The following is a 144179-nucleotide window of genomic DNA, read 5'->3' as shown; positions in this document are numbered from 1 at the left end:
CATCAGTCGGCCTCATTCTACAACTGCTGTGAGAGGCAGCAAAACATCCTTTCATTCTATAGTTATAGTTTACTGACTCACCACGGTATGAACAGTGGTTACACGAGCTTCAAAACAAGCAAGACTGACTGTCCCCTATTGACCAATCAGACTGCAGTGTTCACAGCTCCACCTTTTAGTACCAGATCTGTGTGCTAGGTACCCCAATGTGTTTTTGACTACCCCAACCCCAAAATGGGGACGGTACGGAACGGTTCCATTGGTACCATCCACAACTTGAACTGAACTGAACTGAATCGTACCAGACTGCTTGGTGGAAATGGGGCTTAAAGGGCCAGTGTGTAATATTTGGCATGGTTTATTGTCAATACTGAATCTGAATCTGAATATTCTACCCATTAATATGTTTATATAAGTGTATAATCGCTATAAAATAAAATTTGTTTGGTTTTCGTAGCCTTTTAATTATGCTTGTTTATATATATACATATATCTATATATATATATATATATATATATATATATAGATATATATGTATAGCAAGGGCCTTGCTTTAGAGAGATCGCCATCTTGCGCCGCCATGTATGTAAGGCAGCCCGAGTGGACAATCCAGCCAGCCAGAGAATGCGTTTCGCATGTATAAATAAACCAACGAAGACAGCGGAAGGAAGGAAGAAGGAGGAGGAAACAGCAGAGAGTGTTATTAGTTTGTCGACGGAGAGTAGTGAAAAGTTTTTTTAGTTATAAAGTTTGCAAATGGACCACACTTACCACGCAACAGGAGAGAATGAACCCAAACCGTCATCTGCGAGGAAAAGAAGACGCAGCTTCACTCCTTGTGATGCACTCTCTGCGGCGCTTTTCCTCCTGATGATATATCTCCCCAACGATGGCAGCAGTAGCACCGAATCCCATTCTGTGCAGCAAAATGGGAGCGGAGGATTCAGCCTCTCTTCTTGCCCGCTCAGTGTACTCCAGCTCTCATCTGTGTACTCCGGCTCAAACAGGTATGGCTCTGGGTCTGTGTCCGCTACAAGAAACTCTTCAAAATCGCGTTCAAAGTCATCCATTGCAGCTACTATAGTCCGGAGATATTGCTAGGCTAAATAAACAGCTGAGCTCTGTTTACAGGCTATGCTGTCAGTCAGTGTGCGGGCTGGAGATTGGTGGAGCAGAGAGGGGAGGGGGTCCCCGCTAGGTATTGTAAATGAGTGTGTGTGTGAAGTGTGTGTGTGTTACGCCAGAAGAGTCAGAGTTTGGGATGGAGTCTTTTACCCCCCAGAGTGTTACCGGAGTTTTTGGAGTGCTCAAATAAACTGGCCTTTTTCCCGAACGCTCCTCTGGTCTCCTGCTCGTGGGGGATTCATTACAGTATCATAACATGGTTTAGATTTCTAAATAAACATTTACCTTGTCGCTAGATAGACCTACTCCTGAAAAACTCATGTCTGCGCAAGGCTTTTTGTCCCTACGAGGCCACCGTCATTTACCCGACGGGAGGGGTGAGCGAGTGAGCCCTGCAATCTAGAATTTGACCACTGATGTCACTGTTTTCAACCCATTTTACACACTGGCCCTTTAATAGTTACTTTTAGGAGGCATGGTTGATATGATTGGTTCAACAGTTAAGAACAATGCTAAGCACATTTTATCCTATGAATACTTTAGAACCTGCAATGAAGAAGGTAAATCAGTGAGGCAGCTTTAGATCAAAATGAAAATATACAATGAATTCTGTTGTGAAAGGATTCATGTTTGGTCAGTTCTACTGACTGGTCCCAGGCCGTTAAGCCATGGGAAGATAATGAGGTAATAAGCATGACCATTGCAGTATATGTGTCTCCAATTAAGTTTCAATCCCAGTTACTGGTATCAAAGCTTGGGTTTTGGTTGTAGTCCCATTTGCAGTTGTAAAAAGTGATCTAAAAAAAAAATGCTTTTAGTGTCTGAGCTGCGGCGCCCCTTTTGGTGCAAACACTGGTGTCTTCAATGCTTCCTCCCGCTGAGTGGTGTACAGATGATGAAGATTTTCAAAGCCAATGTCAAGTTTAATGAGCTAAAAAAAAAGAAACAGCCTTGTCTTCAGCTTCGTGACAATTCATTTAGTTAATTAAATGCATTCTGAATTCATTGGAGTTGCTCTAAAGTAAGATAAATATTTTCCGTTGCATTTCAAAGACAATGCTATTTTTCTCTTGTCAGCACAGTCCTGTCATGTGGTAACAATATGTCTGATCGCTCTCTCTCATCTACATTCCCATTTTCTTGTCTCTCACTACATTCTTATCTCGATCTCGCTCTTCCTTCCATAGCCTTTTCCATTATCTTTTCTTTCCATCTTTTTTTCCGGGGACATTAAAACCGTCATACACATAGCAAAATTATCCTCCTGCTAGCTCGTCTTAACCGTCTTCGTTCCTTTCAGCCAACCACAAGTCACTCATCCATTTCATATCATCCATCTCTTTATCTGTCCCATCTGTACATTCAGTTAGATGTCTGTTGCCGTGCCGTTGAAGTGCTCTGACAGGCCAAATCCATAAACGAACAGATAAAGGATGAGAGAGAGGAGAGATGAAGCAAAAAGCTGTCATCGGCTGTGCTGTTATTCCCATCTTCTTCACATTGTGTTTTTCATCTTCAGAAACATTAATAAGGCAAAGCTGTGGTGAGGAAGTCTGTTTGTCTGTGCTGGGACTCACTGAAGGTATCATTGTCGTGTCTGTACTTGCATTAAATAAAATGTTCTTTAATGTAATGAGAAACTGTCATGACCTAATATCTGCTCTGTTCTGATCACTCAGTCAACTACAGAGAGCAATCCTACTCTGTATATTCCTCAAGAGCACTCCAGCAGGGTCGGCTGCTCTCTTAACAGCACCTTGTAACTCGTTTTTGAAAGGTGCTTTATTTATATAGCACCTTTCAAAAACGAGTTACAAGGTGCTGTCAAGTTTGGACTACAACCAAAACCCAAGCTTTGATACCAGTAACTGGGATTGAAACTTAATTGGAGACACATATACTGCAATGGTCATGCTTATTACCTCATTATCTTCCCATGGCTTAACGGCCTGGGACCAGTCAGTAGAACTGACCAAACATGAATCCTTTCACAACAGAATTCATTGTATATTTTCATTTTGATCTAAAGCTGCCTCACTGATTTACCTTCTTCATTGCAGGTTCTAAAGTATTCATAGGATAAAATGTGCTTAGCATTGTTCTTAACTGTTGAACCAATCATATCAACCATGCCTCCTAAAAGTAACTATTAAAGGGCCAGTGTGTAAAATGGGTTGAAAACAGTGACATCAGTGGTCAAATTCTAGATTGCAGGGCTCACTCGCTCACCCCTCCCGTCGGGTAAATGACGGTGGCCTCGTAGGGACAAAAAGCCTTGCGCAGACATGAGTTTTTCAGGAGTAGGTCTATCTAGCGACAAGGTAAATGTTTATTTAGAAATCTAAACCATGTTATGATACTGTAATGAATCCCCCACGAGCAGGAGACCAGAGGAGCGTTCGGGAAAAAGGCCAGTTTATTTGAGCACTCCAAAAACTCCTCGTTTTTGAAAGGTGCTTTATTTATATAGCACCTTTCAAAAACGAGTTACAAGGTGCTGTTAAGAGAGCAGCCGACCCTGCTGGAGTGCTCTTGAGGAATATACAGAGTAGGATTGCTCTCTGTAGTTGACTGAGTGATCAGAACAGAGCAGATATTAGGTCATGACAGAGACACGGTGTGTGACGATTAAAGCAATAATTTGACATATTCGGAAATGTGAGAGGTGCTGAGAGGTGAGAAGATTGATACCACTCCTGTCTGTTAAGCTGAGAAATAGAATCTGTAGCCTGCAGCTGCTTAGCTTAACTTATCTTAGCTTAAGGACTGACGGAAACAGTTATCTGGCGCTGTCCAACAATAACAAAGTCTGCTTCTTGAGTTCAGAAATTCATACTTAGCGCACCAATTTCTGAAAACAGCAGTTTGCTGCTTTCTTGGCCAGGTCTCCCTTGAAAACCAGATTGTTGATATCAGCGGGACTTTCCTGGTTAAATGTGAGTTGAATAAAATAAAATGAAACTTTAAACGGGCTTTGTCAGCCTGTTCTCACAGACAAAGTGACCACAAAAGTCAAGCTGATGGATCACATGATTCCTTTCTATGCAACCAATTGGCAAATCTCATTCCAGGCGCCCTATTTAAGCTGCTCTGGCCTGCCTACTGTTGCTGCTTCCTCTGCAAGCTGCTTTGCAATCTGCCTCCTCCTTTTCATGTTGTGTCTGACTTATCAATGTCATTTCTGTTTGTCATTGATGCGGCTCTGTTCTGTTCCTGGGGGGTCTTTGCTGCTGCTCTCCCTGCCTTAGGCTTTCCATGTAGGCGCATGGAAGGGCAGGGAGGTTTGCTCTCTCTGCCTTAGGCTTTCTTTGTTTGCGCATGGAAGGGTGGTGAGGTGTGCTCTCTCCACCTTAGGCTTTCTGTGTAGGCCTAAGAAAGGCAGAGGGGCCCCAGAACAGAGCCATACTGTTAAATATAATACTGCAAATGGAAATAAAGTCCTCTCAAGGCCGTTGTAATTATTACAGGAGCAGAGGAGGAGCTTACTTGACTTACTTAGCATGAAAAGCAACAAAGTCTGTGTAATGTTGTACATAGATCATAGAAGCCCCTATATGGTGGGTGGAAGGGATGGTGGATGGATCAAACAAACACAGGACTTTCACTCAGGAGGCCAGTGTTCACGTCTCAAAGTCAGCGTTAACTTAATACCAACACAGCCTAGTGTGCTAGCATATGTAGCATGCTAAGCTAGTGATATATGAGATGTGTTATATGTGTAATACATCATGTTGCGTTGGTGACAAAAGTATTTACTTAATGCCAAACCATGATGTTTTTTCTAAACCTAACCAGGTAGTTTTGGAGCGGAGCTGCGACCATGTCTTTAAGTAAGGACATGTTTAAAACTGTGACCATTAGAATGGTGAAATATTTAGTTGTGGGACCACCCATATAAGTCATTTTGGAAGTCAGTGGAAATCAACCTATTGGACAGAGGGATGTCGTATGCTGTAAAGCCCTCTGAGGCAAATTGTGATTTATTGAGAGCATTGGCTTTTGTGGCTTGGTGGATTTAATTACCTTTGGACAGAGCCAGGCTAGTGGTTTCCACTTGTTTCCAGTGTTTATGCTTGGCTTAACTAACCATGCCAGCTGTATTGTTAGCTTCATACTTATAGTACAAACATGAGCGTTGATCTCACTAACTCCCAGAAAGAAACTGACTAAGCTCTCCTAACATGTCAAATGATTTTTGAGGGGTATCATTATCAACTATCTGTACTATTCCTTGTCAAAAGAAACTTTTCTTGTCACAGGTCTTTCATGATTTCTGTTCCATCCTGTTAAAGCTGAGCCATATCTTGTTCTCCACTTTCCTGTGTGGCATAAAGCCCATGAATCACAACAAAACTGTTCAGACACAAATGGCAAAGTCATTGTTGTCGTTAAGTAATTTTAGCCCTGACTTTCCCTCCAAAATTGTCCTAATTTTAGGGGCCATTGCAGTAATGTTGCCAATTTATCGTGTTAAACCTAATTTTAGGGGCTCTGTTGTTTTTGCAGCAGTGCAGCAGATGAGATCAGACGATGGTTAGGGAGTATGAAGGCTGACGGGTTTGTCAGATTGATGTTTCTTAAAGCGTTTTTCCGAGAAAACAGTTCTGCCGTCCAGTTTGTTTTTAAAAGATAAAAATAGAGGAATGTTGTTTTTTCCTGATCATTCCACATGTAGACGGAGAGACTACCCTCCTCACCTCTGATCCTTTTTTAGAATAACCCACAAATAGTTCAGTGGTGACCCTGCAGGTGGTATGGCCTCGACCTCTCAGCTGTTAGAAGCAGTAGGAAAGCATTATAGAAAAGATTTCGGCTGGTTTGGTGCTTCGCCAGTTTACAGTTTATGTTCTTTAGAAGGTCAGATCTTATTACTGCTCTTATAATGCAGCACTGTTTTGCTTTTAGATGTGTATAATTCATTAAATCAGATGTTCAGTGAGCTTGTGTTTCTTTTTGCAGTTTCCAGTGTACTGATTTAAAACTTCATCCTGATAAGATAAACAACTTTGACAGCAATCAAGCATTTATAAAAAGCATGTACACACATTAACCAAACACATGTGAAATGTTTGGGAATAAGGGAGCTCCAATTTCCTGCTGCAGAAGTGTAAGGGGCCCGATAACTATACTATAGCAAAAACGCAGCTCTAGTATCTATCTAGGCCTTGAACATTTTTTCTCAAGGTAGGTTCCTGAAATTTGGCAAAAACCTCCCTGTGGACTCAAGGATGAATTTTATTTCATCTGGTGCAAATGTCTGCTTAGACTCAAGGATAAATCAGTCAGAATCTGGTGGTCAAAGGTCAAAGGTCACTGTGACATCACAATGTTTTCTGTCCATTATTCATTGCCATAACTCAGCAACAGAAGGGGAGACACTAATCTTGGGTGTCTATCTTGAAACTCTGGTGATTGTATAGATCATCTGTGCTGCCGGGTTTAAGATGTGTGTGAAGCAACTATGTTTTAGAATATTTAGCTTCTTTGCAGAAACATCCATATTTGAAGCATTATCAACTCTCTGGCTACACATGAGTCTGGACAGACATGGATATAAACTGCAACTTGACTGATTGGCAGAGGCATACAACCACGAGGTGGGGATTATAGTTTAATCTTCCTGTAGCAACATGCTCACATGACAGCATTGTTTTGCAGTAGTACTGTTGTCAGTCTGAATGGGCCCTTACGACCAGAGATGAGCCAATTCATTATCCTTTACACTGAGCATTGGAGAGAATGACAGTAAATTTCACCTAAACTTCCTGACACACCAATCCCACTTCAGAGAATTAGCGAAGGCCCCCTGCTACATCGCCTGACATCACTGTGTCTTGGCCAAAAAAGTTGACTACAGACCACAAAGTCTACAAAGACTACAGCCGACGGTCGCCGCTTGAGTGCTGCACTTGTTTGACAGGAAATAACTCTCCACACCAGCAGATGGCAGTGGTCTGTATTCGTAACTAAGAAAGGGAAAACGGAAGGCCATCTTGACGCTAGTCAACCAGTTAGCAATTAACAATACAATACAATGTTAGGAACAGAGCATATTTACCTTGCGCAAGTGTACAATAACACAAACCATCATGAACCGTTTCTTCCAAAGAACTCAGTGGCTATGAAACATTTTCTTACCTTTTCTTACCTTTGTTTTGGTGTCATTCCCTCTTGATTTTAGCTTGTTGTTTACTTTTCTCACTTCCCCTTCTCTTCTCGTGCACTAAGCTGAACTGCCAGTCAGAGTGATTTCATTCAGTAATGGGCTCCGCTTTTGCTGACGTGGTTCAACATGTTGAACCAGCCAAATAAAGCTGATGGAGGCCAAGTCAGGGCTTTTGAATACTGAGCCTCTACCTTGTGTGCATATACTTTGTGTGTTTGTGTATGTATAGTGAGCACATATACTCGTCTCTCTATGTTCAGTTTCTTCAGGGAGGTATTGATTCAACTTTATGCTAACTTACTTTGCTGTTTTGTCGGGTGCTGCTGACTTTCATCTTGTTCCAGTGATAGGTGTTTTTGTCCGCGTCATCTCCCCATCAATAATGGTACACTAAATGTTTGAAAAAAATACTCTACCACAGAATATTAGCATAATTCTTAATGCTTAATTCAGTTTACCCTCATTTATATAGTTTGGGTGGACAAAATATTAAAAACACCTGCAATGACATTCAACAGCACCCCAAACTATGACAAACAACAACCATAAAGTTGAATCAGCACCTCTCTAAAACTGTTTCAACAAAAACTGAACATCATGACCTTCATGAAAGCTAGGATTTGTTGTATGAATTCTGTATTAGACTGTGTTCGTCTGTCCTTATGAGGACCAATTTGAGTTTTACACACACAAAAGCAGGACAGTTTTGGAAAGTGAGCCAATTTCACCTGCCCTCTTTTCTTCAAAATCATTGTTTAAGGGTTAAGACTTGGTTAAAGGGTTAGGTTTTGGTTAGATTAGTTTGAGGTTATGGGTTAAGCATTTCTCTCTAACATTTGAGGTTCTGGTTAGAGGTTCTCACAAGAAGTAGAATCTGGTGTGTGTGTGCACTTCTCTCTGCCACATCTCTTCTCCCTAAATTACAGCCATAAAAATCTACAAGTCAAGGAAATATGCTAAAAGTCTATGAAACCACTGTCATCACGTGTAATAAATTACACCAAGTGGTTTGAATGGTTTTAGATTCAATTCAAGCAAGACAGAGAAAATGACCATTTGCAAATATGTAGATTTTTGTCTAAATCAGTTTAGTGTGGTGTCTATGAGGCTGACTGTTTCCACCACAACGAATTTCCTCAAAGCTTTGGAAGAAACAGTCATTTGTTTATAGGGATGACTCTACAAGAAAAAAAAGAAAAACACTTGGCGTGTACTTAATCAAGGCTGCATGGTGACTTGGCGAGAAATAAGTCTTAAATGATTACTTTGCAAAGTTTCTTATGGAGAGAGGGTCTCACTTTTAGTTTGAAGAATGAGGTGTTGAAATGTGTGCCTTATGCAAGCTCGAAGCAGATAAAAAAAGAAAGTAGAGAAACAGTTTGTTTTTCCATTGCTGAACCACATAGTGTACGAGGCTGCAGAACTTAGCATTAATCTTGTTTTAGTTAAGATGAAGAGACGGATGAAGAAGAGACTAAAAGGACAGATCCAAAAAGAAGTCTGCAGATAATTTATTAGTTACCACTGGAACATATGACTCATAAAAATGTCCCCTCGTCTGTGATTCTCTTGCAATTTGTCTGCATAAACATCACAGCAAATGTAATGGGCCTCCTGGACCTTCACTCCCATAGCAGACCTGAGTCATAACATTTAAAAACCCATCAGTGACAGTTGGGCGGGGCTGAATGCATGCAATCAAATGTTTAGATAATCACAAATAAGCTTTTCTGCTTACTTCTGATGCTCCTGTGGCTGAACCTACCATCTGGAGTTTTATGACACCACAGCATGGATGTATAAAGAGAACTGGATACAGCTTCGAAGGCAGGGCCCCATTCATTCTTTTGAAAGCTGCTCAGTGATGCATGAAGCTAAAAAAGTTGACTTCCGGGTATAAAATTAACTGGATCTTCTATAATCAAAAATGTAAAAATGGTAGCACATCTCAAATTGCCAAGTTAAGGGGGTGGACAAAGTACTCACATTTGACTTCTTTTATGGCTCACATCAAAAAAACAAACGCTAACGCGTTTCGGCACATGGCCTTCTTCAGAGCGTTTGAAGACACATACAATCAATCCAGCTATTTATACACAAGAAGGGCATTACTGCACAGCTGAAGGTGGACCTTAATTACTTGCAAACCAATCAATTTCCCTCCCATGGCTCCAATCATAGGGACCAATCACACAGTACACCAAATCTGACTAAACAGTATTACATAAATCAGATAGTAACAAACATTTTACATTTTTGAAACAGAGACAAACTTAACCTAAGAAGCTTTTTAAGCTGAAATCATCAAGTCCACCATGACACCATTTGGTGTCATAGTATTGAGTGTGTATATCCACAACATTTCTCTCTGAGCCAGTCTCTTTAGGATGTCACCTCCTCTAGTGGGCATCATGACTTTTCTAACTGGATCTTTTGTATCATGGGGCCCATAGAGCAAGCATGCCAGAGACTTTCAGCAGCTGACTTTTGGTTTGACTTTCTGCTAAGTTTAATGGGGATACAATTAGTTAATTGTGAGGATCTTCTCAGCCTTTGAAATGTTATCAGAGGGAATAGAAATCCAAATCCAGATAGTGAAACAAGTCATTTTGCAAGGGTTGTGATGTTCAAAAAAATGTATCCACTGATTTACTGACGTCTCTTTCACAGTGATAGTCTACGGGCTGGCCTTTAAAGCCAATTTTCTCATTGGCCAAAAAGTGGAATTATGTCAGCCATGTGATGCCATGGCTTACATGTCTGTAAATCAGTTGATAAATTTGAAAGAGAGCTGAGCCACAACCCTCGGGAAAGGACCTTTTTCACTTTCAGCATTTGATCCATTTGATACAATAACATTTGGAAAGTCTAGAAGAGCTAAAAAATGTAATTATTTATTCTCCATTCAAGTTAAAGGAGCGCTAAACTGGAAGTAGCCAGCTCAGGAGCAGGAAGTCTCTACGGCACCTGCTCTTTGGGCCACACAGTCTGGAGGCAGTGCTGATTATCTGGGTAATTTTATATGTGGCAGTTGAACTTTTTTTTTGGCTTCATGCGCCACTGAGAAACCTTCGTAGGAACGAACTGAGCCCTTCCTCTAACACTGTATCCAGTTCTCTTTATACATCCATATCTCAAAACAGCCCTTGCTGCTCGTGGGGGCTTGGTCTGCAGCCACGCTAGCAGCTCTTAGGCACAGTGGTGGTTTGAGCTAAGTGCTAATGTCAGTATGCTAACATGCTCACAATGAATACCCTAACATGCTGATGCTCAGAAGGTATGTTTAGCATGATTACCATTTTAATTTAGCATGTTTCACACAAAGGACAGCTAAGATTGATTGGAATGTCAGATATTTGGTCATGAACCAAAGCATTGGACAAAATAAAATGTTGACCAGATGGTGGCACTAGATGAAAAACACAGGGTCACCGATGTTATTAAAATTCGTCTTGAGGGAGACATGGATGTTTGTATCAAATGTTAGAGCAATCCATCTAAAACTGTTTAGGTATTTCAGTCAGATTCATAAATTTCAACCTTGTGTTGCTGCTAGAGGAAAAATCAGAGGATCACGAACGTCTTAAGGACTTGTGCGTGATGTTACGTACATGTAAAGTTAGTTTTCACACCATAATAACATGGCATGAATGAAATCTGCAAAAACAGTAGCACACTTTGGCCAGTGAGATGGATCTTCTCGAATGATGTGGATTTGACCAAACTCATGCAACCTTTTTTAAAAACAAATGGTAGCAAACATTTTCTAGAAAATGTCAATTCATGTTTGGCAGATCTACCAAAGATCTACCAAAAAATTAAATTACAGGACTATGTGTTGGCAGAATGACCTCAGACTTAAACAAACAACACAAACTGTATCTATTTCATCTAATTCTGCTGCTTGAACCCATCTGAAATCATGCAGCTTGTTGATTTGTATGATATAAAACACACTCACTGCTGGCGCTTGCATGAGAGGAAACCAGATTTACAATGAAGGGAATCTTGTTCAGCTCCTGAATGTTGCACCACAATGACTTTACTCATGGTTCAACTGTGATCGCTGTTAACTTTATTAAATGTGTTAAGCTTTGTTTGCAGTTGTGTGTGGTGCACAGCACAGTAAGACAGGCTTTTCTGGTACGTTTACAGAGTGAACACTTAAACCTGTTATGATTTGGCTTCAGTTTCTGGCAGAGTTTGATGTTTAACGGAAAGGCGTGGCTTTAAAAATCAACTCTTTTTGTCTCAGTGAAAGATATTTGAACAGCGAGTGTAATTAACCAAGCTAGAAAAAAACTGAGTGATGAAACAAGTGATGGAAGTTGTTTGTTGTGTGTGTGTGTTTAACACAGAGAAAGACCTGTGACCTCCTGTGTGTGGGAAGGGGAGCACGTTATAGTCTCACTGCAGTAAAGTAACATTCTGAGTTGCAGATGAGGCGTGACAGGACTGACAGCAGTGGGAGTCTTCGTCATTAACAGCAACCAATAAAATGTCAAGTTTATTTTTTTTACTTTCCGCACTCCTGCAGGCTTTACTTTCACACCTTCATATTTACTCATATATTTCATACCTAATGACTTTTGTCCAAAAAGAAATATATATTACCACTATGATACACAGACGGGTGACAAATCAAATGAAAAACCTTAATAAATCAGTGGGAAACATAAAAAATGAAGATGGTTCTATTACTGTGATGTCAATCATGTGCTCTGGCCTTTACCGTCACCAACACAATTAGACACCTATGGGGGACATTTTAGGACCAGATTGTTTGATGCTGTTTTGCAATTATATAAGAAAATTAGCACCACACGCTGTGTGTTACAGAGATACTTTGCTGATTTTCAACCAGCTTTGTATCATAACAATGTGGGAAGTATGTGTAAATAAACTGTGGTAAACTTCCCTCTGTTTTACAAGCAGCTAGATTTCCCTGATCATCTTTCAGCTCAAATACACCACATCATCCAGCAGATTTTTGCTGGCTCTTGGGCTGTTGCTCAAAGTACTTCTGCATTTTCATATGCCCGCCACCATGGACGAAAAGAGTTCAGAAGAGGACTGAGTACTGCCAATGAAATATAGACCAAAATTCTGTTAGTGCTTTGCCTATTTCTAACCTAAAATGCATTCAGAAACATATTTTAGTGCACTGTTAAGCTGTAATACCAGGATTTGTGAACAGGAAGTGGGTGCCATGATGTCAGAAATATCAGGATAAAAGCATAAAAACACTGAGCTCAAAAAATAAAACTAGGCAGTGCTCAAATCTGACATTTGAGTTTAGCGTCTAACTGTAATTCAAAATCATTTGTTACCAGTTGGCTGTCTTATTGTTTCCTATGTCAAAATGGCCAAGCTCACATTATCTCACCCACCAGTGGGAGCATTTATTGGTCTTGTGCTGTGTGTCCCGATCTGGTAGTTGCGGGTTTTCTACTTCTTGAGCAAAAACCACAGCCTTTTTTCTGTTTTCTCTGGTTGTGTCTATCAACTGCAAAGACAGCCCAGTTTTATTAGAAGACCATCTTTCCAGCATTAAAATACTTCTTTAGGTACGTAGCTGGCAACCAAGGCAACATGTTCTTACTCCAAATTCATGTACGGCAGCTTGGTCAGTGGCCCTAATCTTCAATCTATGACCCTCTAGGTACCCCTCTAGCATTTTGGACGTGTCAATTTCCACTTTTTATACATAGTGTCCTGTAAAAATAAACCTCCATGTTCACAGGAAACAATGGTTTGTCACCAAAACTACTATGGGTTTAGGCAACAGAACAACTTTGTTAGGTTTAGAAAAAAGTTCATGGTTTGGGTTAAAATGAAAACATTTGTTATGTAACTTACGGAGGTAAGTAAAAGAGTACGTCAAGTGACGTTAACAATGAATCCTTGTAATGCCACTACTTTTGGTTTCACACGGGACAGGGTGGTCTGTTGGGTGAAGGTGCTGTCTTGGACCCTGCCAACACCCCGCCCTCCCTCCCAATTTACACAGACTTAAGCCTAGTTCACATTACACGATTTTCACCGCGATTTTGACATCGCAGAGAGCCACCTTGGGTCGGAGGTTAGTCGGCAGATAGTTTGCCATGACGAGTCCTCATGTGTGAGCAAGCCTACGAGCAAGTCGCCCCCTGGTCTGTGACTGGGACTGGATATCTGGCATGCTAGAAAACTGGAGAAGTCTGACACGACTGACAAAGAGCATCAGCCAGTGAGAGGTGGGACACGTCCCACGTCAGCACGCAGGAGGACGGAAGAAATGTGAGGAACAGGTCCGCTTATTAGCCGCGACTTTGGACTTGTTTCTAAAGTGTTGCTAATTTGGGCTTGCTCTCTCTAAACATCACCTTTCTCTCTATATATCCTTCTAATAAGTTATTTAAACGCATGATAGTATGTCAGACTGCAGTCGCTTCTTTTGGGCTTGTTTCCATAGCCCTGGTTGCTTGTTTCTCTCCCAAGATCTGTCAACACTGACAAGCTGGCAATAACAACAACAATGGCGGCGTCCGCAGGATCACGGGGAGCGCATTGTGTTTGGACCCAGGATAATAAAGAATATCCATGCCTTTACGATGTGTTGGTGACGTCACTGCGTTACCTGGGGCTCTGTCAGCGAGGGCTCGGTGAGGGAAATCTTGTGGTGTACACACACAGGTCGTAACGCAGTTCGCGAGACTCCCGCTGGCAGAAACACACGTCGCCAGGTATGAACACTCAAAAGATTACGATAGTCTCCGCGATGCAAAATCAGGGTGAAAATCGTGTACTAGGCTTCAGCTGCTCTTTAAACTACATCATTGCTGCAGTGGGTATTCATTGGAGTTTACTGAAAGCTCATTGCGTCTCATACAGATGTGAAAGGGTACCCTGTGAGTTGGGATCAGACGCCAACATCCGCTGACCATGCTGCTGTGTTTGACGCCCTGGAAATGAGAACAGCTTGATCTGGCTTAGCATAAAAACTGGAGGCAGTGGAAACAGCCAGCCTTTGTTCGCTTTAGAGATATAAGTAAACATATTTTTGAACTTTGGACAGTGCCAGGCTAGCTGTTGCCCCCTGCTTTCAGTCTTTATGCTAAACTAAGCTGATCTTTTCTTAACGCTAGCTCCATACTTCATGCACAGACATGTGAGTGGTTCATATTTCAATACTGTTGCCCCCGCTTACTGAACCCACACATGCCTGCACACATAAACACATGCTTTCTATTCTACGGCCTACATGTTGGCTCCTCTGGGAGAAGGTGGTGGTGGTAGTGGTGATGGGGACCAATCTTTTGAGGTGGGTGGGCCCGTATGGGGGTCCTGTCAAAGACGGGACAGAGGTGCCATTGGTGGTGAGGGGCGGCTGTTCGTCACGCTGCCTGTCTGATTCAGGTTGTCAGGGTCATGTGACATCTTGACCCGACTGTTTGCCTTCACAGGGTTGACTGGGACTTGACTCCGTCTCTGAGATTGAAATTGATCCATACCTCTGTAATCAGTGCCTGGCAAACACACACACACACACACACACACACACACACGATCTCCCTATTCAACTTTTCCCCTCACCTCTCTCCACTGTGACTTTGTTTTTGCTTTCTCAAATGCTTTTTGTGGCCTGAACAACTGGAAAACAATGTACATTTATTTATAATCTCTTTGTTAACTGGTGCAGTGCCTTATCCTAAGTTGAGTATCATATTATAGTAGATACCTTTAAAGGAAGAAGCAAAACCATATAGAGTTGGACAACACTGAAGTTGTTTGGGGCTCTTGACACAGAAGTCCAGTACATTTTCTTCACAGAAAAAGTTATGTGACAGTTTCAAGCGTGGAACTCTCCATGTTGCATCATAGGTACATCAGTACATGGAGAAAATACGTTGAGCTTTGTTCACAAAAACAATGTGCAAGCACGGCCTACAGGCAGATCACAAATGCTGATAGCATCACCTTTGCTGCTGAGAAAATGCCAATAAATTTGCAGGTCTGACAAGACTCCCACACTCCCACATGCTCGTAGATGAGTTGCAAGTATGGAATTTGTTTTGTTATAATCTGACATTGGAAATAGCAGCTTGCATGCAGCAGGTTCTCTGATAAAAACATTAAAGGGAATGATCTGTGTACATTCTGCAAGTAGGGAGCAGAAGCAAAAGGTTGTGTTTTGCAGAAACATGATATTATGAAGTTAACATTAATTCATAATTTGATTCTTGGTCAACTTTGGATGAATGCAGCAAGTATGGTGTACAGTTTTGTTCCCAGTTTAACCAGTTTAATGGTGGCTGAGAATCATGGGTATTCAGAGCCTCTTACTTTACCAAACTAAAGAAACAAAACAGGATTTCTCAAAAACAAGTTTGAAATAATTAACATTGTTACAACATCAACCTATATACTCATTAAATATAATTGAATTATTATTACTCCTGGCATCCTATGCTGAGGATGACTAAGGTTTATCATCAAGAGAATTAGGATTTAGGATTTTACATTCATAAAAACCTGAACCATGATGTGTCTTTTAAGTTAAGTGCACATTTAAGGGATGGTTAAAATCTCTTGAAGTGGAGTTGTAAGAAGTACTGATCCGTAGTCGGTGTATTACATACAGCAGATGGCAGTTGGCACACCCCCAGTTTGGAGAAACAGGCAGAATTGCTATAGCAATGCACTTCAAAGTCGTTAAATACCGGCGCTTGATCAGTGACTTCCAGCCTAAGGCTGATAATAAAAGCCATCCTTTCATGTCGTCATGATATGCGGCCGGTCGCCATTATTCTGTTCACAGTTTTGTACCAACATAGTGCATTTATTTAGAAAGAGACTGTATGCAAAGAGTAAATTTCCTGTGAAGACTGAAGTGTATTTTTAAAAAAGACAATGCATGTGATGTCAACACACCCAGGGAACGTTGCACATCATATCTCGACACGGAAAGTCCATGATTAAACATTGATATGTGACAAGATCCGGGTGAGAATGTGTTGGCTGTGGAGGGGGGTAGCAGCAAAATGTATTTTAGCCTCCTGAAAAAGGTCTCACCAAATATACATATTTAATTTAACATCGCTGAACACAGGAGCTGTTGGTCTTCCTCTGCCTTGATCGGTCAGCTAGTTTGTGCTATTGTGTTCATTTGCTGTTTAAAAGTGTTAGTTCTGATTCACAAAAGTCACACAGTGACAAACTAACTTTCCAGTCGAGGCAGTGGTAGACCAGCAGCTCCTGTGTTCAGCAAGCTCAAATAACTGTATTCTTTTTCAATGGAGTCTAGTGGCTTTGACGAGAGCATAGATAGGGAACTGAAGTTATCAACGGTTTTTGCATCGGAAAGAATTGTCTGCAACAAGGTAAAGCAGTGAAAATACTCTAAATATAGCATACACTTAAATTGATAATGATTTGTTTGTTTAGGTGGCTAAAATAGGCTGCTGCCCCATCCACAGCAGTTGAGTTGGACTGAGTCAGAAAAAGGAGGCTACTGTTAACAAGATATGTATGTCTAACTTCTACCACTGAATAAGCAGCAAGGAAATGTGATAACTTGCCATAAAGAATTAGTAATAAATGTCATTTTCCAAGCAGTGGTTGTGGAAATCTCACAGTTGATCCATAAATAACCCCGGAACAAGAAAAATCCTATATTTAGTCACTTCGCCTCCTTGTCTTTCCTGTAGCTCTTTTCTTATTCGTGCTCGTGTGACTTCCCTCCTCTCCAACTCAGTTTAAATCACAGACAGATGATGTCTCTGCCCTGCGGCTCCAACAGTGGTGAGCCTCCAAAAGAGCTGTTTATGTTTATGTATACAGTAAAACTGCACACATACTGTACACACAAACTCAATGCTGTCATCTTTTCTTCCCCTCTCTTTCTTAAAGCCTCTTTTCGAATACACTTTACATGAATTACAGGAAGCCCACCAAACTTGAATGCTTGCCACGGGGTTTAGGAGGGAAAAATTGCGAAAGAAAAAACAAATCCAACAGGGAACAAGGCCCAGCCCAGAGAGGCCATAAAAAAACTTATGGATATGAACTTGAAGGAAACAGAAATATGAGTTTTAGATTATGGGGTATAAATTTCACAGGAATAGGCTGCAGACCCAGGAATTGTTTCGTCATCTCTGAATAAAACTTTCAGTCAGATCAACAAATTATAACAAGAGCCTTGGATCACTAGGCAGGGCTGCAGTAAATCCATCACCCTCCACACCTTAGATTTGCAACAGGAACACTCTGTGGAAAACTGCTTCACTCCATCCATAACACTGTTCAGTGCACTCCCTTATTTTATTTTATTGATCCAAGAAAGCTCTCCTGTATGTTTTAACTGCATCTACTGTATGCTTCAGTTTATACACCTTATAGATGCCCCATTTTATTCTCCCAAATGTGTCCAAAGCCCCATTGGACCTACTAATACACCACGCTGTAGAACCACTGGTCCACAGGAGGTTCCACATGCATCTTCTTCATTGCTCCTTTTGGCATTTGACTGCATGAGAAAAGCTTGCTAGGAGTAAAATTTAATTGTGGGTGTCCCTGTTTCCCTGGTTAGTATCGGCTGTATCCAGCACAGATTTTGGAAAGCACTGTCCACATACTTGCGGTCTTTCCTGTTAGATGTCACAGTAGTCTAGTTTTCCTATTTTCCATTTTGTCTGATTGTCTTCAGACGGCAGCATGGCCGAGTTTAAAAGAAGTTCAACATTTTGGATAATACGTTAGATGAGAAGATTGATACCACTCCAATGTCTGTACGGTCAAAATGTAACATTAGCCGAACCCAGACGCCGATTAGCTTGGCAGAAAGACTGGAAACAGGGAAACAGCTACTATAGCTTTTCTCTGTGCTCTAAAGCTCTTGAATTCACACGTCATAACTCCTGAGACCATTTCTTGGCCTCTAACTATCAGCCAAGAAGCAGTCATTTTCATGGAGTCTCCGCTGGTTGCCTATAAAATTTTAAAACACTTTAAGTTTTTTGTTAAACGAAAGTATAACTCGATAATTACTAAGTTAGAGGTGCTGGTAGGCAGGTTTTGTTGCCTTTGGACAGAGCTAGACCAGATGTTTTTTGTATTTACACTGACCTAAGCTCAAGCAGCTACCTCAGAGGCTGAAAGGCAAAGCTCTAAAAACTGTACTTCCTTGAATGGACAGTTGAGGCTGGCTCCAAGAGCGAGTCAATCCCCATAGACCCATGACCAACTTTACAACAGAAATAAACATGTTTACAGCCTAGTAAGCGGTTTGACTAATTTCCCTGTTCATTACAACTGTGCAGGGTAGTGAATTTTGGGGTGCCGTACATTGACAACACTGGTGGTTAGGTAATGTGGCCATGGTATAACCCCAAATTCAGAGTATAGGCAAAGCTGTAGCTGTCACTGTTGCAATTTTAGTGTGTTTTCAATGTTGTTCTGCTTTAATCAGTAAGACCCTTGAAGGAGTCAGATGTTCAGTTTTTTTCCAGTAAGTACATTTTGTTTTCATAGTTTTAAGCCTGTTTTTCACTAGAGGGTATTAGCATTAGCATGATCACAATTAACCATAGCTGTAAATGTGTAAAACCATGCTAACCAAGCTAGCAGCTAGCATTAGGGTTAACTCCACCCTCCCATCCAAATATGGTCACTCTAGATCCAAAAGTTCAAGATGGTGACAGCCAAAGTGCCAAACTTAAGGCTTCAAAAGGCGAGTCCACAAACCAATGGGTGACATCCCAGTGGCTACATCTATGATTTTATAGCCTACGGCAAGCTAAGCTAAGCTAAGCTGAGCTAAGCTAAGCTAAGCTAAGCTAACTGGTTGCTGTCTCCAGCTACATAATTACAAGACTGACATGAACGTGGTATCTCTGGGTAAAAACAAAAAGCAAACAAGCATGTTCCCCATAATCTCAAACTGTTCTTTTAACATACAGATATGACAGAGGCATCAATCTTTTATCTGATTTTCAGAATGAAACCATTCCTCCATCAGTGTTGAATTATTCCTTTAAAGTTTAGGTTTTAGAAAGACTACTTCAGTGTAAAGGTCCAAAGCTTTTTGGCAGCTCTGTTTACTCTAAGTGTCTGAATCCCCTCCAGTTTCTGACCTTTGACCTCTAAGGAGGAGGAAGAGAAGGTTTCCCCCATGAAGCCCATTAAAAGATGCTCTAACAAAAACTGACTCATCGCAAACTACATCAATGTAAATGAAACGGTACATGGTAAATGATACAATACACTTTCTGTCTCCTAAGAGGGCACGGTCATCTCTCCCCTGCATCCCCCTACCTGGTTTTCAAGTGTTGTGAATGTGAGCAGAGTCAAAACATAACACCAGTTACAGTACAAATTTTATGTTTGTTCCTTATATTTTGTCTGCTAGTACAAATATCAGCTGTTGCCAGACCGGGAGCTGAGACAGACAGGTCTCAAACAAGGTTAATTTGTCTCTCTGAAAAATGCCTTTTTAGTGTCAGAATTTTTGAGATATATGTGAAAAATGGGTCAAATTTTTACCCTAGTGACTGTGGAGTAACCAAATCAGTCCTAATCTGTACTCACGTTCACTTTTCCTATTGGAATTGATAGACTGAGGGCCGCCACCCATCTGGGTGAGGCGGTGGCAAAACCCATGTGACGCGGATACAGAAACTTAGTCTAAAGTGAGCCGTCACCTTCATCAATGCTTTGTGGCTCAATAGTTTCCATTAACTCAGTATTTCTGTGGGACCTTCAATATAAAAACCTGTGCTCACAGAAGTTTTTTTAGCTCAAGTTTCATCCAGTTTTAACTTGTTTGTCTGCGGTGAACAGGAAATCAATGCTTCTTGTCTGATTCATAACAAGTCACAGAGACAGAAACAGAAACACATGTCTCAGACAACAGAAATAAGCAGTCCCTTTATTCGTCACTTTAATTCAAAACAAACTGACCACTTACAAATGTACAATGTATGGAGGCCGACATGGCTCGAGGTCATAATAAAGAAATGAACTTTTCATTTAGTAGTTACTTTATCCTTTTTTTTTCCATTGGAAGTTAAGTTAATGATGTACATATATACTGGACTGTATTTTCTGAGTGTCTAATCATCACTTTCGACCATATGGCTCAGAGAGTGTGGTTGTACTCCATGCGTCATCAGCAAAGAATGCGCCATCCATCCATCTAAACAGTATCTTACCTGTTCCAGCTTCCTGTATTTTCTCTGGCAAAACCTTCATCGCTGCAGATTTCCTCCCATGAAAACCCCCTTGCATTAATTAAGACCTGCACCGTTGTCTGACGCCCACAGAATGATGGCTGATCCTCTCCTGGAGAGTGGGAAAGCTGCACTGATCTGACAAGCTCAGGGGAAAGGGGAGAGAGAAAGAGAGAGTGAGGGAGACTTATAATGTAATTTTCAAAAGGGAGTTTGATTTCATCCTGCAGGTATTTGGGAAAGGAGAAAGAGAGGCAGGCTCCAGGGAAAAGGCTTGCCTTTGTGTAAACTTTCCACTGTATGAAAAAAGATCAACGAGGAAAAAAAGGACTACTTTAATTTCTGTTTAAGAATGCTGGGGGAGCTGCGGTGGAAAGTCGGGGGCAAGTGCTGGGCATGGTTTTGATTAAACGTTATGAGGTACTGCAGGGAGCGTTGCCAGAGCGTTTGCACGTTCTTAATTCCGGCTGTCAGTCAGCACTCAATCTGCTCGTGTACCTCAGAGAAAGAAAGACGGAGACACTGAATGAGAAAACCAGATAAGAGTTTCAGGCACAGGAACATTACTCAGTGTATTAATCTCATTGGTTACTTTAAACCACGCTGGGCGGAACAAAAAGCAGCTGTAGAGCACATGTTGGCTAACTGATCAGTCTGAATGGCTAACTCTGGTCAAAACATAAATAAAGAATAATCAGATTCATGAAGAATCCTAAGATAGTGAAAAGCTAACAAGCTTACTTTGATAAATATGTCATAATATTATGATAGGTTGGCAAAACAGTCACAAGGTCTATCAGTACTGTGGCTGCTCTGGTTCCTTCTAATCTATCACAGGTTCTTTCAGACAGAGTTAGCCAAATGTTATAAGATAGTAGTTGTTTTTTTTAAGGCTCAATTTCAATTAAAGGTTTGAATTTGGAGGACCTGCAGGCGTGGATGGATTACTGAACGGGCCTACTGGACACAGGCGCAGGGGTCCAAAGCATCAGGGAGCCCCCTTGGCCTTCACCAGCAAAGTGCCACTCAAATTAATACATACCAACCAGGAAGGGACTCAAAATGACCACAAGAGATGCAGAGGAACCACAAAGAGACTCAAAACAAACAAAAAGACACAATAGCTCAGTTTCCACCGAGCAGTACGATACAGTTCAGTTCAGTCCAGTGCGTTTTTTTCTGTTCCCACTGTGAAAAGTTGTGCATGGTACCAATGGAACCAGTCCGTACCGTCTCCATGTTTGGTCCCCCCTCTGTTGGGGTACCTAGCACACAGATCTGGTACTAAAAGGTGGAGCTGTGAACACTGCAGTCTGATTGGTCAATAGAGGACTGTCACTCTGCTCAGGGCTGAGTTGTGGCTGGTTCTGAGGCTCATGTAACCACTGTTCATACTGTGGAGAGTTTTACTAGAAGAAAGTAGAAGGATGTTTTGCTGCCTCTCGCAGCAGCTGGAGTCTGAGAAAAAATAACTTCATTCACTGTGCCAACTGCCGACGACTTTTAAGGTGGAATGTTAACTTGTAATGTCACTCAATGCATGAGCTAACGACATGAATCAATCAACACACCTTAAATTTCACTGTGACAAGTTTGACCATCACTTTAGTTTTTATGTGACAAACACTTTTAGAAATGAGTGGATTGTCAAGCGTATATATATATTTTTTTTGTGCGGATTATGTGAACTGCATATATCCCAGTCCTAACTCGGAGAAAAAAAAAAGCATTGTGGAGCGTTGTTCCTGTGGGCTCCAGCAACGCTTAACCCCTGAGCTTGCCTGAGAAGGACTAAATGCACAAACCCGCTATTTTGAAATATCTCATCAAAAGAGACTCTGACTGCAGCCTGTTTTACTTTGTTCTGAAAATGTCAGCGTGCAACTCCGTTCTATGGACGATAAACGAGGTGCAGACTTCCCTCTGTGTCACTGGTAATAAGGAAATACAGTGAGTGTTGGATGGACCATTGAGTGACAACAACCCCGCCCACATTTAAGAGTACTGTGTGGAAACACTAGGGTCTAGGTACCATGTGTGAAGGGTTACTTTTGGTTCGAAAGGTACCATACTGAAAGTGTCTGGTGGAAATGAGGCTATAGCTGCTCCAGCAGCAGCTGTACCTACTTGCCTCTTCCAAAGGCAGGTTGATCAGATGTCATTATCTGAATAATATAAAGCCATTACAGTTGAACCATTGTTCCAGTGATTGTTGAGACATGAAGTCTTATCTCATGAAGGCATATCCGTTTATCTGGTTGCTTGTTCAGAATAATGTCACAGCAAAGCTCCTCTCTGTGGTTGGTTGTTTTAAATTCTGAACAAAGACCTTTTGTGGTAAAAATCAGAACACTGTGGCCCAGACTTGTCGTTATACTGATATTGTAACATAGTTTATCAGTTAGTAAGACAGGAACAAAGGGAAAACACTGGAGTCAGATCGGCTCTATGTTTTCTATTCACTAACATTCAACAGCCCTCTCCATCTAATGAGATTGCATCATGAGTGTTACTGTTGCAGCAGTGGTTTCGATTGGTGGGCTTTGTGCAGCACTGGCTCATGTTCCTCAGTTGTTGCTCTAATCCATCTATTCATAATGGAATTTCTGAACGTAATTAAAACATGACATAACACACCTTTTTACTGTTGTACAATGGTAAGTGATTAGGAGGTTTTGGCCTACTGAAAACAATGAGGTAAATGTCACATTTCGTCCTGACAGGACTTGTTTTTTGTAAGTGGTTTCATGGTGAAACCAGACAGTTACCAGCCAAACAACCCTGAAGAATACTGGCACAGTGTCAATATGTGTTTGAGTAAAAGGCACACGCTGTCAGAAATCTGATTTTACAGCTTAAATTCCACCAATTTTACACATGAAGTTAACTCACAAGACATTTTATTGAGCTTGTGGAAACAGTTGTATTATGTCTTTCTGAACTCTTTCTGAAGTGCTATGGTGTTTAAAAAAAAAGGTTTGAAAGGGGGGTTGAGTTGCTTTATGGGAAATGTAGGCATCAATGTTTTCTTAGTGTGACACAAGCTTAAAACTTAGAGTCTGTTTATACCTCTGCTACATCAGTTTTGGCCATTATTTTTAAAGTCTGTCTCTTGTGAGTCCATCCACTTTATGAAAGTACAATATTTAATTGCTAAATTATCCCATTTCTTCATACAGGGTATTCAGTGATCGCTCAATACTGACTATGTTTACATATACAAAATATTTCTAATTTTGCCCTTATTCTGAAAAAGACAATGTTGTTTATATAATATATGTTTATATGTATATAATAAATGTTTTTCACTGCTGGTGGACTTGTTCGACCGTGCTAACATAGCCTCCCTCTTTCATTCCTTTAACAACCTTCTTGGAAAAATCAATTGGTCAATCAATCAATGTATTTTTCACATGAAATTATAAAATGATTTCAGCAAAATAGAATCAGCAGTTCCATCAATTTGTATACTGGATCACTACTGGCCTGCTGTAACAGGTACCTTCTTCTCACCCTCAACAGGTCTGCATTGTTGGGTTCTTTAATGATTCTCCTGGCCTTATTTTTGGGCATCTGGTGTCAACATCCTTTACGCAGGGTAGAGTAGTAGTTCAGCTGAATTAACCACCCTTTGCAGGGACTTGAGGTCCTGTTCAGTGCTGTTTCTGTACCTGGCAGTGATGTTTCCTGTCTGGTCGCTCTCGATGATGCAGGTGTAGAAAATCCTCAGTATTTAAGGGGGTACACTGAATTTCCTCAGGTGTCTGAGGTACAACCAACCCGGTCTCATTACGAAATTGTTGAAATCTGGCACTTGGGCAGTGACTTGCGGCGTTAGACACTGACGAAAAAGCCTTTAATGTCGACATGATATGCAGCCAGTCGTCATTGTGGTTTAACAGCGCACAGCAGCGTCAGGGGGAAATGCAATGGGACAAGTTCAAATAAACACAAGAAATTTGTGCTCTAGAAAAGGATCAGCACTCAGTGAAAAACCTCCTAAGCCCTATGACAAGCTATTATGGCAAGGCTTAACTATACAGACCAGTGAGCTGTAATAACTAACATGTCTTTGGGGTCATCAGGTGGGAACCTCCTTTCACCAGTGTTTCGTCTAGTTGGTCCCACGACACCTCCTAGAGGCTAGACAGTGATCTCTGGCGTCCCAGAGACACTCCCCTAATGCCAGGTCTCACTGCTCCCTGCACCAACTCAACAACCTCCTTTACCTTACATTACACATGGCTTTCTCAGCCCAAACAGCACTGCCACCTTCAACAAACCCAGGCTCCGTACATGTGAGCTCCAGGTAGAGACAGTGCTGATACTACCTTTCCTAGCACATTCACCATACTCTGTTTCACATGCTACATAGCATAACTCCAATAAAAGCTAAAGTTAAAGGAGATAGATAAACTCACAGGATCAGCAAGCACACTCACCTTGCAGCATGGTCTCAAACAAAAAAGATTCAAATAGGCCACTCCCACACTTAAACAACCTTCCTCTTCCTGGATTTTCTAATGAGAGGACTGATTGGTGGATCTCTCCACCTGATCTCAAGGAGTTATGTACCCTGCTTAGTAGTTCCCCCTGCTGGCCCCCAACTGACATTATTTTTTTCTCATCCAAATCCACTGAATAGCTTTTGCTGCTTCATCTGACATTTCCGTCAATGTCTTCCTCAAACTCTGTCCCCGCACTCCGAGTTCCCCCAGGAGCGAGACAGCTGGTCTTGCTATGAATCCCCTACACCCCACTTCCACTGGACAAATCCTAGTTTTCCATCCTCGCTGCTCAGCTTCTGCTCCTAAGTCTGCATACTTAAGCTTTTTTCTTTCATAGGCTTGATGGTGGATGGGTCCAATAAACACCGACCTTCACCAAGGAGAGCGGTATACGCGTCACTTAAAATTATAAAGCTAAACCCTGTTCCTGTGAAAACAGAATTGTATTTTGAACTTGACACAGTGTCCCAAAATGTCAACAACCAACACACCCAGGGTACCTTTCACGTCGTATGGGAACATGGAAAGTCCACGACCAAATGTTGATATGTGACGAGGTTGGAGTGAGTGGTAAAACAGTCTCTGCCTTGCCGTTCTCACCACTGAGTCAGTTTGCAGCGCCCAGGTCAGGCCCTCAGCATTCTCGGAACCCATCGGCTGTATTCGGCGTCTGACTTCCGGTAGATGCCGAATACAGCCTCTGGGGGCAGACCCCCGATTTTTTGGCATTCTGGTTTGATTTGGGCGGAGGAGGCAAATTTCCGTTTCCGACTTCCGTTTATATATTTAAGTAAATATGCTGAACCATTGCGATGGATTCAGAGTTTGCAGTGACGCCAATTATGTTACGCCTCATTAGTTGACCGCACGGACCGTTTAACCTGGCAACAACTGTAGCTGGCTCAAATGGGATTGATCAATATCACGCGGACTACAAACAGCCTAGTACCGGAAACCAGGGCTCTTCCGCTCTTCTTCCGGAGGCAAGATACATTCACTGAATGTAGAGTCTGTACATAGAGACTAGGCCCTCAGTGACGTGAACACCAAGGTACTTGAAGCTACCCACCCTCTGCTTTGGTACATCTTCCCAAAGCTCACTATTATCTCCTTAATTTTGCTGACGTCCAGAGGTAGGTTGTTGTCCTGACACCAGCAGATCAGGTCCTCTATTTTTTTCATTATATTGGATCGTTGATACTTAAATTGATATATCGATCCAGATTGATGGACTGTTACACCCCTACAAAACACTACGTTGTCTTTTTCTTGTAGTTTCAAAATGCATCTCAACATCATTTACAACGTTTCAAACAAACCATTCTAATAATGTCCAAGTTCCCAAGTCAGAATCAATGCATCAAATTCAAGAAATTCACTGAGCTACATTTGACAAAAGTCCATTTTCAGATTATGATATTGTTGATTTCAAAACAAGATAATACAAACCAAATTTACAGAACATGTAAACTGTAACTAAGCCTGAAGACTTTGTGCTATCAACACAAGAAGAGGAACTCTTTTCCCTGATACTGTCTTGGATGGAAAGCAATGACGGACATGTACTGCATGTCTTCATGCTTGCCAAGTAGCTTGTGTTGCCACTGCCAAACACTTCCAAAGAAGAAGTGGGAGATTTCCACTGAGCTTTGCCATAGGCGTCAAGATTAGATTGTTAATGCAGTTCTGGTTTCAGCCTCTGTTTGTTGGAACACACTTCTGTTTTTCCTGTTAGACTGCTTCAGTTTCTTTCCCCATTTGTCAGAGCTGATTGGAAATGACAGGCTGACGATCAGTGGAGGTTTTTCATTCTGACATTTAACATGTTTACATGAGGCTGGCAGCATGCTGTAGCTTGGGCAGGGCAAGGAAATTCATGCGGGTCAAACACATAATGAGACCCACGTGACTTTAGATGAGGTTAACTATAATTACTGCAAAGGGTTTAAATGCAGAGACATTTCAGAAACCATTGTGGGGGAGAAATGTCTCATACATAACAAATTGCACTGTGGATGTCGGCACAAAGTGATGCATATTTTGAATATTTGAACACATCCACCAACAAACACACTCCTCCCCTCTCAAACACACATCTGTTTGGTTGCTCTGCGTCCTGTTCAAACATTTCCTCACAGATTTCTCCCAGACAACCCATCACCACACACAGATCTCAGCAACACATTATGAGGCCTGGTTGTTTTTCAGCACCACACTCTCTCATATCTCCTCTCAGCGGGCTCCACACGGCCTGCTGCTGGGTTTTAATATTCGATCTCCCACCTGTGAGCTTTTCAGTGTTCACACAGCTCACTGCTGATCCCACACAATCCTAATCTCCCCGTGTGTTAGGAGGGAGAGTGATGCAATGTGATTAGACTGGGGAGGGTGTGTGAGTGTTTGTGTGCTGTGTTTGGCAGAAAGAAGTTTAGAGTTTGTATCTACGACTGGTTTTAATACATTGAATAAGAATAGCTCAATGAAGTTAGAAAATGTGATTAATTTTCCCTCACATTTCAAAATTGATTTCAATCATATCTGTGTTTGGTTTTGTTCTAACAAAATAAGGCACTGGCATATTCAGGCCCATCAGGGTGAAATGTTACTTTACAAAGCCAAATACCTTTCTGTTTTCAGATTAATGTATTGATTTGGTTGTGACCAACAATACAAAATAAGATTACATTTCATCGTCGGATTTCTCTAAAAGTTGTCTTAAATGCAAAACATAAGTTTTAAAAGACTCGCAACAGTGAATAAGTTTAGATGAACATGAATAACCTGTTTGTGATTGGGTTTTTGGAGTATACCTTTCATCTGTTTGAGCATGTAAACACTATAACCCGTTTCTGAAACCAGGGTATGCCCTTATCCCATTCATGAGAAACCCGAACGTGCTAGCTGGACTCCTGCAAAAGATACTGTGACACTGTTACATAGTACACCTTATCCTGGTTATGGAGTGCTGCCGACTACCTGTGCAGGTGTGGCTTCAGCCAAGTGACATGACAGAAGTACAAACAATGGCGGGGTGACAGCAAAAGCATCTCACGGTGACAGGCTGCCTCCAAAGCACCCTAATATGTGAATTGTCGGCAACTGTTGGTCAGCAGTTGCCTTGCTGTTCACACCTGAAGTGGATTTCTCTTCACTGGTCAGCAATTGACTTTACTCCTCTGTTTTTTTCCTAGTCAAATGTAGAACCCTGGCTCTGTTTGTTTAACATGGGCACTGAAAGGAAGCCATCAGCGCCCTGTACCAGCTTTCGCATCCATTGTGAACCTGGTGTAAGCAGGCCCTAAGGAAGCGCGCCGGGCTTCAAGGTCAATTTTCATTGTGGCCAAAAAGACGGTGAAAGAGACATCTGTAGATCAGTGGATACATTCTTTTGAGTGTTACAACCCCCACGAAATGACTCCATCATTTGATCCGATAACATTTGGAAAGTCTAGAAGAGCCGCAAGATTAAATCATTTTATCCACATTAAAGTTAACATAGTGCTAAATTAAAAATAACCAGCTCAGCTGACGGAAGTCTCTAGTGTCCCTGCTCTAAGGGCCACACAGTGCAGAAGCAGCGGCCATCATCCGGGTAATTTTACACCCAGCAGTTACACTTTTTTTGCTTCATGTGCCACTGAGCAAACTTCATGGGAATGAACGGGTTTCCACCTTCAACGCTGTATCCAGTTCTTTTTATACATCCATGGCCCTGGCGTGCTCCAAGTTTGCTCAATTGTTATTGGAGCAGATGGTAAAAAGGCGGGACTTAGGAAGGGCTAACTGAAAAAATGAACCCACGATAACTGTTAAACCTTTTTTTTTTTTTTTTTTTCTTACGTTTTTCATTTTAAAATGGCATTAAGTTTAAACACAAAGAGGAACATAGTAACAGAGATGAGCCTACATAAGTATGTGTGTGTGTTCAGTGTGTGAGCATTCTTGTATGTTGTGTGTGTTTCTCTCACAATGGCAGCATAGTTGACCTTGTCTGTCTGGTCTCCAAGGTGAAATCATTGTGCGCTCGCCGGCCTGCACCTGCTAACCAAGTCCAACTACACAGAGTCTGATGAGATTAAATATTTCATCACGCTCAGTTGTTTCAATAGAGACGGACACAATGTCTTTTGTTTGAGGAGAGAGAAACTCATAACTGAGAGTGGAGGTCACTCATTTGTTCAGAGGCTCTCTGGGACTTATCTGTGTGAAAGGAAATGAGCTGCTGTTTGTCAGTCAGCACACTCAAAGTAGCCTAATATGACGGAAGCACAGGTGTAGAATCTAAAAAAAGTATATCAAAAGGGAATAATATTCTCACCTTGTTGCTACTCTCTAAATGTTCTCAGCACCTCTCTCCTGATAGTTCAGACATCCTGAAGTTGGCTGCTTTCCAACACACAGTTAAACATGGGAGGATTTAATGCAGGACAGAGTCCTTTTTTCCTCAGCCAAGAAATGAAAAACTATTTTAAATTTAATGAGGAAGAGTAAAAGAGCACAGCATGCTCATAAAAGAGAAAGGAACAATAAGAGTTTTATGAAATATTGGAGACACGAGACATACTCCACCCATTATGGAACCTTCCTGCTTTCCTTAAAGTCTGCACACCAAATGGCATTTTGAGGTATGATTCATACACCAAACTTATATTCCACTGAGTTTTGTCACTCGTTCGTTTTCCGTTTTCCTCCTCACCTCCACCAACAACCGCTCACCAGCAGCCCAAACCATCCCCAGTAGGAAACAGTGAATCTGAAGAAGATGGGCCCAACATTTGGTTGCAGAAACCACACTGAAAAAACATAATCCTCCCTAAGTTAAAAACAAATAAGGATTATGATTGGTGCCCCATCGCAAACGCTACTGGAAAGTCCATAAAGTGCGTAAAACAACCTGACAGGAGTTTATGGGAATGAACTGCTCACATTTAAGACTGACCTCTTCTCTTTTCCAATCTGCCAATTTATGTTCATGGAAATTTAAAGGAACAGTTGGACTATGCTTTTTAGCTTTCTTACTGCAAGTTAGATCACAAGATCACTTCACTCCACCATATACCACTTGGTTTATTAAACATGAAGCTACAGCCAGGAAACTATTAGCTTTGCTTAGCAAGACTGGGAACAAAGCAAGTCTAGCTCTGTCACACTTTGGTCTGTGTCACTTGTTGTCAAACTTTGCAATTCAAACAGTGGACTCATCTCATACGCCCTTTTTAAATAGGAACTGTGCAAATTTGCAGGAAAGCACAATCAGTCTTTTTTCAGCATTGGCAGTATAAAAACAAAATCGGGGAGTGCAGCAAAATGCCGCCTGCCTACTTTTGTTTATACAGAATGCGCCTTTTTCGGGGCAATGGGGGGCGTGAGCAAGTAACAAAGCATGTAGCTCAGCGTGTGACATAAACAGTGATGTACTCCGAGGGAAGCCGCGGCTGGTCAGTCCTTCAGCGATTCTCTCATAAGTCAGGCTGTTCTTCACAGTCCCTGCCATTTGACAGTTAATGGCCCCTTCGTTTGCGAGGACAAGGAGGGCGCGCAATTCCTTGTCTCCCTAGTTGCTCATCTTTACAGTGTCTGTCAGGTTTGTTATTCCCTCTAGCTACTAGCTGCTCGCCAATTCCTGCTATCAGCTGTTTCCTGTTTATCCACCGCCAGTGGGTCGCATGTGCGGCATCATCAACAGCTCCTCCCACAAGTCATTAACAGCCCCTCCTGTTGCGGAAGGGCGCCTTGTTCTTTTTAAACCGAAAGGGTTCCGCCAATATGTCTACCCTATGAGGTGGAAAATTGGGCACCTTGGATCAACTTGCCAATCCGGCTCTGTGTGTCTAAACGCTTGCAGCTTGCCTGCAGAACATTCGCTGAAAAAATTGTCTGCTTTGCCTCATCTCCTCTCTCCTCCTGCCTGTCAGCCAGAAATTAATTTCAGCATGTCATCTTGAAGGGTGTCTAAATTCCTAAAATATGTCTCGTGTAGAGACAGAGTAGGTTTGCCTGAGGAACTATGAGCGAGAATTGCAGAAGTCTTTTCAGCTCCTGTGATGTATAAGAGGTATGACACACAGCTGGAATATACAGAGCATGATGAATTGAATTCTATGAGATCCTGATAGCTGACCAGATAGCTAACATAAAGCTACATTAACAGAGGATTGACTACACAGTCATCTTCAAGCTTACAAAGCGAATGATGATAAAAGTACAACGCTAACCAGCAACATCCAGTGCCAGCCGGCCCACCTGCTCTCATCAGTGAGCTTTTCTGTCTTTGTCGTGACAATAGACAATAGTCAAAGAAGCAGCAGTGACGTCACCGGCGCCTTTCTAAAAAAAGTCAAGGGATTTTCAACTTAAAGGGCTCGGAGCACCTGCACAAAAAAGGTGGACTGCTCTGAAAAAGATGCTGGGTGCAGCGCTTTTTCTTTCAGCGTCCGCATGTGCACACAAATGCTTGCTCCAACAATTGAAAAAAGATGCCGGCACTGACAAAATAAAATAAAAACCACGCTATGTGAAGACAGGCCCACTCTTTATTTTTACCGGGCACCCCCATACACAGGAAAACTTGACCATTTTTTCTTGGTAATCAGCTGTTCCTCACCCACATTTGCTCATTTTCTACCTGGAAGCTATTTTAAACAATCGTGATTTGGTTCACAGTTACTTCCAGGAGTCTTCGCAGGTTGCTTGGCAACCTCACAGTGACAAGAAGACTCCAGAAGGTTACTGCGCCCAGTCAAGATAGTCAAACACATAACCATCTGTAAATTCATGTTACCCATTTTTTGTATCAGTTAAACAAACGAGATATAATGTATTAATTAGTGAGCTTTAGAGGTGCTGGTAGGTGGATTTTGTTATTTTTGGACAGAGCAAGGCTAGCTGCTCTGCTGTGCTATGCTAAACCAAGCTAACCTAAGTCTGTCTATAGCTTCATTTAATAGTATTGATCTTCTCACCTAACAATGGGCGAGAAAGTGAAACGTATTTCCCAAAATGTCAAACTATTCCATTTAGTCATCTGTGAATTATAAAAAAAGAAAGTGTATGCATGTTTACATTTAAGGTAGATCAAATAAAGTTATCTACTTAAAATTTGGGAGTTTAAAGTAAATGCTGCAAGGGTTTAAGGTCTTGCACCCCTATTGAATTTAGTAAATCTAGCAATTACAGTAGTTATATTCAATAAAACCAGGTTTAAGATAAGTCAGCCTAAAGTTACTGTAAATGTTTTACTAGTGTTAACAGGGAGATAAAATGAGCCACAGTCCTCTTCTATTAGCTGGAAATTTGGCCAGCAACCTAAGACAAGATTTGCCAGCGGCTGTAATGACTCTCTGCTTCATCTTCTTTTGTCATTTAATGGAACTTTGCGAGTCAGTTTTGAATGACAGAAAAACAAATGCTAAGACAAGATAAAAGAGTCAAATGTGGCATCATCTGGAAAAAAGATTAATGTGGATCAGCAGGAATGATGGAGAAGAAATGAGAATCCAAAGCCAAGAGGGAAATATGAAAATCAAAACTTTCTTTAAAAATCAACTGGGTTGCATCTGTCAGTAATTTTTCATTTCCCCTCTGTCTTTTTCCACATTTACCCTCAAAAATGCATCATCTAACCTTAAATCAAAGTTTTGGAACAATAAAATGCAAATGAGGTTTTAAATCTAAATCAAATTCAGTCTTGAAATACACGCTTAATTTTTTTGCGAAAGACAAAAAAGACAGTCCAGTGTGGAGTTTCATTCTTGTTGGTGTATCCCATTTTAAAGTCCTAGAATATCCCCCAAGAAACTCTAATATAATATAATATAATATTAATCTATAATCTTTTAAGTGTGTAATCAGTTCATTTTGGCCAGCTGGTTGCCTCAGCTACAATAAACAATTAGTGAAGCACACACAACAAATACCATGCCAACGCAATAATCATATTGTCTGATATGTTTGCATCTCCTCTCTCTCCTCATTTCTTCCTTCTTCTCTTAATATCTCCCCCCTTCCCTTTATCCTTCCTGTCAGGTCATGTCAAAACCTTCACATCTGGCCTGACAAACACCAATAAAAACAGGGCCCTTTGTTATTCAATAACTTAATTGGTATCAATTTGATGAGGGGAGGGGGAAAGCCCAGAGGCTTACCAGACATTTCCTGAGAGGAAGAGGCAGAATGAGGGAGGGGCCACATGAGAGGGGAGGGAGGGACAGGTAAAAACAATCAAACCGAAAGGTAAAAACAGTGGATACATTTTGATATAGCTTGTGTGTCACTCTGCCCAAGAATGAGCAAGATTTACAGAATGTCTCATAAAATTAAGTAAAAACATGCCGAGCTGAATGACGAGTGGGAGAGATAATTAAAAGCAGCAGAGAGAGAGACACAGGAGGGAGATGATAGAAAGCAAGTAGTTAAACCTGACAAGGGGATGGGATGAGTTACCGAAAATAGCTAAACACTCCAAACACACCCCTTTTTGTTGCTATAAGTGGGCATAAATAGGCTGGCCATTGCCTGTTCCTAGTAGAGGTCAAAGGTCATGTGTTGAGAGGTAAAAGGTCAAGGGGAATAAGCCCTGCAGCAGGGAAGTATTTAGAGAAGAGTTTTGTACAATAAAGCTAAGGTGGGTAGACTGAAAGTACTCCAAGAACATTAAGAGAAGCTCTGAGTGCAGCAGTTTGAGTCTGAGTCATAAACAGTGAAGCAATGAAGAAATCAAACAAATCCATTGATTAAGATTCAAATGCCTGCAGGGTTGAGAGGTAGCTCTGTGAAGCTGGAAGCTTGCTAGCTTGGAGGGAAGCAGCTGTATTTAGCTTTGATCTAGAGCACATGCAATGGATTTATGGATGGAGCTCCGAGGCAGCTCAGTATCCTGCTAATTATGCTCATATAGACGATTCTGCACCTGGCCATTTACGTCTAAAGCCAACATAGCGCAGGAAGTACAGTGGCCTGAATGTAATGAGGTGGAAAATGAGGGTCCAGAGTTTTGGGTGTTGGATGGACATGTAGAAAGTTTTTTCTGTAGAGGGCTGGAGTTTGCATCCAGTCACAAACCAGCTGTTAACGATTCCCTTCCTATTAACTCGTGATCGTTCTCTTACATCCAAAATGCTTTTTACAATTTTGTTGTCAAGACCATTTAAACTGGGGCCAAGTATTGACCAAGACCAAAATGTATTGAGTTTGAGACAAGGCCAAGACTTTGAGGGGTGAGACCAAGACCAAACCAAGACCAAGGCGGGCTGGGACTGAGACACGACCAGTGCGAGTTCCATACTGCATGACACACATAATAAAATGTGCAACAAGCAAACCATAGGCACTTCTTCAATTGATCCGAAACATCCACATTCCCCTAAAAACATCCATAGAAAAGAAATGAAGATTCCTCTTTCGTCACCTCTTTTATTGTATACTGTACTACTGTATTATATTATATACTGGATATATGTGTATGTATGAATGTACTACAAGAAATGTCTTGATAAAATAATCAAAAGGCATTGCAGAGGTGAATTTTATATGTGGGAATTTCCTTTGTTTTCTTTGAGCAAACAAAGACAAGCACCAGGGAGCTAAAAATCAACTCAGCCATCTTTATTCAACACTCCTTTTTTGCACAGACAATTTGGTGATATCCCTGCAGTTTTGGTCTTGACTGGTCTTACAAAAAAAAAAAATCCCAAGTCCTCTTTGTCTGAGACAAAGACGACAAGTAAAAATACAGTTGAGTCAAGATGAAAGAGATTGAATTGAGATGACACCTTCAAAAAGGGGTCTTGATACCGAAGCCGCCAATGCTGCAATTTGCACCACAAACCCTTTATACCAAAAACGCCCCTGCTCCAAGGAGCCAATTCTCCAAAAATTTGCTTCACACTCTCCTAAACAGAAGTACCTGGCTACCTATTATACATAATGATGTCATTGGTACTTACTATTTTGGGGAAGGCATGACCTGCCCTACTCTGCCTCTGCTTGGCTTACTCTGATATTCTTATCCAAACCTTAACCAACTTACTCCTCATGCCTAATCCTAACCAATCCAACCAATGAAGACAATGAGCACTAGCCAATCAAAGCCAATCAATCATGCCATTGCTTTAGTCGGAAGGTCCAATCACATCATTCTGCATAATTATTTTAGACATGTGCCTGTGTTTGAGAGAGTACTGTTTGGGAGAATTGGAACAATGGGCATTTGTTTTTGGGATAACGGCCTGTTGTACAAACAGTTTTTGGTCTAATGGGACATTTTTGGGATTATTGGGGCTTTAGAATTATGGGCTGTCAGAACAATGGGCAGTACCACTACAGCACTGTTTTTTGTTGCATAACCCTAACATTTCCCTACCCATAGTTTATTTGCCACAATCATTAGTTTTCCCTACTCTCAAACATGCTGCAGTTGCCATGCAAATATATTGCAGCAAGTGACAGATGTTGTCAGTGAATCTAATCCAAGATTTGGCGATATTGTTTATTTCAGTGTGTTTGTGTGGCGACACTTTTGTATCAAGAGAAAATGGTGAGGGGGGAAAAGGTGTTCAGTTGTGCATGTGTTATGTGAGGTACAAACTTTGAAATTAAAAAATGTCAGCTTTGTTGGGCCCAAGATAAGTGATAGCATTTTCATCTTGAGTAGTAAGCATTTTAGTACTTATTTGAAGTGTTTTAAAGTGTTTAATTTTACCAAATATTAGATTGATTTTGATTAATTTTATGCAGTAAATGTAATACATGATACATTAAAATTACCGTGAGTGAGTTACATGGTTTTCATGTGGCAACACTGATATGTTCATGGGGAATAAATCATAGATTTAACACACTATTCTTTTACAAGCATTATCAGTGCTGTAATTACTCCCTGTATCTGTGTTTCAGACATGTCTGCACGCATGAATGGGTCTTCCCATGCAGATGCATGATTTATGCTTCATGCACATTGCATGCATGTTTGCAGCATATGGTTTACAGGCACGCATGCCCCACCGTGGTGTAGTATTAGTCTTGTCTGTTATGCTTTGCAGTGAAGGCCTAAAAGAGGTGCAAGTCACTGGTAATCCCTGCTCTGTGCATTCATGTCATCTCCTATCACAACATGACCCTCCCTGGCCCTGAGGGCCTATTGTTGTGCCGCAAAAATTCTGGAGCCCAGTAAACCCTCAGCTGCTGCTCCAAGGCCCCCGAGTTCACTGCAAAAACATGACTCCTCTCCTCGTTCACCTGCATGTTACATCCGCTGACTGCACTTATTACCCCGTTCTCCTTGTTCCTGCTTTCATCTCAAGTTTCCAGGACAGTTTACAGATCTTGTTTTGTTCTCGTTTGTTGCTTCTTCTTTTTTTCATACCGCGACCTTTTTAGAAAAGAGCAAGGCTGTTTCATTTGACAAGAAGATGACTGTTTAATCACAGAAACATTCAAATTCCTTTGTAATCTGTCTCATTCTTGCTTTCTTCATCCTCACATTTAATTTCTTCCATTAGCAACAGTAGATCACGAGATGACAAGAGCTCCTCTACACATATTTTTGGAAAATGTTTTTAGCAAACAGCTTCAACGATCTGCAAGATCTCGGGTGGTCTTGTGTTGCGCTGTGTTGAAGACTGTTCATTTAACTTAAAATTCTGCCCCAGAGAACATGCAAGTCATTAAGGGCCCTGGGTAAGAGGAGACCTTTGGTCCATGGGCAAATGAATGGCAATTAAAGCTAATTTAATTAAACATTGTATTGCATTTCACAGAGGAAAAAAGCCATCCACAGCTTTATCCACTGTGTTTTTCTCATGAGAATAAGGAACATGAGCTCTGAACCCACAGTGTGGGAAGCCATTTTGGAAAGAACTACAAAGTGAGCCTGCACTTGGTCTTGATTCAGTTCAGCTCTTTAAGTCATTAATTTTGTCTAAAAGCAGTGACGTAAACACTTTTGTGACCATCAGTGTTCAGTCTGGTCCTCTTCAATCTCAAAGATAAGTTCCAATAAACTGTACATTTAGATACTGAAAGGAAATGAGCAAGGCAATTCTCTTATTGGCTGTTTTAATTAAATGTCAGCTTGACTTGTTTTAGGTCATTTAAGACAAGATCAAAACAATTATCACATCTATCAGATCAAGTCTAAATAAGCAAATCGGGAGTCCAGATGCAAGTCTTCAAACTCTGAATTGTATACCATAAATTTTCAGTATTTTTTCCCTCAATATCAAACAATTACACAAAAATACCATAATCCATTAGTTTGCTTTTCACTGACTTCCCTATAGCTCTCATTCAGCCCTAAGCCTATGGTTCTTAGTGTACAGGACCTAGTGTATTTGTCGGGGACTATTTTAAGCGATGAATTAATACATGCTTGTTGTGCTACTGAAGCAGGACAGTGTACATGGGATCAACGCAAACTACACTGACTGTGTTAATGAAGGAACACGTGAGGCTTTAGTACCAGAAACACCAAACCAACTTCAGGGAACTAGCGGCGATGAAAGCTTCCTGCTGCATCGCCTCACGTCGTCTATGTCTGTAATCGTCATTCATAAACAGAAACCAAAGGAGTGTCTTGTTGCGAGTTAGCCAGTTAGCACATTAACATCACAATCCAATGCTGAAAGAACATTGTATATTTACCGTGTGCTAGTGAACAGTAACACAAACCATAACAAACTGTTTATGCCAAAGAGCTTAATGGCGTACCTTATATAACAAGTTTGTTTTGGTCTCACTCCCTCCTAACTTTAGCTCTTTGTTTACTTTCCTCAGTTCCGTTTGTCTTCTCATGTGCTGAGCTGAACTGCCAGTCAGAGTGATTTCATTCACTGACGGGCTCTGCAATGGCCGACGTCAATTCAGCATGCTAAATCGGCCAAAATAAACTCGATTAGCGCCAAAGAGGGGCAACAGTGTGAGACACACTGCAGTAACAACAGCCATGGATGCTCACTAACAGCCCAACACTGACCCACAGCCAACTGTTGCCTTGGTGTGTCTGGGCCTTAAGTGATGTGTTTTTAACACTTTTTTGGACAACAAGCTCTGTGGTACAGAGGAATAAGATATTTCACGCTTTGAAATACTTTTTGGGTTTGCTGTTTTCATGAGATTTGTTGACATTAAGGGAAATATGGAATATCACCAGCTGTATCCTTTAAGACTTAAGTCTCAGGTTTGATTTAAGAGCTTTTAATTTCAGGCCTCAATTAAGGGCATTTTCATATTCAATTTGATTTATTCATACCATTCCCAAAGTGCAATTGCCCCGCCTCTCCACTTATTCGCTGCTCAGCTTTCACATCAGTAATGCTGTCCTGTACCCGGGTACACTTGTGTCATTACTTGACATTTAATCATGTTGTTGCTGCAGTGTGGAAGAGCTTGCCCACTTCAAGATCCCAAATCCATGGAATCTAGCTTTGCAATATGCCTGCAAGAGCTTATATTTTAGAGACAATCTTAAGAACAATCCTCTTGTCTGCCAAGTGCATAAGAACTGTACTTGAGACTACCTTTATCAGTTGACCCAGGTACGAATCAGTGAACCATGACTGGTTCACACCAATCAAATGAACTGGACTAAAAGGTGAAGTGTACTTGGATCCAGGCTGATGTGTCTTTAGGCAGTCGAGTCTGGAGTAAGTCAAATTCCAGAGTAGTCTAAGTCAAGTCTCAACTGCTCAAGTTTGACTCAATAGGTGGGAGGTGTTGTCCACTAATCACAGGGAGGGCTGAACTCCTTGTACTCTAGGAACTATACAGTGATAGAGCCCCCCAGGCCTGTTCGAGGGCCATGCCTGGCCCATGTATTTGAAACACAAGAATGCTGCTCCCAAAAGCACTATATAAGTGCAGACAATTTACCATGAACAAAATATCACAGGAAGCAGCTGTTGATTTCCTGTTTCCAACCAATCGTCAATGTTTTTAAACCATGTCTAGGATTGTGCTCTAACCTTAACTAAGTGTTTTTATTTATTGTAGCCATGCCAACGAAGGTCCCCAACCCTAAGCAAAGTGACCTCATCAATTGGTTTTGGAAGGCACAGACAAATGATTTCTTGCTGACAGGGGCATCAGATCAGAAAGCACTTCTAAGTGTCGTTCTAAATGGCATCGACAAATTGTGTAACTTGGTTAATATGGAGAATTTTTTTAGAGGATTCACAGGGACTGGGACAAAGATAAAACACCAGGACATAAAACTTAAGTTCAGAATCCACTTTAAAGATTAGAAATGCATTCCGGAAAAGGACCATAGATGTGTGTTATGAATCAGTGCCAAATGGTTTAGTGCATTCGTAAATGATTTTAAACACTATGAAGTATGCGATTCCCTTTTAACCGAGACATCCAAACTCTTTGAGCCAGAATTTGCTCTTCAAAATGAATCAACGTCCAAAAGACATAAACCATGCTTTTAGTGTGCTAGCAGCTGTAGTAAACATTCCCTCTCTATCTCTCATTGGCCCATATATATTACACAGGTATGTCAGCATTGATAGGGAGATATATTGCAGCACAAATGGGTTGCATATGGAATTCTTGGTTGTAATATGGTAAGTTAGGTACAGTGTATACACAGAAGTATGTATGCACACACACACAGCGCCGGAGGGTTAAGAGGCTTGTAGGGTCCGTTTAAACCATTATCAAGTCCAACAATCTGTCTGCAGTTGGATTTCACCCCATTCACTCTTTCCTCCCCACTCTTTTCTCTGCACACTACATCTATCCACCCCCAGCAAGCCCTGACTGCTTTCATTACAACCAGATTGTTCAAATAAATCAAGCCTCCCCCCTCAAACTCCCCTGCTTTCTTTTTTCTCCCTCTGTCTCTTTCTTTTCTCTCAGCACCCTGCGGCAGTCCACGGAGGAAGGTCTTTAAATGAGAAGCACATTTTGGGGCTAATGAGGGTGATGGGCTGTGAAGTTGGGGTTTGTTTTAATTTAGGGACTCTTTGTGGCCCTACATGGTGCATGCATGCATCGTCTATACTGACGAGGTGTGCTGGTTCAGTCCAATCAAACCTGTAGCTTTTAGAAAGTCAAAGCAACCTCAGGGAGTTTTTCCTTATCCGCTGTGAGGGACCAAAGAACAGAGGGATGTCGTATGCTGTAAAGCCCTGTGAGGCAAATTGTGATTTGTGATATTGGGCTTTATAAATAAAATTAAATGATTGAATTGAAATTGATTGAATTGAAACCTTGAGGACATTAAAGGGCCAGTGTGTAATATTTGGCATGGTTTACTGTCAATCTGAATCTGAATATTCTACTCATTAATATGTTTATATAAGTGTATAATCGCTATAAAATAAAATTTGTTTAGTTTTCGTAGCCTTATAATTATGCTTTTATATATATAGCAAGGGCCTTGCTTTAGAGAGGTCGCCATCTTGCGCCGCCATGTATGTACGGCTGCCCGAGTGGACAATCCAGCCAGCCAGAGAACGCGTTTCGCATGTATAAATGAACCAACGAAGACAGCGGAAGGAAGGAAGAAGGAGGAGGAAACAGCAGAGTGTTAGTAGTTCGTTGATAGAGAGTAGTGAAAAGTTTTTTTAGTTATAAAGTTTGCGAATGGACCACACTTACCAGGCAACAGGAGAGAATGAACCCGAACCGTCATCTGCGAGGAAAAGAAGACGCAACTTCACTCCTTGTGATGCACTCTCTGCGGCGCTTTTCCTCCTGATGATATATCTCCCCAACGATGGTAGCACCGAATCCCATTCTGTGCATTCAGCCTCTCTTCTCACCCGCTCAGCATCAAACACATGGAGTTCCTCATCTGTATGCTCCGGCTCAAACAGGTATGGCTCTGGGTCTATGTCCACTACAAGAAACTCTTCAAAATCGCGTTCAGAGTCATCCATTGCAGCTACTATAGTCCGGAGATTGGTGGAGCAGAGAGGGAGGGGGTGCCCACTTGGTATGGTAAACGAGTATGTGTGTATGAAGTGTGTCTGTTACGCTAGAAGAGTCAGAGTTTGGGACAGAGTCTTTTACCCCCTGGAGTGTTACCAGAGTTTTTGGAGTGCTCAAATAAACTGGCCTTTTTCCCGAACGCTCCTCTGGTCTCCTGCTCGTGAGGGATTCATTACAATATCGTAACATGGTTTAGTTTTCTAAATAAATATTCACCTCGTCGCTAGATAGACCTACTCCTGAAAAACTTGTGCGCAAGGCTTTTTGTCCCTACGAGGCCGCCGTCATTTACCCGACGGGAGGGGTGAGCAAGTGAGCCCTGCAATCTAGAATTTGACCACTGATGTCACTGTTTTCAACCCATTTTACACACTGGCCCTTTAAGGCACGCTTGTGAATGGTTATCTCAGATTGTGAGTGTTGCTGGGTCTTTTAGGCTTTTTGTAATTGAAAACGTGTGGCCTGTTGTGCACTGCTATGTTGCATTTCCAAAAACTACACAGTGAAAAGAGTTTAGGGTAACAGCAATTGTCAGATTTGTAGTTTTAAACCTACATTGCATTAAACATCTTGATGCTTTTGTAAAGTTTAGTGCTGGGATAGGAAAAAAATGCAATGATCCAGAGGTAGATATTAGCAAGCTGCTTATTAAATGGGAGGAAATCAATTTTAGGTGGGTGTTAAGTAATAAAAACATGACTTTTCCTAAAATCTCACTGTATTTCAGTCATCTTTTTATTACTTTACACCTACCTTTAATCGACTGATAAGCCATTAAGAAGATTGCCATCCCTGCAATAGGTTTGAAACCTTAAATTTCTTCCTATAATGCTTTATAAAATGCCTGAGCAATGGATATTCCGTCTAATAGCCATCTAGGGCTTTTCCCTGACTTTTTAAGCACATATATTACATTTTTTTTGTTGCCCCACTTGCCCCATGTTTTGGATTCAAACTCTATTCACAGATAAATGCACCTAGCCTGCATACAGCAAAGGCGAGCCCTGGCAGAAAATGACGAAACATAAACAATGGCAAACTAAACACTGTCATACATTGATGCATATTAGAGCTACGTTAAGTGGACAGGTGCAGAAAATTAATTTGCCGTTAAGTTTGATTATGTGGCAGGTTATCCACGGAAGATTACTGTAACAACTGCATTACGCACAACAAAATTCCATGACTTTACCAAAACTTTGAGTAATTCCATGACTTTTCTCTTGCCCTGTAGCTAGTTCCCGTGAGCCTATCTATGTTCCCAGGGTCCTAAGTTCCCCAGTTCAGTATTTCAACACACATTGTTTTACCCACCAGTTGTGTTCATTCCACTTTCCTGTCACTCTCGGTCCCTGAAATACCTCTGGTTTACTCTGCATATTGATACACAAGACATATCAGATGAAGGGTCAAAAATAGCTTCAAATGTACGATTAAAATAGACGATTATGAGTATGTGTAAAGGTTTTGGAGCCTCTTTCTTGACCTCTTTCTTAACCTTAACTTGTGTGGAGATGAGAATAGTTAGTAATTGCAATTGTCAGTAATAATACCTCACCTTAATCATACCTTTAACCTCTTTCCTAACCTTAAACTGTTTAGGAATGGAAAATAAACCTGGCCCTAGACTTCTTTTCCAACCCTAACTTGGCCTTCTTCCCTTAATTGGTTAGTTGTTATTTTTTCAATTAATATTTTAGACTTCAGATATTTAGGAATGGTTGTTTTAACAGAAAGAGCAACTATATTTAGCCAAAGACCTGTGCCACAACAATCTCATTGCTCTTATTAATGATTCAGTTCCCTAACCTAACCCACATCATATTAAGTGAATACTGAGCTTTTCAGGTTCACATTATCTGCTATATAAATCCGGGGAACACAGAACCTGGGAAACATAGGAGTGACCCCAGAGTTACCTGCCTTAACACAATCAAACTTGTAGTCTAAGTTTTCCATCATTATTAAAATCTAGTTTCTTTGCCCGATGCCAATGATGGAAATGTTATTTTCCTTATAAAAACAAGGGCTTAGTGATCCTCATCGATCAAAGTCTAACTGCTCACATTGGCTCTCATATTTTTGAATCCTTCTGCTGGAAAAAAAAAGGAAAGATCTTATCTTGCAAGCTAGTTGCCACCCCCCCCCCCCCCCCCCTCATTTCCGTGTCTGCAGTCCAGTGCTGCAAAATAGCATAAACTTGCAACAGTAGCTGCTGCCTAGCTACCAGCTGATCTCATCTGTTGGGTCCGTTTCTGTAATTTAAACAGAGAAAATGTCCTTTTCCAGCTCAACACAACAAATTGCTTGTATCCATGTCCGTGACAAGTTGAGACAGCATGGCATCAAATGGCATCCAAGCGTTGCACTGTCTGCTATGTTTCTGGGGTAACATATTGTCCCAGACACTGATTTGTCATTAGTTAAACATGTTGTTTCAAGCATTCCCCCTCTGAAGTTACAATCAGACATTTTACAGACAGTCCCTGTAGTATTAAAAGTTTCAGAAGAGGGAGGTTATTTTATTCAAAATCTTTCTTTTGCTATTTATGTACTCTACAACCCGCCACATTTAAAACACAATTAAAGGGATAGCTTGGCTCTTTTGAAGATATTTATCCATAGTCAGTGTATTATAGCTACACAGTAGATGTCAGTTGGCATGTCCAGAGTCCGGAGAAGCTGCAGGAGTGCTGACATGGCAGCTAAGCAATGCCATGCAGTGGATGGGGTGAGCAACAAAACGTGTCTTACCCAGCTGAAAAACTATAACAGTTTAAGTGTATGCTGTACTACAAGTATTTGCATTTCTTTACCTTGCCATTAGACCACGATTTCCAACAGGAAACTATAGCCGTTATATTGTTCTCTCCAGAGCCGGACTTGACTGAGAAAATCAGTGATTTAACATGCAGAATACAGGAACAGATGGTCTACTGCTGCCTTGATGAGTTACTTTGTTCGTGTTAATGTGTGACCTTGGCATTTAAAAGGGTTTAGGGTTAGATAACACAAACTAACTAAATGATAGAAGCAATGGTATACCAGTACCTCCTGTGTTCACTTAGTCAAAATTGCTGTTTTTGTCAATGAAGTTTGGGGGCTTTGACGCGAGCATACATGGGGAACTGAAGCCATTAACGACTTTCCTGTTGGAATGGGCTGTACATCCACAGCAGTGCATTGCTTAGCTTCCGTGTCAGTACTCCTGCTGCTTCTCAAAACTGGGGGCATGCCGACAGACACCTACTGTATGTAATAATAATAAAAATATGAATGCATTTTATTGATAGAGCGCTTTTCATGGTACTCAAAAACACATACATTTGGTAAAAACGATCACAAAAGACAATACAATAAAATACACACAACATCATTCACACATTAAAAAGACGTTTTGAAAACATGAGTTTTGATCAAGCAGCAACCTCCAGAGATGACGAGTGAAGCCAATGTGGAAGTGCCAAAAACTGCAGTTCATTGAATGGCCACTTGAGGCAGGCTCCAAAAGCGAGTCCATCTCCATAGGCCCCCATGTTAAAATGCTCAACTTTACAGCAGAAATAAACTGCTCTGTTTAAATTTTATTAAGGCTTAAAGTTGTGCATAATTAAGGGCCTGGTCACTTTGAGTGACAGGTGGCGCCATCATGGGTGGATAACTAGCTGCTGGCTGTCTGCTAGGCATCATCTCAGCTAATTCGGAAGTCATTGAACCTGACCTCACAGCCGTGTTTTTGCCTTTTGGATATTTTGTTTCGTGAGGGAGCTGGCACAAAGGGGGAGCATGAGCAGGAGCAGCCAACACCACAGGGCTAGCCAACGTAGCGTAGCTTGTTAGCCTAGCTTGTTAGCCTTAGCTAACTTTGCAGCTTTGAGCGAGGTGGGTGTGTTTAAGCATCCAGGCTTCATTTGGCCCACCTCTTTGCCCATTTTTGATTGGCCGGGAGTTGGGCGGAGTCAGGCACTGCCAAGATGGCAACAGCCAGAGCCGCCTACTTTGAGCTTCAAACCAGCTCCTCAGAAACCAATGGGTGACGTCCATATTTTTATACAGTCTATGGTTTTGATAAGTGATTTGAATCGGGAGACGTCGGTGCAGTCTCAAATGTGTTTGGGGAGAGAGTTCCAGAGGTAGGGGGTTACTATGGTGAAGGCACCAGGTCCAGAGCTTAGTCTTGAGTGGTGGACTCAGGAGGTTGGCATCAGAGGAGAGGAGGCTGCGGGAGGGAGTGTGGTGGTGGAGCAGATCAGTGAGGTAGGAGGGGATGTGGTTATGGAGGGCTTTGTAAATGAGGGGAAGGACTTTGAATTGGATGCGTTGTGGGACAGGGAGCTAGTGGAGGCTCTGAAGGACAGGGGTGATGTGATGTAATACAGTGACTGGAGGTAACGCTCCATATTACCCACTTCAAAAAAAAATCTGAACTATTCCTTTAAGTTATTACCAAATACCACTATCTCTGATCAACCCTGAGAAGCAGGTGATGATTTAGTGAATTCTTTAAGGTTTATTTGGCGGTAAAGGATGAACCATGCGAAAGATATTCTCACTCAGTTCTTTCATCCAGAAGCTAAACCAAAGGGGTCAACCAAGAATCTTCTAGGCAGCTGCAAACATTCTTCAAGCGGCTCAAATTCACTTTTAGATCACTCTGCACTATTATATTTTATTAGGTTTAATTTGACTTTGGTGTACACTACTAACTGTTCTGCTGAATCCTAAAAACAGAAATCTCTCTCTCCTGACTGCCACAGAGGCCACACCCTCCAAAGTGGTTCTTGTTTTAGCAAACACACAAAACAACCAAACAAAAATGTTTTCCCCCTAGTAATTTTCTGTGGAATTCACGATGATAATCTAAAAAACCCGCCTGCTCAGCCACAGTGGCTGCTGTCAGTCCTGCAGCTCTTTCAAAGAATCCCCTCAATTTTAATCTCCTTTTCATTAGAAACTGAAAGGGTATAATCTGTTCCATAAATATATATATAGTATTTGTTTGTCTGTATTGACTTTCAGCTGCTTTTCTTGGTCACACTGAACCAGCAAACTGTGACTGTGGTCTGTCGGATTGAAGACAGCTTAGCAACTTAGTATTTAAATCGAGTTATATCTGAGAAGGCTTCATAGAATAATCTCTGCTCTTTTTAACTGTGTCCAAATACCATATAGCCTACAAACACTGTATTAATGTTGACAGTCAATATTTTGGCAGCCGGTACACAAAATGTAAATTTGAAACACATGCATTCAACTTTTCCTGGTACCATTGTCCCTTCATTTCCATTGTGCTTTGTATTGTGAGACAATTGTCTCAATCAATCCACACTCAAAAATCAAGTGGTTTGACTTTGACTTTGATCATAGCACATTCTCAACCTATTTGCAAATTTGAACAAAGGAATTGATGATACTGAATAGGAAAGGTTCCTCCCACTACGATTGGTTCAGCCGAAACTTTAGCCCAGGTGTAATTACTAACATAATGGCTGCATGCCGTTCAGGTGTGTCATTCTAGGGCCCTGGCATTTTTACATGCTGGCTCACTGTTGTGGCTTACTGGGGCGCTTAAGTAGCATATGGCCATAATTAATGTAATTAGTTTCACCTGTGCTTTTCCTGCTTTGACAAACCAAAAGGCCCATTAAATAAATTATTCATCCAAAACACATCAGCCTTTTTTTAAACTTTGAAAAGCTCTGTGGAAAACTCAATGTGGACTGCAGCTCCATTACTTTCATGTCATAGCAAACATACCTTAACAGTGAAGTCACTATTGTTTTTATTTGTTTACCATGGATACTGATCAGTGACACAGTGCTGAACAAGAAGAAAGGTTTCGATATTGTAACCCTAGTTCTATTAGCACAGGCAGAGCCTTTACAGGACTTCATGGTAATACTGTCCTCCAATTACAAGCATGCATTCGCCCACTGAAATTTGTATAAACATAGCCGGCCAATCAGGACTTGCCTACTCGAATGTGTGTGTAGCCCACAGTATACTTCATAGGCATCTGCTATCCTACACCCTCTTCAGCTAGCGATGTAGGTGCGACAGTTCTTCTAGGTCGAGCGCTCAGCCTGTGCCAATAGAAATAGGGTTACAATATTGTAACCTTTGGTTTTTTTTCACACAGGCTCCGCCCTCCACTGGACTCTATGAGTGCAGGGGGTGGAACCCGATAAATAAACACCCTGTCGGGACATAACATTGCTAACTACTACATAGGCATCCACTATCCTACACCCTCTTCAGCGACAGACCCCCTAGATAGCCGGTGCTAATCGAACTAGGGTTACAATATTGTAACCTTTGTTCTATCTCAGACAGACTCCGCCCTTCACTGGACTCTGTGGGTACACTGGGTGGGACCAAATAAATGAATGCCCTGTCAGCACATAACACTGACCCAGCCACACTAATCCTGACTGGCTAAAGTCCCATTTATGCTCCCTTTACGTACGAAAATGTATACGTCCATTTCAAACGATGTTACTGTCACTGCCCACATACTTCCATGCATCCTTTACGTTGGCATGGATGTTAACCAATATATCCACCAGGGGGCAACCCAGAGTCAAAAGTTTATGACAACAACAAACTCAAAAACAAACATGGCGACTGTGGAGGAGATATTGATAATGTACCTCTTGCATAAAAGACAAAAACAGAGGCAGCGTTGAAGGAGGCGGTGGTCGGTGAGGCTGTTAAATACATCGCGACTGGAGGACGGAGAATTATTTCTTCTTCCTGTCTCACTAGAGCTATGTATCAGGTAGTGACAGCAACACTGCCCCCATGGTTTTCGGTGGTACTGCTCCGTTTGGCCCGTATCCGTAAGCTTCATGGAAATGTGCAGAAATACGGACCAAATGAACGCGGAGCACGGACGGAAGGCTCCGTCTGTATCCGGGTCCGTATTTAACGTTGAGCATAAATGGGCCTTAACAGTTAGCTGCAGTAGCCCGCCTACTTCTTTACAACCTAGGGTGCTGTAGCAGAGAAGTAGGGGGCCCAGCCAACCCAGGTAATATGCAACCAAACTGGTTGGAGCCATGGCCTAACCTCACAAGGGTCAGAAGACAGTGGGAAATTGCTGTCGCTGAAGAGAGAAAGAGAATAGCAGATGCTGTCATATGGCTCTTATTTATACTGTGGGCTCTGCATGTATTCAGGTAGTCTAGTCTTGATTGACTGGCTATGTTTATGCAAATTTCCATGGGCAAATATGTTCTTGTGATTGTGGAGAGTATTACTTCTAAGGTCCAGTAGAGGGCAGAGCCTGTGTTAGCTGTCCTTTTGTTTATATGTAAAATAATGATCTAAACATTTACTTGGTCGTAAAAATTAACCAAATGTCATAAAACAGTGTCACACTGCCCTTAAAACTTGCACGTTGTAATCGTCACTGTAAGTTTGGATGTGTCCTGTTGTACTGTTTTCATTGCAATTTACTGTGGGGTAAGATATTAAAATGCTAAATCAACAAGCAAGCAGCCAGTAGCTAAAAGCAGCAGAGCTATGTAATATCTGTTATTTGGAAACTGTGTGTTATTTGGTAATATTTTCCACTGGCATCCGTTCTTGGCTATTAGCAGAAAATACAGAAAATGACCTCCATCCACAAACCTTCATAACGTCACAAGTAATCATTTTGTGGTTGACGTTAGAGAGTGTGTGTGTGTGTAATGAGGTATTGAAAGATACAGGCTGTGCGTAATAAGATTCTGTTGTTACTGGAAAATGTTGCTCTGTTTTTATGTTTAACTTTGCTCTATGACAACATTCAGAACTGACTTACAGCCTCAAATGGAATTGAATTCCTCAAATCCACAAGGAGGAAAACACATGAACATGTACATATACTGCATTATAAAACCATATAAAAATGACTTGAATCATTAAGCCAACAAAATTCGCCAAAATCACAGTCAGATTTAACATTAAATCTTTTTAATACTGTTCTTTTTCTCAGCATTCTGGCAAAAACAAAAATGTAATTGACATAATTGACAAACATTAAACAAGGAAAAAAAGACAAGCTTCCCTAAATAAACAGGGAAGGTTCTGTAACAAGCATGTTGAAAATATTTCAAACATTTCCTGCTCCTCTCACTGTCCAAAGCGATACAAAGAGTCTTCCAGTTGATATATTGTTGGAGAGCTGATATATGAGCATCTGTGTCTGTGTTTATGCTGGAATATTGACAGAACGAAGAAAGTAGAGAAGCCAGAGAATGGTAAGTTGATTTTGGACAGTGCTGGAGTGTAGTGCATGGACTCAATTATAAAGCAGACAACGTACTGTAGAAGTGGAAGTAAAACACACATGCACACACGCGCACGCGCACACACACACACACACACACACACACACACACACACACACACACACACACCTGAAAAAACTGATAAAACCCAGTCATCCAAGCTTTCTGCTGTTACTGTAGATCACCAAGAACCAAGGAAGGTCTTTTTAAAAACAGATTACATTACATTTCATGTTTCTTCATTTGTAGTTTGTAATGTAATATAATGCAATATCTTGTGAGACAACATAAAGGCCCTTTTGTTCTTGAAATACACATCAACATGTAATATGACACTACAAGATGTCAGTAAGGCTCTGCACGAATGTTGCTAAGGCACGTCTCTGTAAACCTATTATACTTTCCAAGTTAAGATTCTTTCTCATGAAAGGAAAAGATATATATAAAAAAGAAAAGTAACACTAAAAGCTTGTGACATTCCCAACCTCAGACAGGAAAAAAAGAACAAATACATCAGAACGGTGCACTTAGCCGGTGCATTTCACAGTCTGGTTGGCCGTAAACAAGCAAAACAGTCTCTGAACACACATGCCAATAATCTTTTTGTACCAAAACACAGTGGATGGTTGAAGTGGAGGCACAGGGAGCCAGAGAGAGGGTGTGTGAGAACAAACAGCTACAGGGGGACCCTGTCTAGACCATATCTCAGAAATGGTTCAGCCAAGAGGGAACTAGTGACTAAAACTCACTGACACTCACAGCAAGTTTCCTTGGAGCTCTTTGAACTTCCTTTCTTTTCTCGGCGCGCGTGTGCTGCTTTATAGGAGTGGGTTCTGTGGCAAAAAGGCCTTTGAACACAATTTTGGGAGCTCTGGCTGTCAAAAACAGTCTGTGGCTTGTCCTTATGTAGCGTTGGCAGACCTCGCAGAGAATATAAAGTGTCTGACACTTGATAGTTACATTCACTTGGTGAACTCCTCAGACATATTTTGGCGAACCTCATACAAAAACATTCTGTGCATGATGTAAAGAAAACTGTTTAAATTTAGTCTTTACATGAAAACTTTTTAGTAGTTATGTGATTATAGTTGGTTGTTTTAGTGCTTTTAGCTCAAGAATCTAAGCTAGTGTTTACTCATCACTCGCTGCAAGTAGCTCTGGAAAGTTTTAGCAACATGTAACCTTATATGCAAAAAGAAAATGATAGAATCTATGATGAATTAAGGAGGCTTTTTCAAGGGAGAACAATAAAAAAAAGTTTCAACTTGCAAAAAATAGCAACACTGTATGGACATCAACAGCATAAAACACAACAAAAATACAAAAAAAAAAAAAAAAGCACAACAAAAACAAAATATCATGATATAAACTAGACAAAACAGCTTTCCCATCACGGTGCAGAACAATGCCGGCAAAGTCCATTCTCAATGGCTCTTAATTCAGTCCATTTATCTTTCACAGCAAATTCATCTCTCACGGAGCCAAAAGCTTCGGGATGTGTGGAGAGAAATATGGTAGATCTGTTGACACTGAAGAATCCAACTTGAAGTTTTCTTTCAGATTAGATAATGTCAATGACGAAATATGATGTTGAGACAGGTCAGCCTATCACTAGCTTTGCAAAGTATTTTTTCAAAGTTTTTGTGTCTGCATTTCTTAATGCTACCATCAGTCTTTTGGCAGTTCGTGACTGGGACACTGGAAAGGAAAAGAAATATTTCTTTTCAGTGCAAGTTTTTTTTAATAATCCCCATGGAGCAGTTGGAGTTGGTCGAAAACCCATTTAGTACCAGGACATGAGGTCCAGGAATCACACATCTGCATCACTGTTTTCATTTAAACCACTGTCACTTCCTCCAGTTCTGTAGCCCAAACACTGGGGCACTTATCCCCATTCTGTATCTCTCAAATCCAGCAACAGGATTACAGCTCATTCGTATAGTTTCTTTTATATAAACAAAGATTTCTTTTTAAAATGAGCCACTGGTTACAGCTGTGTCAATGCAAAAAGGCACTTCCGTTTTCAGTCTGCTACTAAGACCCTTCTATTCGATTGCACTTAGTTTAATCACTTAGTTAGGTTTCACCACCATTAAACTCTGCTAGATGACTGTAAACCACGTCCTGATCATTGTCCCACAGTGGTTTAGCACATTTCCAATATGCTGTAATCTTAAATTCATCTTTCAGTATTTCTAAAATAGATGATCCAGTCTGCAGTGTTATCATTTGGACAGTAAGTGCCACTTTTCAAATTGTGGATATCTGATATTGGAATGAAGATTTGATTTTTAACCACTAAGTGAGCCATAGCAGGATCTCCTGATGGGCAAGCCCTCTCTCTTCAAAATCTTTCCAAGTGTATTTTATTGCATTTTAGAAATATGATGGCTTTAAGGATGCTAGATTGTTATTTGATGGGCAGTGTCCTTGCATCAAGGGAACTTCATAGTCCAAACCTCCATTTTGCTGCAAAGATGGAGGCGGCTGAGGAGTGTGACAGCGGTCAATCTCAGGCTGTTTGTGGGGTAGTGTGCCATTTCCCCCATTCTCCAGGCTGGCCTTTATGCCCTCCAATTCCATGGGATCAGGATCTGCTGGGCCCAGCTCTAGCTCCATTTCTGCCTGGGCCTGCCTTCTCTTTCGGACACAAATGATTGTCCCAGCCACCACGGCCAACCCCAGCACCAGTGCCAGTGCAGCCAGGGCAGGAATGAGAGTGTATGTCAGCGGGCTCTGTGTCTCCACCCTGGACTCTGAAGATGTCTGTGGGATCCCTTCTGTGCGAGCCTCTGTACACGACCCTGTTTCAGCTGAGCTGTTTGCCCTAGAGTTGATTCTTTCACCCAGAGGACTGGCACAGACTGAGTAGGTACAGTTGGGTCTCAAACCACGCAAAGTGTACTCAGGGTAAGAAGCTGGTACACTCAGGATAATGGGGCGGCGGTCAGGTCCTGAGAGGTTACGATAGGTCAACCTGATGCCACGGATGTGTGGCCGTGTCTCAATGAAACGGTGCAAGTCAAGAAGGATAGATGTGGAGGTGACCTGCCGTGAGCTGATAGCATCGAGTTCAGCTGGCATTGCAGGGGCAGCTAGCAAAACTTCTGTTGCTGATGGTTTCGGTGGCTCAGGAACCTCATCCACATTTTCACAGTAGAGGCCAGAGGTCCCCGAGGGACAAAGACAGCTGAGTTGCCCCAGTGGGTCAAAATTACAGGTGCCTCCATTAAGGCAGATATTTGGTGGGCAGATGTGCTCCCCTATCTCTCCACTGGTGGAACTTGGGGAGACTGGAGGTTCTGGTGAAAGGGGGCTGTCTGTTTTTGAGGACACGGTTGCCTCACTGGGTGGAGGAGGAGGGGGAATAGCATTGGTATGGATGGTGTCTGGAGATGTGGTGGGCATCTGGGGAACAGGAGTACTTCCAATGGGGGAGCCAATCAGCACTGTGGTGGTAGGTGGACAACCGAAATCTTTGTGTTCCAGCGCTGAAAGCATTTTTCCAGCATTGACTAGAGGGAAGTGACACCTGGTTTCCTCAGGCCTCCCAAGATTCACGTCTTTCTCTTTTAGCCAGACAGGGAACCAGGCTAATGGACACAAGCAGTTAAATGGGTTCTCAGCTGCTGTCAGTTGACCCAACCTAGGGAAGGTCTGGAAGAAACTCTGAGAAAATCCCTGGAGATTAAGTCCACTTAGATCCAATTCTTGAAGTCCACTCAGTTTCTGGAAGTCCTCCACCTTGAGCTCACCCAATGGGTTGGCAGCCAGGCTGAGCTTGATCAGCCCCTTGAGGGAGTCTTGTTTTAGGGCCTGGGGAACCTCAGTTAACTGGTTTGTGGAGATGTCGAGCTCATGAAGGTTCCCCAGTGAGGCTATGAGATCCTCATCCACAGATGTAAGCCCCAGAGAGGCCACTTTAAGGGCCTCCAGGTGGGGAGTCTGGAGGTCTGAGGGTCCCAGGGTTGGGATGTTGTTGTAGCTCAGGTCTAGAAGCAGAAGCCTGGGGAAATGAAGGGATGGCAGAGAGGTGAGCTGGTTCCCTTGGAGCTTGAGTTCCAGTAGCATCTCTAAACCATCAAAAGCTTCCAAATGGATGCTCTGAATGCGGTTTGCGTGGAGATACAGCCTCTCTAGTTGGACCAACCCAGAAAAACTGCCTTTGGAAATGTGTGTAATTTGGTTAGAGGAGAGGTCTAAGTTTTTCAGCTTTGCCAGCATCTCAAACACACCATCTGGCATCTCTGCCAGCTCGTTCTGGCTCAGGTCTAGCAACTCCAACTCCCCCAGGCCTTTGAAGTCATCTTGGGACAAAGTGTCGATGCCATTCTGGAAGATGTATAAATTTTGTGTGGTGGCTGGGACACGAGGCACAGTGCTGGAGCGTCGTTGAATGCAGAATATTGAGTCCTGGCCCATGCAAGAACAGTCAGCCGGGCAGTCAGAGGATAACACCAGACCAGATGAAAGGAAGAGGAGCAGGAAGTAAGGCAGCATGGTGACGTCAGGCCTTAAACCCTGAAAGACATAAGAGAGATGAAAAATGGTTGGTGTTAATCACTGTTGGCTTATTAAGTGTGTCTCAATTAAAGTGTGGCTTTACAGAAGAAACAAATTGAGACATAATGACATCATTACTGAGGAATAAATGGAAGTTCTGTAAGAATTTTTTCTTAATCTAATTCCTAAAGCTATTCACTCAAAAATAAATACCAGAGGACTTTTGTTTATTACCCGTACACCTTGCCCAATCAACAAACCTTAGCTTCTACATGTATATAAACAAACAGTAACAACGACTGCTCCATCATAGTGAATTTGCTGTTTTCTGTCCTTGATCAGCAGACACCCCGGGGATCAGGACCCACAGCCCACCCAGGGTGACCCTTCCTGGGGCTAAGTGAGAAAGCCATTCAGCCTCTTCCCTGTGTTTATGACATGGTCCTTAGCCCGTGAAACCCAGTCTGCAGTAACGCAGCTCGGCACTCGCAGCACCACACGGCTTCTACATACAAACATATCCAAGGTAAATATGCTGTGTGTGTTGCACATGCACTCTCGATCACATATTTGCCTCATTGTGTTACCAAAACCATGGGCAGCACATAGAGGAATGCAGGAAATTAGGGGGCCGCCACATGACTTTGATTGAAGGTAAAGAGTCACGATTACAGCACAAAGTTTTATCAACCAAACGGCCAAACACAGAAGTGGATCAAACATACAGACATTCCCTGTCTCTCCTCCTTCTTTCCCAACTTCATTTTCCTTTTAGTTCTGTCTATGTAGATGAAGAAAAAAGTAGGGTCAATGAAACAGTGATTTAGTGCCTTTGGCTACAACGGGAGTAGTACTGTGATAAATGATGTGATGGACTTCGCTGTGCAAGATGATATTTTGTTCCTTTTCCTTTTCTTGTCATGTAATGTGAATTGGCTATTTTCTTACTCTAGAGAAAAACCATCCATGTGTTTCTACCTGCATATGAAGCAATACAATATTGTGCAAATACTGTGCACTTGGCTGGTATTTGTTTTATTTTTCGGCAAAAATGATTCAGTCATATGTTGAGATTGCGTCTGGAGACTGTGACCTTCAACTCCAGACCAGTTGGAGCCCCAAAGGACCTTTTTTCCAACTTGTTTGATCTGGATGGGTTATTGTGGTGTGAAATGCTCCAAGAGCCACAATGACTGAAACTTGAGAGTGACCCTGGCAACAGTCAAAGGGAGTTTGACTCAGGCCGAAAAAGATAAAAACTAATGAAAATTAAGAGTCTTTGGAATATCATTTGCTGGAATAATGATAGAAATGTGGCAGAATTTTCAAACCCTTGGAAACTGTATTGTCCCTTCCATAGACTAAGAGATGGTAGATAGTTTAGTGAGGATTGTCTTCGTGTGCATTAGGCTGCATCTTTGGCGTTTTGCCTGTTGCCAATAGTTCCCTGACCATCTGTCATAAAGTGGTCCCCTTTTTCTTCTCACCTTCCCTCCCCCCCTCCAACCTGGCCTGTGTTGGTAAACTCTTGCACTCCTGCCCTTGCCAGGACTCCTGAGGTGGAAGTTGAGGAGAAACCTAAGATGTTTTATTAAAGTCAGGGGTGCACCTCCGGCCCCATGTCTCCGTTCCCTCTCTGCCCTCTGTCTCCTCCATTTATCCCCCTCTCCTCATAACATATGAGGTCAGAGTCTGTCAGCTTGACAAGAATTTGCAATACTCTCTCAAAAACTGTCTTTATTAAACACAAATGGAAGAGAGGGAGCGGAAAGTACAGGACAGAGAGGTTGACTATTGACAGAAAGAGCAAACACAAGTTTTTTTGGTGTTTTAAGAACCAAAACTGGGACTTCAAGAGCAGTTAATATCAACCAGAACCTACCAGTCTGAGAATTTTGTTGTCCAGTCTCGGCGGCACATTTGAGAAAGATCAAACCTCTATCCTGTTAGTCACACAACTAAACAATAAGTGCCATGTCTCGACTTGTTGGTCTGCAAATACAAGCTCTCAGCATGTTTCTAATGCTTTTCTTTGTTTTATACAAATCAACCACTGACTCTAACAGATGTGTGGCAAGAAGGCAACAGAATGAGGTGGAATACAATGGGTTTTTGAGTGTGTAGAATAAATCTCTCTCAATCTGCCTGTTGTAAACCACAGAGTGATGTCTGTTTCTGAAGTGTTTTGAATCAGCGTACAAGTAATTAGGTAACTGTTGACACTTGTTGGTGCAGTGTTACTCTGTTTGGGCCAAACCTTAAAAAATGGCGGGAAAATCTGTTTAGGTGGAAATGTCTTATACTGACTGATACATCTTGATCCAAAAAGCAGCATTAGGCCCCCAACTCCTGAAATATTCCACAGCTTAAGAGTTATAAACAAAAACATTGAGTGCTTTAACACGACCACATGGTGGTGCTTTGGCAAATGTAACGACTAATAAAAGATCAAAACAGCGAAAAATTTAAAAGCAAACTGCAGTGCAAAACTGTGCTGACACAGTTCATACAGTTCAGATACACGCTGAATTAAACACAGACTCTTGTTGATGCCACAACTCCACCAGTTTCTCCTCCTTTTCCACACAGGAGAACCGAGACTTGTTCATGTTCTTACACCTCCTGGAATCCCGTCCAAGTTTCCTGTCTACCCAGTTTGCTGCTTCCTGTTTGGTGCTGGAGAGAGCGCAGCTATTGGTTGTTGACAATGTTCACGTCTTTTAACTTCAGCGTCTGCATGAGCCAAGATTAAAACTTGTGATTACATTAAACATGTTTCATTTTGTCAGAACATAAAGACGAGAAAAAGACCAACCTTAGACAGATCAAACTTTTACGATCACCTTACACTAAACAATCGAGACCAGGAGATCAGCAACCTACTGATGTAAAACTTTCATGATTTTGATACAACAGTGGAATTTTGTCTGCAAAAGTAAAATCGCTTGAGAAGTTGTTTGGTCTAAAGCTGGCAGAAGATGCATATAGGACCACAGTTGGCTCCCAAACTTGTTGCAATATCACAACATCCTGATTGTACGTGCAAAACTGCATGAAATGTAAATACAGAGAAACTTTTCTCCCTCAGCAGATGAATGTGAAAACAGCCTTATAGTCAAACGTTTGCACATTTATCATTCTGCACAGTGAAGCTCAGACATCCAAGTGAAGTAACTAAGTATTTGATGTGCAGAATCAGATACTGTGTCCTTCTCACATGTTCTGCTACAATCCAGATGCAACTGACTTCAATATGACTAAGACTGTCTTCAAGTGTTAGCGCGAGTGCTACTTTTAGTCTGTGTGAAGTGATGAGTGAAGATGGCAGAACCGCCAACGCAAAAATTGTTTGCTGACACATCAGCCAGAAGATAAAGCGCTGTTATCATCGCCATTATTTTCTCTAAGAATCATGCAAACAGTGCACACCTTGATGCACACACACATAATGAAGTTGTCTGCAGTCATACAGCATGCTCCACTGATGACAAAGCATTATGCTATGACAGGGCATACGACTGCTTTTGTTTGGAGGTGCATGTCTGAGGTTAAAGACACGCTCTCCTGCAGAATCCGGATCTTTCTTTGTGTGCAGTCATTTACTGTTTATAGAACAGTAACAGGGTTATAATAAGAGCTGCTCGTCATTCCTTTAAGGGTGCTGCTGCAGACACACTGGCTATGTTAATTTGATGACAGCAAAGGAGAGGAATGAATGGAATATAAATGAAGAAATAGTTGTGTTGTAGAGCTGAGAAAGAGAAACTAATCGTGCATATAGGAGTGCTTTGCTTGTGACGGTTCTTACAGTTAGTACATCACATTTAAAAATGAACACAACAGGTTTCAACTCTCTATAAGAGACTTGTCTGCAACATCAAATCCCAAGTAAACTGTGCATGTGTCTCGCAGCTTTGCTGTTCCAAAGGGCCTGTGTCAGGACATGCACTGTAGTAAACCCTCCTGACAGCATGTGTCAGTTGCAGCTTCTCTGCAAGTCTAATTCAGGAAAACACACTGCCGGGTGCTACACACACCTGGGTGGTAAGGTAGAGACACCTTCACGCTTCAGGGCTGCTGCTCTGTGGCTGAACCTGACCTCTGATCTGTCTGACAATTCTTTTTCCAAGTTCAGAAGGCATCTTCTTATTTGAGCGAGTTTTAGTTTTGATAGCACTGTCATCTGTTGATGTCATCAAAATATCATCTGATGGCCGGTGAGTTTGTTCCTAGTGACCTTATTACATGATGAGAATAATTAAAACATTGAATGCATTGTCTCTTTCCATGTGAAATTTGGCACAGTGGTAGAGGGTCATGGGAGGATGCGAATGAAGCAATATTACATCAATTGGCCAAAGGGGGGCGCTATAGCAACCGACTGAAATTGCAAACTTTGAATGGGCATATCTCATGCCCCATATGTCGTAGAGACTTGAAACTGCACAGAGATGCCTCTCCTCATGAGGAACAAATTTGCCTCAATAACCCATAACTTCCGGTTCTACAGATTTTCCGCCATTTTGAATTTTTTGAAAAACACTTGATCTCTCTCAATTGATCTCTTCCTAGGAAGTTTGACCGATCTGCATGAAACTGGGTGAACATAATCTAGGGACCAATATCTAAAGTTCCCTCTTGGCAAAAGTTGGAAAACTTACTAAAACTGAGCTTCTATAAGGCAATGAATATTGCGGAGGGCGTGGCTCATCACATAAAGGTGTATAACATCTCAAGTGTTTCACCGATCACCACGCAACTTTGTAGGCATATGACCACACATAATCTGAGGCTAAAATGCAACTGATCGCTGTGGCTCCCCCTGTGGCCCAATGCTTTGTTTTTTTTTCTAATTTTTAGTATGACTAAGTCATGGTATGGTATGCTGTACATAATAATGGAAACTGTCAGTGTGTCATTCTGTCTGTCCCACGTTTTTCTACTCACTGACGTGATCAATCTATGTGAAACTGCACATAGGCATTGAGGATTGGCATAGGTAGAAGGTGACAAAGCTACCAATGGGTATGGACTAGTGATTATTATTAGTTGAAGAAGTAGTAATAGTAAATGCTGCGTTTGTGACATCTTTGTTTGAGTTTTGACTGCTGTGCTCAGTTCAGCCATGTAAAAAAATAAAGTTGGAAGTGAAAGCTGTTTAAACAAGCATCAATTGCCAAAGTGACGGGGCAGAAATGCTCGAAACACTATATTTTAATTTTAACTTGCAGGAAAACACAAGTATGTACTTCCATCACAGCTGCTTCATATTCACCTCTAATATCTTAAAACTGGCTCAGTGTTTCAAAGGAGTGACGGGATAAGTGGGAGGGAAACAAGGATGTAGGAAGAGATGAAGTGAAGAATGAAAAGCTTACAGCTCAGTCTGAACATAAGTACTCCTCTCTTTTTTTATCATCTTCACCCTCTTGTGTTTGATAATGACCGGGTGCCCACACCACGAAGCCAAGAATCTGCCATGCACTATATTAACCATAGCAGTCATAACACGGGGAACATTTTCCCTCTGCATTCACATAACTTGGAGTTGCAAAACCAGTTCTCTTTGCTCCTTCATGAATTCCTGATTAACTGTGACAGAGTATTCTGCTGTTAAGACTCCACGGCACACACTATATCCTCAGCTATTTGTACGAGCCTAGATAAGGCTGCATGATGAAAGCGAAACATCGCCGTCAAAATGACACGAAACAGGTCGACACGCACCCAAGACCTGCGGAGCAGCACAACACAACACACACACACACACACACACCCATTCCTGCACATGTTCACACCAGCAGACACACACACAGTCTACAACACAGCTGGATTCTGTTACCCATAATACACTGCAGCCATCGCTCACTGTGAGACAGAATGAAAGCCCCACATAAACCTTTGTCCTCCCCTGTGATAAGAGAAAGGTGGAGAGAGAGAAGAGAGAGAAGGAGACTAATAGGCGATGAGTTTGAGAGGTAAACTGAGAGGGAAGAGGACACGAGAGAGAAAGAGGGAGACGTTTGGTGTGTTAATAGCTGGTAGCAGACAACTGCCTCCATTCATCCCAAATCTGCTGTAAACAAAGCCTGACTCCTCTAAACCTAAAGTGCAGGACAAAAGCCAGATATGACAGTGTTGAATATTCTCTTAAACTGAGGTGGAGGGGGTCCTGTAAGATCCTGCCAAAGCACAACTGCTGCTGTTTGACTGTGACTCAAGAAGAATTAAAGGATCTGGTAATTCTATTCTTGTAGGTTTGCTCGTGATTCCCTAAACTGTTGTACTCATTAAATGACTTCCTGGGAAGGTATTACTAAGAAGTCAGACGATCAGACGGGTTGTGAACAAATCCCCAATTTATCCAAACATGTTTGGACACGAAAACAAAGAGGAACTGTAAAATTCTAACCAAAAATAGCTGTCACAGTTTCCAGACCAATTTCCTGGTTCAACTTTGTCTGACTACACTTGTGAAAGTTGTGCAGGCACACAGTTTAACTAGAGAGGAACCAACTGCAAATTTCTTGGCTGATTCTGATTTCTGATTGTTTTAAAGTTTGACCTACCGATTCCAATTTTGACCAATTCCGATTTCCTTTCTATCTGAGCACTATAATTGACAGCATACACAAACATATTTGGAACTTTTCTTTAAAGCTCCTGGAAACTTGGCTTGAAGGAGGGAAAAAGCATAAATGATTCTACAAATGAGTGTCTCACTAAGCATATAAATACTTGTTCATAACTATTAGAAAACCTAGTTTAAAAAACAGCTCATTCAGCTGCTCAAACCATTTCTCAGGATTGTGGGGATGTGATCAGACCATCCTTGATTGGCAGCTCCCTTTCAGCTCAGGTAACATTGCCATTTTACTTTCCTTTTTAATCAGTAGCGCTAAAACATTTAGTTGTCCTGAATCAATACACTAGAGCACTGGTTGCAGCAGCTCTAACAATAGTCAGTTACTGTCTTTGCCTCTGTTTGCAATGTGAACTAACATGCGGTGCATACAATTAAATTTGATTGACACGCAATTAGCTGGTCTATATAAGAGACCAACTGGCTGGTCGCTGGTCGTGGCCAGTCAAGCTGAAGTTTTACTGTGCATTGAAAGTACACTCATTTTTCTACGTTTACATGAAGTCATTTGGATGGTCTGGCTCACAGTAACTGCTCTCTACTCTCCTGACTGCTCATGCTTTTTGCCCAATTAGACTTAGCTGTTGCTACATTACCATGATACCAGAGCTGTCATAACCAATAGAAATGAAGGCCAAAGCTGCAAAAGTAAGACCCAAGATGTAATAAAATGGATGATGATGACAAACAGTAGGAGTGTTCCATTAAATGTTTGTCTTCCTGACGCTGCTGAGAGCAGACATTATGGCAAAATCCAAAATAAATCAAAGCACAGCAGAAGGTTTAGTGTGTATATTCATCCATAGATCTAGGGCTGTAACTAATGATTATGTTACTTGTCAAAATGGATTATTGTTTGGTGTATAAAATGTCAGAAAATGGTGAAAAATGTCAATCAAGATGACGTCCTTAAATGTCTCGCTTTGTCCGCAACCCAAAGATACTCAGTTTACTGTCAAAGAGGAGTAAGACCAGAAATTATTTAAGAATTTTTACTTCTTTTTGCTTAAAAAATGGCTCAAATCAATGAATCAATTATCAAATTAGTTGGTGTTTAGTTTATTAATAATAATAATGATAATAATAATAATGCATCAGATTTATATAGCGCTTTTCAGGACACTCAAAGACGCTTTACAGTGCTGAAAAAATGTCAATGATAATAAAATAAAAATGAAAATGAGAAGTGACTGGTGGAAACTCAGGAAAAGCCAGTTTGAACAGATGGGTTTTTAACAGTGATTTGAAAGTCTGTAGGGAGTCTGAATTTCTGATGTTGAGTGGGAGGGAGTTCCAGAGGGTTGGGGCAGCAGCGGTGAAGGCTCGGTCCCCCAAGGTTCGGTGCTTGGTTCTAGTGATGGGGGTCAGGAGGTTGGAGGGTGGGGGAATGGCGGTGGAGGAGGTCAGTGAGATAAGAGGGGGCAAGGTTATTGAGGGCTTTGTAGGTGATGAGGAGGAGTTTGTACTGGATGCGGTATTGGGACAGGGAGCCATTGAAGCTGTTTGAGTACAGGGGTGATGTGGTGCCTGGGGGGGGGGGTGCAGGTGAGTAACCGGGCAGCAGAGTTCTGTATGTGTTGCAGCTTTTGAGGGCTGGTAGAGGGAAGACCTTTATTAACTGAAAACTAATCGACTGATCATTGTGACTATCAGTAGTTTGCGTTTATTAAAGCAGTGTTTTGGAGTTTTCTTGTAAAGAAACAAGAAGCATGTTTACATTCAGTGTTTCTTACCTAAATGAATGTGTGTGTATCCTTGAGGTCTTACATATTTAATGCATTTCTTTCCTCATGCAACATTTTCAAAGCTGATTTTTTTTAAGTATGTTTCCTTTTTCCGTCTTTCTCTGCACTTTGCTGTGTTTCTTGGCGCATTACTGTCAGCTGTGGATCACTGGAATAGTGTTAAACCATTGGCAAGAATGTGCATTGTTCATGTGCATCTGATGTGCATGCACAAGAAATAACAACACATGGTTGCACTCATATAAACATAACTCCATTGTGCAGTTTGAGGTCAAAAACTCCACAAGATTGAATATTAAGTCCAATTATGCATTTCATCACATTCTTTAGGAACAGGCAAAATGCATTGTTAGTGGCACTTGTGCAGCAGTGCATTCCCGTCAGGGGTGAGTACTGAAGTATCAAAGGAAAGCAACACAACTGTTGTGGTTAAATCATAGCAGGTGGGGAGGCTTTGTATTCTTCATTCATTTACACTCTGTACCAAACAAACAGTGGTTTGCAATAAAGGAGCAACAAAAGGGAGCAGACGCATGGGAGCTTTTAGATCAGTTGTAAATGTACAGGTGTCACTTATTACTTTAGCCAACTTAGATCTTATACTGTACTTTCTTTTCAACATCTGATGTGAAAAATGCTTTGGTGCACAGGAAGTGGTGCATTTTCCTTCTACGGTTTTGTTAGAATCATTCAAAAACCTTATGTTAGTATGAGCAGCTAAATCCAAGATGATAAGCATCACTTACAGACACTGAAACTGTCAACAGAAAATTTTGTAAAAAGAATTTACCATGTTTGATGAAACCTCCACAGCAATGACCTTTAATCATTAGAGATGAAGCCAAAATGAACTTAAGATATTTCCAGGATTACCACTTTAAGGAAAAGGGGTAGAGGGAGGATTTTGAGGGACTGTGGGAGAGGTGAAGGAGGGGAGGAGATGGGGACAGTAAAGTCAGGAATGGAGGTACAAAGAAGGAGAAAGAGGATCATAAATTGTGTTAGAAAGCTGGTCTACGGGGAGATGACTTCATTTTCACAGAGACAAAAAGGGGATGTGAGTTAGTGGTACATCCTCAGCCTAACTCCCACACCCCCAAAACTCCCCAGAGTGGAATATCCTGTTACCTCATGCCTGAAAAGCTTACCAGTAAAATCAGTTTAACGGCTCCAGTCTTTCTAAAACTCTTAGCCCCAAAAGCTATTGTGTAAGCAGATCAAGTATATTTTATATGTGCACAGTAATGTGTATGCACGTGCATGAACATGTGTTATATACATTTATCTCAAACAAAAAATGTCCCAGATGTTGCTCTTGAGTGTATTTTTGCTCTTACAGTTATAAACCAAATTATAGAACTGTGAAAACTACAATGCAGCGAATCAATTTACTGACTGAAACTATTTGTGGATAAGTGTGGATACAGCCTAAAGCCGGGCTCAGACTACGGGATTTTTAGGCTGATTTACCCCAGATTCACCCCTCCTGACTACTGGAGGAGGAATTTGTTCTGGGACCTTGGTTGGTACAGATGTGTGGCCCAGATTATCTGGCAGTGTGAGAGGTTTACAGATCCGCTCTTAAACCTTCTGAACTGCTCGCAGACTCATTGGGGCCACCCTGATAATTTAAAACATAATTTTAATCCAAATGATTACAATTATGATTGAGTCAGTACGGAGCATCTGATGGTCATACCAAACAATGGGAAACATGCTCGCCCTTGAGGCCTACGTTAGCTTGCATACTGCTGCTGACAGATATTAAAACTGACATTTAAAATCTCATCTCTGGTTCTCGCTAAAGAACAGACAACACGTGTTGACCATCTTCTCTTGTTTAGCCCTTGGCTCTTGTTTTTGTCACTGCAAAGCATTGTTTACGTAACAGCAAGTTGTCGTGCCACGTCAGTCTCCGGTTTGTTTACATCCGCTTTCCCATGAGATCACGTGAGGTGGTGCGTTCATGCTCCCTCTGACATGATATTCTTCACAATATCCTTTAGCGTGTGATGCACCATTATTTTTCACATCTGGTAATGTGTGCATGTTTGAGATTAGAGAGAAGAACATCCATTAAGTTTCTCCTTATGTGTGTGATGCAACCCGATTTTATAACTCCTGTAGTCTGAGGCTGACTTGAGTTGCTTTGACAACTCTTGACCTTTAACCCCGGTGCACTCCAGCAAATCTCTGCATCACACAGACTCCCTACAGCCTCTGTTCTCAATAACAGTGGCTCTCAATACATACATGGCACTAGATGAAAGGTTAGGGGATCAAACTTTTCCTCTGGGGACCATGAATGTGTGTACAAAATGTCTTCCCAGTAGTTGCCATTCCAATGCAATGGCTTCATTGAGATAACTATGTAGACCTTTTATTCATGCAGTGCTGTGACTTGTTGATGATCAGGTCCTGCGGCTCATCTAAGTCATTACACAGTGCATACCTGCGAATTTCGGAGAGAGCCTCCAGAGAGCTCAGACATTTGGTTCTGATTCTGCAACTGTTGCTAAACACACCGTATCTATTGAGCAGGTTAGTGAGTAGAAACCAGAGGAAATATATGAAACAAAAGTTTAAATGATGCCACAGAAGAGTCTTTTCTGTTGGTGTTTACCTCCGTGTCTCGATCCAGTAATCCAAGGAGATGTTAAGTGTAAAACAGCTTTATAGTTTTGTGATGTGAAATCAACAGAGACTATGAAACAACCCCGGCAACTTAGTCTTCTACACAGCAGTTAACACATCAGTGGTGACAACTGCTGTCTAGACTGGGCAGTGACAGCTGCCATTTAGTCTATGTTAGGATGAAGAGAGACAATTTCGCTTCCTTAAAATGATTTAAAGAAGGCAGAATGAGCTGTGTTCAGGGCCTGTGACCAGCGAAGCAGACAAACCAAATCACCTCTTGACTCACTATAGGTAAACATAAATATGTCACACTATACACAACGAACTGCGTGAAAGAAAGACCAATCAAACGCATATTAAATATAAGTGTAAAAGCTTGATTACTGTCTTTATTTTCTCTCTCAGCTGCACTCAAAGCTCAATCTTTTCTTTTCGGTGCCTTAAGGTATTTCTTAATATTGTCATTCATTTCAGCAAAATGCAGAACACCCAACACGCACGCAAACCTTAACACGTCACCTCTAGAACAACTTAATAACATGGTATGTGACAGCACATCTCCTCCTGTTATTTGAAACTACTGTTAACCTCCTCAGGCTTTCACCTGCTGCTGGATCGTGATCTGGTTTGAGAGACATTGCTCAGTACCTGCTGGATTTTTCTTCTACTCCACCAGTCCTCCTCACTTTGTGCATTCTCTTAACTTTGTCTAACGACTAGCTCTGTTCACTTTCTGCAGAAATAAGTCACAGCTGGCTGTTATACTTGAACAGACAATCTCTTTGTCGTACCCAGAGGCAGCTTTACATGCAGTACAAAGCTTCTTTTGCCTCCATGTGGGAGTCAGAGGTCAGGGTCGGGGTAGGTATCCAGTGTCTGCTTCAAGAATGCTACGACCATGTGAATGCTTGTTGATACAACTTCGCCAGAACTGAGATATATAGTAAAATAAATACCTTACGACTTAATCAACCAGTAACCAAATACTTGCATTGTTCGAAAAGACAGGGATGCCTGAACTTTATAGTAAATTGCACTTCTGGAGGGAGTAAAGCTGAAAACAGTAAATCTCTGCAGTAGCTTAAAATCATGTTTAGGAGTCCCTAGTTAAACTTAATTTCTCACCTGAAGAGCCGATCTCCAGAGCTATGACTTTCCAGGTAATACTTTTTCGTGGGTCGTTTTGTGGGTTGTTTAGTGTGGGATATTTCTCAACCTCAACAACAAGTCTCTCCTCATTCATTCTTTGTCACACATGAAACAACAAACCTTACAGAGTTCTCTTTATACATCCATGCTAAGGAGAGGAGTCGAGCTGCCAGAGGAGCAGAGGAAAAGAGCTGCTATGGGAGTTGATCTATACAAGCAAAGAGTGAGTGGGGGAACATGAATTTAATTCAGGAGGTGGTGAGGCTAGAAGTGCCGCGGGGTGGCATGCCCAGGAGCGCCAACATGCGTCTAGCAGCCACTGGTGTGGGGTTGTACACTGAAAATAATAGGGACCTATTTTTTGATGTACAGAGTTCACCGCCAGTGTGTTTTGGCCTTAAGAGTTCAATCAGTGGGCATAAAAACCCTCAGGAGTTACAGTATTGTTGGGGAGATAATCATATAAAATGACATAATTGCAGCAAACAAAGATGATTGCTGACTAATAATCCATCACCATTATTAACAGTGACCTTAGCTGGCTCAGTGGAGGGTTTTGGCTCGTGTTGCTGCCTTAGCGACGCCTGGGTGTTGTGCTGTCTGACTCAGGTATGGCAGAGATGCCAGCTATGCTGCTGCTGCTATGATGAAAATGCAAAGTGACATTTAGGTGTGCTGCTGCTGCTTGTCAGACCTTAATTCTCTTCTGTGGGTTTGGAAAATGTTGCTGTAAGGAGATCAACCCCTCAGACCCTGCCTGTTTCCACAACGGCATCTGTGTTTAGCTCGAGGAGTTTGTGGGGAAAAGCCAACAGACGGATTTTGTTTTCCTGCTAAAGTCATTCCAAACAGAACTGCAGTGACAAGTACCTGACATTAGAGGAGCGTGTGTGTGTGTGTGTGTGTGTGTGTGTCCTTCGGGTTTGAAGTCCTGAGAGGGGGGTGTGTGTGTTTTGTTTGGGATGAGCCGTTACACAGCCTGTGCAGACATACAGTATTGAAAATAGATCTGTTCCAAAGATGCAAGTGAGACAACTGAAAAATGTGACTGTTATGCCTCCTGTTTGGAGACACAGTTGGAGTTAGTCTGGTGTAAAGGGCTCGGAAATGCACTATGTCAATGAGGGTCCTCACAAGTAAAGAAGTACAAACTCATATGTGGTGTAACATCCAATTATGCCACTGTACTCATATTGCGATACTATAAAACTTAATGTACTGAAATGTGACATTTAAAGTGTTTGCAGGTTTTGAATACAAGAAAGGCCAACAGATGTTGTGACTGAATCTACTTTATCGTCTACTATATATAAACTATAAATATACAAAAAAAGAAACTACAAGGGGATTTTGAAAGCCGAAATATTTTAGTTTGACTCTGAGCCATCAACAGACCTTTCTCACAGCACATATTTTGGCTTCTGAGACACAGGTGTAACTAATATCACTGATAATTGCTGCATTCCATTTTAGTGCAGGAGCTCTGGCACCTAAATGTACCTTAGCCATCATTAGGGTTAATAGTTACGTCTGTGTTTAAGAAGTCAAAATGTTAATGGTGAGAAAGCTCTATCGCACGTCTTTGCATTTGTAGTGTTATATTTATGTAACTGTACACAGCCACTGTTCTGTCAGTGTAACCAGAGGCTGATTTGGAAACTACTGTGCAACTGCAGTAGTTGATACATAATTTGAAAAAGTATTGCCATGCAAATAATATACAAAAAAGTAAAAAAAAAAAAAAAAAAAGTATAAAAAAGTTTAAAAAGTATTAAAAATATTTGTATAAAAATCAAAACAAAAAAAAAAAAACATTATAAAAATGAATGAATGTGTCCAGCACAGATGTCAAAGATAATTATGCAAATTAAGAGTCTCTAACGCTACTCTGATTTCTTGATGCCACCCTTATTTACTGCCACTGCTACTCATACGAAACTCTTTGGTGTTGTTGATTGAACTTACAGCGGGCTTTGAGTGAAAGACAGTATGGTTTAAATTCAAAGACACATTATGTGTTTCCTTAAGGCCTAACCAACATGTCGCATGCATACCCTATAAAACATTTTTTAATACTTAAAGCCTCCCTCGTCAGCGCAGGCTACTGGTCTTCTTCTTCTCCTCTTTCATTGGCATTTCACTTCCTGGTGCTAATTACAGATGCAAATTTGCAGCCTCTGCAGTTGAACATAAAATGCATCCTGTCACCCAAAATGCTCGTAGCACACATGTGCATCCTCATGTTTGCAGTGGTTCAACACAAGATACAGATCATATAAGGACATGCTCATCAGCATAAAAAAACACCTTATTCAAATTGTCCCGCTCAGAATTTACAAAGCAGTGGTGGAACTTTAAGCTAACAACCTTCTGGTCACAAACTCACTAAGTTACATCTGTGTGTGCAGGGATAACATGTATATGTGTTGGCTACTGTTACTTATGCACACACAAATGCAATGCAAACATAACCTGCAGAGAGTATTGAGAGAAGCGAGACTTAGGAGGAATTAACCAGCCTGATTTGGTGTTTACTTGTGGCACAGTTGGGCACACACCCTGATCCAGGATGGCTTTTGGTGACACCGGTTTTTCGACTGAGGTGATAAAACTATGAATGCCAGCGATGAGGTGCAAAGAGGCGTAAAGGTTGTGTGTGTTGTGTCTTCACACTAAACTGGCTCACAGCCTGTCTGTCAACAGCTGGAAATGAGCATGTCACCTGCACTCAGCTTCACAAAGACATGCCAGTGAGCAACTGGCAATAGAGACAACACTCTCAAACATGTCTACTCTTTCCATATCCTTCCTTATCCTTCCTTTCTTACTGTACACATTTGTTAAATCTTTCCAGAAGGGAAGTCACAAATCCTCCAGTAGCTTTGACGTCTTCTCTGGGTGCTTTACAAAGTCTCTACAGTACAACGAGTACAGTTACACATAGTGCAGACTTTTGCTTACCCGAAATTAGAGTAGTAATTACATAAAGTCTAACATTAATAGACAAAAGACAGCTTCACCAAATAAATTACACTCATGTTTATAAAAGCTAAAGATACACAGTTCCCAAAGCTGCAGTTAAAGACTAATTTAAGTACACAGTGAATTTCCCTCTTGCATTAGCTTCAGCTTATTTTTCTAGAAAAAAAGTCTTAAATCTACAATAAGCAAATGTTTCACCTTGAAGCAGTGAAGTGTATCATTACTTCTCCCTCCAATCCGTCAATTCCTGCCCTGCCATCACTTGTCGATCCTCTTAATGAGATGTTTACACCTGAAAACGGCACCTAGCCTGAAGCAGAGATGCTAGCAGAAGCCACAGAAGCAGTAAATGTTTTTAGGCGAGGGTTCACAGAGGTTTTAATTTGCCTTTTTTTTCATGTAGTAAACTTTCCTTCCATCATTGCTGTGCTGTTGCACACTGCAGCTTTAGAGCCAAAAACTCTTCACTTGTTACTGTTTTTCATTCATTAATCTCCTGCCACCCTCCCTCCATCCATCCCCCCGATTACTGAGTGATGATCACCTGCGGGACTTTTTCCCAACGGGGCCCCGTCATGCTTGTTAAGCCCAGCTGTCAGTTACTGAAGTGTGGCCTCTGGCAGGGTACAGGTTGGGCCAGACTGTGGGGGGTGACTGGGGGCGTCAGACACCTCCAGTTTGTACAAGTCTAGACAGATACTGTACCATTACAGCTTATCTGTGCTGTGAACAAACATCAGACCCAATTCTGGCTAGGAATGATATATCTATCTTTCTATTATATTATCATGCCATACGTGTCTTTTCTAGTTGAAACTAAAGACGGAAATAACATTTAAAGTAAAGCCAAAGAAGTGTTCTCACAGCGAAGTTGTCTACATGCGAAACATACTCTTCAACAGTTTGACTGAACCCACCCTATTGTCAGACAAGGATGTCACGAGTTGACAAATCTGCTAAACCCTGGATTTTGTTCCTCAATGTTTTTTTTCCTTACTGTCATCCAACAGTTTTTATTCCTACTTCCTACAAAATCTGCATATGGCAACTGCATGTTAACTGTTCCTGCTTCAGCCTCTAGGCAAAGGTTGAAAAGCACAGGAGAGACTTTGTTTTTTGCCATCTTCTGGGGTCAGGGTTAACCCCTTTCACTTTCCTGAGCAGTCAGCAACCATATCAAATTATGCTTGGGCCTTCAGGAGTTGGAGCCTTCATTAGTTGACAAATTGTGGCTTTACCTGCACATTCACTGCAACGTTCACATGTCTGCAAGGGTCCACACAGACCCCTATGAAGACATCCACATGCATTCCATTTTTTGAGTCCGTGTGGACCATACACACAGCAAACGTATGGCTGTGCATGCCCCAATCTCTTGTCCCACATTCCAGTGCGGACCAAAAAACTGCGTCTGCAGCCACCTCACTCAGAATGTTTACATGCAGCTTGAGAAAATCGACTTATTGGCTCAGTCTGACTGAAACCAGACTTTTAAATGCATGTTAACAGCTTAGTCCGACTGAAATTGGACTATCCATAGCTTGACTAACACACCTAGATAAATCAATTGAAAATCAATCTATTGCTGGATGTATCCACTTAGTTCGACTGGAGTCGGACTCGGCATTCTACGCATGCACCACTTTTTCTTTCGCAGGCTTTCACTCGGAAGAAGAAGGAGATGACGTAGCAGCAGTGCAGTAACTCCCGGAAAAACAAACAAATAAACACCATGGCAACCGAGAAGCAGAAGATGCACTTCTGGACAGATGGGGAAACAACATTCATGCCCGACAGCTAAAGGAGAAGTTTATGGATGGTAGGAAAACGCAAAATGCGGATTTATTTAAAAAAGTTTCTGAACAAGAACCGGAACGAGTTCAATACGCAGTATATTAAGAAGGACACAGTGCCGCCTATTGAGGTGGAGTCAAACGTACTTGGTCAGAAATTCGATTATCTCTTCTGCATGTATACTCAGACAAAACGAGAAGTCCAACTTGACGGATTAGCCGAGCTATGAGCTTAACTAGACTACTGCAGGTGAAAACAAAATCCTCGTCAATTACGACCATATAACTGACACAGGAATATGTTAGCGTATTATACAAAAGTTAAGGCTGAAAAATGAGTTTATAAACATAGTTTAGCAGCCATAAAACATGGAAATTACTACGAGAGCAATGTCACGTACCTCTCCCATGGAGCACAACAGCAAAAGGGGAGAGGCATGGTGGGAGACACCTCTTTATAGGTGGGGTACCCCCAGAGGTGATTGTAGGGGTACAGAAGCTGAGTATCAAACATTTCACATATTGACTAAGGAGGCTTAAGCGTGTAATTATAATACTTAATATTACAAATGAATATTTGACTTTGTTACACATATTACTGCTGTATAATTGACCCTGTTACATTACTATGAATGCAGTAGTATTTCCTTCTTTCAGGTCATTTGTTAGATGTTTTCATAAACATCAGCAGAACCATTCCCAAAGCAGTATAAGAAATTTCTGCAAAACAAAATTGCTCAAAACTTCCTTCAGACTTCCCCACAGCCTCAGCAGTGAGCTCTGTAAACCCATTATGGGACTTCTGTCTTCACCAAAACCTCCAAAGTAATTTGTGCCGGAGATTTACAGGCATGGCAGACTCACACAGGAAAATCAGCAACAACCCGTGCCGCTATGTACAACCATACATCTCCACATCATATTTGACTGGTGCAAACACACCTTTATGCCTTGAATGCTGCCCCACTACACCCACTTAAAATCTGTAACCAGATGAATTCAAACACACACATACTGAAACAAAGACCTCTACCAACCGTCCCCTGCTGCTGGATCACCTCATTAACCCAGTGTAAAGTCGGGGAGTGTGGGCAGATTTACTGCTAAGAGACTTCTATAGGAACTGCCAGTAAGGACACACACACATACACATGATTATGATTGGATTATAAATGGCAAATGTGTTTTCCTTCAAAAAATTCTGAAGACAGAACAATGTATTTATATGAGGCACAAGCCGTTCATGTGTATAGAAATGTATCCCTGAAATAGGGTGTTGTTTTGGCATGCGTGTGTGTGTGTGTGTGTGTGTTAGTGAGAGGGGATTGGTGTTTACTTTGTCACTTATCTATTTACTTAAACTCCTCACAGATCCTTTAAAGTAAACACACACACACATTTATTCTTGTCGCTGCTGGAAGAGGAATCAATTAGTGCAAAGTGAACTGTGTTTGTTTGGCTCAGTTAAAGCCAGTGACCTCAGCTGGTTCATGACCCAGAAACAAAGGCTGCATTTTACACAGGAACAGAAAAATCTGATTTTTTTAACTCTTTGTGGGGCTGTTCGGCGCCACGCCAGGCTATCGAGTTTACAAGACCAGACCTGATCCTTGCCATTATTTTTCACAGTGTGAAAGCAGCTACAGACACGGAGAATATGTCCTGGGAGGGCGACTCTGCTGAGAACCCTTTGTGTCTGCGAGAGACGGAAAATATGGAACTAATTTTAGTTTGGGACAAAGTTCATCCTGTGCTATTTGTGCAACATGTCACTGCCAGAAAATCAGGTTTCACGCTGCAATTGTGTTCAGTTTTTTCCGCCACTTTCTACTTTACTTTTCAAAATTGAAAAACTATCACCAACAAAACTATCGTGAAGAGGAAATTTAATGTTGAGACCATAGCTGATGTTTACCTAAACTCACAAAGCAGCATGGGTTCAGACCACTGATGACATCACACCCAAACACACACACATCAGAGTGCTTATCTCCTCAGCAGACCATTAATCAGGACAGAAACCAGGCTCTCTCTCGTTCTCTGCGTTTGCACTCGCCTCACTATCAGCAGTAACAAACACCAACCTTGTGAACATTCACCTCAAATGTGTCAACTGTGAGTCTAATCTGAGTTGTGACTGTACTGCTGCAGAAAAAGTAGCTCAGTTTGCCCCACAAGTGATTTAGTTGAATGAGGTCAAAGGTGGCGTTGGCACTCTGTCTTGCTCCTTCTGTTTGTTTTCTTTTTAGGTGGGACTGTTTTTTTCTTGTCCCAGATCTTGAGATTTATTTTCTCTTTTTCTGTTTTGATATTTTATTGTTTCATGTGAGAGAAATGAACTTAAACTCAATTTTGGCTTTGTGGAAACACAATAGGACACAATATGACTTTGTTGGATGTAACTGAACTTTGTGCAATGCACGTGGGTGCACAGCCGTGCAGTGACTACATACACTCCCAGTACAGGTTGCAGACAATGGATTGTCTTTCAGGTTTTTAGCGAGAGAAGTTTGTGAAAACAGCACTGGACAACAACATCCCATGACAGTGACTAAAAACCAGACAACAATGAGATTCTACAAACAACAGTTAGACCAACAGCATAGTAAAATGATACTACAGTCATGAGGAAACAGCAGTTCAAGTAGTTACACTGTGGTTTCTGTCAAGAGGAAACAAAGCATTTTTAGTAAAACATCAGGTTAGGTTCTCATATAGGTAGTAACTAAGTGGGGAAAATTGCAAAATTCCATCACTTTACTGTAATGCAGCTTTTAAAACAAGGAAAAGAAAACACTTACAGTATTAGAGTACAATATAATGTTGATAAATTGCAAGGCCCTCATTCCCATAAACCCCTTTTACACTGCCTGTTCAAGGTGGGAATGTTGTGCCTTTATTCACTCACAGTTCTGTATAAAAGGTACAATTACAGAATGGGGTGAAAGAGTTGCCTTGCCTTTCAGCCAGCTGCGGAGGTAGTGACAGAGCCAACTCAAAGCCTGTGTAATGGGGACAGCCAAGAGGACGGGACAAGTGTGACATGTTGTGTGTGCGAGCCACCGCCGAGAAGTTTAGAAAGCAGCTGGAAGCAGTTAGCAGCTAACTCAGAGAAGAAGAACAGCAGCTGAAAATGTTCGCAGACTGGGGAGAATATGAGGTATGGAACCTCCTTACCCTCTGAGCAGAGGATGAGCTCAACCGCATAACACAAAGCAGGGACAGTGAATGATTGCTATTACCATGTTATGCTATTATTATTGTTTAGAAAGCACTGCAGAGGTTAAATTTAATATAACTAGAGGCCAATGCTGTTGTGTTATATGTCACGCCTTTTTTGCTTCTGGAACACCGGCATGCTATCCGAAATCACACACTGGGGGGGCACTACGCCTGCGTTGTTTGGTTCTGTATGAAAATAGCAAAGCCGGCCCTATCGTGGAATCTCTGTGTAAAAAAGGTTACAGAAAGTACAGCCCAGGAGTTAATGTGATAAACATACACATATGTTCGCCAAGAGTAAGTAAATTAATGCACTGGCAGCACATAAGCTAACAGCTAGCATAGTGGCTTGATTGGTTATTCTACAAAATCACAACAATCAACAACAATCAACAATCACAATGCAGCTGTAATAAAAGGAGTCCTTACAGATATGCTTCAACAAGAGCATTTGAACGAGTTACAGAATGGATGAAACCAACTGTCGGTTGCATTACACCTACAGTCTGTTGGTTTTTGGTGCCCACACAAGTCAAAAGATCAACAAAATAAAAGGTCAATACATAAAAAAAGACTCCACAACTCTTCTCTAGACAATGTTGATCAGTAGCTTGTAACTATTGGGTGATCGTGAAAACGTTGTGCGAGCAGCTTTTGTCAGATCCCCAGTGCAAAGCCTCTTTTTGATTGCAAACATGTCACTTTGCTTGTGCACAAGTTTTCTGCAGGCCTCGCTGCACTCTGTGTAGCGTCACTGGACTCCGAGGAAGAGAAATGTGAAGGAATGGCAAACGACACGGTCTGCTGCAGAAGGGGCGCTGACACACGACTCTGAAGGAAAAAGAAAAAGCCCCGAGGCTTGTGGAGATGTTTGGGGAGGGAATGGGGAGAAAAATATGTTGTGTTAGTGTGGATGGATGGAGTGCGCGCACGCACATAGACACACACACATACACACACATGCAAAGACTCCCACAGAAGCCACAAGTGACCTCATTTGATTTTGCACTGATAGCATGAATAATGCCGGCCTTTATAAACTCTTCGCTGTTCGGGGCATAAGATCACTGAGATCTTTTGAGAAACATTTTTGACTATTTTTTTGGTTTAAAAGTTGTTGGTTTTGAGTTCCCAAATGTTTTTTAATCCCCATGGAAACAGTTGGACTTAACTCAAAAGTTAAAAGTATTTTCTAACTTAAGAGAGTTTCACGGGAACTGAAATGAGTGACAGCAATGCCATGCTCCTGTTAGTTTCCTTTAAAGATAATATCTGGTGTGTTTGATTTCATGGGAAGATATGTCGTTTCAAGCAGTCAGGGAATAAGCTGAGACTGAGCTCAACAACGTACAGGACAACTAAACATGGGGCACATTTCTGAGCAGTTAAGCCTTCTTAAATCAGACAGATTTGTACTGATTTCCTCACATTAGCTTTGACCACAACAGCTGTGGTAAAAACACAGGTATGCATGCAGAAATGCACGCTTTCCTTTAGTCACATACATGTTTTCCCTGAGATCAAACACAGGTCGACCAGCTAGTCCACAAAAAGAAATCAAATTCTAATGCAAAATCACCCTGAATGCATAAATTGTATATATAATGGATGTAGCTGCCATGGCATCAACCCTTGGTTTGTGGACTTCTGTCTTAAAGCCTCAAGTTCGCCTTTTGGCTGGCACCATCTTGGTTTTTTGGCGCCAGAAGTGACCACATTTGTATGAGAGGGTGGAGCTGCAGCGGCCTTGCTGACAGCCTGTTACTCAAAGCGGCCTGCCCTAAGTTATGTGTAACTTTAAGCCTTTATGAAATGTTAACGGATGAGTTGTGTAAAAATTGTCATGGATATTAAAATTAGCTTTATAGACCAACATTTGTTTTTTGTACCAGGCTGTAAACATGTTTATTTCTGCCGTGAAGTTGGGCATTTTAACATGGAGTCTATGAGGATTGACTCACTTCTGGAGCTGGCCTCAAGTGGCCATTCAAGGAACTACAGTTTGTGGCACTTCAGTGGTGGCTTCATTTTTCAGCCCCTGTGGTTGCCGCTTGCCTGAAACTAAATATTTTATTCCACTGTTAAAAAAAAGCCAATCAAGTGTAACATGTTCCAGCAAATTCTGTCCATCCTGTCATTTCAATTAAATTTTACTCTACGCAACTTGTGCTGAAATGAGTCCACAGTGTCCTGTCAGTATCAGATCAGGACTGCATCAGCAATAAATTCCCTTTTAGCGCATAAAAGCGAATTTCACAGTGGGCCTGCTTGAGTTCTTGTGGCCCAAGTTCATGTGGTTTCCACTTCATTTAAACTCTGCATATGGGTAGTGTTGCCTCCTTTAGGGTTTGGCTGAAGCATACATTTACTTGAAACACATTGTGCAAGAGCAGAGTGAGCTGCAGAGATGTTAAAACAAAGACGCGGTTAACGTCTCTATAGGTTCAGCTGTTCTTCAAGCTGCCAATTACAAAAACACTGTTTGTTTCAACTGTAGGGACATAACTGAGTGAACTTACAGTTTTTATTCCATGTCCGCTGTTATTTGCTTACTCAGCTGTCCTGTGTGCCGACCCTGATGTGTTGTTACCCTCAGCTGAGAGACTTCACTCCATCTAAAAAGTTTTCATCTGTCCCTGCATGGTTGTGACTCTAATTAAGCACAGGCAATAATATGAAGGGAAACATATAAAACAACAAGTAAAGTGAATGGTGGTCATCTATCACCTTTATCTATTGCAACAGACTTTGAGGCACGCCTCCACACACATGCACACACACAAAACTTTCCATCCCTTTGAATAATGGCAGCAGTCAAATTCTAACGAGCAGGGAAAGCCAGGAGGCTCTGAAGTGACAAACAACCCAATCAAACCCAACGCAGATATATTAAGTTCATTTTCTGCAACGAGGCTGTGAAATTGCTCCATCAATCTTTGCTACCTCAGTTTGTTTAATATGTCCCATCTGTTCCAATGAGGGTAACAGTCTGGTGTGTTTTGGCCGCGTCGTTTCTGCAGCTGACTGACCTGCTGACTGCTTGTCTTGGACGTGCATCGGTGTGTCTGTGTTTATAGAGTGTCTTGGTTTAGCTAGCGGCCATCTCTAATGCACTGGTCCATTACATATAACAGACACAGAGAAATAAACACTGTCTTCTCTATGAAACTCTAATAAAGAGTCCGGCAGGTATCAGAGTCCAACTTTTAGGTAGTGGGCCATCAAATTAGTAATACTTTTACCCTCTAGTAACTTGAAGTGTTCTATTAGATTAATAATTGGTGCATATAAACACATCAGGAGCAAGTATCCTGTAAAATGTGCAACCTGACATTGTGTTAGGCAGCCATTACCTGAGTCACACAGGCTCCATGTTTGTCAGTCCAAAATCATAAAAAATCTGGAAGCCTTATAAATCCCAAGCAGCCTGTTTATATTGTCCATGATAGGTTAGTTTATTCTGCTCTGCATGTATACAGCAGCTTGTGTGCAGCTAGATGCTTGTTAGCAAAGAGTAGACGAAGTATGCTAAACATACAGTGTGTAGCAACAAAGGTAGCCTCCAATGTAACATCGAAACCTGAGATGTAGTGCTGCCAGAGCACACCGAAGCAATGCGGAACAGAGTGAGTGATGAAATAAAATATTCACAGGTCACATACTCCAGTGGAAATTCATACATTTTTTCAAGTGCTTGCAGATCCAACAGTCACTAAAGCATCATGCAAGAGAGACATAAAAGACAATGGAATGGTCAAAGTTGTCATACTGAGTCTGATTTTACCAACCATGAGCATGTTTCTGTGATCTGAACACAAGTGAACAGCTGAGACACATCACTATTCATACGTGCGTCTATCATGCGTCTTCAGCTCATCACTTTTGTTCAGACTTTGTTGCTGCTGTCAGAGGGCCCCATGCAGTTATCACATCCACACTCTTGCTAGCTGCTCACAAGTTATGTTAGCCGTTGTGTTTGTACAGCTGGAGCTATCGCTGTCAGCAGAATCCAACATGTCTCCTTCCATGGGGCAAAATGATGGACGGTCACTTAGTCCAACTGGTCGACAATGAGCAAGTTATAGAGCGTTAGCGTGCTGCCAACAAATCCTGTTGCATGCTAAACGCGGACTCATGAAAAATGGTAAATGGACTGCATTTGGATGGCGCCTTTCTAGTCTTTCTGCACCACAAAGTGCTTTTACACAGCGTCACATTCACCCACTCACACACACATTCACACACTGGTGGCCGAGGCTGCCGTACATGGTGCCACCTGCTATTCAGTAACCATTCACAAGCTCTCACACACCAATGGACCAGCCATTAGGAGCAATATGGGGTTCAGTATCTTGCCCAAGGATACTTAAATATTTTAGACTGAAGGAGCTGGGGATCGCACTGATCTCCCGATTAGTCGACAACCCGCTCTACCTCTGAGCCACTGCCGACTCATCGGGTGGCATTAGTGTTAACACAACAAAAGAAATGTGGTCAAGTGCATTCAAGACCACCTCAGAAAGTGGTTTGGGTTATCAGACCACAATGTGTCTTGGTGGCCGTTTGCACGTGTATTGAGTGCTGTCCACTTGTAATCTGTAAACATATGTTGATATCAGGTATAAACAGGCTCATTGACATTTAAGGTGTGTTGATTGATTCATGTCTTCAGCTCATGTATTAAGTAACATGTAAGGTAACATTCCACCTTGAAAGTTGCCGTTAGCTGCTGTCAGCAGCCTTTGAGGGCAACAGTGAATCAATTATTTTTTTTTATCAGTCTATAGTTACCTATCTGTTAAGTAGTAAAGATTCAAAGGTACCAAAACATCCTTTTATTTTACAGTTAAAGGTGACTAATATATATAAACTTGCCATCATAGGTACAGTGGTTACATAACCTTCAAAATTAGCCACAACCTAACTGTGCAGGAGCAAGCATGCACGCACATCATAGGTGCACTTTGATACCTGAACAGATAGACACCCTTAATTAAAACGACTTAGAAGAAAGAGTGTGTTGTGTAATGAGTCAGATAATGCTAGGCCTATTCAATTCACAGGATTTACGCAGTGATTTGATAGTATCTCTTTCTGTTCGAGGGCATGAAATGATCCAAACTGTGACTCTTTACACCACCAAGATTTTTTATTATGCCATGCTGTGTTTGCTGTCTTGTTTATACATACACCGATACGCTTCCACACACAGCACGAAGCCTACTTTCATTATTCCCTCTCCTCTCTGCCAGTGTGCATCAAAAGCTGCTGCAGCATAACTTTTGATCCTCTTGCCACCTCTTTGAAGTGGCTCTCGGTTCTCATCTGTGAACAAGATGTCCAAATTAAAAAATACCACAGGCTCGCCCACAGCCACAGTGTGCTACTCTGGGTTCAGTGGGCAGAGGATGTGTAAAGTGCAGAGTCAAGTGCAAAACAATTTAGACTGATGCTTCATCTGAGACGGCACTAACTCAAACAGAGGGTTGGTTGGAAAGCCAGAGGGAGCGTTAATACATTTAAATGGTCGATTTGTTCACCAGATAAACCTGATTAGCTTCTCTCTTGTTTGCACTATTCACCCTAACGCCAAGAATGTAGCCAGCAGCTGTTTGTCTTACTATTTAAAAGCTCAGATTTTGCCGACGAAAGTTTTTCATTCTGCAAACATGCCATGTATGAATGATGAGTAAATAATCCATGCCTTGGCGACTCAGAACAACTTTAAATTGCTCATGCTGAGCCGACCGTTTGAAGTTTTTTGTGGATGCCGTTTGCTTGGTATAATTATCCTTAGCTCTCTGCATATTTTAATATTGGAGTTCCTGTTTTACAGCAAACCAAACATTGCAGTGTCACCCACAAAAATAAAATACATAGCTTTGCCCTGCCCTCAGACAAAGCCATTCAATTTACAGAAAGCCTCCACAGTAGTTTTATTTGGATACTTTGTATTATATGGATCATTTAGTCTGTCCCTTTGATCTTTTTAATTTTTCCCTCAAGATTTATTGAGGGTTTTTTTTTTAGTTTGCCATCAGAGGCCTTGTTGCAACACTGGAGACCAATGTTGTCGAGCTCTAAAAGATACTTTGCGTGTTACAGTATAATGTGCAAATTAACTCTGCTTTTTTCTTAAATGCATGTAAACAATTATATTAAATATGTGATTGGTTAAAGATACTTTTCATGAGCCAAATCCCTACCTACATTAATAATAATTGTTTACATAATAAATGTTGGCAACCCTTTTTTGCAGCTGACTTCAAGACACCACGTCTGTCAAAATGCCACAAGCCTGACAAGATCCGACATCTAGAGCCAAGCTGACTGTTGAAATGGTGACCTCAACCTGCTCTCATCATGATAAACAAATGAGTAACAGATAAAAATCTCACACAAGCCCGTACATGCTGGGTTGATTGGTTTGTCTTTCTGTGGTGGTCCAGGAATCATCTGACAGTCAGCTCCAGGCCAAACTCAAACGCGGTGAACCGCAGAACACACTCGCTTGTGTGGTGCTCGCACAGTGCGGCAGATTTCTTCTGATTTGGATAATCTGGATTGTAAATTTGACTCTGATTCAACACTCTCTGTGTTTCTTCCGCTTTGTCGGTTTCTGTGTGGCAGTCTGTGGGTTGACTGGTCCTCTGCTTTGACTCCTGACCTTTTAATCCCCTGCCAGCTGCAGTGAGGCCTCCAAGGAGGACTCTCTGATTGTGTGTGCATGCATGTGTGAATGTGTGTGTGACAGAGAGAAGATGCAAGTTTAAGAGAGTCCACAGTATGTGCCTGAAGTCTGTTAAAATCAGAATTATCAAGCAGCTTTTTGACATTTCTTCATGAATGTGTGTTTCTTTACATGCGCGAGTTCATGCCTCTAATCTTTTCTGCAGCAGCGTTGCTACAAAACCATGAAGTGCGGTGTCAGTTAAATAATGGGCTATGGAGTATTACAACATAATTGGGTACGACAAGACTGGGCTTACAGGCACACAAACCACAACTATAGTTGCTGTAAATTCACTTGGGGCTATTACTGAACAACACAGGAGTGTAATTTTAGTGAACTTGTGCACAAACACTGTGCGTCTGACTTACGGCAAAACAAGTTGAGTTAGTCACAATTTTCTCAGTTTAGTCTGTTGAGGAAGAAGCGTGGTGCCACACCTGAAGGCTGTAATTCAGTATTAATATACTTGCACTGTAGCATCATTTCTTATAATCCACTGAGTTCAATCGCACACCTTTTCCCTGGACCTGTCGCAGCTATTATGTAATGTGATTGCGATAATTTGAGCTGACTGCGATCATTTTGCATAATCGTTGTATTCCACAATCAAGGCAATTCATTCATTGTATGGGCTGAATAAAGAGTCTACTTAAACACAAGGTTCAAATGTCAAGAAAAATATGGAAAAAGAGAGCTTGGCTGTCCACATCTTACTGCTGTTGGTTAAATTCTATTGCTGACACAGCAAGAGGATGACAGAGAAGAGCCAATCATGGGTCCCTGATTTATAGCTGAAAGTCTTCCCTTCAGGTGCAGCAGTGTGTTTGACGTCTACAGGGAAAGTTAAGCTGAGTTGTCACTCACATCCAGCTTTGTCTAATCAAATAACTTAAAAAGACAGTTGGAAACACGGTGTTATAAGATTAGTGTAGCTTCTGTCAGGGATACCTCAGCATGGAGAGCAAGCATAGAGAGTGTGTGGTGGAGCAGTAAAGAGAAAGTGCCTGTGGATACGCTCAAAGCAGACAGTTACTGGGGATCATAACAGAAAAAAGATAAGCAGTAAAGTTGTCTAGTAGTAGTAAATGTACAGTTTAACTTAAGCCTTGGAGGCAAAACAAAGTCTCCCCTGTGGCTCCCAACCATGGTCTGAAATCTGAAGCAGGAGTGGTCAACACAGGCGTTTTGTTTCCCCCTTGCATACTAACTTTAACAAAAAGAATCAAGCCTCCTTCTACATTTACTGTCTTGAACCACATTTCTTTACATTATTGAACAGTTTTACAACAACATGTTTAAAATAAATCTATGTGCAGCAAGGCAAGAGGTGAAACATTTGACAACAACTATCTGAGAATTAATTGACCCTACTTTGCCAACAATATCATCATTTTGATGAGCAGCCATTGAAAAAAATAACATGGATTTAGGTCTAGTTGCAAAGCCTAACACAACAGCAGCACTGCGTGGCACCAAATGAACAGAAATAGACAATTAAAATGTCTATCGCAATTATTTCTATGACAATTAATTGGCAACAAATCATCTGACACTTTTATGCCCCTCTATTGCTACTCAACCAAATAATACTAGACTATAAATAAAAATTAACTTCACTCATATTTAATAAATTGTCTGAATCCAGTACAATAAAACCACGAACATCTACAAAAACCAAAACCATTCAACCATAGCTTCAACCAACAGTTCAAACCCTGCAGTTTTATGTATAAACAAATGAAGCCATTGGACCACCTCACCCCAACACTCCTCACATACACCTCATATTTCTCCTCAATGTTATTTCATTCCACATTCTTCCCATAGTCATGTTCAGTCTGATACAGTTTGCTTATTTTCACTCCCACAACTGTTGTCCAGTCTCTCTTTTTTATAGTCACACCAAATCATTTTAATCTGTTCATTACTCTCTTTTCTCAAGGCCCACTGCCAAACCAATCATACCTCTCCCCTCTATAATGCATCTGAAACATATATTCCCATCACGCTATAGCTGATATTTAAAGTGACTGATTAGCAAGTCACAAGATGTCTAGACGAATCAGTTGAAAAGAATCTAAATGTCCTTCTGCTGGCAACAATTCAGAGTAGTGAAGGCCATATTGACTTGGCATTGTTGGGGATCCTTGATTTGCAATAAAAGGAGCCCAGGTTATTTTGGCATGGATTCAGATTTGTCAGCTTAATAGTAATTCTGTGAACTCCAGCGTAGTATAATAAAATAGGTTTCTAAGGTTAGTAATGTTGGTTACGTCAACTTCCTGCCCTACCTATGTTATGTAACTTAAAACTAGTAACATCAGACAATCTTTACCTCTATCTACGTGGCAGGACTGAAAATAAGTCATGCTCAACATTTTTTGTGTTTAGATTTTAGTATGATGAAGACAGTAAAAAGGAAATCAAAAACAGCCCAGGCACACTAAAATGGACATCAAAGAACTAGCGCTGACAGAAGCTGACTGCTGGGTCACCTCAGGTGTCCTGTGCCTTGGCCAAAAAGGTGCACCAAAACAACAGCCGACAGCCAACTAGCATGCACGTTCTCCACCTGCGTGAGAAGAAACCAGAGGACTGACAGGATGCATTCAAGACGATAGTTAGCCAGTTAGCATATTAGTAACCCAACACGATGTTTTAAGAACAAATCATATTTACTGTGTGCTTGTGAACAATAACACAATTACATTTCAGCTACAGAGCTCAATGGCTAAAAATATAGTCTTACCAAATATAACAAGTTTGTTTTGATCTCACTCCTTCTTGACTTTAGCCCTTTGTTTACTTTCCTCACTTCTGTTTCTCTTCTCATGCACTGAGCTGAACTGCCCACCAGAGTGATTGCATTCACCGACAGGCTCCTCCAATGTCAATGAAACATGCTTAATCAGTCAAAAAAGAGCCGATATGGGCCAATGAGAACCAATGGTGCAGGGCACTGAAAAAATTATGGTGACAGATGCTAACCGACAGCCTGACACTGACCAACAGCTGATCATCAGCTCAGTGTGTCAGGGCCTTTAGATACAAAATAGGATGTAGGCTCTACTGGATATTTTTTTTCCCTTGGCAACTATCATGTTTTTACCAAATGACACAGGTTTTTAGGCATCCTATTATCTGAAATGGCTTGAAAAAAAAAGTGCCATAGCTGCCGTAAATGGGAAAAATATCTCCCTGGGGAGCATGCTCCCGGACCCCCCTGGGTTTGGGCTGAGCCCCTAATGTTTACAACATCTGGCTCCACCCCTGCATAATACTGCATTAACTCTAAATGGCCAGACTTCTTTGAAAAGCAGGGTTTGCTGCACAACTGTACAACAAAAGGAGAATAAAGGGAACGTGATACTACATGTGCACCTGAACGCAGACACACATAAGTACAGAACACATTCCCTTAAACTTATACCTGAGGCAACTGCTCAATTATTTGTCACACGTCCTGACACATATGACACAGTACACACGAGTGTGGACTTCAGCACACGCATGCATGGTACCCAACACTGTTGGTTACCTTGTGTTTGTCAAACGGCGTCTCTCTTCACCTGCTGTGGCTTTGACTTGTTCAGGATGTCATAGATCCCAAACCTCGACCCTTTGAAGTGCTCTGTGAGGCCCTGGAGCCCCCAGGCCACGGTCTACTTCCAGCCTGTGTGTTTGTGTGCGTGTTGGGGAATGAAGGCTGTTGAATGGGGATGAAAGAGTGCATGTGTGTCTGTACAGCTAGACTACGTGCCCTCAGGAAAAAAAGAGAGAGGGGCTCTGAAAAAGGAAGCTGGAAGGTGGGGTTCCCCTATTCTCACCACCTCAGACACAGACACCTCCCCTCACCTTCAGGTAGTGGTATGGCTGCTGTTGATGGAGGGAGAGGCGGTGTTATATTAGGTGTCAAGTCAGAATATGAAAGCTTACTGTATGTACAGTCTTCTTCTTCAGAAGAAGAAGAAGAAGAACGAAAAAGAGCGGATGAATTAGTTTGCAGACTTTCCTGCTGGTTGTTCCTAAACTGGATGTCAGTGCTTTACTTAGTTGAAGCTTATCTTATGGCCACCTCTTCCAGCCCTGCATGGTTAAAAAGTTGGCTTTTCTTTTGCATTACATGTGATGTTTGCATTGAGACAACAACTTTTCTCTTCTGGTTACCTGCTCTGTATTCAGCACCAGCTCATACCTGGTGTTCACTTCACTGCTGCATGTTTAACATACAGCCAACATACCACAACTGGTCTAAATATGTGCTCTGCACAAGATGCATACTTCTTTTAACATGTCATTATATGAGCTGAGGGAGAAACTGTTGACATCAGGTCACATTCAGTCTCATCTTGGTATTTCTGCATCAGGTGATCCGACTGCAGACCTGCCGTTGGAGGCATCCTTCTGTCCTGGTGCCTCCTGGTACCACAGAGGAATGTTACGAGGAGTCTGTATGTGTCACGCTCTTTACCTTCCTACTGAGCCGCCATGTTTATACAACACACTACGAGGATGAGGGGGGAAGGTGCTTAGAGACACGTTTCATGGGTTAGTAAAGGAGTAGCAACCCCTAAACCCTCCCTGGGGGTTGAGTTCTAGGAAAGTAGAGGTTCCCCTCTGGTGAGCATGTTCAGTCTCAGCCTGTCATAGGTTTCAGTCTCAAATTCCTCCGGTGTCAAGAAACCTTGTAAAGATGTAATGTGAGCCTTTTTATGTCGCTGAAAACAGAAACTAAGTCTAGCAATATCTCAACTGCCATCATCTGAATAATAGTGCATTCAACAAGTTCATGTTGTGCAATAGAGAGGAACGTCTGTCACCAACAACTGTACTTATAGGGTCTAACACATATTGAGGCAACATTCAGTTATAATCAGTAAGTCTTTGAAATGGTTTATCAAGCAAAAAGTGGCAAAGATTCTCTGGTTGCAGCTTCAGAAACATGAGAATTCTCAGATTTTCTCCATTTCGTATTACTGCAAATTGATTCTTTGGAGTTCGGACTGTTGCTCTGACAAATCAAGCAAATCAAAGATGTCACCTTGGGGTTGCAGGGAATAATCAGCATTTTTACACTCATGAGAACAATCAATAATGAGAGTGATCACAGTTGCACCTCCAGATACTTCCAAGGTTTAGATTTATAGTTCTGCATAATTTGGAAAACTGCACATGCCAAATGCAAATGGAGCAACCAGGGTTACAAACCAGCGTCAGCATGCATTACCAAAACAGCTTGTTACTGTAAATGGTTTCAGTATGGCTGCAGCCTGTTCACGAGGGGGAAATAAGCCCTGAACAGTAATGACTGAACTGAGCAGAATGATTTATCAGCAGTCCGAGGCTTGATGCTGGACGTCCGCTCCATCTGCGTGGTCCCCGCTTCCTTAAACGCTCCCAAATGAGCTGACAAGCCGCTCAGCCCACCCCACCTACACATCTGCACGACAACAAGAGGAGGGAGAGATCAAGATTTCTTCCACCTGTGTTTTATGTGCAGTTTGATTTTGTGCTTCAAAACTTAATGACGGAAACACCAGAAATAAAAAAACGCCTGAGATGAGAAATGGCGTGTTAGTGAAAGGAAAAACACAAAGCGATAAAAAGGTAAAAAAAAAAAGGTAAATGCAACTTAATGCAATTGAAATATAACAGCTGATAAATTATGACATACAGTCATTGCATAGACCACTGTGAGCTCTCTGCGTTGTCTTTTAACACACATATGCATGCATGCAGAGCTGTTACCAGACACTGAATCCTCATACAACAGATATGACGTACGAAATGTAGTGTTTCGTAGGTAAGGTTGAAGTAAGTAAAGTTACTGTGGTAGATTTAGGAAAGGAAACATGACTCAGAGTCTTAAAAGGACTAAGATTTCACATGGTACCGAACACCAGTCTCCTTGGCAAAGTCCCTGATACCCAAACCTGCCTCCTTACTGGGGCCGCTACCGTCTTTACTTCCATCATCACATTGGTCATGTGATCACAGCCTTCTCAAATACATGGTTTATACACAAATTAATAGTTTGTACATATGTAGGATATGTACGAATTTTGGTGCATTACTTTTCGTAGAAAAATGTATAAACATCCATTGTTTTCCTTCATTTGAGGTTTGATTGAGGGTCTTTTAATTGCATCATATTGTTGCGCCCTTGTTGGCACTTGACAGGAAATTAGCGCCACCTAGTGCTTATCTTGATGAACCACCTCCCAATGTTTGCATAGCCGTAGGTGATTAAAAATTTGGCTACAATTTGTGGTACATTTGGATAGAAACCTAACTAATACGTTTTTGTTGGTGGGTAAATGAAAGAAATCCCAGTGGAAATTGGGGCAGGTTTAGTGGTGCGCTTTACTGTCTATTTCAGTGTCATTCTTCATACTACCACCGGGTGGCGCCAAAGTAAGACATTTTCAAATTTGTAACATACAGTACAATAATGTTGTTATTCAACCTGTGTCTGCATCTTGTTTTTGTATAATTCCTGACAATGTAGATGCCAATAAATGCTGTCAATCGTGAGGAGTCAGAGTGAAGTAAGAGAAGACTCAGCAGTGCTCCCTCTGGTTACATGATGTTACTGCAGCCTCTTTACTGATCAGAAAGCAGCTGAAGTTTCTTTAGCCTCAGTTTTGGCAACTTACTAAATACTGGAGCAACATTTGGAAGGAAAAAGACTTAGTGAGAGACAGAGATTAAAAAAAGAAGGGTAAATAAAAGCGAGACAATAGTTAAGTATCCTTAAGAATTACACTGACATGCACAGATTTGGCAGCACACAATTAATGTCCAATGGCAATGCCAGAAGAGATGTTCCCTTTAGCAAATCAGTAGGTGTAAAGTAGGGGCGTAGAGGTCACACAGATGGATGGACGTGTCTGACTTTCAAAAGTACTATCTTTGGATAACCTTACCCAAGTGTTTAGGTGCCTCACCCTTACCATATCTTAAGTCCATTATCTTTCCCTTACTTTAACCATACCATAGCTGCCATGCACAGATACTGTAGATAGAAAATTTAAAAATGTTGGCACTGAAGGTTAAAAATCACTGTCACTAAATGTAATCCAGGGATTTACAGAATTGTCCAGTACTGATGATTTGAGTGAGAGTAAGTGTGGTGCTTTGTCCCACATAAAGAGAAATCCAGAAAAAATATCAGGCGAATAGCAGAAAACCAAGATGGAAAACAGATCGAAGAACAAGAGAGCAGAAGGGTGAGGCTGGAAACGGGCCTCTCTGCAGTTGTAAAAATGTCACATCTGCACTTGTCAAACACAGTGGATGTGGGGAACAGCAGAAAATAGCAGAAATGGTCAAGATGACAAAAGCAGGGAGACTTATTTTTTGTCCCTGAAAGCCAAGAAAAACTTCACCAAAATTTAAAACAGCAACGTTGAAGCAGAAAGCAGGACTGTAGTTACAAGTCTCAGAAAATAAGAACAGCCAGTCGTGTCGCTGATTTTATTTCCCTATAAAAACAATCTACCCAACCAGTGGTACAGTGACCGAAATCTGACCTGAAGGGAGGGTGTGTGTGTATGTGTGTGTGAGTTTGTGTGTAACATCAGAGCACCACAGGGCACACTTAAACCCCACTAAGAGGAGGGGCTTTGAGCTGGTGTGGCTGATAACAACTGAAATCTCATCTCTACGCACACACACACACACACACATACACTCACACACACAAAAACACACATGCACACAAGCACACACAAACCAACCCACTACTCCATCCGCTTCACCTTGTACCTCTTAACTTCCTTCATGGGGTTATTAACTCCCTGATTGGGGAGCTTTCCTTCGGCTTCGCCCCTATTTAGTTGTCATGGTGGCATGACCCGAACACTTATTAGCTGACCCTTGGGATTAGTCCAAGCTGGAAACGGGGGGAAGAGGGGTTAAGCCTTCACCTCGAGGTGCTCGCTGCAGCATCTCACAAAAAACTTAATTAAATTGCTGAGACACCAAGTCAGGAATGTTTGCTTTGCTCTCCCTCTCTCCTGTATGTCCTTCGGTCCATCCCGCTGTCTCCACCTTTCTTTGCTTTTCCCATACTCATACTCCATGCTGGCTTTATTTCCCCGCCTGCTGCTCACCTACCAATATTGATTTGGAGAGCCCTTATTGTACCCAAACTCAGCAAAGGCAGAAAGTTGCGATGTAAGGTAAAAAAAAACCCAGCTCATGGTCTGCATTTATTAGATTCTCAGAGCGCTTCCTCACACATTACTCATGTATTACCAATGTATACCATAATGTATATGTTTATACGCAGTCTAGACATGAATAAAGATCACTAAGATTTTTTTGTATCCTCTTTTCTGCATGTAATGTTGCAAAGACATTATGTGCACATGCAAATACCACAGCTGGAGCTGCAACTTATTTTCCTAACACATTATGATTCATCTCTTAATTATAGTTAGTTTATTTTATATGATATGGATGTCATAGTAGCAGGAGAATTGTATGTTTTACACAAGAACAAGGTGCACTGTGTTGAGTGATTGTAGCAAAACAGCAGCTTACAACACTTGTCTGCAGCAGGCGTTTCAGTTTAAGTCTCGGGTTGTTTTAGAAATCTCTGAAAACTGTCCATCACAACTTCCCAGATCTCAAAGTGACATCTTTATTCTCCTTGTTTTGTCGACCAACAGTCCAAAGCCCCAAATTATTAAACCTACAGTGATATAAAACAAAGGAAAGCAACAATTCCTCACATTTGTTATGCTGAAAGCTGCCAGTACTTGGCATTTTATTACCGATTAAAACCTTAAGTAGTCCATTATTGATCAAAATGCAATCATTCAACTGACTAAAGATTTCATTGTCTAATAATTTACAGTAAGCTGCAAAGCAGATTCTTAATGGAAATATTTACATCATCAACAGCACAGAGGGATGCAACTAACTATTATTTCCACTGTCAATTTATTTGATGATTTTTATTTTAAAATGATTAATGCAGAAAGTAAGAACATTATTTTTTAAACTAAGATATTCAATTTACAAGAATAAAAAACGGAAAAGCAGCAAATATAAGATTTATAAAGCTGGAAACAGTTTGACATTCCTGCTTGAAAATCTGCTTCTGCAATTAATCATTAAGTACTTGTTTGAGCTTTGTAGAACAGAATAAAATAGACTTGAACCTCACCCACAATAAATAATATCTAGTGCATGAATAAAAACACCTGCTCATAAAGGTTATATGTGCAAACCTTAATGCACACAGACCTGCACTCGCAGAGGAAACGCTGCACGCAAACACCACAAAGTAACCGCTTTAAACCCACAGACAGCCTCTATGTCCCAGTGGGGATGTCTTGATTTGTCTCTGGGGATCAGCAGCCCATCATAAAGATTAAAGTCTCTCATGTGAGGTGAAAACACACGGCCAGATGTGAGAGACACCATGGAGCGGCAGATAACGACCTCTAATCCGATACATTCGACACAAACACGGTCTGAAGTCACGACAACGATCAGAGCTAATCCTGTTTCCGCATCTCTCTGCGGGTAACACTCGTCTCTGTGTCTCTCCTGTCCGTGCCTCCCTCTGAGCGCGTCTGGCCGGCAGATCCTGACCCGAGATAGTGACCCGTGCGCCCCGGTGAGGAATGCGAGGATACGCTGACAGAGTGAAGCACTCATGTGAAGCAGGCGGAGTGAAGAAGCTGAGGTTGGATCAATTATCAGAGCCTCTACAGAATAACTGATTAACTCTGTGGTTTTAATCGATAACACAGCATCTTAAAAGACTTCACACATGAGGAGGGTTTCTCTTATATAAAAGCGCATAATTCCATCTGAGAAGTAAAGTAATTATTGTTTTACTCAGTCAGTCGCATTGTGTACAAAAATGCACCCACAGCGAGTTAAAAAATAAATCACAGTTAAAGTTAGTTGGAGAAAAGCGCAGGGGAGCCTTACCTTGTTAAAGTAATCCAAAGTCCGCGGGAATGCGCTGGAGCAGCTTCTACCCAAACTTTTTATCCACTTTGCCGGCGTGTCTCTCCGTGCCAAACCCCGAAACTGCTCATAAACCTCTACTTGCAACGCAACAGTCCATAGAAAAACCAAAAGGTGTATCACTGCAGCGCACTCGCTCCGCTCCGTCTGTCAGAGTTGGAGACTCAGGTCCGCCGGGGTTCAGCGGCGCACAGACTTTTCAACAATAGCGCTCATTGAAGTGAACGAGGCGAACACTTAAACAAGCTGGGGAAGTGGGAGGTACCTTGTGAAGCCGGGGCGCGCGGTCCTGCGCGTCCCCGAGGCGGGCTGCACCTGCAAAAAATATCCACAGCAGGAAAGATGGTTTATTGTGAAAGATACACACATGCAGATTACACAAACTGTAACACAGTGCAATGTACAACGTTATGATACTACAGTCTGTGTAACAGTTTTGTATGTATGACCCATCCTAAAGATTTTATTTAATTCAGGGGTTCAGTGTTGTGTTCAAGGACACTTGAAGAGTGTTCATACCTGCATTTTGGAGCAGTTTATGTAAAGCTCTGAAGCCTTTCTCCATAAAGCTACAGTTGGGGGCGTCACATCACATCCTGGGCCCTATGCATAAGCAGTCTCTGTGGGGTCCCCTGTCCATCCTCTCTTGATCCATGTCTCTCACATACACCTTTTGAATTGTTCTTTTGTATAAAATCAGTTTGCTTTCTTTCCCTTTCCTTATTTTTTTTCTTTTTTTTTTTTATTTTGAAACCCAGAGTTCCCTTTCTTGGGGAGAGACATGACAGTGTATGCTAATGCTCAGGCAGCATAAAGGCCCATTTATGTTCCCTTTACGTACGAAAATGTATATGTCCGTTTCAAACGATGTTACCGTCACTGCCCACATACTTCCATGCGTCCTTTACTTGGCATGGATGTTAACCAATATATCCACCAGGGGGCAGCCTAGAGTCAAAAGTTTATGACAACAACAAACTCAAAAACAAACATGGCGACTGTGGAGGAGATATTGATAATGTACCTCTTGCATAAAAGACAAAGTCTCTAGTACTGCCGATGAGAGAATTTGACGACAAGCGTCATTTCCAATACTTTAGGATGTCCGCCGGGGCATTTGATAACTGCCATTGTTATTTCTTTTTCGTGTCTCACTAGAGCTACGTATTGGGTAGTGACAGCAACACTGCCCCCATGGTTTCCGGTGGAACTGCTCCGTTTGGCCCATATCCATAAGCTTTATGGAAATGTGTAGAAATACGGACGAAATGAACGCGAAGCACAGACAGAAGGCTCCGTCCGTATCCAGATCCGTATTTAACAATGAGCATAAATGGGCCTTAAGCAGTCATTCAATCTGCTCTAGCTACATTTGTCATTGACTGCTCATTAACTGCAGTTAAACTGTCTAACTAGGCAGCACTGATCAAATATCAGTCAAGTTTCTGTTACTGCATTGCCTGTTTCTGGCCTCAAGTGTTTTTAAGAAACATATTTTAGTGTACTGTTTAGCTGTTAAATGAGAGTTACTGATCTGGCCGGCCAACACATTCTCACTCTGACCTCGTCACATATCAGTGTTTGGTCATGGACTTTCTATGTCCGGATATAATGTGCAAGATACCCTGGGTACGTTGGTTGTTGACATTCTGGGATGCCGTGTCAGGTTCTGCCTGTCACATGCATTGCCTTCTTTCAAAATACACTTCTGTTTTCACAGGAAATTTTCCGTTTACATACAGTAGACTCTTTCAAAATAAACCCACAACGTTGATACAAAACCGAAAATGTACTCCCCTGACGCACATAGTTGGGTTAAGCCATCAAAAGCATGTGGTTAGGTTTAGGAAAAAGGAACAGGGTTTGGCTTTGTAAACTTATGGGACACTAACATTACTCTCCCGGGTGTAAGTCGGTGTTTGTTGGACCCATCCACCACCCCTCCCACCGGCCCAACTCGGACTTTTGTTGTCTTAACTTTCGTTCTTGTCCTGCTGTGTTTCCCCTGATGCCGCTGAGCCTTGTTAAACTATAACGGCAACTGGCCATGTATCATGCCAATGTGAAAGGATGGCCTTGTTTGTTGGTGTCTGATGCTGCAAGTCGCTTCCCAAGTGCTGGATTTTGGTGACTTCTTAGTGAGACCAGTTTGGGCCACAATGATGGATGCATTTTACAGCTGAACAGTACACTAAAATGTTTCCGAAAACTTTTGAGACAAGAAATGGGCAATGCAGTAACAGACACTTGATTTAAATGTGATCAGCCTAGTTTGACAGTTTGACCGCAGTTCGTGAGAAGTGATTGATACGGTGTATTTTTTAGCAAAGAGTTGCCTATTTACAAATCCAGCAGACGCAGACATTAGCATTTATTTAGAGTTGTGTTTCTTTAGAATTTCCTATCTCTGATTTGGTATTCGTTAGCCCTTTTGCCACAGAGATTGCACTTTAGGGCGCTACATAGTCCCTTACGGCATCATGATGCTCCAGTGCGTGATTTTAGACAGCATGCTGGCATCCCAGAGACAAAAGAAGCGTGATGGGCATGACGTTTAACACAATGGCGTTAGCCTCTAGTCCGCAGTGCTTTCTAAACAATAACAGCGGCATTACATGTCAATAATTATCATTTACTGTCTCTGTTATAAGGAGAATAATCTTATCTTCTGCCTGGAAGGTGAGGAGCTCCCTCACCACATTGTTGTCCTCATTTGCAGACATTCGGCCACTGTTGTCTTCTTTGAGTTAGCTGCTAACTGCTGCTAGCTGCTTTTTGGTCGCATGCATAGCACATCGTCAAAACCTCACACCTGTCCCGCCTATGGTCCTATCCTGCTGGCTGTCCTCTTTACACAGTTACTGTTACTACTACTACTACTACTACTGCTGTTACTATTTCCGTTGCAAGCTTAAAGGCAAGACAGCTCTGTCCTCCCATGCCCCAATCATACCTATTCTACAGAACGGCAAGGCAGCATAACAGCGCTATATTTCTATCTTGAACAAGCAGTGTAAAAGGGGCCAATAACTCCCGAGGGAAGTATGTGACTCTTTAGCTGCCAGATGCTTCTCGCTGTTCCCCATCTAGTCGCCAACTTTGTCTTTGTGTCGTTAAATACTGGGTAGGTTGGGCACAGTGGGTTTATCAGAGATTTTTGCTAAAAATAGCTGCTTACTGTGTCTGAAAACAGTGAACTGAAACAGTTGCAGCCATCTCTGAAAAAAAATGTCTGAGAGCTGAAGGATATTAAAAAGCTGCATAGAGCTGAGGGAAACTGTAAAGTCAAGTGGAAATTCTCTGTTGGTTTGCTGCCACTACAAGCAAAATCTGTCACAGTACATGTTGTCATTTAATCGATTGTGAATTTTAAAACCATTTTTCAGACCAGCTTTACTTTGGGTATGTTTGCAGGTGAGAATGCTGCAATTTAAACTCAAGTACGTCTAGATAAATAATGTCTGAAAATGCAGTTCTCTGTTTCCTTCCAAGCTCAATGGGGAGAGATTTGTTAGAAGTGAGAATCCCCAGTCAACGACAGGAAATGACCTTATAACACAAGGGCTTATGGGTATAAGGAGACGGATGTTGAGGTCTGAAAGTCAGCACCTCTATTACACTTGGAAACATGAGCAGACAAAAATGAAGCCGAACTCCTCTTCATTTACAAACCAACATGACACCACAGAAAGCCGATTGGAACAAATATCACAGACATGTTAGGTATAAGAAAAGGACTCTTTGTTTCCAGAACTACTTCGTGACAGTTTACAGAGTGCAAACAAACAAATTCCTTAATTAATCCAATTTAAAAATCCAATAAAGCTTTTTTCTCACTTATCAAATGCAAGAAAACTAAATTGTTTGGTTGATGTGATCCTAAATGAAGACTGTTGGTGGCTAGAAAGTAAATCCGTTGACAAGACAGCAAGCAATTACTATTTCCTTTTATTTCTCTTAACTGTAACGCTATGATACAATACTGAAAAGCCACGTGTTCAATCCCCATAAAGAGTCTCCTATTTCCTGTTGAATTGAGCATGGCACTCCAAAAGATCTCCAAAACCTGTGTGTGTGTGTATGTGTTTAACAGTTTTAAATAACAGGCCACACACAATCATCAATAATCACGATAAAACCTAGCCAGCTTTGCTTTTTTGAAAAATCTCTGTGCCAACTGTGTCATGAAAGTTCACTCACCTATTATATTTCTGTTTATTTATACAATTTACTTACGGTTCAGTCGCCAAGTTTGCATTTCCATTTTAAGCCTGTATATTTATACACCGTCTTGGGAAAGTTGCTGTAGGTGCAATGCTAACCAAATACTTTCGCCGGTCACCTCAGCTGTAAATGAGCTGTGGACGGAGACACTAAATTCAACTGTGCGTGTTCAGGAACACACTGCAACCTGAAACTCTGATCGTTGTCACCAACCCTCAGCCCGGTGAAATGGGTTTAACAGCATCACTGTGAAGACTGACCCACTGGTGTCACTCACACACAAACACAACTCAACATTCATAATCCACTAACAGATGAAAACAAGATACAAGCATGAAATATAACATATTAACAAACATATATATTATATGTGCAGCTACAGCAGCCAATACACAGATGCCGTCACACACAAAAACACTATGAGACATCTGAGAGTCTAAAACGAGACGGTCAGTCAGACAAGTCATAACATGCATGAGCACTGTCCAGATGAAATCCTGCTTCCATCTACGTGACTCACACACAATAAAACACAAAGGAATGGGATCAGTTAGCCAAAGGTGCTGTGTCTAATTTTGTAGGAAAAAAAAAGATTTGAAATACTTTGGCGATTAGAGCTTCGCAAGAAAATAAACTTGACATGAACCCAGAAGCATTGAGAACAAAACCAGTTATTGTTCCCTTTACTGGATCTGGGATGCAGTGTGAGGAATCAAATCAGCAAAGCAAGTCTGTTATAAAAATATTACCACATTTATTTGGTACATTCGATAGTGCAACTAAGTTGAGAGCAGTTTGAGATTTTGATTTACTTGCATGTTTCTACTGTAATACTACTTAACTAAAGATGCTGCACAATCACATATTAAAAAAAAAAAAAAAGCAATTATAGATGTAAGCAGCAATCTGATTGGTCCAACATGGATTCCTAACACATCAAAAGGATAGTTCAGATTCTCTGAAGTGGGGCTGTATGAGGTACTTATCCACAGTCAATGTTTTACCTACAGCTGGCACAACCCCAGTTTGGAGAAGCAGCAGGAGTGCCACTTTGGTAGCTCAGCAATGTACTGCTGTGGACAGGGACAGAAACAAAACATATTTTAACCACCTAAAAAATCCCTCCCATAAAATTCTAGAACTGTTAAAATGTACACTATATTGAGCGTATTTTCACCACTTCACCTTTCTATCAAACAACCTCTTTTGACTGAAAGCTGTTCAGTCATCAGTGCTCCAGTCCATGCCTCAGTCCATAATAGTCCATTTAGTAAGTAAAGTCAAGTAAGTAAAGTCAAGTAAGTAAGTAAAGTAAAGTAAAGTAAGTAAAGTAAAGTAAAGTAAAGAAAGTAAAGTTAGTAAAGTAAAGTAAGTTAAGTAAAGTAAGTAAAGTGAAGTCAAGTAAGTAAAGTAAGTAAAGTAAGTAAAGAAAGTAAAGTAAGCAAAGTAAAGTAAAGTAAAGAAAGTAAAGGAAGTGAAATAAGTAAAGTGAAGTAAAGTAAGTAAAGTAAGTGAAGTAAGTAAAGTGAAGTAAAGAAAGTAAAGTAAGTTACGTCAAGTAAGTAAACTCAAGTAAGTAAAGGAAAGTAAAGAAAGTAAAGTAAGTAAAGTAAAGTAAAGAAAGTAAAGTAAGTAAAATAAGTAAAGTAAGTTAAGTAAAGTAAGTAAAGTGAAGTAAGTAAAGTCAAGTAAGTAAAGTGAAGTAAAGTAAGTAAAGTGAAGTCAAGTAAGTAAAGTAAAGTAAGTAAAGTGAAGAAAAGAAAGTAAAGTAAAGTAAGTAAAGTGAAGTAAGTAAAGTAAATAAAGTCAAGTAAAGTAAGTAAAGTAAAGTAAGTTAAGTAAAGTGAAGTCAAGTAAGTAAAGTAAAGAAAGTAAAGTAAAGAAAGTAAAGTAAGTAAAATAAGTAAAGTAAGTGAAGTAAAGTCAAGTAAGTAAAGTCAAGTAAGTTAAGTAAAGTAAGTAAAGTAAAGTAAGTAAAGAAAGTAAAGTAAGTTAAGTAAATAAAGTCAAGTAAAATAAAGTAAGTAAAGTAAAGAAAGTAAAGTTAGTAAAGTAAGTTAAGTAAAGTAAAGTCAAGTAAGTAAAGTAAAGAAAGTAAAGTTAGTAAAGTAAGTTAAGTGAAGTCAAGTAAGTAAAGTAAAGAAAGTAAAGTAAAGTAAGTAAAGTGAAGTAAAGTAAGTAACGTGAAGTCAAGTAAGTAAAGTAAAGTGAGTAAAGTGAAGTAAAGTGAGTAAAGTGAAGTAAAGAAAGTAAAGTGAAGTAAAGTAAAGTAAGTAAATTAAAGTAAGTAAGGTGAAGTAAAGTGAGTAAAGTAAAGATAGTAAAATAAGTAAAGTAAAGTAAGTAAAGTAAGTGAAATAAGTAAAGTAAAGTAAGTTAAGTAAAGTAAGTAAAGTAAGTTAAGTAAGTAAAGTGAAGTAAAGAAAGTAAAGTAAGTAAAGTAAGTTAAGTAAGTAAAGTGAAGTCAAGTAAGTAAAGTGAAGCAAGTAAAGTAAAGTAAATAAAGTGAAGTAAAGTAAGTAAAGTGAAGTCAAGTAAGTGAAGTAAAGTAAAGTAAAGTAAGTAAATTAAAGTAAGTAAAGTAAAGAAAGTAAAATAAGTTAAGTAAAGTAAGTAAAGTGAAGTAAGTAAAGTGAAGTAAAATAAAGTAAGTAAATTAAAGTAAGTAAAGTAAAGAAAGTAACGTCAGTAAAGTAACGTAAAGTGAAGTAAAGTAAATAAATTAAAGTAAAATCTGGAGGATTTTCAAACAAAACAAAATATAGACATATACAAATGAAATCCTGCTTAATCATCACCTATGGGCTTCTACTCATGTGTGGTGGTGACTCTGTTTGCAGAGCTCCTGCCCTTTAACTGTATTTTGATGTTTTTGTGAGCTCAGACCGCTTCTGGGCGGAGATTTTCCCAGCCAATGAGAGAGCGCAGGTGCCGTGCCCGAGCGTGTCCGAGCGTGCACCAGCGCAAGCCTTGCCTGAACCTCTTCTGTGAAGCCTTCTTCCGTACCTCTGGGCTCCGTACACCCGGGAGAGTTGAGCCTGATAGGAGGGGCCGAATTTGAATGTGTGTTTACAAACAGCAACTGGAAAATCCTCCAGACCCTACCTTTAAGTAAAGTCAGTAAAGTAACGTAAAGTGAAATAAAGTAAGTAAAGTAAGTAACGTAAAGTGAAGTAAAGTAAGTAAAGTAAGTAAATTCAAGTAAGTAAAGTCAAGTAAGTAAAGTTAAGAAAGTAAAGTAAGTAAAGTCAAGTAAGTAAATTAAAGTAAGTAAAGTAAAGTCAAGTAAGTAAAGTTAAGAAAGTAAAGTAAGTAAAGTCAAGTAAGTAAAGTAAAGTCAAGTAAAGTAAGTAAATTAAAGTAAGTAAAGTAAAGTCAAGTAAGTAAAGTTAAGAAAGTAAAGTAAGTAAAGTAAGTAAAGTCAAGTAAGTAAAGTGAAGTAAAGTAAGTAAATTAAAGTAAGTAAAGTGTTGGAGCTGTATATCCATTCCATGGATACCATTACAGTAAAAAAAATAAATAAATGTACAATCAGTTGCAAGTTTGTTAGGTACACCTGCAAAATCTTAGCATAAATAAATCAACACCTTTTTGAATACACTCTGAACATTATAACCCTCTTGAAGTCAGGGTTTATTGCAGGATTGTTGCATTAGATTGCTTTACTTTTAGCATTTGTCAGTGCCATACTAAATGATGCAAATGGCATGATATTGTTAAGGTCTGATTATAGGTCGCTAAAGCTGGAATTATAAAAAGGGTTAACAGACATCGCACTGTAGATGCATATGAGAAGGTCCACCATGTTTCTTGACCAAATATTAGAATACTCATATAGTTTGCATCTTTATATCAGTTATTCGTGGTGATACAGAGCAAGGGGTTGTGCAGAAGGTTTGCAGTGGAAATATCTTGCTGTAGATAATTGTTAAGAGATCTGTGGGAACAGGAGGTGCTGTGACAAACTAGGGAATGTACCTTTAAGGGAATATGTTAATATCTGATCATTGAACCTCCATTCTTCATCTACTGTATGTAGCCACTATTAGTGGCCTCAACTCCCTAAACAAGGCCAGCTGTGTTGTGGGATCATCCCCATTAAAGAGCTGCTTTGTGTTCAGTGTGTTTGTGTACCTGGATGTGTGTGTTTGTGTTAGTGCACTTACAAGGCTGAGAAAGAGGAACAGATTTTGACAGGAGTGCGAGAAAACAAACACGACAACCCCGATCGTCCACACTCGTGTTTGATCTGCTGCTCTGCAGTGACACACTAAAGTGGGATTTTCTCATGGGAAGAAATCAATACACCAGAATGATGAGTTGGCCACTGACGCCACGTGAATCAAACAGGGAGAAGGTTTCATTGTGTGAATTTAATCAGTATTTCAGTGGACTAAACCCTAACAATCTGATAAATAATTTACAAAAGGAGTTCTTGAGGGTTTTTTCTCGCATCAAATCAATGTGTTTCATTCAATGGGTTCAATTTTTTGTATTTAAGAACTGGAAACTGGAAAGTTCAATTGGTCGATCCACCTATTTTACAGATAAAGGTCAGTTTAGTTGTTACAGGGAGTGCGACTCAGCCTGTGAAAACAGCTGTGTAATGTCCTCTCTGACTCTGGATTGAAAATAAAATGATAGACGAAAGAAAATAAGCTTTAGTCCTCAAATATTTGGAAGAAAACCTGCATTATAAACTGATGTAATGGAGTTTGAAATATGAGGTCATAACAAACTAGTCCATACCCATTGGTAGCTTTGTCACCTTCTACCTATGCCAATCCTCAATGCCTAAGTGCATGACTGACTGACAGAATGACACACTGACAGTTTCTGTGATTATGTACAGCATACCATACCATGACTTAGTCATACCAAAAATTAGAAAACAACAATATTGGTCCACAGGGGGAGCCACAGCGATCGGTTGCATTTTAGCCATTTTTAAGCATTTTTCTGTCGTTATAGCGCCACCCAGTTGCCAATTAGAGTTAAATTTCTCCAGTCACCTTGAGGTGTCCTGTTCTACATATCTACCAAGTTTAGTAAAAATCCATATGGCGGTTAGGCCTAGATAAGAAATTAGTTCTCTAGCACCCCCATTTTGTTTGATGGGGTCAATAATGGAGGGGTCCCCTCAGATTATGTGTGGTCATATGCCTACAAAGTTGCATGGTGATGGGTGAAACCCTTGAGATGTTATACATCTTTATGTGATGAGCCACGCCCTCTGCAATATTCATTGCCTTATAGAAGCTCAGTTTTAGTAAGTTTTCCAACTTTTGCCAAGAGAGAACTTTAGATATTGGTCCCTAGATTGTGTTCACCCAGTTTCATGCAGATCGGTCAAACTTCCTAGGAAGAGATTGATTTTAAGTGTTTTTCAAAAAATTCAAAATGGCGGAAAATCTATATAACCAGAAGTTATGGGTTCTTGAGGCAAATTTGTTCCTCATGAGGAGAGACATCTCTGTGCAAAGTTTCATGTCTCTACGACATACGGGGCATGAGATATGCCCATTCAAAGTTTGCAATTTCAATCGGTTGCTATAGCGCCCCCCTTTGGCCAATTGATGTAATATTGCTTCATTCACATCCTCCCATGACCCTCTACCACTGTGCCAAATTTCACATGAATTGACCAAGTCAGTGACGAGAAAAACGTGGAACAGACACACAGACAGAGTTTTCGTCATTATATAGTGAGATAGAAATTGAATATTGTTTAAATAGTCTGAGAATCACAAAGAAGTCTCATAGTTGGGTGGGGCTGTGCTGTGGAGTCTCCTCCATCCACTCCATCCATAAAGGGTCCAAAAACTGGTACTTAACTGTCGATGGACACTCAAGACACTCAACAGCATTTCCATACAAGAACACTAATAGCACAGTACAGACAGACTGAGTGTGGCTCCTGCAGCGTGAGCACCAGAGGAGGGCTGTAGACGAGTACGAAGTGGGAGTGTTTCAGTCTGAGTGTTTATGTGATTCACACAGCCGGGACTGGGGAAGGCTTGACCCCTTCACAGACCTCCCCAACACAACGGAAATGACTTCTGTCTATGTAAGACCTTCACTTCTCTCCGTCAGAACCTCCCGTACTCCTCCACTTGTTGCTCTACGGGAATGTAAATAAGACAGGAAAACAAAGATGGAAAAAGCAGAGGGAGTGTTAATCTTTGTGTACTGTGCTTGTGTTCATGTGTTTGCATGCAAGGCTGTCGGCATGCACTTGTATGCTGCACATAGCTGCTCACACAGTGTGTTTTATAACGCTGCAGACACTGGCAGAGTTGATTTAATGAGGGCTGGTGCACAGACTGTGTTTCAGGGAGAAATTGTAGCGGCGGAGAGGAAAACATGAAATAACACACAGGAATTCAGGCCTGGAGTTACTCTCCCCAGGGGAGGCAGTCAGACTCGCTGTTTGGTCCCGAGCCAGGAACACTGAAGGAAGACGAGAGCAGCGTCCATGTCTTTTTTTACTCCTGTTTCTCTGTGTTGTTAACTGCTCTTGGTGTCTGCTTCCCTCTGCGTTTACTGAAACTCTTGACAGTGTATCTTCCTTATTCTCCATATCCCTGTGTCATCTTTCCTCTGTGTGTGTGTGGTGTGTGGCTGTGACAGGGTACAGGTGGCAACTTCATCATCAGTGGAGCAAAGTTCTATTAATATACCAGCGTCTGAGAGGAGCGCACACACACACACACACACACACACACCAGGCCCTAGAGGGCACAGACAGGGTGGTAATGTCTCTCTCTAAGTGTGTGTGCATGTGTGTGTGTGTGTGTGTGTGTGTGTGCAGTCTGGAAGTGACAGTCCTCCAGCAATACTACCTAAGTGGTGTCTCAGGTCATTACAAAGCAGTCAGGACATTTAATTTATCTTACAAGTACTCATAATGGGATTTACTCTAAATTTTAAACTTCATTGTACTTTTGCATTCCTTCTGTGTCCCCTTCCAAATCTTATGTAATTCCCTCTGATTATTTCAGTCATGAAACTTGAAATGAACTACATTTAAATCGATCTCTTATCCAAAGTGCTTTCAATTTTCCTCCTTTTCATCCAGGCTCACACACTGATAGCAGTGACGCTAACATCTAAGGTGCTGGCCTGACAATTAGGGGTGTGACGATACGTCAGTCTGGACTGATATATTGATTCAGTGTTCAACTATCTACGGAAGCATATTGCATTCACATGACAAATTAAAAAAGCCCTGTTTTTTGAGTATTTTTTTTCTGTTTTTCGGAGTAATTTATTTATTTTTCTGTTTTTCTAAATATTTTTTTCCCTGTTTTTTTGTGGTAATTTTTTTTCCTAAACGAGGAGATGAGATACTTCAAAATCCCGCAAGAAGCTCCCACCTGACACCTGCAAGTGACCCATGCATCCATGGTGACTCCTGCTCATGCATGTATTTTGCATCCGTGCTCCTGCTCCTAGACAATTTCAACTATGGGATCAATAAGGGTAAGGCACGTAATTAGTTACACACAGGGTGTGATAATCTAGCTATGTTTTCAACTGCATCCTTCTAGTGTAGGCCTATCGCTCAATGTAACAGGTTAGGTTAGTAACAGGTTGTAACAACATTAGCTGACAAATTTGTGATGAGTAACAATGTCCAGCATGATGGAAAAAAACTGTTAGCTTAACGTTACCTGACAACTGAAATCATGCCCATACATGTTTGTCAGCTAACGTTGTTACAACCTGTTACTAACCTAACCTGTTACCCCTCGTTCAGGAAAACAAATTACCATGAAAAACAGAAAAAAATTTCCACAAAAAGCAGAAAAAAAATACCCCGAAAAACAAAAATTACTCAGAAAAACAGGGCTTTTTTTAATTTGTCAAGTGAATGCAATACGCTTCCGTATCCGTACAATATGCTTCCGTAGCTATCTAATATTATCAATGCAAAGTAAAAACTGTATTTTGAAATGGCACATCTGTGTCACCATTTCTGTCCCAGCACACCCAGCACTCAGTCGACAATGGCAAACAGGCAAGAAAAAGACAATTAAGTTTTTAACTGACACCATCTCATATTGATCGCTGGCCCCTGAATTAAATCAAATGAAAAATGCTAAATTATTGTGAGAGAATGAAAGCATAAACTTGATAAATACTAGTAGCACACACAGTATTAGAAACACAGAAAAATATAGTCAGAGTACGGCAGCTTGGATGTGGTTAGATGTTAATAAAATAATATGTCCTAGTTTGGGAACATGCAGAAACAATTTTACTAGTAACACGCAACATCTGTGAATTATCTTTTTTTTCTTTTCTTACTGTGCTGCAAAGGACAAAAGTCTGGACATTGGTTTAATACAGTGCTGTGGTTTTCATTCTAAAAAATGTATGCAAATAGAAAGGCCATTAAAAATCACTGTGCAAACTGACATTCAGCTTTATCACTAATTACAAGTGCAAACTGCTTCAGGTTTAAGGCTGCCAGCTCATTCCCTAGAGTTTCTTTTTCTTGCCACCTTCACAGCGAGAACAGATTTCACACTGAGCTGACGATTGCTGACGTTCAGGCCTGCATCCTAAAATTGAGAGAAAGGCTTCTTACTTGCCACCCGACTGCTCAGTATGTTCTTATTTCTGACTGACAGAGAGGAGTGATGCTCTGAGAGAAGAAAGGGGAGGAGGAGCAGGAAAGAAAGAGGCAGCAGGAGTGAAGAGGGGAGGGAGAAAACAAGGTGATGGAAACAAGGAAAACAAGGGTGGGAACAATGTGGAGGCACACGGGGAGATGAAACAAGGAGGAAAGCGAGGAGGAAAGTAGAGAAAGATGAGAAGGCATTGAAAGGAAAAAAGGTAACAAGAACGAGAGGGTGAGATTTAATGATTGGGAAGAAGGGAGGAATAAAAACAACAACGGGGGGTGACAGAGGGAGGTGGGAGGGAGATGACGCAGCCATGGGAACCCATGTTCGGTCCACGCTCCAGACTCGGCAGTTGTTGGCCTCGTCAGTGTTGTTATTTTGTTTTCACATGGCCTTCAACCTTGCCGTGTGGACCGCAAACAGATGTTAATGACGTTCTTCACCAGAGTTTCTCCTCAGAGTCATCAGAGCTGCTAATGAGCTGTGGTGAGACGATCTGTGGGGATGGACGCCATCACAGCAGTAACACAAGCTGGGAGAAAACTGCAGCTATTAGTTACAAAAACGGGCACAAATACTATAGTATAGTACACTGAACAAAAATATAAACGCAACACTTTTGTTTTTGCTCCCATTTTTCCTGAGCTGAACTCAAAGATCTAAAACATTTTCTATACACACAAAAGACCATTTCCCTCAAATATTGTTCACAAATCTGTCTAAATCTGTGTTAGTGAGCACTTCTCCTTTGCCGAGATAATCCATCCCACCTCACAGGTGTGGCATATCAAGATGCTGATTAGACAGCTTTTGTGCCTTAGGCTGGCCACAATAAAAGGCCACTTTGAAATGTGCAGTTTTATCACACAGCACAATGCCACAGATGTCGCAAGTTTTAAAGGAAGAGTGCAATTGGCATGCTGACTGCAGGAATGTCCACCAGAGCTGTTGCCCTTGAATTGAAACCTCAGGTTTCCTACCGTTCTGGAACCTTTTTTCTACTCAGGCAACAGTATGATGTCATATGTGGGATTGTAACAATGCGTCGCAGCGATGCAGACCCCCTGTTTATTTTGGCTAGCTGAAACAGTTTCCCTCAGTGGAAACAGAGCTTTCATTTACTTTAATTTCACAGACAAGAAACAATAAATTGTGAAGAAAATAAAGCCTCCACAAAAATGGCATTTTAACTCTGTGTGTGATTTGTCCTGACTTCATGTGGGTAGAGGAAATCCCCGCTTGTTGCTAGGCTAATCTATACAATGTAAAATGCCTTAGGCTTGTGCTAATAACGTTAGCATAAGTCAGTTGTTTTGTCGGTGAATGTTACCTTTGTTAAATGTTGCTGTTGTCCCTGGCTTCATATAAGTAGTGGAAAAGTCTGCTAGCCACTAGGCTAATTTATACAATGTAAAATGCCATAGCCTTGTGCTAATAACATTAGAATGTTGTATTTGTCTGGAAAGTGTGGAAATGCTTTGTCTGTGAATGCTAGGAGTTATAGTGAAGCTAAGTTCTGTACTTGTGTTTGAAATTGCTATTATGCCATATAATGTGTGTTTTGAATCAACAAAACTTTACAGCACTTCACAGAAACCCCGCCTACTAGTGTTTTGGTGATATAATCGCAGAGTGACACAGACGCACAACCACACAAGTATAAATGATCACAGTGGTGCAAGCCACATGCCTAGCCTTCAGCATTGTGTGTTACAGTGTAGGCTCTGCATAGAGCTGATGCACAAGTGTAAATCCTGCTGTAGTGTGCTGGATGTCTTTATATGGTTATCTGCTGCAGGCACATTACTGCAAGTGTTTACATTAAGTGCCACGTGGAGTTACATGCTAATGTAATGGAAATATGTAATTATGATTGCCAGTAATTTCTCACGATTTTGGGTCATATTTCTACTGGAACATGTCTAGCTTTGATTGGTGACTTTTCACAGTAAAAAGTGCTGACCAATCAGAGCAGACAGGGTTTTTTGAGAGGGGGTCTTAAAGAGACAGGCACTAAAACTGAGTGTCTCAGACAGCAGGTGAATACAGGTGTTCTAGCACAGAAGAGGAAAATAAAGTGTTTTTGACCATTAAAGCCTGTAAACATGTTCTAGCGGACCCCTCAATACATGTATCAATCTCAAAATGAGCATAATAGGTCCGCTTTAAAAGCCTTGCACTTATATACTGACATGTTTAATTTATAACTGTGTTCAAACCATCAGTGTTTCAAAGTTTGTAAAATAAAGATCCAGACTTCAAAATAAAAGTGTTGCATAAGTAGCCAAATTTATAGTCATATGTTTAAGGGTTATGAGACTCTACTGTAGCTGAGGGTGACCCACTTAAAAAAATGTCACACACACAGGGGCCAAAGCACCCATGGAGATACATAAGTGATAGATGTAATAATTGCTGTGATGAACACAAAGCTCATTCTCACCTAATATTTTAATATTTTTCAGCTTCTATAGCGGAGCAGCTTCGACAGCTGTGTTTGTTTTTAGAGACAGAGAGGATGTTTGACTGAAAGCTGAAGTGAAGAAGCCATGTGTACCATTATGTATGCTTGTTTGATTCTGTGTAACATACGTCGACTTGTGACATGTTTGTGTGTGTTTTTGTTTTGCGTCTGTGTGCGTGCATCGAGGGAGCGGACCACTGCAGCGTGAGGCCTCCGGCAGCCGGGGCTGTTGGTGGTTCTCACAGCCCACAGAGTGACTCTCTGACAGGGATCGTGAGAACCTGAGTGGCAGGGGTCCTTGTGGTTAAGAGCAGGAATTCCGATAAAATGTTAAAGAGGAAAGAAAAAAGAAAAAACAGCAGTGTTGATGACGCTAACAGCATAACACAGTGAGAGGGAGGCTTTAGATGAGACTATTTTTGGATCAAGGAAAAAAAATCCATGCTGCTACAAACCAGTGGAGCATCAACTCTAATGATTATAATCACACTTTGAAAAGTTTTTAACTATCAAGACTTAAAAGTAAAAACAAATACTGACCCAGACTGGAGCCAGCAGGACGTCTGTGTGTCTCTCTTTTCCCACACCTGTCTTCTTTCTCTCAACTCTCCACTCTCTTTCTCTGAGCTCATCAAACGACACTGTCTCCTCTCCCTCTTTCTCACTTTGTCCTTCATCTCAGACTGCAGCTTCCCTCGTGTCACTGTGAGGCTGTGTGATTATTTATGGGCTGGTGAATGGAGAGAGATAGTATGAGACCCAGAGCTTGGCCTCTACCCTTCCACTGTCTGCTACCTCTAAATCACCACTGAGTCTGGCTTGCTTTCACATTAATGGTTTGTTCATGTGTATGTGTATGTGTGTGTGTGTGTGTGTGTGTGTGTGTGTGTGTGTATGACTGGGACAGAACAAAACTTTGGACATGTGTTTGTTAAGTCTGCTGTTGTAATTTCAAATGTCTGCAGCTAGAATTGAAGCATGTGCTTTCAAAGTAACAGCACCAAGTTAACATAGATTTTCTCTTTGTTAATGTCCAAGGTTGCTGTATTTCTTTGTGCAATATTGGAATATTGTCAACAGTTTTAGTGAATTTCAACTTTATGGCATTGAGTTTGTTAACAAATCTGCTGGTTTACAACACCTCAAGAGCTCAATTCACGTGTTGGCATTCTACAAATATTTCAAACAGACTGAACGGCTCTAAAAAATGATGATTCAAACAATCAAACCCAGTCATGTAAAGCTGTTTTGCTGTAAACACAACTGTGACAAAGAGTTGTGGTGGTGATAGAGTGGTGCAGTAACATGTCCTAAAACCTGATGATGAGTTAGCATTTTAGCGCGCCTGGTTCCCTCGTCTCAAAGTCAATAGGTTTTTGGTAAGATGCCTGAAATAAGGTCTGTGGTTCACACAAATTTAAGAGACATCCACGTTTTGCTTTGGGACACAAAATACACCAGTAAATACCCCCCACATAAATTCCGAAACCTTAACATGTATTAAAAATGGCTAAATCAGGCTACAGAACATCATCACGAAGAACGTGGCTTTACAGCCTTGTTGTGGTGGCGACGTTGAGGTCATGCGAGTGTGGTGCAATTTATTTATAGCCTAACATTAGCTTTGCACTTCTAGTGACTGCATTCATTCCTCAAAAATAATAAAAGTTCATTTGTGAAGGTTATCTTGCTGAACAAAACATGTAAAAATAAACTTCTGTTTGCACTGAGATTACTTTCTTCAGTAATCCAAAATCCAATGGTAAAATTCTGTTCTGTGTTGACCTACAAGTAAACGTCATCCCTGCACCACTCTGTCGTGTCAGTTGTTTTTCCACATCAAGCAGACACATAGCAACATTAGCATTTATTTGGGGTCATGTTTCTGATGGAGTCCAATATTCACTCTTCTATTAGCTCTGTTCCACCAACTCTACACCAACCTACACCAACCTAAATGTGAAGCTCTCGAGCTGCTAAAGATGCTATTATGTTGGCAATGTTAGCTAGTCAATAACTTTGTCTTTTTGGTGCTTGACAGTTCTGTAAAGTGGGTTTTAACTGAAAACAGCTGCTGCTGTGACTGGAGCTAGGTTGATGAGAGTGATACTGAACCAAAACAATAAAAAGGTTGGCTCTAAAAAAAATGAAAATAAAAAACAAAATAAAACAAAAAAAAAAGATCTTAAAGACGCTGAGCTCTGTGGAGCTGGGGGAAGTTCATAGTTGGGTGATTAATTATGATGGGTTTATCACTATTAGCAACTCCACTTTGTATATTAATTTCACCAGTGTTGCTAAAGGGGCTCGATGCGAAATTCAGAGCATATGTGTTGTTTGGACATGGTTCTCAACATGCTTTTGGCTGAGCAAGAGCAGACCCCCAAAAAGTGTGCCAGGCTTTGAGGCCAATTTTCATAACAGCCAAACAGCAGAATCACAACTCCAGTGTCCATCACATGATGCCATGGGGCCCAAAATTACTTTTTACTGTAGACTTACATTGGGAAAGAGACATGGATCAATTTGTTGAGTGTCACAACCCCCAGAAATAAAGCTTTCTTAGCTTTGTGTGCCAATGAGCAACTTTCATAGGAATGAAAGTTGTCCGACGCTGTACCCAGACCCCTTAATACATCCATGAGCAGGTGACTAACAACTAACAGTGTTAACGAATTAAACAGCGCTATACAACAGGCAACAGTGCTGACAGAGCTAACAGCGTTAACCAGGGGGATATTGGAGGGTGGGTGCTACATTTCTGTTACAATGCCATCCTGACATTACCGCCATAAGCACCATATGAGCACAGTGCAAAGCAGTGCCTATTTTTAGCTTTAAAGATACTTAATCACAGTGGTTGAGTGATGCAAAGCACATTTGCTTGACTGTTTCTGATTTGAGAGCAGCCGCAGAGTATTTAGAATAAATCTGTGTTCATCTCATCTGATTAGAAAATTGTACTCAGCAGTAAAATTAGCTGCTCTAGTCTTAAGTTTACACAGAAACCTGCACTCTTTTGAGCATTGTATAGTTACTGTAAATCCCGCTGTTCTATCTTAAGGGTACATATAGGGATTTTGTGTGTGTGTGTGTGTGTGTGTGTGTGTGTCTTGTCGGTCTGTAGCCAAAACAGGACCAGCTGAAGTTTATGACCCTGCAGCGCTCTCTGTTTTGTCAGGGTGACAGAGGGGACAGCCGGTCTGCAGGGGGCAGCGGGGGGAGGATACATTACAGCAACACCTGGTCTGTGAGTATAACTGGAGAATATTGTGGTGTGGATGGTACTAGAATTTTAGGTTGTTTTGCAAATTTAAATTTCAGTTTCAAACAAATTCTAGCTGAAGGCCAGGGTTCCTATAAAAGTAAGTGAATGAACACATGAGAATGATAGAAGAACATGGTGGTGCAACATAACAATCGCCATAAAGGAGGACCAGCTCTTTTTGTAGCATCTGTATCTGAACGGCTCATTCTCAGGAAATGGAAACACGATTCTTATTTTCATTATGCAGTAAAGAAAACATAATTATTAAACTGTACTCCATTACTCCCAGTATATCCTCCTAAATCCTTTAGACTAGTGCTTTAAGTCATCTGACTTTTTATGACAACTCAAGCAACAGTTTTTTTTTCCTTTGTCTGGTGTCAGGTTTGCTTTCTGATTTCTTTCTCTCTTTAGAAATCTGTCTTTCATCTTGGATGATGAACTTCTGTCTCAGACCTCTCCTACAGACCTTTCATTCTCCTGCTCCAAATCAGTGAGAAAAGCCTTTGTTTTAAGATAAGAATATAACCTATCCCCGACCTGCTGTACAAACACACACACAGGCACACACGCACGCACGCACACACGCCACACCCACACATATTACATACAATAAATAACAGGAATCCATCAAGTCAATCCTGTCTGAGAGCATCAAAGGAAGAGAAGAAGATGAGCAATTTCCTTTGTAGTGGTGTGTGTGTGTGTGTGTGTGTGTGTGTGTGTGTGGGCCTAGAAATGGGCCTAGTATCACAGAGGCAGCAGACACGCAGCTAAACAAACTGTCTGGTGAGCACAGGCAGGAATTTGATTAGGAAATATATATATATATGTATGTATATGTATGTCTGACAAAGGGAATGAACAATCATAAGTGCCTAACAAAAAAATTGTGCTAAAGCAAGGCACTAAACTCCCAAATGTGCATGTATCACTACATCATATAATATTTACTTCTCAGGTATGAGACTGGACTGTTTGCACAGTTGATAGTGCCAGCATTGATTTATGCAGCAGTGCCAACACTGAGGAGGATATTTGACATTAGGAGGTAGTAAAGCAGTAAATAATGTGTGGACCCAGGGTTTGGGTCTTCAGCATCTGTGTGATTTATGCAGACTGCAGTCAGCAGGAAAAGGGAGAGCAGGGCCTTTGACTTTGGGGATCCTCCCTTATCTGACAGAGGGAGAACAGATCATAGACAGCTGGAGATGAGTGAGAGCTCATGGGAGAGGATGAGACTGATGTCAGAGAGGAGGGGACAGTGGCCAGGTCACTGGTCTCATTTTTTTTTTCTAAGTTAAGATTTAAAGGTGAGGAGAGGGTGACCCTGCTGTATGTGTGGGAATGCTCTGTTATTCATTTATTTCCTGTTTCAAATGGTGCATTTGTTTAGTGACTAAATCTATAATCTGTGCTTTTGTTCTGAGGTCAGTCTGCTCAAATTGTCAGTTTAAAGGGACACTTCACCCCAAAATCAAAAGTATGTATTTTCCCTCTTACCTGTAGTGCTATTTATCAGTCTATATCGTTTTGGTGTCAGTTGCCGAGTGTTGGAGATATCGACCAAATCAGTGCTGGCCCGCGGCACAAGCATAATAGGTGGTATAATAGGCAAGGCAAGGCAAGTTTATTTGTATAGCACAATTCAACACAAGGTAATTCAAAGTGCTTTACAGAGACATTAAAAGCAACAAGACACAATTTAAAACAATAAAAACAGTCGATTAAAAAGGGAAATAGAAATTGAGAATGATAGTGATAATAATAAAATACAGTAACATAAAATAAAAACAGGCTCAATACATTGAACAGTCAGGATAAGAAAAGAAGTAGAATAATAAAAGGCATAATGATGCTAAGGGCAACGTCATCCATAGGGGGCGCCACAAATGGGGAAGAAAAAGCAATCAAACATCTATCTTTTACTGTTTTTTTACTACTACTACTATAATTTTGAAACATTACATAAGGCCACAACAACATAATTTTAATTTAATTTAATATACTTTATTAATCCCAGAGGGGAAATTCAATTTTTCACTCTGTTGTCAATTACACACAGGTCCAAATACACACATGCATAAACTGGCCCTATACGTGCACTAAGTGGAGAGATGTCAGAGTGGGCTGCCCATGACAGGCGCTCCGAGTGGTTGGGGGGTTTGGTGCCGTGCTCAGGGGCACCTCAGCAGTGCCCAGGAGGTGAACTGGCACCTCTCCAGCTACCAGTCCACACTCCATATTTTGGTCCGGACGGGGACTTGAGCAGGCGACCCCCGGTTCCCAACCCAAGTCCCTATGGACTGAGCTATTGCTGCCCCAAACATAACTATAAAGCTGTTATGATTGTTTGTATTGTTAAGCTCTTCGGTGCCCACTCAACTACCCCTATACCACTGAGAGGAGTGGCTGTGGATATAAAGAACATGAAAAAAACAACCCAATAAATCTGTGTTTAAATCAGCAGGAGAGCTAGTTATCGTTACCTCTGAGCAGCTAGTGGCCGCAACGAACAGCTCACGGATGTTGCACTGACTTACATTGTGAAGCCTTCAAGCTCTATTCAGTAAAAATGAGTATTGTGCAGAATTAAACATTAAATCATAAACATTCTCATGATATGTTCAAGGTAATCTTGTAAAATGTAGCTTTTGGTGAGAAACTTGTACAAAATACTACTACTACTGCATTAAAGACATGAACAAGTAATCAAAATATATCAAAACAATTTGAAAACATGCACCAATATAACAAAAAAGTCACACTTTTATTGATTATGATGCAAAATACTGTAAACAATGCTGCAATACTACAAAAAACATCCTACCAAAAAAAATAATAAATAAAAGTAAAACATTTTTCTTTGGTGACTAGGCTGCATTTTCACCATAGCCAGCAGCATGCCTTGTTCATGACCAGGTGATCACAATACAGTGTACACTCTTTAAAATTAATTTGTGTTAAGTGTTAAAGTACTGCTTTTGATTTTGTTCAAATTTGGATCAGACTATGACTGGGAATTGAAAGCACCATACAGACTGATGATACTGTATCACTGATACATCATGATGAAGGCCTTTCTTAAGCAACACTGATGAGTTTTTTTTATAACAGTAAACACTAAAACGCTCTCATTCATAAAGAAGATAGTAAAGACAGGGTAAGGTAAAGACAGTAAAGGCATTTTTAGATCTGTGCCAGTAAGAATCTACACAGTATTAATATAAGGTCTTAATCCTGAACATTAAAACATTGTTGGGATGATGGATGTATAATTTTAAAATTCTGCCACAAAGATTACAACTTTCCCTGAGAATTCCTGAGGACTTTATGCAGTGCAGCTCACAGCTGTGTCGGATGATTATAGATTATATCTTATGTTAGACTGCCCTCTTCTGGAGTAACGATCAACTACAACCGTACAGAGGCTTGAATCAACAGAGTAATGTGGACGCTGGTGGAATTATCTCCAGTGCTGAGCCACCTGAAGTATGAAACTAGTTTACTATTTTACTGGTTAAAGTCACTTCTTCACAATCTTGGCCAGTTCCTTTCTGCCACGACATTAAATTTCCAATACATAACACATAACAGATGTTATTACTCTGTCACTTCTATTGTGACATGAATGGTGACACGTTCATCACATTTCATGAGTGAGTTAAACTTAAAAAATGGAGGATAAAGTCAATATCAATAATCAGTTTGAAGCTGTAGAGAGTCAGTCTTCATTCCACATGATGTCCCTCGCTGCCACGTCATTGGGCGCAAATGGAACCATCAGGACTATGGAGCTACATTAGGGTCAGATGTTTTGTACTTGAAAAAATAAAATTTGAAAATGAAAATTCATGTGTTGCTCTTGAATTTTGAAAAATACAACAATGTATTCAAAATAAAAATAAGTGTATGAAACATTTTTTCAGGTTAAATATAATTTTGATTCACTTTGGTAATTCTTTTGAATGAATAATTTATTTTCACTTTTCACTTCCATATATATTTTAACATTTGAGGTCTTATTTTTTTTCAGTTGCATGTTTTATCTTTTCAGATTCAGATCTTATTTTTTTACAGTTTCAAATCTTATTTTTTCACTTTCAAATCTTTTTTTTCAGTTTCAAATCTGCTTTTTGAGTTTCAGACTTTTGACCCTGATGTGGCGTTGGGGGCGTGGCATCAACTGAGGGGGGTGTGGAATCATGAGTGACAGTGCCTTCAGGGAACGTAGGAACTAAAAATATTCTGACTCAACACTTATATACACCATATTCATGTGACTGGCAGTGTAAAATTTGATGCCAGTGACAAACTTCCATTTAGAAATATGTTTTAGACAGTACTGAGCACCAATTGCGGTATAAGAGCGATAAATTATGCCAGATTTTGCAGTTCAACAGCCACATTTTAAGTGCTTATATGTCCGATTTCCACATAGTACTGTGAACGCAGCGTAGTGTCCGCTTCACTTGTGATGATGGCGTCCGGTCGGTCGGGTCAATCTGCTGGAGCCCATACATCCAGCACACAGGTGAGAAATGTTAACTAAGCTTTGGGAAATCATAACAAACATTAAGGGTTGTTTTTGTGACAAAATACATTTTCACAGCTCCATCGTCACGGCCCTGTTGATGCTTCCACATCCAGACGTGTCCCCTGGATGAAACCTTTGAGCTTGGGGAAAAGGAAACAATCCTAAAACACCTCCCTACTCACCTGGTGCCACAAAAATCACCCGGAGCCAGGTCAGGTGAGTAGGGAGGTGTTTTAGGATTGTTTCCTTTTCCCCAAGCTCAAAGGTTTCATCCAGGGGACACGTTTACTGGATGAGGAAGCAGCAGGGCCGTGACGATGGAGCTGTGGACAATCACACTTTCCAGCTCTGACAAATTCACCACTTAAAAGACATCACAAAAAAAGTATGTTGTCACATAAATGACCCCTTAATGTTTGTTATGATTTCCCAAAACTTACTTAACATTTCTCACCTGTGTGCTGGATGTATGGGCTCCAGCAGATTGACCCGACCGACCTGACGACATCATCACAAGCAAAACGGACACTACGCTGCGTTCACAGTGCAATGTGGAAATCGGACATATAAGCACTTAAAATGTGGCTGTTGATCTGCAAAATCTGGCATAATTTATCACTCTTATACCGCAATTGGTGCTCAGTACTGAAACTGAAAAAAAAGATTTGAAACTGAAAAAAAAAGATCTGAAAGTGAAAAAATAAGATTTGAAACTGTAAAAAATAAGATCTGAAGCTGAAAAAATAAAACATGCAACTGAAAAAAATAAGACCTCAAATGTTAAAATATATATGGAAGTGAAAAGTGAAAATAAATTATTCATTCAAAAGAATTACCAAAGTGAATCAAAATTATATTTAACCTGAAAAAACATTTCATATACTTATTTTTATTTTGAATACATTGTTGTATTTTTCAAAATTCAAGAGCAACACATGAATTTTCATTTTCAAATTTTATTTTTTCAAGTACAAAACATTTGACCCTAATGTAGCTCCATACAGGACCAAGAAGGGAGTCGTGTTCTTGCTCGTCGGCGTGTCATCCATGATGAATTTGTAGTTTCGTGGATAGGCCACATGATATGGCCCATGATCCTCCCATCGTGGCTCTGCTGCTGATGATAAATGAATGTCCCTGCTCACCAACTTCCAGGTGAAGAAGATTGTCACTGCTCCAAGGATGCAGATAAAGTGTCTCCTCCTGCTCTCCATTAAGACTACACAGAAGAGAGTCACATTAGCACATGATAGCAGAACTTTTCTCAGCAACTCTAATTCTGAGACAACAGCAAAAAAGTACAATTATAAAGGCTGCAAAAAGTGTCCCTCAATATCAATGTTATGCTAATCAGTATCATTTCAAATGTTCAAATACTTGGTCCAATACGATGCTAAACAAATTCCTCAAAGTTGGATTAACACATCCAGATAATACGATTTGGATTCAAATTACTCCGACATGTATACAGTCAGTCAGACCCAAACTGGCCTAGATGCTCTGCACATGCTCCACAGTTTCCACCCCAGGCTTTGACCCAGAAGTCTAATAGCAAAACACTTGGACTACACTCGATTGTTTGGTCTGTGACATAATCGGTCAACCAGACAAAGGTCTGATACTAACAAGCCGAAAGGGAGCATATCAACACCTATCGTAGCGGAGTCGGACATACTTCACTCAATAAATCAATAGCCCTCCCGTGTTTGTATACTGGGACAAGGACAGTAGTCCAATTAAATGGGCTAGTCGATGTGTAAATGTCCTGACTGACAGCACAAATATTCTCTTCCTATTCAGTCTATAAATGACAGCACAGAGATGGAGGCAGGCCTCTCGTTCTATCATTGCTCCACTGAAGGCAGCACTACAGTATAGACTCGAGGGGTTGTTTGACTTGACACTGGTATCTGGCTAAACTCACTGACATACAGTTATGGGTAAGTCATCACCGCGAAACAGCAAACTGGAGAAACTACTTTTTATTGACCTTGCTTTGTGCAAGGGGAGGAACATTGTAATACTGTCTTTTTCCCAAAACGGTTCCCATTAAGTTAGAATCACACTACCATCTGAAATCTCATTTTACTCTCCAGTATTGTAATTTCCCTTACGTGGAGCTGTGGGCGGGGGGCATGTAGACACAAACCATGACAAACAGCTGCAGACCAAAAGTAACATGCAAAGCCTGCAATAATGACAGCACTGCCTTGATATTGTCACACTGAAACACAACCACAGATCTGACCCATGCTGTTCTTCAGGTGTGGCAACAAACAGGGGTCCATGTCATTGGTTCGACAGCCCATTGGTTCGACATCCCATTAGTCCGACTGTCCGCGGTGCTGAACGGCTGGCGGCGGGCGTATGGTGCGCCACGACCGGCTTGAGGCGGAGCAGGCTCACGGCTTATGTGTTTGCCACTTTCTTTTTCATTTTAACCCACACCATGATCTTTTCCTGACCCTAACCAAGTGGTTTTGTGCCTAAACCTAACCAGACCTTAACCACAGGGCATCATGATGATTTCAGAACGGACTTCGGAACAATGAGTTTAATATGGTCGGAACAATGGGATGTCGAACCAATGGGCAGTTCCCAACAAAACAAACAGATGCTTTAATACAGAATAGTTTGTTTGCTGTTGTTGTTTTTCAGTTGTTTCACCAAAAGTTTTTTTTAGGATTGTACTGATGCAGACATTATCAAATTATCAACACAGCTTTTAGGTTCTTTAGTTTAACCTGCAGTCAGTTTCCTCCTGTACGCTCCTGTTCGCAGTCAACGTCTCAGTCAACTTGAATAAACACAGGTGATGCACAGACAGTATACTGTCTACACATAAACTGTACATGTTAAGTATAGCCCATGGTGATCCTAGACTATGTACTGTATGTACCCATGGAGTGCAAACAATGTATTTGGTTAAAACGGGCCAGTGTGTGAGTGCTAATCAATCAGCTATCACTACTGCTAGCATAGCTAAGTTACCTGCAGTTAATAGCCATATATTCACCCAGCACCCACCAATGGTGTACACGTTAATGTCTTTTTTGGGTTATATTTGTCAGATAGCTCGCGTAAAGTCTGAGAAAAGTGTCAGTTATTTATGGTGCATGTTTAGGATGGGAAATTAGTTTTTAAATCCTCCAGTAGGTTCATTCCCCCAGTGTTGACTCCATGGCTGCAGCCTTGCTTCACATTGAAAACTCAAGACTCTCCCAGTTAATGTAACTGTCTTATCTGTGCGTGTCTCTGTCCAACATTCATTCACTTTTTTTTTTCCCATTTTATTAATTTATTTTCAGATGCAGTGTACAGTGATAAACATCACTATAAATGTGCTAGTGTTAGCCATTTAGCTAATTCATAATATTCTGTGTTTATACCTGTTTATACCTGTATTAGTTAGACAATAAATGGGTCTAGTCTCACAGAGGCAGCAGACACGCACCCACGCAAACTGTCTGGTGGCCACAGACGGGAAGTCGAGGAGGAACTATATACTCTATGTCTTAAAAAGAAAGAGGAACAAACGTAATCCTACACGGAGTCAGTGCTTCTGACTGCTTGGCTTTTCTTTTCTAAGTTAAAGGTAAACCATGCAGGACTGTCAGTTACTGTCTGTAAACACGCTCGCCGGCGAAAGTCAAAATAAAAGTGAGCCCCAGATTCACTCTCATTTGCCATTTTACCTCACTATATTTGTGTTTTTTCGATGCAGTGCCTCTTGGATGCCTGCTACTTACGGTCTGGCAACTGGTCGCTGCGTTTTTATAAAGCCCTGAATATAGATTGTTTTTCGGAAAATCCTGCATAGTTTACCTTTAAGGTGAAGAGAGAATGACCTCACTGTATGTGCAGGCATGGTTTACTGTTCCTTTATTTATTTACTTAGAATTTTTCCCATTTGAAGCAGTACATTGATTTATAGCGGCTGAATCTGTTTGTGCTTTTGTTCTTAGATCAGTCTGCTCAAATCATCATGTCAAGTCTTTCGTGCTATCAGCTTATCCAGGGCTGTAAACACCTATTTAACGTTGGGCGGGCAACCCTCGCCTCATTGGCCATTTTAGGGAGCCAACATATGATTGAGGGCTGCACAGGAAAAGTGCTAACATGACATACTAACACTTTACAAAAACCATCAAAGTCGACAGTGATATGGCCTACGCAACACTCATATTACATCCTAGTTTCCAACTTTTCAATACATTTTAAAGTAATGAAATAATGAGACAGAGCAGTGTTTGACATTGATTGTACCCACTGCAGTAGAGCGACAGTTTCAGATGGGGTATGGCAACACCAGCTGGACAAACCACATGGAGAAGTGCAGTCCACCATAATACTAAAACCAGTAGTAATAATAATGGCAGTTTGTTAAGTTAATGAATGATATATAATTACATTTGCTTATGATTATTACAGGCTATGTAGTTTTCTGTAATAGTACAACAGCTTTTTTCTTTGTATTTTTTTTATCATATCTTGAGGGGGCATGTTGAGTATATTTGAATATTAAAGGGATAGTGCACCCAAAAATGAAAATTCAGCCATTATCTACTCACCCATATGCCAAGGGAGGCTCAGGTGAAGTTTTAGAGTCCTCACATCGCTCACCCGACATAAAACCTCATTTAGCCTCATTGTAGTCTGTAGCTAGAGTTCAAATGACGTTTTTCCAAACAACGTTTTATGTCGGGGCTTCAGGACACTTGGATCACTACGGACGAGCAGTATGGAGATATTTTGTGGTTTCAATTATGTGTTTTTGGATGTTTGAATCTGGGGCACCATCAGCCTCCATTAGGTAGAGTTGTGTTGCCACCTCCTCTCCCCTTGGATCTAGTGTTGTGAGTCCTCTAAAACTTCACCTGAGCCTCCCTCGGCATATGGGTGAGTAGATAATGGCTGAATTTTCATTTTTGGGTGCACTATCCCTTTAACATTAAGGACATTGCTAAGTATTCACATATGTTGAAGGCAGTGAGATAGGCAAAAAATAAAACACACACTTTAATTGACAATGATGCAAAATATGGTACACAAGCACAACAGAAACCTTCACTGAGAATACCGCTCTGCAGTGTCATGTAAGGTTTTGTTTTTTCCATCTGGCATTTGATGTAGTGTGCCCACAAATACATTTGCAGTAAAAAACATTTATGTAATTTGTGTTTAATCTTACTTTTTTTTATATATATATACAGTACAGGCCAAAAGTTTGGACACACCTTCTCATTCAATGTGTTTTCTTTATTTTCATGACTATTTACATTGTAGATTCTCACTGAAGGCATCAAAACTATGAATGAACACATGTGGAGTTATGTACTTAACAAAAAAAGGTGAAATAACTGAAAACATGTTTTATATTCTAGTTTCTTCAAAATAGCCACCCTTTGCTCTGATTACTGCTTTGCACACTCTTGGCATTCTCTCGATGAGCTTCAAGAGGTAGTCACCTGAAATGGTTTCCACTTCACAGGTGTGCCTTATCAGGGTTAATTAGTGGAATTTCTTGCTTTATCAATGGGGTTGGGACCATCAGTTGTGTTGTGCAGAAGTCAGGTTAATACACAGCCGACAGCCCTATTGGACAACTGTTAAAATTCATATTATGGCAAGAACCAATCAGCTAACTAAAGAAAAACCAGTGGCCATCATTACTTTAAGAAATGAAGGTCAGTCAGTCCGGAAAATTGCAGAAACTTTAAATGTGTCCCCAAGTGGAGTCGCAAAAACCATCAAGCGCTACAACAAAACTGGCACACATGAGGACCGACCCAGGAAAGGAAGACCAAGAGTCACCTCTGCTTCTGAGGATAAGTTCATCCGAGTCACCAGCCTCAGAAATCGCAAGTTAACAGCAGCTCAGATCAGAGACCAGATGAATGCCACACAGAGTTCTAGCAGCAGACCCATCTCTAGAACAACTGTTAAGAGGAGACTGCGCCAATCAGGCCTTCATGGTCAAATAGCTGCTAGGAAACCACTGCTAAGGAGAGGCAACAAGCAGAAGAGATTTGTTTGGGCCAAGAAACACAAGGAATGGACATTAGACCAGTGGAAATCTGTGCTTTGGTCTGATGAGTCCAAATTTGAGATCTCTGGTTCCAACCGCCGTGTCTTTGTGAGACGCAGAAAAGGTGAACGGATGGATTCCACATGCCTGGTTCCCACTGTGAAGCATGGAGGAGGAGGTGTGATGGTGTGGGGGTGTTTTGCTGGTGACACTGTTGGGGATTTATTCAAAATTGAAGGCACACTGAACCAGCATGGCTACCACAGCATCCTGCAGCGACATGCCATCCCATCCAGTTTGCGTTTAGTTGGACGATCATTTATTTTTCAACAGGACAATGACCCCAAACACACCTCCAGGCTGTGTAAGGGCTATTTGACCAAGAAGGAGAGTGATGGAGTGCTGCGGCAGATGACCTGGCCTCCACAGTCACCGGACCTGAACCCAATCAAGATGGTTTAGGGTGAGCTGGACCGCAGAGTGAAGGCAAAGGGGCCAACAAGTGCTAAACACCTCTGGGAACTCCTTCAAGACTGTTGGAAAACCATTTCAGGTGACTACCTCTTGAAGCTCATGGAGAGAATGCCAAGAGTGTGCAAAGCAGTAATCAGAGCAAAGGGTGGCTATTTTGAAGAAACTAGAATATAAAACATGTTTTCAGTTATTTCACCTTTTTTTGTTAAGTACATAACTCCACATGTGTTCATTCATAGTTTTGATGCCTTCAGTGAGAATCTACAATGTAAATAGTCATGAAAATAAAGAAAACGCATTGAATGAGAAGGTGTGTCCAAACTTTTGGCCTGTACTGTATATGTTAGAAGATAGTGTTGGATTTTTTTTGAAAGTGCAAGACAGATTGGCGATACAGTTCTTGCTCCCATGAAGGAATAGTCCTGAGAGGAGCTTTTTCTGAAAAGTGAAAACGTAAACAATCTCATTCATGAAGCAGATAGAGTACAGTGAATGTGTTTTGTGCCACTATGAATCGTCACAGTATTCACAGAAGATCAAAATCTTGAACATTTAACATTGTTGAAATGATGGATATATACTTTTAGAAGGAAACTCCTTCACAAAGATGAGAACTTTCCCTGAGAGCAGCTGAGTAATGTGGATACAGGAGGAATGATCTCCTGAAGTACGAAACAAGTTTGATTTTACAGATTAAAATCACCTTTTTACAATCTTGGACAACTCCTTCATACTGTAACATTACATTTCCTATACATGACACATAACAGATCATATTACAACTTAAACTCTGCAATGACATGAGTGGTAACATGTCTGTAGTATAACAGTATGACAGTATGTGACAGTATATTTTGTTGTATTCTGTCCCAAGAGTACAGAATTTGGCATATCAAAATTGGCTTACATGAAACTTGTTTACTGAACAACTTTAGTACAAATCCTGTCTCCTTGTTGAAACCTAAAAATCATTTTCCAGATAGAAACATCACTATAGGAGCACTACATCACAGCATTAGCATTTACTTGAGACTTTCATGGCCACTGAGACACACTCCCTTTATTTTTTACAAAAGTCTGAACATAAAAGTATTGTTCTTTAACATTCAGCAGCTGAGCTTTACTTTGGTAGTCTTTTTGAGATTAAGGTCACTTACAAGAGAAATGTGTGAACAGAACATATATATATATATATATACATCACAGCAAGACAGTTCAGTCAAAGTAATCATCACCTACACACACACACACACACACACACACACTAAACAGCCACAATTATCATTAACAGTGCTAACAAGCACAACGTTAAGGCCCCTCAGAGGAATGAGTGTCTCTGATCAGAGCATTTTGCAGTGTATCTCACTGGTGAGGTCTTTACCAGTTCAGTGCTGGTATGAGGAACTTTTTAAGTTAGCCTGTGGTAGGTGGCACGGTGGTGCAGTGGTGAGCATTGGCACCTCACAGTAAGAGGGTTCCTGGTTCGAACCCAGGGGGAGCACTTCTGTGCAGAGTTTGCATCTTCTCCTCATGTCAGCGTGGGTTTTCTCTGTGTACTCTGGCTTCCTCCCACAGTCCAAAGACATAACTCTAAATTGTCCGTAGGTGTGAATGTGAGCATGAATGCTTGTCTGTCTCTATGTGTCAGCCCTGTGATAGTCTGGCGACCTGTCCAGTGTGTACCCTGCCTCTCGCCCAATGTCAGCTGGGATAAGCTCCGGAACCCCGCACAGATGTGGTTGTGGAAAATGAATGAATGCGATCTGTGGTGTCATTGTTGTTCACTTTGAACTCCACTAAGAATGATGAGCTCTACAACTTAGAGAGGAGGACCTTATAGATGAAAATACTATTAACCCTCTAGGGGGCACCAGGGCAGAAATCGTTAGGTGTTAGTAACTGGCTTGTAGTAACTTGCATGTGCCATATAGATAACACAGTTAATTTAAAATCATGGCTCCTTTACAAGATGGGGCCTCAAAATGATGTAATAATGCAGGTGTCACCTTAAATGTTCCTGTAATTTCTGTTTATATTGTGCTGTCTGTGGTGTGTACAGCACTGACAATTTGCTATATATCAAATTACCCCAAACACCACATGGTGAACTTGGCCCTGGGTCTGTGAACAGTCTGTAACCCATTCACAGAACCCATCGGCTGTATTCGGCATCTGACGTCACAGACTAGTTATGCCTCACAGTAAGCCTGTTGTTCAAGCAGCCTCGCCCTTAAATGTGTGTAACTACTAGCACCAATTTTAAAAATACAGCCAAGATTTCAATAGATGCCCTCTGTGAGGACTTTGCAGACCACATCAGAAGTAAAATCAATGACATCAGATCCAGTCTTTTATACCAACAGAATGTAATTTTTAACACACCTGGATCATTGCTTTTACCTGTGGAAACACTGGAGAGTTTTGCCCTGGTTGATGCAAGGACACTTGGTCGAGTTTTCTCCCAGGTAAACCCAACAACCTGCCTTTTAGATCCGATTCCCACATCACTTTTAAAAACGTTTTACAGATTCTTTGAGGAACAGATTTTAAATATAGTAAATTACTCTCTTCAGACGGGTGTCTTCCCCACTGCCTTCAAAACGGCGGTGAAGCCCCTTCTGAAGAAGAGTAATTTAGATCCCAACACTTTTAATAATTACCGACCTGTATCCAACTTACTGTTTTTAAGTAAGATTTTAGAAAAACTGGTTTTTAACCAAGTAAATTATTTTTTAAAAGGAAACAATATTTTAGAGAAATATCAGTCTGGTTTTAGGATGAACCACAGTACAGAGATAGCCCTTTTAAAGATTTTAAATGATATCAGGTTTAATGTTGATTCACAAAACTCACAGCCTTGGTACTACTGGATCTAAGCGCTGCCTTTTATACAGTAGATCACCAAATTTTATTAAACAGACTCAGAAACCTGGTGGGCCTCTCTGGTACTGTTTTTAACTGGTTCAGCTCTTATCTCACAGATCGTTGTTTCTTTGTAAGTATGGATACATGTTCCTCCAGAACGCATGAAATCAGGTGTGGGGTGCCCCAAGGGTCAATTTTAGGTCCACTTCTTTTTAATCTATATATGCTTCCCCTTGGGGACGTCTTCAGGAGGCACGGCATCAGCTTCCACAGTTATGCAGATGACACACACGCCCAGAGGGCGGGCGCACATTACACCAGTTTTAAAATCGCTGCATTGGCTCCCCGTGTGTTTCAGGATCGATTTTAAGGTTCTTTTTATTAGTTTTTAAATGTCTTAACGGTCTTGGGCCATCTTATTTATCTGACCTGCTTTTATCATATCAACCCTCGCGGATCCTGAGGTCCTCCGGCACCGGCCTTTTAATTGTTCCAAAAGTGAGAACATTATGTATGTAATATTTTTGTTGTATGTTTTTATTCTGTGAAGCACTTTGTGCTGCATTTTTAATGTATGAAAAGTGCTATACAAATAAAGTTTGATTGATTGATTGATTGATTGATTGATTGATTGAACTAAGCCACCGTAGTCATGGATGTTGACACAAGCTATCAAGACCGAAACTGTTTTTTGTATCAGGCTGTAAACATTTATATTTATGTTACGTTTATTTCTGCTGTGGGCAGGCCACTTCAAAGAGTATAGATGTAGCCATAGCTTTCACTATTCCACTGCGTTTTCAGTTCATGAAAGTTTATTATAACATTCTGATAGCCTAAAAAAGTCTTGCTCAGCATTTGGTTGTGCTAAAAGACCTTTAAGGGGTCCGATATTCAGATTTTCCAGTACATACATTTTGTTTTAATGCTTTTAAGCCTGATTTTCACAGAAAATTTGCATTATCACAGTTAACCGCAGCTGCTAATGCACCGTATTAACCAAGTTAGTAGCTCTGTTAGGATTAGCTTCACCCTCTCCTCCAAATAAGATCACTTACGGCTCCAAAGAACCAAGATGGGGACGGCCAAAATGCCAAAGTCGAGGCTTCAAAACAGAAGTACACTAGTATCTAGTCCTGTTGACTACCTCCATTATTTTACGCAGTCTGAGTTCAACCTGCTGAAAGAAAGCTACCTTACTCAATGGTTGTGAGTTTAACACTTATTTCAAACTGGCTGGCAAAATAACGTAAAAAATGTTGAACTTAAAAATTGACAATGTGATGATGTATGGAATCAGTCTTTATGTTTACTATTTATAATTTAGGATCCAGCAGATGTTCTTATCTGTGTATGAGAGCTGATGCAGCTCAGAAAGTCTCTGAGGCTCATCTGACTGAAAGGACATTTGATAAAAACAAAGTTTTGGGTTCAAACTCTTACATCTGTTTTGTCCTTCATACAAAAAAAAGTCAAACCAAGGGGCAATGTATTCCATGATCTTTGCAAAGAAAATACATATGCTTCATTTTAATTAATGTTAAATATTTGTCAGGTTTAGTAAAAAAAAAAAAAAAAAATCTAAATTCAGTCTTGGTAAACTTAATAAAGTTCAGCATTTAGCTTCTGGCTGTCTGCTCCTCTCCCAGTAACTCATCATCTGTGGGATGCTTGTCGTTGTCACAGCAATCACTTTTGAAAGGCTGCAGCTGCTCAGAGGATGCCTGGGGTCGACAATGAACATTGTATTTTCAGGAGGGTCGGTGGGGGAAATGCCCAGGCGTTTCAGACACATACCCAGGTAGGCATCTTCAATGTAGATAGGTTTAATCTGAGGAGAGACTGACAGGATCTTGGCAGGCAGGTCCAGGGACATGACGTAGGCCATGCCCAGAGGATATGGGGGGTACTCCGACTCAGCAATCACTCCTCTGGGCATGTAGAACTTGTTGAACGGATTTCTTAAAACCGGGCTGTGCCACCACACCAAACCTGTCATGTAGTTTTCTTTGGCTGTGCTGGGACTCAGCAACAGTTTAACCAAATTCGGGACATGCAGTAACATATCAGAGTCAATCTTCATGACATAGGAAGCATTGACACAGTGCGCAGCCAGCCACTCCAGCATCATCATAGTCTTGATGGTCAGATTGCGGTAGCTGTCCTGGAAGTTACTCTGGATCAGGTCATGATGCTGCAGGTTCTCCTGTCTGAGCTTCTCCTGCTGCTCAGCATCAGCTCCCCCAGGCAGGCCCAGGATGAAGAGGGTCTCGACCAGCTGACCCAGGACCAGTTTCTCATTCCCCCATGTCTTCCGAATGGTGTCCCTAGCTGCTATGTCACTGGGTGCAACTGGAACCATCAGGACCAAGAAAGGAGTTGTGTTCTTACACGTTAGCGTGTCATCCATGATGAATTTGTAGTTTCGTGGATAGGCCACATGATACGGCCCAGGATCCTCCCATCGTGGCTCTGCTGCCGCTGATAATGATGTTGATGATGTTGATGATGATGGTGATGATGGTGATGATGGTGATGATGACGATGATAATGATGATGACGCTGCTGCTGGAAAATCCCTGCTTACCAACTCCCAGTCATAGTTGAGATAGATGAAGAAGATTGTAACTGCTCCCAGGACGCAGATAAAGATGTGTTTTAAGTGTCTCCTTCCGTTCTCCATTAAAGCTACACAGAAAAGAGACTCACATTTAGAACATGATAGCAGCACTTTTCTCAGCAAATGTAATTCTGACAGAGAAACAGCCTCAGAGCAAAAGTAATACACTATTACATGATCAATGCTATCTTTATTTCTTTGTACAACAGCTTCTTCAGTTACCACCATAGCCCTGCCTTCAGCCAACTGCTGGGCATTGATTTACAACCACAGATCTGACCCATAGTGTTCCTTTGGGTGGCAACTAAATGGTGCTTGTTTACTGGTGTTGTTATTTGTTTGTTTTGCCCAAAAGTTTTTAGAATTGTACCAATGCAGAAACTATCAACTTCAGCACAGTTCTTAATGCCTTAATATGTTGTAACAGCCACGCTGCTGGTCCATCACTGCAGTTTCTGCCTGCCTGGGGTTGATGATAAAGTAATGCCATGCAATTCCTGCCCCAAATGTGGTTGTTCTAATCAGTGACGGACAATACATGCATCTCATCCAGGCCCCCAGGAAAGGAGCTCAACCTCGCTTCCAATTTTCCCCAGTGGCCACTGCAACAACAAAAAAAATACCCTACAGCCCAAAAAGCATCTTCTCTATACACCACCACTGTAAAATACATCTGTAAGACTGTTGATAGGACAATTCAAACTTCAAAGGTCAATTATTTCTACCATTTTTTTTCCCGTTAAAGGGTTTTTTGAGGGGAGTTTTTCCTTATCCGCTGCGAGGGTCCTAAGGACAGATGGATGTTGTATGCTGTAAAGCCCTGTGAGGTAAATTGTGATTTGTGATATTGGGCTTTTTTTTAAATAAAACTGATTGAATTAATTGATAACTCTTTCTATTATGAATTTTTGAGCGATGGAGGTTTTATATTCATAAAACTTAACCGGAGCTGAGAAAAACAATCTGTGACATCATCACAATGTAAAGTCTATGAGCCGAGCTGGAACTCATGGACGGGTAAGTTGCATGTCGTGAAAGTAAAGCCAAAAACCGGAAACTTTTTAGACATATGCACCAGGCAAGGAATTCCATTAAACTGGACAGGCACCATCTTGGCCTCCAGCATCTAGGCATTATTATTCATCTATCTCATTTGCTTATCAAAAACCTTGTAACTCATAATTTGAGCTTGATTTTGGTAAAATAATAATATAATGACACATCTAAACATGTATTAAGACACAATATTAACTTTGACGGCAAAGTGTTCACTTATTTTAAAAACACAGTTTGTTGGGGTTTTTTTTTCATTTTATGGAATTAGTGGTTTGGACGTTCAAGGTTTCCGCCTTCCACTGAGCCTATAACCCTGCAGGAAGTGTCAGTGTGGTTTTGTTTAGAGGAATATGCGCCTGCACAATTGTGTTGAAAATATCAACCTTAAATGGCTAACACAGAACTCTGAGGTGAAACATATTCAGTCAGCAGGATTTCAGTGAAAATGTATCTTCCTTGCTCAAACATCCACCCAGTGCATTGGGTGGGTTTTTGAGCAAGGTGCATTATATCCCACTGTGTATATCAAACGAACCCAGAAGGAGATGCACACCATTACCCCCATCACTCTATTTTTAACACGTTTTAGCAGTTTTATTCTGATAAGTATTACATATACAATCTGTAGGAAGCACTTCTTTAGTGATGCAAGGAAAGTAAAATCATGCCATGGCGTTAACTTTAAGGAAGTAGTAGCTTTGTCCTGTGACTGGCGAAGGCTTTCTTTCTCTTTTACTTCAACTCTCCAATTTCATACTCACTGCGCTTATTCCACACCACACATATGTCACCCATGACAGCGATACAAAAAGCTTAAGTATCCTGCGATGGTTTCACAAACCGAGCATCACCAACACGCCGCCAAAGAAGCTCTTAGCTGTGACCACGGAACAATTACCCTCACATCCTGTTTATGTTATAAATCACACTTAGTTCCGCATCTGCCCTCCCACACTGTATGAAAACTGAATGATGACAGCATGCAAGCAGATGCTCAACGTTTAGACACGAGTTGACAAATTAGATTCTATTTAGGGTAGGACGCTGTAAAGCCAGGAAACACCTTTCTTAACATGAAATACAAGACCAGTACATTTCATACCGTCCAAGGTAACGACTGTTAATGTCTTGTGTGGGGCTGAAACTATATTATATTCATTGTCAATAAATCTGCCCATTATTTTCTTGATTAATCATACAATAGTCTAACATTTAACTGTGTCAAATAACACTTGCCAATTTATCAGGTACAATTATTTATTTCAGCCACAATTTTTTGTTGAAACAGAGGAAGAATCCGTTATATTATGATTATTGTTGAGTCTTCGTAATGTCAAAACAATTAAGGACAATGTGCCTTACAAGGTTTAAGAACCCAAAGTTAGAACTGTGCAGTGAGATAACCTCACCTGACACCAAGAGTCATAGATGTACTTACTAGGTTTATTATTGGGATATTGCAGATGTCCTGAGTTACAAGTACACTGTATATTTTTCGGTAAATGTATTCTTACGACCGCAAGTCCCATCATCCCAATTAAAGTAAAATAAAAGAACTCTTAACTGCAATAAGGCCTGATTATTGGAACTGCTATCTGTAAAGACAAACCCAGAGTTCTGACCGGACTCTCCACAGTGATTTGACCTATCCAACCACCATCCAACACATTCACTCCTTCTCACAATGTCATGTCTTAAAATGTCTGTATGTCTGTATATATCAGCAAATCTTTACATTTGGGAGGCTGGTAACAGTGAGTCATTCACTGACTAATTGCTTCAGCTCTGATTATGAGACTCATCCATAGGTTTGTTTAGTTTATGTCATAACTTTGAATGTAAAATTTGAATCTGTGGAGTAGCTTCAGGTCCAGTTGTGCGATACACAGTGTTGGGCAGTAACACGTTATTAGTAACGCGTTAAAGTAACGCGTTACAGTAACGCTGTTAGTTTTGGCAGTAACTAATACTCTAACGCGTTAGTTTTTAAATTCAGTAACTCAGTTACCATTACCAAACTGTGCGTTACTCTATTATTTTTGGCCAGGTTTTAAAACGGCGTGCAGCATGCAGTATTCCTTCACAAACTGAAGTTCCCTTTCACTAAAACATTTTAGCCCTGAACAATAAAAGATAGTCAAGTCAGACAAAGGTATATGAACAATTGATTAAACACGTCTCTCACCATCTCTGAAGTCACTGTCGACCTGCTGGCCTCACCACAATACTGTAACGTTACATTAAGTGGTAGCGCTTCGGTATATTTTTAGTCCCAGTAACGTTATATCCAGTGACGTGATATCCATTGTTATCCCGAGGAAACTTTTAGCTCATTTTCCATATTTGTTTCCAAGTACCGTAGTTGTAAAACATTTAGCTGCCTGACAGCGAGTGACTCCACTGTAGAAGACGGTTGCATGTAGTCTAACAGTCCCTTGGTTAAACTCCATCCCCTGTCTCTTAGGCGATGTAGCTACGACCCAATACAGTTAGGGAAGGTTTTGGGCTGCAGGGCTGAGTTTCCCAAAACATGTTCCTTCTTAGCAATGTTGTCTTCTTTGTGGCACCTAGCGCCCTCTAGCGTCCCAAGTCAGTCATCTACAGCCAGGTCGTACTCAGAGTATAGATGACACTAGTGCGCATGCGTCACAGTCATGGCGTGATGGCAAGCCAAGACGAGAGACCAAAGTCCAGTTTTTTGTTTTTTTTTTGGGGGGGGGGGGGGGGGGGGGGGGGGGGGTAACTAGAAAGTTACTTTTCTCAGTAATGCATTGCTTTTTGATTAAAGTAACTGAGTTACTAACTGAGTTACTTTTTAATGAAGCAACTACTAAGGGTAACTAGTTACTATTTTTCAGTAACTAGCACAACACTGGCGATACATCAGTGGAGGACTAACAATGTCTGAATGAAGCGGACTAAGAATGCAATGGCATACACTACCAGTACTTCTGAACTCTTCTTTAGGGATGCATGATAATTAGGGATGTCCCGATCACATTTTTTTGCCCCCGAGTCCGAGTCCGAGTCATTTGATTTTGAGTGTCTGCCGATACCGAGTCCCGATCCGATACTTTGGCAATGCAGTAAAATTTTTTACTGTAGATTAACTGTATCATAATATTAATTCAATTATCCATTAGTCAACAACAAGAACATTTGGTCAAAAATAAAATAGCTTATCATGCCTTTCTCAATCACCAGCCTCTTTCCCTTTATCCCTCCCTCACCTGCCTGTCTGCCCCCACCTCGCTCCTCCCTCCCTCATTCCCTCCCTCCCTCCCTCACCCAGCTCACCTCACTCCTTCTCCCTCTCTAACTTTAAATAAATACCTGGTTCTGTATCTGCCGTCACACAACAGTGTGAGAAGTTTAACGATGTCCGCGACATCTGCGCAGTCTGTCCGTGTGTCTGTCTCACATGCGTTATGTCTGACTCGCTCTCAGTAAAAGCTGCAGTGACTGTTGTTGCTGCTGGGGTCTGTAGCGCTCAAACATCAACAACAACAGCTGCTTGGAAGTCAGCAGTGAAACAATTCAGCCACACACACGTACTAAACAGTCAGCTGACACGATGACACGGACGATCGTCTCTCACACTCTCGCAAGCGCCGTCATTTCATATCGTTACATGTCCGCGATGACGCAGCCACACACACACGGACGTGCACGAAAAACAAGCGCATTGCACCGAAGGCGTGCCGCTGGCGTCGCTTTGGGTTATGAGCGCACATGACGCACGTCTACAGTAAAAGTAATGGGTTTGAGAGTGCAAAAGAGCTACATCTGAACGCCCCCCATGCGGCCCGTCTTGCTTTAGACAAATAGGGAAAACCCTGACATGTATCTGATAAGTCATAGGCCTATATCCGATCCCTGATTGGGATGTAACTTCCGATTCCGATCAAGTCTGAAACCACGTGATCGGCCCCGATTTCCGATCACATGATCGGATCGGGACATGCCTAATGATAATATCAGAATCGGCCAACACGTTGATAGCATCAATACGTCATCAGTATCAGTCAATTCTGGCTTAAAAAAAAATCTATCAGAAACACTTAATGATCACTAAAATTAGGCGGGAAAAAGTGGATATATCAACATCGGTATAGGTTATCAGTCAATGAGTTGTTGCATATCGGCATATCGGCAAAAAATCCAATATCATGCATCCCTAGTCTTCTTACAGTAAATGACCACCACATTGATTCACCCTCTGTTATGTATATTTTAAAACCCCACCCTTAAAGGTTTTATCTTATATTCTAGTTGGAGAACCCGCACTGTAACAGTTCAGAAGATAACATTATTAGCATTGTTTTATTAGCTTGGATTCTTCATGACCTTTCTTCATTTAATGATAAAAAAACATTTGTTGGACTGGTGACTTTATTTGTCTGTGATTGTAAATGACTTTTTGCAAACAAAAATAAAAAATATTTCTTTACATAGTTTAACAATGGCTTCACTTTCGTATGTTGTCATCTCCATCAAATATGAAGGCTTTGTTTGTGGCAAATGGAAGGGTTATCACTTTAACACTTTGCTTCATCCTTTAGGTACTGGTTTAAATAAGGAAAAAAAAAATCAAAAATAGACATTTTGACTGCAAACTTATTTTTAAACCACTTCAAATATTTTTTTTATTTTAGCACCCCTTGTCTACACTTTTGTTGTTTTAATGCTGTTTTGCATTGTTAATAATTGAGTAATTAATTTTACTTATTAAATTTTCTCTCTATACTCTTTTATTGTAAATCTGTATCCTATGTTGTTTTATATTTTACTCCTTTGAACAGCCCTGGTGTATAAAACATGCCACACAAATAAAGCTGCCCTGCCCCGCAGAGCAAAAGAAGGGTTAGGGTTAGGGTTTAATGAGGAAGTAACGCCAATGTCAGCAAAAGTGGTTTCAAGCCATATCTTAAACAAGCACTGCTCATAAAGTTAATAACTCAGCAGCCATGGTATTTATGTTATCAGCAGTGGTGGAGAAGTTTGTATTTTGATACTTAACTTTGGTAAAGTACAAACTCAATGTGCCAGAATTGCCCATTAGAAGTTAAAGTCCTGAATTCATTATGCTACTTTAGTAAAAGTACAACTAGTACCATGCAGACACCATTCACCATGCTCCACACCCTCTTCACTTTAACTTTAAAGACCTGCTGACTAGTCCTCACATTTTATTCACAGTTTTAAAATCTACAGTCTGTCAGTACATTTTTTCTCTTTTGTAATTTTCCTTCTACCATTCAGTTTTAGTTATGCCAAAAAACATATTGTTGGAAAGCTAATTTTCCAGTCTATCTGTTCGTGCTAGTGTTAGCTGTCAGGAGTCGAAAGTGTGTCTGCTCTCCCTGGAACGATTGAAACAGTTACCCAGGAGCAGTTAGGGAAGTATTGTTTTATAGTTTCCACTATGGCTGCACGGTAGCAGGAACAAAACTTTATCAAGCCAAATTCACAATCATTTTATAACTACGTAGCATTATCAGGGGAAAAGAAAAGACATGTCCCCAGCACAGCAAAGCACCATCGTCACTGATGTGTGAATACAGCATCTGCTGTCACATTTATCTAATAATATCAGACATGTTCGTGAACTCAGGTGTATGATCCGTAAAATAAAAGGTTATTACCGGGAGCTCCCAGAGACCTCTGTGCCACCCTGTCACCTTTGCAGGAAACGCCCGTGCACCAAGCTTCAGAAAGCCGGGGGTGAGAACAGGGGGAACTGCCCATTGGTCCAACATCCCATTGTTCCGACCATATTAAACCCACTGTTCTGAAGTCCGTTCCGAAATCATCATGATGCCCTGTGGTTAAGGTCTGGTTAGGTTTAGGCACAAAAACCACTTGGTTAGGGTCAGAAAAAGATCATGGTGTGGGTTAAAATGAAAAAGAAAGTGACAAACACATAAGCTGTGAGCCTGCTTCGCCTCAAGCCTTTCTCAGCTGACCCAGAGCCGGTCACGGCGCACCATCAAGTTAGAAATACGTCCGCCGGGAGCCGTTCAGCACTGCAGACCGTCGGACTAATGGGATGTCGGACCAATGGGCTGTCAGACCAATGACATGGACCTGAGAACAGGTAGGCAGGTGGACAGGTGTCAGGTGTCAAGGACACTGACAGATCACACACAGTATGATAATAACATGCAAACTGTTTCAACACGGCATGCAGCGTCTGAATGGATGGAACATGTAAACATATTATTTATTACAGTTCAAGCAGTCCAAATGGGCAGTGACTTCCATACTATATGTTGACGAAAAAACGTCCTTTAACGTCAGCATGATATGCAGCTGGTTGCTGTCAGTGTGTGACAATGCCTGATGTCATCTGGGGGAAAAGGGGGCCGGACCACAACATAAGTTAAAGGTGCGAAAAACCCAAGTAGGGTGGATGGTCGGAGTGGTGGATGGGTCCCACAGTCACCGACTTTCAACACGGAGGCCGGTGTTCGCCTCTTGTATGAATGTGAAGCCAAACCTTGTTGCTTTCTTTAAAACCTAACCACATGTGTGTTAGCAAAACCTAACCATGTGCATTTGTTGTTGAAGGAAAATAAACATCAATCTGTCTGTTGTACCGACGTAATACATCTATTTTGAAAAAGACTGTATGCAAACTGTACATTTCCTGTGAAACAGGAAGTGTATTTTCAAAACAGGCAATGCATGTAACAGGCTGAAGTTGGCATGGCGTCCCAGAAAGTCAACAACCAACACACCCAGGGTACGTTGCACGTCATATATATAGACACGGAGAGTGTGAACCTAGTTACAAATCAACAAAAAGGAGACAAAGGCTTTTTCAATTAAACAAGAGCCACAGTTTACTGCACTACCTTCATGTAGGCCTATATTTTAACCCTGTGGGCAGATTTTGATTTTGCCTGATGAAACAAACTCAGTAGCCTACATAAACCTTTAGGCTACCTTAAGCCTATGGTAACCAAATTGAGCTCATAGGTGCCACTGTAAAAACAGCCCATTCTCGTTTCAAAGTCGTCAAATACTGCCGCTTTGTGAGTGATTTCAGCCTCAGACACTGACACCAAAAGCCACCTTTTGTGGCAGTATGATACGCGGCAAGGCAGTGCCACTTTATAACCCCGCAGTCAGAACTTTTCCCAGTGTTATGACATGTTTCTGCTTGGCCGGACGGCACCAGTCGTGGCAGTATGATACGCAGATGAGTGGCGTCAGTATGAAAAGCTGCTGGTAAAGACATAATATAAGGAGCTGTGAGATGTGTGGTGGATGGGTCCAACAAACCCCGAACTTTCATTCGATAGCCTGGTGTTCACTTCCAATGTAGAGCCAAAACATGATGTTTTTTCCAAACTTAACCATGGCGTCCCGTATCAAGAGCAGACTCAGAAGCATACCTAGCATGTTATATGTAGGGATGAGCATGTGTCAGCAATGAAGACACAGTAGACAGCCAAATTCCATATCTCAGTACTTTCTAAATGTAATTTTCCATTTTCTTAAAGAAATGTGTGAACAAGTGACATTGTAAATAAAGGGAGTTCAAATTTAGACTGCAATTTTTTCAATCAAACCTACATTACAAAGAGTTACGAGGTTTTTCACAAGCAAATGTTGATGTATAGATGTATAATAATACCTAGATACCAGAGTCCAAGATGGTGCCCATTTTGTTTTATTGGAATTCCTTGTGTGGCACTTATGCCAGAAAGGTTTCTAGCTTCCAACTTTACTTCCACGATATGCGACTTATTGAATATGCACAGTAGTGTTTCCGTCCCCGCCTGTGAGTTCCCGCTTGGCTCACAATGCAATGACATCATAGATTTTAAAATAATTTTTCTCAGCACAGGAAAGTTTTATGAATATTAAACTTCCATTGCTCAAAAAATCATAACAGAAAGAGTCATAAGTGGCCTTGTTTGAAGTTCGAGGTATCCTGTTAACAGTTTTACAGACGTCTCTTACAATGGTGGGCTATGGGGAAAATGCTTTTTGGTCTGTAGGGGATATTTTATTGCAATACCGCAAGTGGCCACTGAGGAAAATTGGAATCAATGCTGAGCTGCCGTGGTTGAAATAAATGTTTTGCCCGTCATTGATCAGATGCAATATCAAGATCACCCCCCATCACTCCTCGTTGCTGGAACACTATTCACCAGGAGGAGAGCAGGCAGAAGCTCCAGCGATGGACCAAAAAATGCTCCCCTTGTATGTATATTTTACAAATTTGTGCCTTTCACGTTAGGTTAGGCTCTAAAAAAACTTGATAAACTCTTAGCAGGCGCCTCTATTGGTTCAAAGATCAAATTATTTCCGTTGCTTTTCAAGTAGTCTGTGAGTGATAGAAGGTTATTTCATGTTGATACAAAAATGTCCCAACCAACCCCGCTCTCCCCTAAGTGTCAAATACTATGGTGAACTAGCTACAGAGTAGCTTATATTATTTCCTAAAATAAAAATGTAGTGGAGTAGGAGTAGAATAAATGAAGTAACCTACAGTAGGCCTACTTGATTATAACTTAGTGTGGTTATCAGTTTACTACTGTTTCATTTATTTGACTTGAAACATCAGCGCCCTGGCAGCTTAATGTGTCCTGTGATTGTTTCTACCTGTTGTTATCCATCAGCGGGTCACATCTCTTATATTATCCCATTAATGTCTAATGTCTGTCAGGAAAGACGCGATATTTGTCCAGGGCGAATCCACCTTATTAAATCAGATAAACTATTTGAACAAACCCGCTACGGCCCCGAGACAATAACGGAGAGGTGTGCCTGAGAAGAATCTGCTGTTAAACTGAGATGATTTAATCCTCTGCTGGAATAAATAAAGTTAACACTTTCCCGTTAAGTTTCTTCCTATCTGACAGAATCATGGAGTAACTACAGGTACCCAAGTGACAATGCAAGGTTGAGCACACGTCGTTCCTCACACGTTACCATAACTTACCTGTTACTAATGCGCGTCCTTACTTTAAAAGCTCTTCCCTGTCTCCGCTGCCTTTTCTCTTCTCCTCTGCAGTAAAAGTCCCGGTACAGCACAGACCTTAGAAACTGGTGTATAAACGCAGGTATGACACCGGACGGGTTCAGAGCGGCCATCGATCAGCTCACCTTTATCTGAGACTGCACACCGCCCACATGAATCACCTCAGCCCGCACTTCCTGGTTCCCCCACCTGCCGGTGTAACCCTTTCAGCCGGGTGAGATACATGATACTGCCTGAACCTGTTGTTAAATGTTATTGATCCTCAATCAGCCATATATCATTCAAATTTTGTAGACAGAGAATTCAAGTAGAGACAAAAAATAATTGGCCAACCCACAGATTAATAATAATACATTAATAATAATAATAATAGTCATTATTATTATTATTATTATTATTATTATTATAAACTGGCAAATATTTATTGGTTGCCTGACAATATCAGGCATTTGTCTTACTTAATTTTCCCTATTTTCTGACATTTTAAAGACCAAAATGCATGTTTATTAATTGAGAAAATAATCATTTAAAAAAATAAATAAGTTAGTTGCAACCCTAATTATTTAAAGTTTAATGACACCACTAAAAGGAAAAATAGGTACAAGGTTCTATCAGAGTTTAGTCAGTTGCGTTGAGTTAAGCCAGTTTATGCATACAAATGCATTTGTATCTAAAATTTAATATGCCTTTTTCCCAAAAGCAAAATATAAATGTATAAATATATATAATTTTTCCAATTTTCTGACATCTTGCACACCAAAGTGCATGTTTATTAATTGAGAATATAATTAATCAAAAATTAGTTTGCTCAAGCCTCAGTTATTTGAAGTTTAATGATGATACATCACATCACTAAAAGGAAAAATAGATGCAAGGTTCTATTAGAGTTAAGTCTATTACGTATTGATAATAAATAACAAAAGCATTTACTTGACTTTATTTGAAATACCAAGATTTCCTTTTCCAAAAAGCAAAACTATAATTATATAAATATATATGTATATTTATATTTATATTTATTTTTATTTATATGTATTTTTTTTTTCTGAAACAACAAAGCAGCCATATTTCAAAGCGTACTGTTTTTCAATGGTAATATTTCATGCATGGAAGAATCAACAGAGGCGCTGCAACTCTGGGGATCTGTCTGCCTTTTGTTAACGATTTACATGGTCAATTATGGGCAATTTATATAAAATGCTCCATAAAATCCACCCTAAAACCATCAAATGAGCCTTACAGATTAAATGAAACACCAGTCTTTGGAACATGCTCGTGCTGTAATAGGCTTTTTCCACCACCTGGTGTCACACTGACTTCAGTGTTAACCAATTTCTCATCATCATCCAAAGATATTATGAACCAGGTTATTTTACAAGTTATTTCAGTTTGTCTTCCATTCCTTCTTTTTATACTTTTGCACCCACTGTAGCATAATAGTAAGTTTTGTCTTTACATTAAGTCCAATACAGTTTATATCAATTAATGTCAAATGTAACTTCAGTCTTACTAGTCATAATGTAATTTCTTAAATTCAACTTTTTATTTGTCAAAACCTAATTAGTGTAATCTGAAACAAATGATTTCACAGGTCATAAACAAACTGCAGATACTGCAATGTGAATTTTGTCACTGTTTGCCATATTAATCCTAATCCAAAACAAATTACTACATCATAGATTAAGGATTGTTAAAACATTTAAAACAGAATTATATATATTTAAAACAAAATCACACAAAAATTAAATAGAAGAAATTTCTTAGGATGAAATGAAGCAATTTATGCGACAAAATATCCATATTGATAAAAACTAAGTTTGCCTGCAGCTGCCTGCAAACTGTACAGTGTAGTTCACACATGATGCTCTAACAAAGGTAAGGTGACAACGTTATCGAGAAAGAACAGTGAAGCTGTCGAGCGTAACCAAACAAGACACCTCAGACCCTGAATGCAACTTGATATCCTGACTGTGGACGTCACAAACAACAGAGGTGAAACAGCACACTCTGATGAATACATATACTTGATAAAAAAAAAGTAATGGTGAAACATTTTAGCTGTGTTAAATATAGATTATTGTGATCACTTTTTCAGTTTTTCCTAAACTGCTTTGCCTGTCTATGCCAGCATAGATGTAGCACTGACCATAGGTGTGGATTTCAGAGGTGATGCAGGGGACACAGCCCTCTCAGGTCGTTGATGGTAAATACATTTCAGTGAAATTCGAATTAATTCTCCCATCCAGGACCCTATTTCTCAGGGCCCGTATTCCTAAAGATTCTGAGAATCCTCTCAGAGAGCTCCTAACTTAGCCTGAAAATTCCTAGCAAGGAGTCTTAGCTTAGGAGTGATTCCAGAACATTCTCAGAGAACTCTGACTCTTGACCCCATTGCTAGGTATGAGTCATCATTTCAAAAGTTGTGATTGGTTGATCCTAAAAGCTAGATAAAAATACACGTTTGGTGATAATGGGCATAGAATGGACCGTCAAATCAATAGACTTAATCATAGAATCTAATCTCTATGAAGACTGTGTAATTATAAATAATATTTTACATAAAGAGAAAATCTCTGTTAAATAAATAATAAGCTATACTTTAAAATTACCCTACAAAATGTGTGAAAACTCAGGCCCACTTGCACAGTATTCACATGCTGATAGTTATATTTATTTGCTTACATTCATTTACCATGCTGGTAATTTTTGCACTTTATCCATTTGGTATTAACGAGAGTAAAATGGCTCAGCTTTCATCAGTTTCTGGGATTGCTAACCGGCCTATAAGAAGCAGTGTTGGCTGGCATTCAAATCTTCCACAAACTGCAAACAGCAATGGAGAAGAAAAGAAGTAACCAACTGGACAGAGGAACAGTGTTTGCTTCTGGCTCAATTGGTCAATGAGAATAAAAGTGTTTTGAGAGGTAGATTTGGCCCCAGTGTCACACTACAAGCCAAGAAGCAGGCATGGGATCATATAGCACAACAGATGAATGCCTCCTTTCCACTGGTTATGCGCACAAGTGAGGAGTGTGAGAAGAGGTGGTATGTGTTGCAGTCGAAAGCAAGAGAGGAGATTGCAGCACACAAACGTGAATCTTCACGCAAAGCTGAGTGATATACCACTTACTTACAGCTGCTGGCAAATTTAAATACATAATTAATGTGTACATATTGGTTACTGGATTGTTTTTTAGGGGGTGGGCCACCTGCTAAGCAGCTGTCCCAGGTTGCAGAAACAGTGTTTAATGTCCTGGGACAGTCAGAAGTTAGTATCACCGGGCTGAGGGAAGGCATTGACTCTTCAATGATGCAGCTCAATGAAATGCAACAAAGGTAGAAGTGTGTTTTCATATATCAATAGGCAGGTAAACAAAATATTAGGAATATTTATTCAGTACATAAGCCATTTCTCATATCTCTTGTACATGCTCATTCTGCGAAATCAATGAAAACAAAACAATAATTAAAGAAACTAAATGTATTCCCCTTTCTGTAGCATGGAGCCATCAGAGGAACCGGGGCCAGGTGTACGACCCTCAGCCTGAAACATCACAGTTCAGCCTGCCCGCTGCTGCTGCTGCTGCTGCTGCCGCTGCTCAAACACCATTCCTGCCTGCTGCTCCAACACCATCCCTGCAGGACAGAAGATTGGAGATGACAATGGATGTCCTCAGACAGCAGAAAAGAGTTCTATGCCTACAGGAGGAGTACTACCGACTAAAAATTGATCTCCTAAAAAATAAATCCCATGACAAATAGATATTATGTATTCATGTGCCTTTGTGTGTAATATGTGTCAAGTAACTATTGTAGGCTATGTGTAGTAAATATTAGTTGGTATATTAGTTCACTGCAGTCACAGGTTCTTAAATTACATATACTATAACTTGCCTGAAATGTAAATTTGTAAATTGGGCTCTGTAAGGCAGTCCACTGTGGGCCAAGTTCCCCTGTGGAGTGTGAATGTTTTCATCACCACCACCATCATTATCGCTGTCTTCATCACCCTCAAGAGGTTCTGCAATCTGTCTAGCCTTGCAAATGTTGTGTAGTATCACACAGGCTATGATGACTTTGCAGACTTTATCAGGGGTCAGCCGCACCTCTCCGTGGAGAACATGAAAGCGCCTCTTCAGTTGGCCAATGCCATGCTCCACTACTGCCCTTGTTGTCCTATGGGCCCTACAAGTTAATACAGACATAATCAAAATTTCATTCAAAACAACTGGAAATAATGTGAATAATTTAATACATGACAATGTACATTATTTGAGGGAAATATTTAAACTACTAGGATACTCCAACATGCTCTTTACATTTTATTTCCATGCATAATTCTATATTGTTTGTGTTACCTGTTGTAGTTGAGTTGCGGCCCTTGGTCTGGATGGAGGTAAGGTGTTAGGAGCCATGGTTTGCATGAGTAGCCACTGTCCCCTAACAAGTAGCAATTGGCTGGCACATAATGTCCCTTGAAAAGCTGTCTGAGGCCACTCTCAGAGAGTATTCTGGCATCATGTGTTGAGCCTGGCCATTTAGCAACAATGTCCAAAATCTTATAGTCCGCATTGAAAACAAGTTGAACGTTGATACTGTGAAATCTCTTCCTGTTCACGAAGACGGCTTCATCTTCTGACGGTGCCATTATATGGATGTGTGTCCCATCAATTACACCCACAACACCAGGGAATCCTGCGACATCCATGAATGCCCTTTTATGAGCCTGTAAAGTGTGGATAACCAGCGGAAACGAAACAAACTGTGTCGGCCCCAGGTGTTTTGTTGTATAAACGTTTCACTTTTCTCTAACTGTGCCGTCAGGAGTTCAAATCATTTATTTTGATGTGTTCCTGACCCAGTGATCTGCACACCATGAACCTTCAGATATGTGTGGTGTGTCACAACATATCTGTGAGTGCTAATCCTTTCTTTACACAAAGACAAGTCAACCAAGTAATCATCACCTTCCCTCTGGCACACATTTAATCAACTCACTATGTCAAACTCAAGTCATCACAAGCTTTGAAATATATTTAAGCTCTTGTCCTGCAACCGGTCCATTTTTCTGCATTACACCGGTGACAAATGACGGTGAAACTAAACATCCTCTTTGCCCTGTGCCATGTGTACTTTTCCTGACTGAGTCATCACAAGGTGCAGCTTTCCTTAAGAATTCTCAGTTGACGTAAATGAAAGCACCTTTACTGCCCAGTGCAATTCAAGACAAGGGGAAAAGTACTCAGTATGATAAACATCCAATTACTCAACACCTACTTTGAGCTTCTGTAGTGTGAGGGTAAATCTTAGGCAAGACAAGAGACACAAAATTAAGGCTAAAACAGAACAGGACAATCATTACATATGTGTTTTTCATGTGTGGACTGGATGACTTACTGATAATAAATGCTATCTCACCAAAGATTAAGAACCTCTCCCCTCGGCAGTTATCTGATATCTTGCTCCACACTGAACTGAGTGCTCTCATATTGCAACCTCCCTTCAGCATGCTCTTATCCTACATTTGTTTTTCAAAACAGACTGAACTGCAGGTCAGACGTGTACAGTATGCTACGAGCCACGAAATGTTTCAAACCCAGGTCCGTTTTTATTGTAATCCCAGCAGGTGTAGGTGTAGATGCTAATAAAGATACAAGATACAAAGGTGCCAGGCAACTGCTCAGGCTGATCACGACCACTCTAGACCAGTGGTTCCCAACTGGTGGGTCTTGGTCCAAAAGTGGGTTGTGGATCCATTCTGAATGGACCACAAGTAACTCGAGAACGTGTCTACAGTAGTTCGTAAAAAATATACTTTATTTTTAAGTATGGTGAGTTTCCAACACAGCTGCATTTTAAGTGTCATTTCCTGCTGTAGAGTGAGTGACTAACGGACAGCAAGTGGGTTTCCGTTAACCCTAGAAATGCGCAAAATCTAAATATCACAATAAAAAACTGGTAATGGAAACACCTACATTTTGAAAAATCTCTTAAATATCGAGAAAAAGTTTTTATGCTCTCATGAGGTGGTTTTTCAGTCGTGTCGATATAGAAGTACATATCACAAAAGTGTAATGGAAACACTTTTTTTGCAAAGATACGTCACCAGACATTCAAGTCCTCTGTGAATTCCTTGTTCACGATCCCCTCCCAGAAATTCTTTTCTGTGGTCGCTGCCACACACTTTGCCTTTGGAGTACCACTTGCTCTCTTTGTCTTTGGTTGTAGACAACTGCAACAGCAGCAGTGGCAACCGAGATGATTGTTCCAGCTCGCAAGAGATTTGGAATATCCATCTTACCTCTGCAAACACAGTGGAGTCTCGCGGGACGAGATTTTACGAGAATTACGGCTCATACGCAAAACACCTTTTAATGGAAACACCTGCAAGTCGCAATTGTACTTTGTCGAAACTTTAGAAATATCGCATTTATTTTGCGCAAAACTGTAAGAAGCGCGACTAGCTTCTTGTGAGAGACAGCAGTCTATCTTGATGACACAACCAAACGCAAGTATGACACTGACTGTATTAAATTGTGTGGACATTGAACTAATGACTGAGGAGAAAACTGAACCTCGTGTCTGGAGCAGTTGGGAACCACCACTCTAGACAGTTCTGGTTCCGCAGAGGCACTGCAGTGTGTTTCAGAAGCTAATAAAAATACAGGCCTCGTCTATTTTTGACAGAGCTGCAGTGCATTTCACAGAGCAGACTTCTGCTAAATGGCACTATTAGTGAAATATAGACATCATGTGATAACAAGGAAGGATATATCTTTAGTAACTAAAACACTGCCACAAATCTTCGATCCATGTGATCCATTTGATCATTTGATCCATACATAACTGGACTTGTAACAGTATTAACTCTGTTTGTAGGCTAACACAACACAACACAGTTTTAACAAGACCAAAAAAGAAGCTATTTAACCACTTTGCTTGCTTACTTACTTTGGATAGATGCACAAATGTCAAGGACAAATGACCAAATCAACAAAATCACGAAGGTGTACCTGGTGGAGTCTTCCTTCCCAGCTGCCTTCAAATCAATATGGCAGCGAAGATAACAATACCAGTTGACTTATTTATCTCGTATCATGTCTAACTTTAGTGGATCATAACATACTGGGTATAGAATTAGTTTTTAGATGCTCCAGTTCAAAATAAGATTTTTTTTTTTTCTGTAGATGTCAGTTTTAAGCCATGACAAAGGCTAACATACGACCTGCAACAGCCAGTAAGGCTTGTTGTTTTTAGCTGAGCTGATTTCTGGAAAACTTTCTGCCCCTTCCAACCATCTAAGAGGAGTGAGGAGTCAGCAGTCAATGATGATATAAAACAAGTTTTTCAACAATTCTGAATCACCACAACCATGAGAGAAACTTGAGCGTACAGTCATAAGTGTGCACACAAAATATTAGGCTGATTGGTCCAGTAGTTTGTGAGATTAGCTGCAATTAGGCAGATACACACCCTCGCTCACACACGTGCACACAAACATAGACATGCATGTTTACAAATGAGGTCATAAGGTACCAGCAGAGTGGTATATGAAACCCACAAAACAGCCATTCTCAGAAATAGTCTCTTTGCTGACCTTTGTGGGATGAGAATAGGGTCAAATTTTAACTACAACTAGAATTCGTGTTTTTCTTAATTATGCTCATACAATTGACGCTCCCATATGTACAATAGAGGAGTTCTTGTTGCTGTAATGTTGTCATCTCTCCATGACTCTAAGGCTAATGTGGGGCTTCTGCAGGGTGATTTACCCACACAAGTGGATATCTTGAGTGTGTTTAGCTACTACTACTACTACTGTAGGAACGACATGGCGGACTCAGTGGAAGAATTCTATTAAGGAAAAATTATTAAATATGAAAGTATGTGAATGTTATCATAAATAACAACAATAATAATAGCTGTATGAATGTATGATTTATCCATGGTCATTGTTTGGTGTTTTGAAAGGCCTTGGAGCTCTTCACTGTCTGCATGCAGGCATGTGACGAGGCTTCATGGAGTCTGAAGGCTAAGATATGTAAGATGAGGACCTTGTAGATATTCAGACTCACAGATTAAACAGATTAAACCAAGGGTTACACAACAATTGTTTTGACTCCTCCAAGATAGTGTGAGTACACATGCTTCTGTATGATGTGTGATATGCTATGTAAGGCTGAATCTTTTTTTAAGATACTTTTTTGCCTTTATTACAGTGCAGCTGGAGACTGACAGGAAAGCGGGTAACGAGAGAAGGGGAATGACACGCAGCACACGTCCACAAGTTGGAACTGAATCCAGGCCACTGCAAAGGATTCAGCCTACAGTATATGGGAAGCACACTCTACCAGGTGAGCTAGAGGTTGCCCCAATCATTGGTTTGTTACTTTATGTTTTATGGTAT

At 40.9% G+C, this 144179-nt stretch overlaps 2 protein-coding genes and 1 long non-coding RNA gene across 5 annotated transcripts; 1 reads left to right on the top strand and 2 right to left on the bottom strand.

Moving 5' to 3' along the window:
- Positions 1 to 48875: 48875 nt before the first annotated feature.
- LOC117255914 (vasorin-like) lies at positions 48876 to 90833 on the bottom strand. Its single transcript, XM_033625157.2, has 2 exons — positions 90573 to 90833; positions 48876 to 53735 (listed from the first exon to the last, which is right to left on the bottom strand). The coding sequence occupies exon 2, from the start codon at positions 53712 to 53714 to the stop codon at positions 51591 to 51593; it is 2124 nt and encodes a 707-aa protein (XP_033481048.1). The 5' UTR covers positions 53715 to 53735; positions 90573 to 90833; the 3' UTR covers positions 48876 to 51590.
- Positions 90834 to 120573: 29740 nt separating this feature from the next.
- Positions 120574 to 135907, bottom strand: LOC117254971 (beta-1,3-galactosyltransferase 5-like). Of its 3 annotated transcripts, XM_078166380.1 has the most exons (3): positions 135734 to 135907; positions 132423 to 132864; positions 120574 to 125789 (listed from the first exon to the last, which is right to left on the bottom strand). In XM_078166380.1, exons 2-3 carry the CDS (start codon positions 132523 to 132525, stop codon positions 124714 to 124716), a joined length of 1179 nt encoding a protein of 392 aa, XP_078022506.1. In that variant the 5' UTR covers positions 132526 to 132864; positions 135734 to 135907; the 3' UTR covers positions 120574 to 124713. The 3 variants fall into 3 exon arrangements, with proteins under 3 accessions (XP_078022506.1, XP_033479354.2, XP_033479355.2); XM_033623463.2 differs by lacking the exon at positions 132423 to 132864; XM_033623464.2 differs by lacking the exons at positions 132423 to 132864; positions 135734 to 135907 and adding an exon at positions 127539 to 127728.
- On the top strand, positions 135858 to 139535 carry LOC144462489 (uncharacterized). The gene is made up of 2 exons (XR_013490776.1): positions 135858 to 135986; positions 139272 to 139535. It is a non-coding gene; the product is annotated as an uncharacterized LOC144462489 (long non-coding RNA).
- The last annotated feature ends 4644 nt before the right edge of the window (positions 139536 to 144179 follow it).

The sequence above is a fragment of the Epinephelus lanceolatus genome, chromosome 3, assembly GCF_041903045.1.
Source record: "Epinephelus lanceolatus isolate andai-2023 chromosome 3, ASM4190304v1, whole genome shotgun sequence".
NCBI classification, from domain to species: domain Eukaryota; kingdom Metazoa; phylum Chordata; class Actinopteri; order Perciformes; family Serranidae; genus Epinephelus; species Epinephelus lanceolatus.
Note: the sequence above shows the minus strand (reverse complement) of the source record. Positions and strands in the feature narration are given on the sequence as shown.

Coding starts and splice junctions, on each gene's coding strand:
- LOC117255914 (XM_033625157.2), bottom strand. CDS start 53,714: ATGCTGCCTTACTTCCTGCTCCTCTTCCTTTCATCTGGTCTGGTGTTA.
- LOC117254971 (XM_078166380.1), bottom strand. CDS start 132,525: ATGGGCAGTTCCCCCTGTTCTCACCCCCGGCTTTCTGAAGCTTGGTGC. Junction 125,790..132,422: donor GAGGTCTCTGGGAGCTCCCG/GTAATAACCTTT, acceptor TTTTCTGTGTAG/CTTTAATGGAGAACGGAAGG.